The 121896-nt window shown below is 44.5% G+C and overlaps 6 protein-coding genes, 2 long non-coding RNA genes and 9 other non-coding genes across 22 annotated transcripts; 5 read left to right on the plus strand and 12 right to left on the minus strand.

Moving 5' to 3' along the window:
- Positions 1-1580: 1580 nt before the first annotated feature.
- trnaa-ugc (transfer RNA alanine (anticodon UGC)) lies at positions 1581-1652 on the minus strand. The gene has a single exon. It is a non-coding gene; the product is annotated as a tRNA-Ala (tRNA).
- Positions 1653-2080: 428 nt separating this feature from the next.
- Positions 2081-2152, minus strand: trnaa-cgc (transfer RNA alanine (anticodon CGC)). The gene has a single exon. It is a non-coding gene; the product is annotated as a tRNA-Ala (tRNA).
- Positions 2153-2421: 269 nt separating this feature from the next.
- Positions 2422-2493, minus strand: trnaa-ugc (transfer RNA alanine (anticodon UGC)). Its single transcript has one exon. It is a non-coding gene; the product is annotated as a tRNA-Ala (tRNA).
- A 98-nt stretch (positions 2494-2591) lies between these two features.
- trnaa-ugc (transfer RNA alanine (anticodon UGC)) lies at positions 2592-2663 on the minus strand. Its single transcript has one exon. It is a non-coding gene; the product is annotated as a tRNA-Ala (tRNA).
- A 274-nt stretch (positions 2664-2937) lies between these two features.
- Positions 2938-3009, minus strand: trnaa-ugc (transfer RNA alanine (anticodon UGC)). The gene has a single exon. It is a non-coding gene; the product is annotated as a tRNA-Ala (tRNA).
- Positions 3010-3107: 98 nt separating this feature from the next.
- Positions 3108-3179, minus strand: trnaa-ugc (transfer RNA alanine (anticodon UGC)). Its single transcript has one exon. It is a non-coding gene; the product is annotated as a tRNA-Ala (tRNA).
- A 267-nt stretch (positions 3180-3446) lies between these two features.
- trnaa-cgc (transfer RNA alanine (anticodon CGC)) lies at positions 3447-3518 on the minus strand. The gene has a single exon. It is a non-coding gene; the product is annotated as a tRNA-Ala (tRNA).
- A 269-nt stretch (positions 3519-3787) lies between these two features.
- On the minus strand, positions 3788-3859 carry trnaa-ugc (transfer RNA alanine (anticodon UGC)). Its single transcript has one exon. It is a non-coding gene; the product is annotated as a tRNA-Ala (tRNA).
- A 5278-nt stretch (positions 3860-9137) lies between these two features.
- Positions 9138-10612, plus strand: LOC133115204 (uncharacterized). The gene is made up of 3 exons (XR_009705609.1): positions 9138-9496; positions 9903-9954; positions 10515-10612. It is a non-coding gene; the product is annotated as an uncharacterized LOC133115204 (long non-coding RNA).
- An 8589-nt stretch (positions 10613-19201) lies between these two features.
- On the plus strand, positions 19202-19273 carry trnaq-cug (transfer RNA glutamine (anticodon CUG)). Its single transcript has one exon. It is a non-coding gene; the product is annotated as a tRNA-Gln (tRNA).
- Positions 19274-24528: 5255 nt separating this feature from the next.
- LOC133114140 (uncharacterized) lies at positions 24529-29574 on the plus strand. Its single transcript, XM_061223330.1, has 5 exons — positions 24529-24601; positions 24804-25097; positions 25961-26086; positions 29005-29156; positions 29566-29574. The coding sequence occupies exons 1-5, from the start codon at positions 24529-24531 to the stop codon at positions 29572-29574; spliced, it is 654 nt and encodes a 217-aa protein (XP_061079314.1).
- Positions 29575-30825: 1251 nt separating this feature from the next.
- LOC133115236 (uncharacterized) lies at positions 30826-32835 on the plus strand. 2 transcript variants are annotated; one of them, XR_009705614.1, is made up of 6 exons: positions 30826-30905; positions 31014-31082; positions 31164-31347; positions 31487-31525; positions 31643-32499; positions 32628-32835. It is a non-coding gene; the product is annotated as an uncharacterized LOC133115236 (long non-coding RNA). The 2 variants fall into 2 exon arrangements; XR_009705613.1 differs by lacking the exons at positions 30826-30905; positions 31014-31082; positions 31164-31347 and having other exon boundaries at positions 31434-31525.
- A 948-nt stretch (positions 32836-33783) lies between these two features.
- LOC133115353 (ADP-ribosylation factor-like protein 5C) lies at positions 33784-39738 on the minus strand. Its single transcript, XM_061225222.1, has 6 exons — positions 39329-39738; positions 38281-38341; positions 37138-37285; positions 36087-36170; positions 35643-35794; positions 33784-34421 (listed from the first exon to the last, which is right to left on the minus strand). The coding sequence occupies exons 1-6, from the start codon at positions 39372-39374 to the stop codon at positions 34373-34375; spliced, it is 540 nt and encodes a 179-aa protein (XP_061081206.1). The 5' UTR covers positions 39375-39738; the 3' UTR covers positions 33784-34372.
- Positions 39739-46167: 6429 nt separating this feature from the next.
- Positions 46168-46755, minus strand: LOC133114141 (voltage-dependent L-type calcium channel subunit beta-1-like; the record flags this gene model as incomplete). Its single annotated transcript, XM_061223331.1, has 1 exon — positions 46168-46755. A coding segment is annotated over one exon (567 nt), but the record flags the coding sequence as incomplete, so codon positions are not given.
- Positions 46756-48599: 1844 nt separating this feature from the next.
- On the minus strand, positions 48600-107281 carry LOC133115263 (voltage-dependent L-type calcium channel subunit beta-1-like). 5 transcript variants are annotated; one of them, XM_061225082.1, is made up of 13 exons: positions 107073-107281; positions 95857-95943; positions 70777-70896; positions 70198-70320; positions 69009-69145; positions 67808-67878; positions 65398-65426; positions 61826-61906; positions 60981-61039; positions 60402-60511; positions 52821-52972; positions 52167-52262; positions 48600-50265 (listed from the first exon to the last, which is right to left on the minus strand). In XM_061225082.1, exons 1-13 carry the CDS (start codon positions 107157-107159, stop codon positions 49972-49974), a joined length of 1446 nt encoding a protein of 481 aa, XP_061081066.1. In that variant the 5' UTR covers positions 107160-107281; the 3' UTR covers positions 48600-49971. The 5 variants fall into 5 exon arrangements, with proteins under 5 accessions (XP_061081066.1, XP_061081065.1, XP_061081067.1 ...); XM_061225081.1 differs by lacking the exon at positions 65398-65426 and adding an exon at positions 66381-66541 and having other exon boundaries at positions 107073-107275; XM_061225083.1 differs by lacking the exons at positions 65398-65426; positions 95857-95943; positions 107073-107281 and adding exons at positions 66381-66541; positions 90165-90384.
- A 4833-nt stretch (positions 107282-112114) lies between these two features.
- On the minus strand, positions 112115-113796 carry mrpl45 (mitochondrial ribosomal protein L45). Its single transcript, XM_061223824.1, has one exon. It carries the CDS (start codon positions 113757-113759, stop codon positions 112812-112814), a length of 948 nt encoding a protein of 315 aa, XP_061079808.1. The 5' UTR covers positions 113760-113796; the 3' UTR covers positions 112115-112811.
- A 232-nt stretch (positions 113797-114028) lies between these two features.
- LOC133114437 (large ribosomal subunit protein eL19) lies at positions 114029-121307 on the plus strand. Its single transcript, XM_061223825.1, has 6 exons — positions 114029-114079; positions 115103-115209; positions 117757-117879; positions 118533-118653; positions 119953-120063; positions 121147-121307. The coding sequence occupies exons 1-6, from the start codon at positions 114075-114077 to the stop codon at positions 121268-121270; spliced, it is 591 nt and encodes a 196-aa protein (XP_061079809.1). The 5' UTR covers positions 114029-114074; the 3' UTR covers positions 121271-121307.
- Positions 121308-121896: the final 589 nt, after the last annotated feature.

Genomic DNA, 121896 nt, shown 5'->3' on the forward strand with positions numbered 1-121896 from the left:
GAGAGATTCAGTTGTGGTATAACTGTAAACTTGGATAAATCTCCCGCTTACTAGTTCCATGCATTCCTAATGGGAGCAGCTCAATGGCGCATGAAGCCAGAACATGTCGGCTGCCAATTCGACGATGCGGCTTTTTTGGCACCAAAGCATGCGCACTGGGGCATTTTCACACCAGAGAATGCGTTCTGTGTACCTAAGATTGAAGGAATAAAAATTTAAAAAACATAATCTACCATCTTTTGTTTTATCAGACCTCACGTTTAGTGGGCAGAGGGCCCGCAGCCCCGCACAAGTCTTTTTTTGTTGCTCTTTAAATATATTTCCAAAAAGCTGATCTTGCTACTCTAGTTAAACTGGGTGGGAAATTGAGCTTTGTGCACGATACCTCGCCACTAGGTTAGCTCAATTACTCGAAAGCAAATTATTTTTCAAAGTAATTAAGCTACAACAGCCTTCAGAGAAATGTTGTAAGATCGCTAGTGGCTCCCTTACAGTTCTGCTACTGTAGAGATGACATCATAACACTGGTTAATTTGACTCCGAACTCTCAAAGCTATGGACTTTCTGCTACTCCTTTCTCCATTATGCACGCGTGCAATTTATTTTAATGAAGAAAGGACTAGTTACGTACTATGAATTAATTGCAGCCAATACATTCTTCTAATAAGGTTGTTGAAAACAGATGCTCTTCTGTCTAGTTCCCTGAACTTCGTACATGTTGGTTCAAAACCATTTTACTAGATTTTCTACTGTATTTTCCTCAATGATGAGTCAAGTCTTTGTTAAGTGATTTAGAAAAATAGGATGTTTGGTAATTGCTTTCAAAAACGGTATCATACCAAATAGGCTTTGACGTTGACGTCAACTTTACAAATCAATACTTACCTATGGCGCATTGCCTAAGGCTGTACAGCTCCGTGGTAGAGCATTTGGCTGCCGATCAAGAGGTCTCCGGTTCAAATCAGGGTGCCCCCTATCGCGGCGCCAGCCTGCGGGCGGGAGCCGCCTATTGTTTAGCTAAAACTCCCTAAACCGAAACCCATTCATTCTCGATGGTAGTCCTAAACCACTACGGATGTAATATATTTTCCGCCACCGCGTTGAACCCGACGGAGCCCTGGCGCTATTTCCCGTTTTCCGCCGCGGCCAATGAGAAGACGGAATGAGAGAGAGCGAGAGCCGGCCACAGAGAGAGAGAGAGAGAGAGAGAGAGAGAGCGAGAGAGAGCGACGAGTTTGAGTATTGGAAATGCTGGGGATTGAACCCAGGACCTCATACCTGCGCTCTACCACTGAGTTACATCCCCACATCCATGGTATGCCCCCCCACTTAAATTTTTAAGTTTTGAAATCATGACAGATTTCAAACTTACGCATACTTACGCATAACTCCAAAAGTACAGTACTCTTGGATTGGACATACCGGGGATCGAACCTAGGACCTCATGAATGCAAAGCATACAACTACCACTGAGCTACCTCCCCGCACATAGAACTAGCCCCCCACTTAAAAATTTAAGTTTTGAAATCATGATAGATTTCAATCTTAGGCAAAGGCTTAACTCATAAAATAGTTATTGTTGGAGATGCTGGGGATTGAACCAAGGACCTCATACATGCAAAGCATGCACTCTACCACTGAGCTACATCCCCACATAGGGAACTGACCCCCAAATTAAAATTTTTTAGTTTTGAAATCATGATAGATTCCAATACCAGGCAAGGCTTAACTCAAGAACAAGGAAATTATCGGAGATGCTTGGGATTGAACCCATACATGCAAAGCATGCGCTCTACCACTGAGCTACATCCCCACATGCATGGTATGGCCCCCCACTTAAAATTTTAAGTTTTGAAATCCTGACAGATTTCAATCTTAGGCAAAGGTTTAACTCAAAAGAAAGGTTATTATGGAAGATGCTGGGGATTGAACTCAGGACCTCATACATGCAAAGCATGCCCTCTACCACTGAGCTACGTCCCCACACCGAAAATGGGTAACCCACTTAAAATTTTAATATTTGAAATCATGATAGATTTCAATCTTAGGCAAAAGCTTAACTCAAAAACAGCTTTACCATTGGAGATGCTGGGGATTGAACCCAGGACCTCATACATGCGAAGCATGCGCTCTTCCACTGAGCTACATCCCCACACATGGAAATGTCCCCCACTTAATATTTTAAGTTTTGAAATAATGATAGATTTCAACCTGAGGCAAAGGCTTAACTCCAAAAGTACAGTACTACTGGATTGGACATACCGGGGATTGAACCTAGGACAGCATGAACGCAAAGCATACAACTACCACTGAGCTACCTCCCCGCACATAGAACTAGCCCCCCACTTAAAAATTTAAGTTTTGAAATCATGATAGATTTCAATCCCAGGCCAAGGCTTAACTCAAGAACAAGGAAATTATTGGAGATGCTGGGGATTGAACCCGGAACCTCATACATGCAATGCATGCGCTCTACCACTGAGCTACATCCCCACATAGGGAACTGGCCCCCCAATTAAAAATTTTTAGTTTTGAAATCATGATAGATTTCAAGCCCAGGCCAAGGCTTAACTCAAGACCAAGGAATTTATTGGAAATGCTGGGGATTGAACCCAGGACCTCATACCTGCAAAGGATGCGCTCTACCACTGAGCTACATCCCCACATCCATGGTATCCCCCCCCACTTAAATTTTTAAGTTTTGAAATCATGACAGATTTCAAACTTACGCATACTTATGCATAACTCCAAAAGTACAGCACTCTCGGATTGGACATACCGGGGATCGAACCTAGGACCTCATGAATGCAAAGCATACAACTACCACTGAGATACCTCCCCGCACATAGAACTAGCCCCCCACTTAAAAATTTAAGTTTTGAAATCATGATAGATTTCAATCTTAGGCAAAGACTTAACTCATAAAATAGTTATTGTTGGAGATGCTGGGGATTGAACCAAGGACCTCATACATGCAAAGCATGCACTCTACCACTGAGCTACATCCCCACATAGGGAACTGGCCCCCAAATTAAAAAATTTTAGTTTTGAAATCATGATAGATTTCAATCCCAGGCCAAGGCTTAACTCAAGAACAAGGAAATTATTGGAGATGCTGGGGATTGAACCCAGGACCTCATACATGCAAAGCATGCGCTCTACCACTGAGCTACATCCCCACATGCATGGTATGCCCCCCCACTTAAAATTTTAAGTTTTGAAATCATGACAGATTTCAATCTTAGGCAAAGGTTTAACTCAAAAGAAAGGTTATTATGGAAGATGCTGGGGATTGAACTCAGGACCTCATACATGCGAAGCATGCCCTCTACCACTGAGCTACGTCCCCACACCGAAAATGGGTAACCCACTTAAAATTTTAATATTTGAAATCATGATAGATTTCAATCTTAGGCAAAAGCTTAACTCAAAAACAGCTTTACCATTGGAGATGCTGGGGATTGAACCCAGGACCTCATACATGCGAAGCATGCGCTCTTCCACTGAGCTACATCCCCACACATGGAAATGTCCCCCACTTAATATTTTAAGTTTTGAAATAATGATAGATTTCAACCTGAGGCAAAGGCTTAACTCCAAAAGTACAGTACTACTGGATTGGACATACCGGGGATTGAACCTAGGACAGCATGAACGCAAAGCATACAACTACCACTGAGCTACCTCCCCGCACATAGAACTAGCCCCCCACTTAAAAATTTAAGTTTTGAAATCATGATAGATTTCAATCCCAGGCCAAGGCTTAACTCAAGAACAAGGAAATTATTGGAGATGCTGGGGGTTGAACCCAGGACCTCATACATGCAAAGCATGCGCTCTACCACTGAGCTACATCCCCACATCCATGGTATGTCCCCCCACTTAAATTTTTAAGTTTTGAAATCATGACAGATTGCAAACTTACGCATACTTACGCATAACTCCAAAAGTACAGTACTATTGGATTGGACATACCGGGGATTGAACCTAGGACCTCATGAATGCAAAGCATACAACTACCACTGAGCTACCTCCCCGCACATAGAACTAGCCCCCCACTTAAAAATTTAAGTTTTGAAATCATGATAGATTTCAATCTTAGGCAAAGGCTTAACTCATAAAATAGTTATTGTTGGAGATGCTGGGGATTGAACCCAGGACCTCGCCCCCCGCGACTGGCCCGCGGATAGTTAAGCTTAACTTTCCTTAACTTTTCCCATTCATTCTCAACGGAAGTTCTATATATATTCTTGGCCGCACGTTGATATCGCGGCGCTGTTCCGATAAAAACCAATGACGTCCTTACAGCGCGGATTCCTTAACTTTTCCCATTCATTTTCAACGGAAGTTCTTATCCATGGGGTCCTTTTGGTAAGTCTTATTTAGATAATTATTTTGGCATTAACGGGTCCTCGAATGATATTCATGTTGTTGAGGTATTCCCGATGTATTATTGCTATTTTGAATGTTCCAATTGTTCGTTTTTTTATGTGGGAAAATTACAGGTAAACGGGATAATGTCTCTGCATGTCTGCTTCTCAACGTCGTAGCCAGCTACATTAACATGCTATCACATTACGGTTTTAAAATATCACCGTCATTAATAGTATTGACAATTTGTATACACGTTTGATTCGTGAAGGTTTAGACATAAAATGTATTATTGTTGCTCGTATTTCACTGGCAATTGTTTATTGACATTGGCCTAACTTACTGTCATTCAGACATCTTGGTAAATGTTCCTTTATTTTCCATTAATATATTATTATTATTGTTGTTGTTGTTGTTGTTGTTGTTAACTTGCCCATATTATGTAGTTGCCCAGCTAAGTACTTAAATAATAGAGCAGTTTCCACAATTATTATATTATACAATATTTACACCCATGTTACCTTAAATTATATGAATGTACAGTAAATACATATACTTATTGTTCTGTTTTTTCTTTGTTTAGTACAATAATGACTGTAATGCCAGGCATTACAGTATAATTAGGCACACAGTATAATTAGTACAGGTCTCTTGGTTACTTTCATACATTTCATAACTAATGTTACTTTGATATCTCCAGGTGATCAGCATGTGGAGGCATGTATATTTTCTCCCAGGTAGGCTGCAGATATACTTCCGAAGAGGTCTGTGAAGTCCTTGGCAAAATCGGAACAATACCAGTACTTCAGGAGACCCAGCCTTCACCTTCCCTCCTGCCCTGGCTATTCCAACTGCCCCAGTCCCAAGCCCAGTCTCCTTTAATACCTATGCATATCCACCATGCTAATATTGTTACAAACAACAATATAGTTATTCATTGATATTTTTGTTGCTGTTGTTGTGTTTATATGTTCATAAGAATTGTAATATGCAATGCCCTCCGTAATGCTTGGGACAAAAACATTAATTTAGCTCAGTACACCACAATTTTATATTCATAAACAAACGATTCAAAGAGCAAGTTCTCATATTTTATTAAAGGGTATTTTTATGCATTCTGGTTTCACCATGTAGACATGACAGCACTTTTTATACATAATCCCCCATTTCAGGGCACCATAATGTTTGGGACATATTTATGTGATGTAAATTACAGTCATGTTTACTGCATATTTTCTGTATGCATGACTGGTTGAAGTCTGTGACCCACTGAGACATGACTGTGGTCTTCTGTGGACAGTAGTCTCTGACACATCCACACCTGCCTCCCGAAGGGTGTTTCTGATCGGTTGGACACATGTTCGGGGATTTTTCTTCATTATGATGAGAATTCTTCAGCTATCAGCTGTAGAGGTCTTACTTGGCTTGCCATGCCCTATGCCCCATTACATGTTCTCTCTCCTTAATGCTGTTCCAAACAGTTGATTGTGTTACACCTAAGGTTTGGCATAACAAAACAGACGTCTCATAATGGCTTCCTTGACATTCATTGGAACAACTCTGGCCCTCATGTTTAATGACAATAATACAAACCAAAGGCAAGAAAAAGCCTAGAAAAATATTATGTTTATTGTTACTATATATAAAACACACTTTAATTTCAATATGGTGAAACCAAAGTCTGTAAACATGCCCTTCATGCATTTTTTATTACAAATCTAAAATTGTGGAGAACAGAACCAAAAAAAAAAATGTCTCTGTCCTAAACATTACAGATGGCACTGTATATAACATTGTAATCTTTTTTTGTGTATGTAATAAATTGCAATAATTGATCTAATGTCAGTAGTGATGTAATGTCAGTTCTACATCTAAGTAGGTGTACAGGTGTTCCTAATAAAGTTCTCAGTGAGTGGATATTTTGGCAATTGTCTGTATCTGTGTGCATGGATAGTAGACAAGTTGTAAATATTGTTCTCCTTCAGTTGCCATAAAAACTTTTACCCAACATCCAACCAGCTGCCTACCTTTCATTTTATTTCCTGCTTGATATTATTATGTACTTCATTATCGGTCACGACCTGGCTCATTGGCCGTGACAAAGAGGGAGACGCACACTGACGCATTTAAAAAACAAGGTCAAATGTATTTGAAATAACCAGTTAACAAAAATGTGTAGTGTGAAAGTCAGTTGCATCAGTAGTGTGAGTGAGTGGATGTGTGAAAAGTATGCTGAAGCAATGTTGTCTCATGCAAACCCAAAAAGAACCAACAGGTACGTGGGAAGAGAGTTCCCTCCTTCAGGCAAGAGTCAGGTACATTTTAACATCTGGTCACAGGTGCTCCCAATTGCGCAAATGACCTGGTACTCCGCCAACAAGGCACCTGTGAAGTAACGCCAGAATAAGTAGCACAGAGCAGGGGGCCGTAACATATCCCTAATTTTAACAATTTGAAACAATAAAATTAAAAAATGTAAAAAACATTCTCAGAGTTACAATAACAGCCATTAAAAACAATGTACTTTAAACAAATTGCATATCCCATATTGTTCAGAGTGAACAGTGGGGGACAGAGCCAAATACCTTAATTGTATTTGAGATAACTATTAAGTAGAATGATGGCAGAAAGGATTTCCTATCCATAGTGAAATGGAGCTGGAGATCTAATGACACGACAAACATGATTATGGGACAATTCTACAAGGAAATAGTTTCCATTATTTATGTCATGGTTTGGCAAAGAGCGGATTCCAGCCGTGGTGACCATCGTAGGGCTCTACACCTACACACGGCTGGCCTCTGCGCGTGAGCTGTTGATGAAAGCTTTTACGCGTTGGAGAACACCATCTAAAAAAAATCATGCCCCTTACCGCGGGCCGCCTCGGCTCCCGCGCGCCCTAGGTTCGAATCCCCGTCGGCCTTTGCATGTTCTCCCCGTGTCTGCCGTGTCTGCGTGGGTTTCCTCTGGGTACTCCGGTTTCAAAGACATGCAGGTTAGGCTGATTGGAGAGTCCAAATTGCCCGTAGGTGTGAATGGTGTGTGTGCCCTGCGATGCACTGGCGACCTATTCTAATGTCATGCAGGAACAAATACTTTGCGTTGCATTTTAGTTGATGGTTTACTCTTTACGATGTGTGCCTCCATGGGTGCTGCCATTCTTGTGTGACGTCAGACAACTACTTATGTGAAGTCGAGGTAGATGGATTTGAATTTGGACTTTGAGTGATGTTCTATTGCGCTTTTTTTAGTATGAGGTCGGAAAGCCTTCCGAGTTGTCTGGAATGCAGCATTAGCTCTGATATTGTTATCTTGACACCGCGTGATGATCGAAGAAGATGTTTCATTAAACGGAAAAGGTACATTTAAAGTATAAATTGTTACCAAATGAAAGGGGGTGTAAATTTACTCTATAGACCCATATTTTTAACATTTCACAGTATTTTCTGTGAAATCATGTTCCCGTTTTGTTACTGTATTTGCAGCGTGCGGCGGTCATACGTTTCCTAGAATGCAAAGTGTTTCCTTTTTTCCCATTGACAGTTATAATTGGTGTCAGTTGTGGGGGACTAAGTTGATTAACGTCACGTCCCAAAAACACGACGAGGCTAACCTAGGGTATCGTTAGCATTTTACTTAGCTAGCTATGTCATTTGGTGACGCCCCTGCATCCGTGGATTTTATTTTTGTGAATGCGTTTCTTATTTGATGTGTCGGACTAGGTCATTTTATGCATGGCCATGTTTCTCTTTTTATGCCAAACCCACCAGTGGTGAAACTATTTTTGTCTCATCTGACCATAGAATCCTGTTCCAACAAATGCTGCAGAGACGTTGTAACCTTCACGAATTACAGTCTTTATTTGTGTAATGAAAGAGGAATTGGCAGCAAGCACAAGGAAGTTGCGCACCACATTCCTTCAGGCTCGCGCACCCTCGAGAGCGATTGACAATCCGGTTTACTCAGTTTCGTATGTATCCAGGACTGAGGTGGCAACCCTACTCACAGTACATTTGCGATGATTAGATGCTCCAAAATCTACAGTTAGATGCAACCTCCATGCCAAACCCTAACCCCAACCCAAAAAAATGTAATGGTTTCAGGAAAAATTGCTTTTTTTGTGAGCAATCAAGAAATTCAATTGAAACTCAGTTGAACAGCAACGGCTTCAAGCCAAAAGATGCTTTCCAGATTTCTCACACGGATATTTGTTTATTATTTGTTTATTTGTCAGGGACAATACTTATAAACATTGTTATAGTTTAAAAACACGAATTGTACATGGGTTTCTAGATCTAATTTTCAACCCTGGTTAGTCTTTTTAGTTTTAAAATTATTTTGGTAATAAAATGAGATTAATTACAAGCGGATATAGAAAGGTTAAGGAAAGTATAGTAGTTTGAATGAGATTTACAATGTGTCTGCATGTTTCACTCCCCGGTCTGCGTGCTTCACTGTGGTTTCGGAATGACTCCTTCTCAATCTCGCTTTTCTCACTTTCTGCTTTTTCTCCGTTTCATGTTGGAGATAGCACTAATGTACTAATAACTAATAACTAACATAGATGTTGTATTCGAGGCAGGCCTTAATTTCTTATTAGGCTTCTGTTGTAGAATTTTATTCTTAGAAATGAAGTAAAAAGCTACACGTAAAGTGGGCCAACACTGTTCAACACTTCCTGTAACCGTTCAGAAATCAATTCGTGTAGGCTAACCAGGGACACCGTTTGGTAGGTCATAGTGTCAGTCTTAACAGACTTAGTTTATTGCAAATATTCTCAAACACAATAAATCACATGGAAGTCCAGTGCGTGTGAAAACAGGCAAATGCGTGTGTCTAGAGTTGGCAGCTATGTTGTAGCTAGTGACTACGTTGTAGCATATCTAAAGAAAACCTATATAAATGATAGCACTCCCTTCACAGCTTTCAATGTTGATAATTGTTTGAAGATGAATTAATTAAACACAATAAATGATTCAGCAAAAACGAGCAAACGCCTCCTTGAGCCAGTGGAAAAAAAAGGCGAGAAGGAAAACTGAAAGTATTTCAAGCTAATCGTCAATTTGAAGACAGACGAGAACGAAGAGGCTGAAAAAGAAGAAATAAAATTTGAGAAAAGGACAGAGTAAGTAGGCTGTGTGCAGTGGGATGGAGAGAATAGAAGCTTAAAGTTAAGGGGTTTGGGGAGGATTGGGAATTTGCGAGTTGAATCGCATAACACGCTTAATTCAGTAAACCAGAAACGATTTAGGCAAGGTGTATGCTAGGTTGTTTTTTTAAAAGGCCATGTGGATAAAAACAAGACATTTTATTTATATTTTTGATAGTTGGATATATGACTCACGGGTAGGGCTGCCACATTTGATTTGCAAAAAGCTGAGACATTTGGGTGCGTGAAACCATTTCCTACGATCGGGTCGTTGAAGGGAATGCACTGTGTTTTACTCACAGACACACCCTTGAAATTGCACAGCATGATATGTGTTCTATATTTTATATTCATTGTTCAGTCTGTACACTTCTTTTTTCAGGCTACTGGAGAGAATATGACAAGTCTTATATTTCTGCTGCAGCTGTTCAGTAGTAAGTTGTAAATTCTCTTGAAAGTTTTCTGCTTCTTCACTGTCAGAGATCATCAGAACTCACACTCTCTGCCGATGTAATTGTAGTTTTTTTCCTATATCCTTTCAGATAAAAATGGTATGCATGTCTCTGCAAAAGGAGCCCCAACCAATTCTGTGCATAAATGAACATACTTTTCAGAAGGTCGACATTTCGGTATTATATATATATATTTTAATTGGTCTTATGTAATATTCTAATATTTTGAAATACTGGATTTTTTACTTTAATCAGCTGTAAGCCGTAATCATCTTTGCAATGAATCTAGAATATATGAAAGTTTCACTTTTTAAATTAAATAAACTTTTTTTTGTTTAGGGATATTTTTTACAGTCGCCTCAAGCTCATCATAACACTTGTCCTTTATTTCTTGTGAGGAGCTTGTGTAGAAAGCTGGGCAGGGCCTCTGCTGTTCTGACTACAGTGGGTGACCATTCATTCTGCCTTGGCAGTGGGGTGGGCGACAGCAGACAAGACAGGGAGGGAGAGTGGACTGAAATGGCCTGCTTTTTGTCTTCCAGCTATTGCTGCTGCTGAGATCTCCATGCCAGTGGTGGCACCCCCGGGAAGTGACATCACCCTCAGCTGTTTTTGTCCACTCAGTGACACTGGCCAACTCTTCAATCAAATAGTGGTCTGGGAGCATGGTGATGAGGTGGTGCACAGTTACGACAAAGCAACAGGCAATCCGGAGGAGCAGAGTCCGGCATACAGGGGGCGCACTCGGCTGTCCCCAGACCAGCTGGCTGTGGGCGATGCCTCGCTCAGGCTAACGGGGGTGCGAGCGAGCGACCATGGCATGTACACGTGCGATGTGGCCAATGAGCAGGGCTTGAAGTGCAGGAAGCAGATTTTTCTAACAGTAGCAGGTGAGTACTGCAGTCATTTTCCTGAAAACCACCTGTGGCACTGTTACGACCGGCCAGGGGGGTGGTCGTGACAAATTGATGAATAAAGTGTAGAGTAACAATGAATACCAGGGTTGCAGACCCTTGGTCTGGGCTCATGTTCTCCTAGGCCTAATGCCCCTGACTTATTTCTGGGTATTTGTTCTCTGCTCAGCTGCATATGAGGAACCTGAGCTTGCCGTCCAGACCACCTGCGACAGCGTCATCCTCACCTTCCACTCCGCCCTGGGCTTCCCTCAGCCCACTGTGCTGTGGAGAACCGAGACAGGAAGTGACATCACCAACCGGAGCAACACCACTATGGTCCTGAAAGAAGGGGGAACACGTTATGAGGTGGTGAGCGAGATGGTGCTGAAGCGGAGTGAGCCACACACTGTCACATTTGAGATGACGCTGGAGCTCCTCAACCAGAGCTTCTCCCGCTCTGTCAGCCTCCGCCCACACCCAGGTAGGGGGCAGATACTGCACATACTGAGCAAAGGGTTACCCACATAAGGCACAATTTTGCAAACAACAATAAGAAGAAGCATTATAATGGCACTTGAATTTCACGCAACAGTTCTGTAGAATACCTCTGTTTACCAAGCACATGCTAACACTTAAGCTGCTTTCACATGATCAGCGTCAAAATGCTCGACACAAAGCCATTAAATTCCTATGGAGGGTGCATTGAAGCCTGACTTGGCAGCACAGCTCAAAATAAAGGCAATTGAGCGCCGTCAGCGTTAAAATGGCTTGAAGCTGGCTTTCCTAGGGTGTCCAGTCACATCACAGCTTTGTATGAAGCAGGCGTACACTACCTAGGAACACAGAGCCATTTCATGGCTACATGGCTGACTGAGTTAGTTTTGGGATAAACTCAATATTATTGTTTTCACAAAGCGAGTACCTGATGTATATATCATTTTAATGGCCAGACAGGTTTGCCTGAGAAAAACTGTAAGAGCTTTAAAAAGTTACCTATTACCTATTATTATTATTATAAGGGTGGCCTGGCCAAAAAAGTTTTGGAACCACTAATAGATTACTTGTATCTATGTCTGACTGACTTCAGTTACACAATATGGAAATTATTATTATTATTGTCTGACTGACTTCCTGACATACTAAAGCTGCTCTCTTTATCGCATCGTGTTCAGACCTGTAAATTGGTACATTAATAATACATAAATGCTCAATGGATTTGTTCCAGTGAACGCCTTCAAATATGCTTTTTTTCATGTTCAGAATGAAGAACGGAAGAAAGAATAAAGATCACAATGGAACTGGAAACAGGATGATAACAGAGGTGAAGTTTTATCTCACAATGTTCCTTTGTCCTCCGCAGATTGCTGTGGAACGCCAGTGGAACCCAGGGACAGACTGTTTCTGCTTGTATCACTATTAGTGGTACTGGCTTGCTTAGTCATTACTGTCTTCTGGTACAAAAGCAGCCTGTCGCATGGACCTTCAAGTTGACAGTCCATGACTTTAGTGGCCTTAAATATGGTCAAACTATTTTTTTTTCTTCGTCCATAAACATCTAATTGTCTTATGAAACGATATATGATATAATGTATGATATACTATGTAATTCAGATAATCAGTATTATAATATTATAATTGGTGCAATTTTGAGGCTCTTCAGTGCACTGTGTGCTAAACCCGGCAGTGGCATGGAAATTGGAATGCTCTGAGTCTACTGTATGTATATTCCATTTTCCATATGCTTAGACCTTATTCCATGCCACATTTGCTGGTTGGTGCCTTGCATGGCAGCCAATCGCCGTTGGTGTGTGAGTGTTTGTATGAATGGGTGAATAAGAAGCATCAATTGTACAGCACTTTGGATAAAGGTGCTATATAAATTCCAACCATTTACCATTTACATTTTTGCCACACTGCCTGTTTTAACATATAGCACATGAAAGTAAGCGCCTTTTGTGGTAATTTAGAGGAAGATAAAACCCAGGGTTTGCATAATGCATTTTTGTTTGGTGGTTTGCTGAGAGCATTTGTCAGCTGAATAGCATTAACTTTTGTAAGTGAGCTCAGAGAACTGTCTTGATGACATAAAAGTCGATAGGCGATTGTCATCCTGTACATTAACATTATTAATTTATGTTTAATCTTAGTAGGCTAGTAATGCATAGTGTTTTTGTCACGTTTCAGGTCTGTTTGCCATGTTTTATGTTTATTCATTTTGTCTTAGTCTCGTATTGTCTTATCATGTATTATGTTACTCTAGGTTCGTCATGTTGTTTAGTTTGTTTCTTCTTATGATTTATTTTCTTGTCATGTCTAGTTATGTTTAGTTACGATTATTTTTACCTTGTTATGTTGAGTGGTTTTGACTTCCGCATCGCCCTGGACTACAACCCTGCCTGCCGTCCGCCTGTACTTCTGCCCCGCTGACAGCTCTCCTGCTACCGGACCTTCCTGCACGTCTACCGACTACGAGTTTGCCTCTTCCCTCGGCACCGTGCTTTTTGTTTGTTTATTGTTTGTTTGGCTGGATCTTAGTGTATGGACTTTGCTTGTTTTGACTACGCTCCTGGGATTCGTCCCGAATAAAGCCCTGACGGGACTTTATCTAACCATTGTTTCTGAGTCGTGCATTTTGGGTCCAACCCCCACGCACCCGTCTCAGTTTTTTTGTTTTGTTTTTTTTCGCACATGGAACAATAATAAAAATAAAAAAACATAAATAACTGCAAGAAAGGGTTTTGTGTGCGCAAAGCCACAGTCAGTCACCTGTACTTTCCCATTTTCCCTCATTTTTCCTGTTGCGCTGATTGTCCCTGTACATCTGCGCTCTACCTTCCCTTGTTTCCACTCACACTTCCGCTTTTTGTTTTCCCTCATTTATATCTCTGCCCCTCACCTGTTCATTATCTATCTCTGTCCCTCACCTGTTCATTATTTTCTGTTCCCCAGTTCGCACACCTGATTCCCGTTTCCCCTTGTTATCTGTTCTATATATGCTTGTCTGTTTCGTTTGTTTCCCTACCCCGGTTCAAGCCTTATTTTCCGTCCCTGGTTTCCTGTCTGTTTTTCTGGTTCTGATCCCTGCCCTGCCTGGTACTTTCCCTTGCTGGACTGTCTACTGGTTTTGAACTTCTGACAACCGTGTATATTCCTGTCTGCCTGGATTACGACCATTTCCTCTTTTCGGATTGCGTTTTTGGTCTGCCCTCTGTGTTTAATGAAGTCTGCCTTCTTCACATCATCCCTGAGTCTGCATTGGTTCTTCTGTCCCATATCTTGTCCGGATTTAAAAAATGAATCTAGAACTTCCTATGGGTCTTTAGTAGGGCTGGTATTCAAAGCTCAGTCTTCAGAAGCTTTTTTTTTCAACAAAACTATTGGCAAAAGTATCTTAAATTGCAATACATTTTGTCAGCAAATTAGTATATATTTTTTTGTATTATTAGACATAGCAATTATTATTAATACATAGAAAATTTGGGAAATAGAAATTAAAAGCTCTTTTAGGATAGGCCTAATGCATCATTAATTGGTGCCGCGCACCACTTTGCCTCAGAGCTGCTTCAATAGGCTAGCTGAAGATGCCGAAGAAATCAGCAGAGTAAATGGTAGGCATTTATATAGCGTCTTTATCCAAAGCGCTCTACAATTGATGCTTCTCGTTCACCAATTCATACACACACACCAACGGCGATTGGTTGCCATGCAAGGCACCATCCAGCTCATCAGGAGCATTTAGTGGTTGAACAGCTGAACCTCTTGACCACATCTGCATGCTTTTATGCATTTAGTTGCTGCCACATGATTGGCTGATTAAATGTCTGCATTAACAAGCTGGTGTGCAGGTCTACCTAATAAACTGCTCACTGAGTGTATGTCCTGAATCAGGGCTGGGCACCCTTGTTGTTGTTGTTGCTGCCCCTGATTAAGGCTGACCTTCTGCATGCCCTTCACAGTGGACCCCCGTGCTAACCTAGCTCTTTAACCTTTGACCCCCAGCTGAGGTGCAGAGCGAGATCGAGCGTATCTTTGAGCTGGCCCGCACCCTGCAGCTGGTAGCCCTGGATGCCGACACCATCAACCACCCCGCCCAGCTGGCCAAGACTTCCCTGGCCCCCATTATTGTCTACATCAAGATCGCCTCACCCAAGGTACCCATGAGCCACTCCTGCATTCTCTCTGTACAGGTATTTAGATATCAGTTGGTGGCCCAGTGGTGTACTGGTGAGCACCATTGCCTCACAAGGTGCCAGTCCTGGGTTCAATTCCCACCCGGCCACATCCTCTCTATGTGGAGTTTGTATGTTCTCCCTGTGTTTGTGTGGGTTTACTCTGGGTACAGTGGCTGCCCACTGCTCTTAAGTAGCAAGGATGAGTCGAATTTAGAGGACAAATTACCCCTATGGTATATCTATTTACCCCAATAAAGTAAATCTTATCTTATTATATTTGAAAAAGCGTGTTTATTAGGATCCGTTGGACAGTGCATTTGGAACAATTTGATGAATGAACTGAACATTCTAATACTGATGTAAGACTACTGGCAGCTGAAAGCAATTCAGGGAGTTCAACAGCTTTTTGTGCACCTGTTTCATTCTACAGATGTCATAGTACATACTCACCTATTTTATTGGCTGCTATACTATGCTGCTATGTTGCAACCTCTAGGAAATCACCCTTGCTACTGCCTAGTAACAACTTAGCAACCAGCTTCATAGATTTCAAACATATCATACAATTTCAATTCATTATTTAGTGGACTAATTTTTTCTTTTTTTGTACAGATGGGCCAGAAAACACGTCCTTTCTTCCCTGGGAAGATGAAGGTTTGTTTTAGAAGGGGGGCCCTGGGCTTTTTAAGGCAGGATCCTTCTGAAGCAGCAAGAGTAATTAAAAACAACCCCTCCTTGCAAGACAGGTCAGCGCCAATGAAAGAAGAGGTGGTCAGACAGAATGCGCATGCTGTAGTCTTCCAAAGAGGAGTCTACACTGACTGGACAGAGTTACTGGGGGAATACATCCTCCAGTTTGGAAAGTATAAGGGCAAGAGCTTCAAGTGGCTTTTAGAAAATGATGTACATCTGGCACTGGCTGGCACTTTTACAGCAGAGGGGCACAGCAAAATCAGCCTATTGTCTTTCCTGGAATATGCCCACAGCTTCCAGGAAATCCAGGACCTGTTGGAATACGAAGGAACGAAACAGGCTCCACCTGCGACTGTCACCTGTGATGGAGAAAATTCGGTCGGTTTCAGCAGCGGGCCAACAGCACTGAGGGCTGATGGCTATGCTTATTTTATCCTGGCACGGAAATGCGGTCCTGGAACTGAGATGCACAAGCTGCCACAATTTCCGCTGCTGCAACAACAGCAACAGGAAGTAGCTACGGCGACTGTTGTTGCGCCAGCCCCCTCTTGTCTCAAAGTTCACAGCGGAGTTGCTACAACAGCGCCACATTTAGTGTTTTCAGTCAGTAACCCCATACTTTGTGTTTTGTAGCAGTAATACAGCCAGCAACAACTTCTCCCCCTCCGTCTCCATTCCCTCCAAGCTATGACCAGGAGCTCCTTCGCTGGAACTGTTCACACCAGCAGAGGGTGTGGATGAAGATCGAATTGGGGGATTTGGGCCTATGGCCAGGGTCACGACCTGTAAGACATCTCATGAATGTGGTCTCACTATGGCGTCAACCTCCTCAGCCGGAGCTCATTGACCATTTATCAGACCTGCCTTCTCCCAATTATTTCCAGCTCCATCCTTTTTTTATTTGGAAGCCAGAATCGTCCTTAATGGAGAGGGCGAGAAACAATTACATTCTGCCCTGTCTCCACGGCTGCAGTCATCCCCAGATTGCCTCTGCTGGCGTGGGGAGGCCACGTGCAGTTGTAGGAATTAGTGGACAGTACTACGTGTTTGCCTCCAGCCTTTGCTGCAAGGCATGCAGGAAGTATTGGTTCGCAGATAACCCCCAATGGCTGTGCATGCTGCCGTCCAGATTAAAAAACATCCTCCCAGCCACTCTCACTTATAAAAAAGCCATATGCAAATCCATCGCGCATGAGCTGGGACGGAGCGGGAAGTCTCCGGGTGATATGGCCAACCAGGTCATGGAGACGCTCCACTGGCCTACCTGCACAGGTCCTCAGATCGGACCACACCCGGAAGGTCGCCAGGAAGGTGACCTTAACAACAGGCACCATGTCATCATATGCCGTGATGAACGAGAACTGGATGATCCTCTCCTGGGTGATGGTCCAGTCTGAGAGTGAGGCATCACTGGAGCCTTTATATGAAGGACTGGCACAAAGGTACACCACTGTTGGAGTACAAAAAGCCAGCTACCAGTGGATGGACAGGTATGAAATTACATATCTCTCAGGCCCGACATTATATTTCAATACATGAAAAGTGTGTCTGCTCTATAGGGTCACAGTACCTATTTCATATGTTCTAATTTTTCTATATTTCTTTTCCATCAGGGACTGTTGGAAGTGACAAATAGTATCTATCACTCCTCCAAAGGATCAAAAGCCAGTGGCACACAATGCTCCAATTGACCCTGAACTTTCATACCAAGTAATGTATCTGGTGGTTCAATTAATGTTTTTAATCCTTTTATTAAGTTTGAAGACAGTTGCTGTTCATTCTGCTTTTCTAAGTAAAGGCTTGTTATTTCAGTCAACAGTCATTTCATTTCATTTTTAAACGCTGCGTGATCGATCTCCGATGTGTCACATTTCCCTTTGTGTATGTGCAGGGGGCACACTGAGATAGCAGTAGTAGCTATTGCTTCCCTAAAGGCCAGGAGACTATATATGCTATAGCTCAGTGGTAGAGCATTTGACTGCAGATCAAGAGGTCCCAGGTTCAAATCCGGATGCCCCGTTCTTAAGCGTTTGTTGTTACAAAGATTTTCTCGAATAAATTCCCAGCATCATAACAGGAACTGATGTATAAAATCTATCAGACTCTGAATCCAGCGATCAAAATTTGTATCTCGGTGGAACCTCATACTTTTAAGCTTGCAAATGAGCGCAAATTGTTTAAAAGTGGATTTGAAAACCCCAACAAAACTATGTGTTTGGAAACAGACTCAAATCCGGGGGGCCCCTATAGAAACATTTGTTGTTACAAAGCTTTGAAGCATGGGAGAAAACCAGCTACCATTACAACAACACCCCTAGATGCTGCAAATCAACACAAAGAAGCTAGTTCTTCTATCTGCCGTTCCACACCAATTTGTGATTTACCATGTTGAAACAGTACTACTGTCCCTGCTACACCGTGTCAGCAAGGCTCTTAGTGGGGTTCGATGGTGTAATGGTTAGCACTCTGGACTCTGAATCCAGCGATCGGAGTTCAAATCTTGTACCGTGCACATGAGGAAATAAATAGTAGAAAAGTGAATTTGAGACTGTGTGTGGAAACAGACCATCATCAATTCTGCAGTTACATTTGCTGAAAACAGGTGTTCAATATTTTTCCTTAAGATGATTCAAACTTTGCAGGTTTGCAAACTTTTCATAACCATTTGCTTTGGTTTTGAAGTCTTCCTTTGATTTTCACAAATGTTTTCGTTTCAGACAACAATCATTAGGCTGTGGACTATCTGGAGTAAAAATCCATGTCCGTATCCTCCGATTTTATTTATTTATTTATTTGTATTGAGTTGAGTCAATAACCTGTCACATTCTTTTAATGTTCCAATGTTTTAAAAACAATTTCCCATATTTAGGAAGGGCCCACTGTCACAGGTACTGACTAATCCCACAGTTTTCCCTTTCATCTGCATTAAATCAACATCATCTGCCATCAAGAAAAGACTTGACTAATTCTGTACCAGAGAAGATAGTTACCTGCAGGGCTGCACCAGGAGACGTATTTTCAATTTACCATGTTTAGGAAAAGGCAAAGGTCAGGGGGTATAGCTCAGGGGTGGAGCATTTGTCTGCAGATCAAGAGGTCCCCGGTGCCTCCTACAAATGTGCCTCAGAGCAAAGCCTTTACATTTTGGAGAACACCAGCTGCATGCATTTTGTTAATCATGGGACTTACCGAAATAGTGACTACTCGTAAATATCACTTCTCCAAATGATCATAAGGCAGTGGGACACCATGCTCCAATTGACCCAGAACTCTTGCCCAACCTCCTGTGTCTGGTGGTTTTGTTACAGCTAATCAATCCTTCTATTAAGGTGCTGTCAATTCTGTAAGGCTTGTTATTTCAGTCAGCAGTCATGAAGCTGACAGAATTCAGTTTTAAACTATGTATATTTGTATCTTTAAAAAATAATCTTGAGCCTGTGCCACCCTTGTCAGGGGAGCTACATGTAGGGTTCCATGGTGTAATGGTTAGCACTCTGGACTCTGAATCCAGCGATCCGAGTTCAAATCTCGGTGGAACCTGAGATTTTCGAAATGATGTCTAAAAGCATATTTGAAAACCAAAACAAAACTGTGTGTAGAACATCTGTGTTACATTTGTCGAAAACATACGTTCTTCTGTCTTTTTCCTTAATATTATTAAGACTAATGTTGGGTTTATTCCAATCTTTTCAAAACAATCTTCAGGTTTCCCTTCCATCATCTGAAATCAAGAAAAGACTCAACTAATTAAATAGTAAGGGAAGATAATTACCTGCAGGTGGGAGCCAGGATTCTTGATTTTCAATTTCCCATATTTAGGACAGGCTCACAGGGTAGAGCATTTGGTATAGCTATCGGGTATTGCTCAGTGGTAGAGCATTTGACTGCAGGCCAATAGGTCCAAATGTGGGTGCTCCCTGCATCAAGATAAGACATTAGACACTGCCTTTTTAACATTGGATAAAACCAGCTGCAGTTTTGTTGCAATTTCAGTGATGGGACTTACCAAGAAATATTGCTGCCACAACGTATTACTGCTCGACATGAGCCCAGTCAATTATACCAACAGGATTAACATTCACATAAGCTTAACAATAATTGTATTTCCACAAAGTTAATGTTAATGTTCAAAGTTCATATCTGGGATAGACTTCCAATTTAAGTCTGAGGCCATGTCTTAAACAATTTACTAGCCTACTACTGAGTATACAAGTTGCACAATCGTAGGCAAGTAAGTAGTTTCAGACACAGCCTTTGTGCAGTTCTAGGAAAGGCAGGACAGCTCAGTGGTAGAGCATTTGACTGGCTTTGATTGCATTTGAACCGCTTTTTTACAACAGACAATGCTTTTATGCTCAGACTTTTATGCAGTATTTAAGGAGTCAGACACTCCTTAACTTAAATAGCATGAAACACATTCATATTTATCCAGTTCTTTCAAAGTTCATTTCAGGGGAGAAACTATCAAGATGAGTTATCATGAATGTACGTTGTTCAGTTTTAATAACGAATAACTAGCCGAATAACTACCGTTAACTAGCCATACACACACATGCTCGTTCGTGATTTCATGAATCCAAACCCACAAACTCACCAAGCTAAATCAGCCTGCACCGAGAACCACGGTCACCAAACGACAAGATTCGCTTCCAAAAATGCTGATGAAGTTGCCCTGCAAATTTAGCAGCCAAATAATCTCATGGACGCACCGAAAGAATGATGAGAGATTCAGTTGTGGTATAACTGTAAACTTGGATAAATCTCCCGCTTACTAGTTCCATGCATTCCTAATGGGAGCAGCTCAATGGCGCATGAAGCCAGAACATGTCGGCTGCCAATTCGACGATGCGACTTTTTTTGGCACCAAAGCATGCGCACTGGGGCATTTTCACACCAGAGAATGTACCTAAGATTCTGTGTACCTAAGATTGAAGGAATAAAAAAATTTAAAAAAGAGAGAGAAAGAATTACGACGGCGTATTAGGGCCATTGTCGGTAAAAAAAATATATTAAAAAAAAACCAAAACGGAGTGGTGGGAGGGGGGGCTAATATTCCGAGATTATACTCAGAATTCTCTGAGTTTAAAGTCGCTAATTTGCCACTTTATAATTTAGCAAATTTGCGAGCAAAAAAACCCGCTCATCCCTTCACTTTGCAACTTGGATCACACCGAGACGCCACCGCTGGGTCAACAGCTCCAACACGCACACAGCACAACCACAACAGTTTGAACATGGCTGCATCAGGTAAGTTTATCTATAGTGAAATTAATGAAGTTGGTAGGTTATGATTCATTTAATGAGTAAAGATAAACCATCTCGCGGGTCCTACGCTACGCTAGATAACTTTTGTTTGCCTCGTCGCAAAGCACATGAGAAAGGAGTCAAGTAGCTAACGTAACTGTGCGGTCACACCGGAGGCGTCGTGAGCAGCAGAAGCGGCCGGCTGCAATGCATTGTTAGTTGTTGTTGTTCTTTTAGCAAAACTATTTAGGTAACGTTAATATTCCTGTACACTTCTCTCAAGTGAGTGCAAACAGCCGCGTTATCATTATCTCGGGGTTCATTCAGGGTTGCTGGCTCCCGTGCCCGATTGTACGTTATATGCACCGATATGATAGTAGCCCATAATAATGTACCACAGTTTGGCGGTGGAGGGTGGTAGCCTATATGAGCACAGGTGCAGCAGATGTCAATTAGTCTTGGGTGACGGGGAGATTGTACGGTTTTTACCGCTGTAGCTCACTTGCTCTAGCTCAAACCATCATATCGTATTGTTGTAAAACCATGGAAAAGCTTTATTAAATGGGAACCTCACCCAACACTGAAGTCTGCCTGGACATTGCAATCAATATTGAAACGCTGCAGCGCTTTACCTGGGGGGTCAATCTGGTGATCACATCATACATGATATTGTGCAAAGTGGACACAATGCAACTGTTTCAAATGTTGGGTATTCATCACTGTTTTCTTGACAGTACTGTGTAGAGTCATCACAGTCTCTGATTTCCTACGTGAACGCAGAGTCCCTGAAGAAGTGATCAGCCGTCTGGAGGAGGAAGAGGTACGGTACTATGTGAAAGATAAGTGTTTGGTTTAACGGGATGGACTCATCACTATAGGGCATTGGTCAGTATGCAGGACAAGGAATGATTATAGTCCAATGTAGCTCAGAGACCTTTCAAAGGGAGACTAACCAAGTCCTTCTCACTTTCTGTAATGTGTCGTGAGCTACACAAGACGCTGCATTGGTGGGCTTATATTAGCATCAGTGTCTTATCAAGAACTTCCAACAAATGCACAAAAAAGAGACAAAAGATGTATATATGATCAAACACTCAGGTGCAAGATTATACAGATTTGAGATTATTATTAAAAAACAGAAACAACTGCATCCATAGTAACCATATAAGAAAAGGGGGAGAACAGTGCCAAAGAAAATAAACAATTATAAACATTCCCTAACTTAATCTACCAAAATCTAGACCATAGCCGTAATGACCGGCTACTAGCTAAACTAGCCAAAAACTACAGTGATGGCACGTCCCCAATTTACCTAGTGTGTGTTGACAAGGAAAACCCCTACGTGTAAGTATGTACGCCCATGGGCAGCTCTTACCTATACCCCTTTTCTCCTGCTAACTTTACCCATCACAAAAACTATACAAAGAGCAAACAAAAAGCAGGTCTGAAGAGCAAACAATTTCAGCATGCTCTCTTGCAAAAACAGAAAGGTGAAAATAACTGAGGTGTGTTTGAACAGCAGGGCTCTTGAGGATGGTGGAACACCCTCTGATTGGTTGTGGGCTGATTGGCAAGGTCCGACAGCTGGCATGAATCAGGGACCTGGGAGAGTGACAGAGGAGAGGGACAACAGACAAAACAACAGGACACACCCAAACAAACCCTGACCGTAACATCCATCTTTACATATTTTGCAGTATCACTGTTCTAAGTGAGGTGTACAGTTCTGCAGCATCAAATGCATCTGTAGGAGCATCCCATCCATTCTCCTGCATTAGTAGTACACAGAGCTCGAAAACAGTCTCATCACAAGGGAGCTGACTCTTGGGTGTGCACTCGGCCTTGCACACAACCACCTCCTCAAGGTCCACTGTTTTGAGCTTGTCCTCAGCACCGTACACCTGTGGGACTGTGTACATGATGACTGGACGACCTCCATGCACATCTTGACCTGGCCTGGGTCTGATCTTGTGGGTGTTCCATGTTCGCACCACTTCATCCACTTCTTTCTGCAAGAATATACATTACAGGACAATTACACGTGAGGTGGTGTGTAGCCTGGGTATTGCATTATTGTCACTCACTTATAGATCAGGCCATAGGTTACTTTAACATTGCGCTTATATAGGCTAGGACTGGTTAGACTAATGCTAAATATTTTAACTTAACACATTTCATTTTCACTGAATAAAATTAAGTGTTCTGTGTGACATTATCTGATCCTATTATTAATAATAGGTCGTTTGTACAGTTTTCATCTGGATCGTTCTCTGATGCGCTGATGATGTGGAGACTGCATACAGTGTACAGTGTGTGCGCGTGCTGTTTTGAGCTACAGTCTGATTATGCTGTACTTTGTTTTTTGTGTGTACAGCCTGCGCGTGAAATTCACTGACTACCTGCATGGAATTGACTGTGTGCGTAATAGGCAGCTGGAATGCTCCAATCGTTAATTGTATCAGCTACATCAGGCGTGCTGTGTGTCATATTATCAATCATGATGTTCTTTCTCCATAAATGAGCGCGTTCCATAGACTGTAAGTGGTCTGGGAGCATGGTGATGAGGTGGTGCACAGTTACTACAAAGCAACAGACAATCCGGAGGTGCAGAGTCCGGCATACAGGGGGCGCACTCAGCTGTCCCCAGACCAGCTGGCTGTGGGCGATGCCTCGCTCAGGCTAACGGGGGTGCGAGCGAGCGACCATGGCATGTACATTACATTACATTACATTATTGGCATTTGGCAGACGCTCTTATCCAGAGCGACGTACAACAAAGTGCATACCCATAACCAGGGATAAGTTCGCTGAAAGACCCTAGAGGTAAGTACAATTTCAACTGCTACCTGTACAACAAAGATAAGGACAAGGGCCATTTTTTTTTTTTTTTTTTTTTTTTTTTGAACAAACAAACAAACAGAGCAAAAGTCACCAAAGTTAACTATCCAAACACTGCTTACCTAGCCAACTAAAATACTGATACACAAGTCACAGAGACAACAATTAAGGTTCACAGGGAGGTAGGGAGGGATGGGGAGAGGTGCTGTTTGAAGAGGTGTGTCTTCAGCTTGCGCTTGAAGGTGGGGAGGGATTCTATAGTTCTGACCTCAACGGGGAGTTCGTTCCACCACCGTGGAGCCAGAACAGACAGTAGTCGTGAGCGTGAGGTGGAGGTTCTGAGAGGGGGAGGTGCCAAGCGGCCTGTGGAGGCTGAACGAAGAGGTCTGGCAGGGGTGTAGGGTCTGATGATTTTTTGCAGATAAGCTGGGGAAGACCCTTTAACTGCTTGGAAGGCTAGCACCAATGTTTTGAATTTGATGCGAGCCATGACAGGCAGCCAGTGGAGGGAAGTAAGCAGGGGGGTGACGTGTGAGTATTTGGGAAGGTTGAAGACCAGACGAGCTGCTGCATTCTGGATGAGTTGGAGGGGTCTGATGGCAGACGCTGGGAGGCCAGCCAAGAGGGAATTGCAGTAGTCCAGGCGGGACAGAACCATCGCTTGGACCAGGAGCTGGGTCGAGTAGGGGGTGAGAAAGGGGCGAATTCTCCGTATGTTGTACACGTGCGATGTGGCCAATGAGCAGGGCTTGAAGTGCAGGAAGCAGATTTTTCTAACAGTAGCAGGTGAGAACTGCAGTCATTTTCCTGAAAACCACCCGTGGCACTGTTACGACCGGCCAGGGGGGTGGTCGTGACAAATTGATGAATAAAGTGAATAGAGAATAGAGTAACAATGAATACCAGGGTTGCAGACCCTTGGTCTGGGCTCATGTCCTCCTAGGCCTAATGCCCCTGACTTATTTCTGGGTGTTTGTTCTCTGCTCAGCTGCATATGAGGAACCTGAGCTTGCCATCCAGACCACCTGCGACAGCGTCACCCTCACCTTCCACTCCGCCCTGGGCTTCCCTCAGCCCACTGTGCTGTGGAGAACCGAGACAGGAAGTGACATCACCAACCGGAGCAACACCACTATGGTCCTGAAAGAAGGGGGAACACGTTATGAGGTGGTGAGCGAGATGGTGCTGAAGCGGAGTGACCCACACACTGTCACATTTGAGATGAGGCTGGAGCTCCTCAACCAGAGCTTCTCCCGCTCCGTCAGCCTCCGCCCACTCCCAGGTAGGGGGCAGATACTGCACATACTGAGCAAAGGGTTACCCACATGGCAATTTTGCAAACAACAACAAGAAAAAGCATTATAATGGCACTTGAACTTCACGCAGCAGTTCTGTAGAATACCCCTGCTTACGAAGCACATGCTAACACTTTCACAGTCAAAATGCTCGACACGGCGCCAAGCCATTAAATTCCTATGGAGGGTGCATTGAAGCCTGACTTGGCAGCACAGCTCAAAATAAAGGCAATTGAGCGCCATCAGTGTTAAAATGGCTTGAAGCTGGCTTTCCTAGGGTGTCCAGTCACATCACAGCTTTGTATGAAGCAGGCGTACACTACCTAGGAACACAGAGCCATTTCATGGCTACATGGCTGACTTAGTTAGTTTTGGGATAAACTCAATATTATTGTTTTCACAAAGCGAGTACCCGATGTATATATCATTTTAGTGGCCAGACAGGTTTGCCTGAGAAAAACTGTAAGAGCTTTAAAAAGTTACCTATTACCTATTATTATTATTATAAGGGTGGCCTGGCCAAAAAATTTTTGGAACCACTAATATATTACTTGTATCTATGTCTGACTGACTTCAGTTACACAATATGGAAATTATTATTATTATTGTCTGACTGACTTCCTGACATACTAAAGCTGCTCTCTTTATCGCATCGTGTTCAGACCTGTAAATTGGTACATTAATAATACATAAATGCTCAATGGATTTGTTCCAGTGAACGCCTTCAAATATGCTTTTTTTCATGTTCAGAATGAAGAACGGAAGAAAGAATAAAGATCACAATGGAACTGGAAACAGGATGATAACAGAGGTGAAGTTTTATCTCACAATGTTCTTTTGTCCTCCGCAGATGGCTGTGGAACGCCAGTGGAACCCAGGGACAGACTGTTTCTGCTTGTATCACTATTAGTGGTACTGGCTTGCTTAGTCATGACTGTCTTCTGGTACAAAAGCAGCCTGTTGCATGGACCTTCAAGTTGACAGTCCATGACTTTAGTGGCCTTAAATATGGTCAAACTATTTTTTTTTCTTCGTCCATGAACATCTAATTGTCTTATGAAACGATATATGATATAATGTATGATATACTATGTAATTCAGATAATCAGTATTATAATATCATAATTGGTGCAATTTTGAGGCTCTTCAGTGCACTGTGTGCTAAACCCGGCAGTGGCATGGAAATTGGAATGCTCTGAGTCTACTGTATGTATATTCCATTTTCCATATGCTTAGACCTTATTCCATGCCACATTTGCTGGTTGGTGCCTTGCATGGCAGCCAATCGCCGTTGGTGTGTGAGTGTTTGTATGAATGGGTGAATACGAAGCATCAATTGTACAGCACTTTGGATAAAGGTGCTATATAAATGCCAACCATTTACCATTTACCATTTACATTTTTGCCACACTGCCTGTTTTAACATATAGCACATGAAAGTAAGCACCTTTTGTGGTAATTTAGAGGAAGATAAAACCCAGGGTTTGCATAATGCATTTTTGTTTGGTGGTTTGCTGAGAGCATTTGTCTACTGAATAGCCTTAACTTTTGTAAGTGAGCTCAGAGAACTGTCTTGATGACATAAAAGTCGATAGGCGATTGTCATCCTGTACATTAACATTATTAATTTATGTTTAATCTTAGTAGGCTAGTAATGCATAGTGTTTTTGTCACGTTTCAGGTCTGTTTGCCATGTTTTATGTTTATTCATTTTGTCTTAGTCTCGTATTATCTTATCATGTATTATGTTACTCTAGGTTCGTCATGTTGTTTAGTTTGTTTCTTGTTATGATTTATTTTCTTGTCATGTCTAGTTATGTTTAGTTACGATTATTTTTACCTTGTTATGTTGAGTGGTTTTGACTTCCGCATCGCCCTGGACTACGACCCTGCCTGCCGTCCGCCTGTACTTCTGCCCCGCTGACAGCTCTCCTGCTACCGGACCTTCCTGCACGTCTACCGACTACGAGTTTGCCTCTTTCCTCGGCACCGTGCTTTTTGTTTGTTTATTGTTTGTTTGGCTGGATCTTCGTGTATGGACTTTGCTTGTTTTGACTACGCTCCTGGGATTCGTCCCGAATAAAGACCTGACGGGACTTTATCTAACCATTGTTTCTGAGTCGTGCATTTTGGGTCCAACCCCCACGCACCAGTCTCAGTTTTTTTGTTTTGTTTTTTTTCGCACATGGAACAATAATTAAAAAAAAAACATAAATAACTGCAAGAAAGGGTTTTGTGTGCGCAAAGCCACAGTCAGTCACCTGTACTTTCCCATTTTCCCTCATTTTTCCTGTTGCGCTGATTGTCCCTGTACATCTGCGCTCTACCTTCCCTTGTTTCCACTCACACTTCCGCTTTTTGTTTTCCCTCATTTATATCTCTGCCCCTCATCTGTTCATTATTTATCTCTGCCCCTCACCTGTTCATTATTTATCTCTGTCCCTCACCTGTTCATTGTTTATCTCTGCCCCTCACCTGTTCATTATCTATCTCTGCCCCTCACCTGTTCATTATCTATCTCTGTCCCTCACCTGTTCATTATTTATCTCTGCCCCTCACCTGTTCATTATTTATCTCTGCCCCTCATTTGTTCATTATTTATCTCTGCCCCTCACCTGTTCATTATTTATCTCTGTCCCTCACCTGTTCATTATTTATCTCTGCCCCTCATTTGTTCATTATTTATCTCTGCCCCTCACCTGTTCATTATTTATCTCTGTCCCTCACCTGTTCATTGTTTATCTCTGCCCCTCACCTGTTCATTATCTATCTCTGCCCCTAACCTGTTCATTATCTATCTCTGTCCCTCACCTGTTCATTATTTTCTGTTCCCCAGTTCGCACACCTGATTCCCGTTTCCCCTTGTTATCTGTTCTATATATGCTTGTCTGTTTCGTTTGTTTCCCTACCCCGGTTCAAGCCTTATTTTCCGTCCCTGGTTTCCTGTCTGTTTTTCTGGTTCTGATCCCTGCCCTGCCTGGTACTTTCCCTTGCTGGACTGTCTACTGGTTTTGAACTTCTGACAACCGTGTATATTCCTGTCTGCCTGGATTACGACCATTTCCTCTTTTCGGATTGCGTTTTTGGTCTGCCCTCTGTGTTTAATGAAGTCTGCCTTCTTCACATCATCCCTGAGTCTGCATTGGTTCTTCTGTCCCATATCTTGTCAGGATTTAAAAAATGAATCTAGAACTTCCTATGGGTCTTTAGTAGGGCTGGCCCTAGTAATTAAAAAATTCTACTATTCGTTGGTATTCAAAGCTCAGTCTTCAGAAGCTTTTTTTTTCAACAAAACTATTGGCAAAAGTATCTTAAATTGCAATACATTTTGTCAGCAAATTAGTATATATTTTTTTGTATTATTAGATATAGCAATTATTATTAATACATAGAAAATTTGGGAAATAGAAATTAAAAGCTCTTTTAGGATAGGCCTAATGCATCATTAATTGGTGCCGCGCACCACTTTGCCTCAGAGCTGCTTCAATAGGCTAGCTGAAGTTGCCGAAGAAATCAGCAGAGTAAATGGTAGGCATTTATATAGCGTCTTTATCCAAAGCGCTCTACAATTGATGCTTCTCGTTCAACAATTCATACACACACACCAACGGCGATTGGTTGCCATGCAAGGCACCATCCAGCTCATCAGGAGCATTTAGTGGTTGAACAGCTGAACCTCTTGACCACATCTGCATGCTTTTATGCATTTAGTTGCTGCCACATGATTGGCTGATTAAATGTCTGCATTAACAAGCTGCTCACTGAGTGTATGTCCTGAATCAGGGCTGGGCACCCTTGTTGTTGTTGTTGCTGCCCCTGATTAAGGCTGACCTTCTGCATGCCCTTCACAGTGGACCCCCGTGCTAACCTAGCTCTTTAACCTTTGACCCCCAGCTGAGGTGCAGAGCGAGATCGAGCGTATCTTTGAGCTGGCCCGCACCCTGCAGCTGGTAGCCCTGGATGCCGACACCATCAACCACCCCGCCCAGCTGGCCAAGACTTCCCTGGCCCCCATTATTGTCTACATCAAGATCGCCTCACCCAAGGTACCCATGAGCCACTCCTGCATTCTCTCTGTACAGGTATTTAGATATCAGTTGGTGGCCCAGTGGTGTACTGGTGAGCACCATTGCCTCACAAGGTGCCAGTCCTGGGTTCAATTCCCACCCGGCCACATCCTCTCTATGTGGAGTTTGTATGTTCTCCCTGTGTTTGTGTGGGTTTACTCTGATAATTTAGAGGACAAATTACCCCTATGGTATATCTATTTACCCCAATAAAGTAAATCTTATCTTATTATATTTGAAAAAGCGTGTTTATTAGGATCCGTTGGACAGTGCATTTGGAACAATTTGATGAATGAACTGAACATTCTCATACTGATGTAAGACTACTGGCAGCTGAAAGCAATTCAGGGAGTTCAACAGCTTTTTGTGCACCTGTTTCATTCTACAGATGTCATAGTACATACTCACCTATTTTATTGGCTGCTATACTATGCTGCTATGTTGCAACCTCTAGGAAATCACTCTTGCTACTGCCTAATAACAACTTAGCAACCAGCTTCATAGATTTCAAACATATCATACAATTTCAATTCATTATTTAGTGGACTCATTTTTTCTTTTTTTGTACAGATGGGCCAGAAAACACGTCCTTTCTTCCCTGGGAAGATGAAGGTTTGTTTTAGAAGGGGGGCCCTGGGCTTTTTAAGGCAGGATCCTTCTGAAGCAGCAAGAGTAATTAAAAACAACCCCTCCTTGCAAGACAGGTCAGCGCCAATGAAAGAAGAGGTGGTCAGACAGAATGCGCATGCTGTAGTCTTCCAAAGAGGAGTCTACACTGACTGGACAGAGTTACTGGGGGAATACATCCTCCAGTTTGGAAAGTATAAGGGCAAGAGCTTCAAGTGGCTTTTAGCAAATGATGTACATCTGGCACTGGCTGGCACTTTTCCAGCAGAGGGGCACAGCAAAATCAGCCTATTGTCTTTCCTGGAATATGCCCACAGCTTCCAGGAAATCCAGGACCTGTTGGCATACGAAGGAACGAAACAGGGTCCACCTGCGACTGTCACCTGCGATGGAGAAAATTTGGTCGGTTTCAGCAGCGGGCCAACAGCACTGAGGGCTGATGGCTATGCTTATTTTATCCTGGCAAGGAAATGCGGTCCTGGAACTCAGATGCACAAGCTGCCACAATTTCCGCTGCTGCAACAACAGCAACAGGAAGTAGCTACGGTGGCTGTTGTTGCGCCAGCCCCCTCTAGTCAGGGCTCACAACAACTCGGTGAGTTATCGTGTGTGTATATTCACGTTCAACACATGGACACATGGTGCCCCAGATACAAGCGTAATATATTTTTTATTTTGTATCATTATTTTAACAGTTATGGACGACAATGAGGAGTTGGAGGCAGCAATGCTGAACTTGTCGCCCTCCAAACTGGAGACTCAGCCGTGTAAGTAAATTTATGTTTTGTTAAAATTAAGATAATCTTTTTGTGCAAACAATTTTTTACCTGTCAAATATGGTTATTTCTCATGAGCAATTATGGTTTGCATGTCTTCTGAGCTAAGTCTATTTCTTCAGCTTCAACACCTGCTCCAGTCACCAGAGCTCCAATTAAGTCTTCAGGCAGAGGTTCTCCCCCCTTGGTTATTGAGAGGCTATCCTCTCATAACAAATATTTTATTACCTTGGTTTGTTTTTTTGGCCGTGTTCTGGCTGTGTTGTTTACTTTCTCTTGTGTTCTAAAAGTTCTATTGCAGGGTCAAACATCTTTTAATGGATTGGTGAGTTTACAATTTTAATATAGCATTGAAGTATAGCATTTATAAAAAGGGATATAAATGGTATCAGAATGTTAGCTTGACTCTTTCCAATATTACTTTTTCCTTCAGAGCTGAGTGGTCCCACATCAACAGTGTCCAGAGACAGTCCTGTATATGTGCATGCCTCTTCCTTGCGTGGTAAATATATTCTTAATCATTACATAATTTTCATTGTTTATGCTGAAATTAAATCCTAACATAGATTTTTTGCCTGAATAGCTTCTCCTGCACCATGTACAGCCTCCAAAAATCAGCCCGCAGCCACTGTGTCAAGAACAGAGGGTACTGATGTACCTTCAGCGCCAGTGAAGGCCCCCATTCCAGTCCCAGTGGAACTTCTGCGTGTGTTCGTGGAGCCCATTGAAGCAGTAGCGCAAAGTATGGCATTGAACCTTACCCAATGGTAAATACTCCGTGAAGAGCCATCATTCATGTATTTACTTTTTATTTGATAATATACTACAATTGTTGAAATTATACAATTGTTTCACAGCGCCACATGTCTCTGTCTCTGACAATATGTCCTCTTTTACGTCCTCCAGCCCCTGCCACACATGAGCCAGAGACACGCCTGGATGAAGGTGAGCCTAGCTCCGTAAACACCGCTAAAGTGATTACTGTGTGTTATTGTGTCAGCTTTCAGGTACTTCGTTAATTTAGTGTTTTCAGTCAGTAACCCCATACTTTGTGTTTTGTAGCAGTAATGCAGCCAGCAACAACTTCTCCCCCTCCGTCTCCATTCCCTCCAAGCTATGACCAGGAGCTCCTTCACTGGAACTGTTCACAACAGCAGAGGGTGTGGATGAAGACCGAATCGGGGGATTTGGGCCTATGGCCAGGGTCACGACCTGTAAGACATCTCATGAATGTGGTCTCGCTATGGCGTCACCCTCCTCAGCCGGAGCTCATTGACCATTTATCAGACCTGCCTTCTCCCAATTATTTCCAGCTCCATCCTCTTTTTATTTGGAAGCCAGAATCGTCCTTAATGGAGAGGGCGAGAAACAATTACGTTCTGCCCTGTCTCCACGGCTGCAGTCATCCCCAGATTGCCTCTGCTGGTGTGGGGAGGCCACGTGCAGTTGTAGGAAGTAGTGGACAGTACTACGTGTTTGCCTCCAGCCTTTGCTGCAAGGCATGCAGGAAGTATTGGTTCGAAGATAACCCCCAATGGCTGTGCATGCTGCCGTCCAGATTAAAAAACATCCTCCCAGGCACTCTCACTTATAAAAAAGCCATATGCAAATCCATCGTGCATGAGCTGAGACGGACTGGGAAGTCTCCGGGTGATATGGCCAACCAGGTCATGGAGACGCTCCACTGGCCTACCTGCACAGGTCCTCAGATCGGACCACACCCGGAAGGTCGCCAGGAAGGTGACCTTAACAACAGGCACCATGTCATCATATGCCGTGATGAACGAGAACTGGATGATCCTCTCCTGGGTGATGGTCCAGTCTGAGAGTGAGGCATCACTGGAGCCTTTATATGAAGGACTGGCACAAAGGTACACCACTGCTGGAGTACAAAAAGCCAGCTACCAGTGGATGGACAGGTATGAAATTACATACCTTATCTCTCAGGCCCGACATTATATTTCAATACATGAAAAGTGTGTCTGCTCTATAGGGTCACAGTACCTATTTCATATGTTCTAATTTTTCTATATTTCTTTTCCATCAGGGACTGTTGTGATGACGAAATAGTGACAAATAGTATCTATCACTCCTCCAAAGGATCAAAAGCCAGTGGCACACAATGCTCCAATTGACCCTGAACTTTCATACCAAGTAATGTATCTGGTGGTTCAATTAATGTTTTTAATCCTTTTATTAAGTTTGAAGACAGTTGCTGTTCATTCTGCTTTTCTAAGTAAAGGCTTGTTATTTCAGTCAACAGTCATTTCATTTCATTTTTAAACGCTGCGTGATCGATCTCCGATGTGTCACATTTCCCTTTGTGTATGTGCAGGGGGCACACTGAGATAGCAGTAGTAGCTATTGCTTCCCTAAAGGAACACAGACTATATATGCTAATGTTCAGGTGCAACTGATCCAGATCTCTCATAGAAAGCTTGGCTTTGATATTCTGCGATACACTTTACTCTTTTATGTGTGATGGCAATTTCTTTTGGTGATGTAATATTTATTAATCTGAATTAACTGCAGGAACACTTATAATGTTGTTATGCAATCCAGTGGCTTAAGTCTACTGTTCACTTCCTGTACCCTGGATCAATTAGCCGAATATGGTGATAGCAGTTTGCTAGTAGAGTACACATTAATACGTTTTCAGCCATTATTGGAGCCATGAGCTTATCAGTGCACGTAACGTTCTCAGATCATTCAAATGATTTTGCCAATGAAATAATCAAATAATATCATGAGCAAGGGCAGCATGGATGGTGCAGTGGGTAGCACTGCTGCCTCACAGCAAGGAGGTCCTGGGTTCAAATCCCCGTCGGCTGGGGCCTCTCTGTGCAGCGTTTGCATGTTCTCCCTGTGTCTGCGTGGGTTTACTCCCACAGTCCAAAGACATGCAGGTTAGGCTGATTGGAGTCTAAATTGCCCATAGGTATGATGGTGTGAGTGCACCCTGTGATGGACTGGTGACCTGTCCAGGGTGTATTCCTGCCTTTTGCCCAATGTATGCTGGGATAGGCTCCAGCCCCCCTGCGACCCTGTTCAGGATAAGCGGGTGAGGATAATGAATGAATGAATGAATATCATGAGCAGACGTTAACCTGAAACTGAGAAACAGATATGGGCTCCTTGCCCACCCCTATTTTAGACAATGTCATAAGCAAACACTTGGAAGAATGAAATATCCCTCTCCCGAATTCATCAGCAATGACATTTATTTTATACAAAAATACAATACCTGTACATTAGATATTTTACAGCATGCTCACACAATTACAGTACTAAATGGCAGATTTTCCATTTGTTTGTCCTTTGCAATAAATACTCCCAAGGAAACAAGCTCTGAGGAGAAAGCCGCGAGGCACTCATCCGGTCCGGAGATCCATTGACACCTTTCTTGTCGGCATGTCACGTGAGATTTAGTCAATATTCCAAAGAATGGATTGGCAGGAGGAACTGACCAATCCCCAGTGCTGCTGGTTGGCTGGCAGCCAATAGCGGCTCACAATACACTTCTGGCTCATCCATGCCGGGGCAGCCACATGTCTGTCCATATGTGTGCACAGTCTGTCCAGGGCTGCTGCAGGGTTGGTGTGCAGGTGTATGTGCACACACACACACACACACACACACACACGGGCGTGTCCAGCCCAGAGCAGGAGGGGGGGTGGAGTCTCTGCAAGGCGGAAGGACACTGGGGGTGTGGTGTGTCCTGAGGCCGCGCTGCGGAGGTCAGGGAAGGTGCACCGGCCAAGCGCCGTACCAGAGGAGGGGCAGAGCGGGATCCTAGTTGGCCACGACCCGTGACCTCATCCAGTCCAGACTGGCTGGGAGTCTAGAGGAGAGACAGACACACAGGTCAGCTTCAGGGAACCATCTCCACACCATCTACAGTGTTACTCTCTACACCGCACAAAAGTCCGTCGTAACATTGTAATGAGTCTTGCGATCTTATTTCTTTCTCTCAAGCAGAAAATATAAATAGGAGCTTGTTTTAGGATACTGTGTGCTGGACAAATGAACATTTCTTACGCCTTGGCAAATGTTGAAATGAGTCAAACTGTCTCACATAATTGACAATATTTTTCTCTCATTTAGTAGAAATAAGAATGTATGTCTAAATATAAGACTAAACTACTTGTTGAAGTTTTTTTGCAGTGTAAAGCACACTTTAAAGCCAACTTCAGATTAACACTGCGCGCAGACTAGACAAGACTGATAAGTTTTCAAAAAAGTTGAAGAAACACTAAACAGTCAACATCAAAAGCACTGTTCATAAATTAAACGGCTGTTTGAACTGATACAAATTCCTCCTGTAAAAGTCCCACCCCAGACTTGTCGGCTGATGGGTTTTTCATCTGAACAGTTCTCCGGGGAGACAAACTGTGCTGGAACATTCCGTCTGACTGAAACATCGCAGAGCCAGGCACACGCTCAGACTCCCACACGCACCACCACACGCATCACCACACGCATCACCACACGCATCACCACACGCATCACCACACGCATCACCACACGCATCACCACGCATCACCACACGCACCACCACACGCATCGCCACACGCATCGCCACACGCTCAGACTCCCACACGCATCACCACACGCATCACCACGCATCACCACACGCATCGCCACACGCATCGCCACACGCATCGCCACACGCTCAGACTCCCACACGCATCACCACACGCATCACCACGCATCACCACACGCCCACGCTGTCGACGCACACCGACACTCCCAGCGAGCGCATCCACGCTCAATGACATCACACACCCGCGCGTCAGGGACGGAAGAATTACGTGGGATTCCCGCGTCTCAGCGGCCAACAGGCGTAAATATTTACGCGATTATCAACGGGCGCCATCCGCAGTAACACAAAAGCCCGACTGAATCCGCACGGCTGACAATGAGCAGAAATTCCAAAAAGAACATTCCGGCATGGCTCGGCGGGTGCGATTGGGCGCCTGGCCAGCGCTTAAGCACCTCCCCAGACACGGTGTGGCATGGCGCCTCCACCTACGGCACGCGGCGCGCGTGAGAGAGCACTCACCCCTCCCCCGTGAGGGCGCAGCAGGCCTGGACGTGCCAGGAGTGGCCGGTGATGGAGTTGAGCGTCAGGCACTGCGAGATCTCCGCCGCCGTCATGGAGTTCTTCATGTCCTGCTTGTTCGCCAGGACCAGGACCGACGCGTTCTGCAGGTCCTGCGGGGGAGAGGGGCGCAGCGTTTAACGCTGGTGTTCAGCACTATCGACACGTCTCGCATTACTGCTTTCCTATGACCTGTTCCGCAAGGTGACAGCTGACTGCCCTGAGGTAAACCTGTTCAACACACGCCTATGGGTATGTCTCTCTTTTTTTAACAACCACCATTATGAAATGTACCTTTTCTTTTGTCAAGATAAGAGGATAAGTTGTTCACCAATGTGTTTACAATGCCCAAAGAACAGTTATGTAACCAAAGTCCTTTGCCCTACGCTGCCCTCTGGTGGTTACCTCGTGCGCCAGCATGCGATGCAGCTCGTCCTTGGTCAGTGTGAGACGCTCCCGGTCAGTGCTGTCCACGACGAGAATCACAATCTGAGGGCGGGAGACAAACGAGACGTCAGCACTGACACTCCTGACCGCTGACCGCCTTTTCACTGAAGCAGGCCAAGCATATCCACTATGCTGTTCAGCACGGCTTAGTGTTGCACTATCCATCAACAGCTGGCATTGCTATCAGAGGCTAAGTGGGTAAAACAGTGAACAATTAAAAACATACACTACTCATGTTTTGTACTTTGTTTGTATTATTTGTTTGTTTGTATTGTTGTTGAATTTAAGCAGTTTAACTTCAATATATAACCTCAAATGGTAAGAGAGGTAAGTAAATAGTCAGAAGAATCACAGGATAGTGACCTAAATTTCGAATTTTCAATAAAAAAGCTATATTTGGATAAATATTATTAATATATAATAGAAAATTATTTTCTATTCTCCTACAAGAGAAGCTAAAATGAAGCTTGTTTGGGACTTATCAGACAGAAATGTCAAGGAGAAGCAACCCACAAGTGCAGCGCAATTGTGGGAACTTCTACAGTAGTGTTAGGTGTGAACTTTCAACCATACAACTGCCCTTGAAGACAAAATAACTTGAAAATGTGGCAAGTTTGATTAATCTAAGATTTAGCTTTGTAAAACAATAGCCACTGTTTTTTTTCTCCGAATACTTAAAAATTGTGGATGTACTAAAATTTCTGACTGGTAGTGTAAACAAATATTTGCCTGCAAATATTTAATATGCAGAATTGGCTACGTTTCGCGTGCGGCTTCGATTTACCCACCGCTCTTGACAAGCCTAAAACACGGGTCACTCACAGTCTTCCTTCCGGGGAAACCCTAAGGTGTGAAACATTCAACTCTAATCCGTCGAGCTGAACGTCATCGACAGCGCCTGACATTAAATTGCATCGCACGTCATCCTGAACTACAGGATGTCTTTATCGGCCGTTGTCAGATTATGGGAACGTAGTTGCTCCCCGGTGGAGCGGTGGCGGGACCGTACCTCGGTGTTGCCGTAGTACGACATCCACGTGGCCCGCAGGCTCTCCTGGCCTCCGATGTCCCACACCAGGAAGCGGGTCTTGCGCAGGGCGATCTCCTCCACGTTGCTGCCGATGGTGGGGGAGGTGTGCACCGCCTCCTTGGTCAGACTGGGGAGGTGCGGGAGGAGGGCGGGTGAGCCTTGCGACTCTCAGGGAACACACACGCACGCGCACACGTACATATACACACGCATGTACAGACATACGTGCACACACACGTGCAAACATATCCATGCACACACAAACACGCAGAGACATACATGTGCACACACGCACAAACATATACATGCACACACATATATACATACATACATGCACACACACACACACGTACAGACATACATGCACACCCACACACATGTAGAGACATACAAGCGCACACACACAAACATACAAACATATACATGCACACACACACGTAGACATACATGTGCACACACATACAAACATATACATGCTGACACACACACACAGAAAGCCTTGCACAAACATGCCGATATACCCACATAGACACACACACACACACACACACACAAGGCCTGCACGAACATGCCCAAACACCCAAATGTATATACACATGCTCACTCATGCACACACCGACAGGGACAGGGACTCTCCACACAGACCCTTCCCACAGGAACCATATAATCACTGCTTCATTTCTTTCCAGGGGTGCACAATAATATTAGGGCTGTATCAGCGTTGGCCAGTAATAGCTTAAAACTTGGGTACCTGCCTGTGGCTAAGATTGTGATAGATCATACATGCCCCAGAGGGGCAAGGCTTTTGATGTAGCCTAAATTAAATTAAATTATCACTCAAAACGTAGCCTAATCTCAGTCATCTGAACATATTTTAATAAAAGTCAGCATTCAATTTTAATTTAATTTTTTAAATAAATGTTACATTCCTTCATTAATTAATCTCATCTACTTGTTCCATGGATGTGGAAACATGCTTGCAGTTTGCGTCTTGTACTATAATGTAATGCAAGGAGGTCACACATTTGTATCACATTTGTTATCTGAATATTTAAAATATTCTGCTGAGTTATGCTGCTGCCAAATGCATGCGGTTTGTTCACCCTTATTTACATTACTCACAATTGGTAGAGGATTGTGGTCTTCCCTGCATTGTCGAGCCCCACAATAATGACTTTGTGTTCTGTGAAGAGAGATAGAGATAGGACGTGAGAGCTCAAACAGAGACGGTTACGCGAAAGAGACGCACAGATGCTGGACTGCAATATATCTTCGTTTGTAAGGTTCTGGTCGTGCCCTCACCCCTCACATATAAACACGGTGACAAATCCACAATCACCATGGAAACAATCTCCAGAGGCCCCCGACTGAAGATTTGTCCACCTGGTTTTGATGAGGCTAGCAGTTCAGCGATGGTGAACCATGACCCTTGGCACTTGTTGTTACCAGGGCAGGGGATTAGTACAGTGGGCATGAGATAAACGACGTTCCAGGAGCGCAGATATAACTGTAATAGATAGATCGCCGTTGACAAGGGCAATGCCAGATTTGTAGCATGGCTCTGTGCGGGTTTTTGACCGTCTGCCGCAAATTCTCAGAATTTCTGCGCAACAGGTCGAGATGAACACACTATGTAGCTTTCTGACAGAAGTACAGAACATTCTGAGCATCAGCTGTCCAGACGCTCAACTCTCTCAAACAAAATAACTCGCCCTATCCTTACGACGGCTACATACAGGTCACAACATGACTCCAAACTTAAAAGTTATATGAACTTAACGTACCACTGATAATTATTATTAGTTTTATGAAAACAATATAACGTTAATGTGTAATGACTAGGACATCTAAATGTTCAGCTACATAGCAATAAAAATACAAAAGCCACACTATTTAGCCTATTTATTTAGCTAGTTAAACTTAGTATGAGGCCATAACGATATTTTTGTCACGTCGGTGACTAGTAGGCTAAGTTACGACAGCTGGCTAACCATCTCGTTCGGCAAGACGCAGGACCTGCCTATCTTGCTCTTGAAAAAAAAAACAGTCTCGGTTTTAAAAAGACTAGGTAATCTCTGAGACAACGTGAATAAATACAGGATAAATGAACAATTTTAAAAAACGTTAGTTCACTAGAGACAGCTGGGAATTAATGGCACAAATATCTTACCTCTGTCTCCGAAGACAGTCATCAACCTGGCGACGAGATTCCCCATGTCCAGCAAAGATCAACGCGATTGTTGTGTTAAAATCGTTCTCTGGTAACCCAAAAGTGCTATGCTCTTGCTCGCAATGCTCCCGAGAACAGCGGTGGTTGCTAGCTCGAGTGTACACTAACGGTAGTAAGCTATCAACCGGTGAAGCCAATTGCTTTCGCTAATAATGTATATTAAGCGATCCTCATTCCAATAATACACCGAATCTCAGACTGGATATGTGTAACAAGATCTAGCTACAGAGGAAGATATAAACAATAGATCGCTATATCGATACGCTACGCTAATGTAACCAATAATGTAAGTTACTACAAGCTATGGATCTCCCAACGTCATTGAAGAACGTTTACACTGGAATTCCTCTTCTACGTGCACTGGCGTTTTTCTCGTTTCTACACGATGACGTAGAAGTGACGAAAAAAGAAAAGTACACAAAAATATGTGATTGGTCAATCACAGCATAGGCGTATCGTTTTTGTTTAAAGCTTGCAGTATCGAGCCAAATATGGAGAGGTCACGTGACTTACTTAATGTTTTCGTTTCTCTTCCCGCTGGGGATTTTTGTTTTTATGGCCGCAGACACCAGTAGGGGCTTTTAAAAAGTGAGAGAGAACAGAAGGGATTTTCTGGGAGTTCCCAAGGAAGCACTTTTTTAACGACTTGCCGAACACCTGACTTATTTGAAATCTGTCCAACCTCACCTTAATCATACCTTTAAGCCTATAGATAGCTACTGAGATTGTTTCTCAATGTTCTTACATTCTTCATTAATACTAGAGGTCTGTTTGTTACCAAAAGAGAAACCCACGGAAAACAACATTTGTATATGACACACAATACAGAGGCATTCCACCTTTTGCTCTGGGGAAGGTTGAATCATGCAACCTCACACAATGACCACAAGCTGAAGATAACATCTGTTTCCTTTCTTAGAGATCAGAGGAACAGGCAGTCTATTATGGACTAATTTACAGTAATTTACACTTGGGTGCCTGTCTGTTTCTCACCTGACAAATGTTGGGTTTATTAGGGTTTATTAGGTGAAAGGAAGCATCACCTATATGCGTTTCTCAGAGTCAATATGCAGAGAAAGTACACGTCTTTCCCACTGAGTGAAAACATTTTTCCGTTGATATACTGGCAGTCTATGATATGTTTCTATACAATTAAATGTATAGAAACATATAAACTTCATATTGTGTTTTAATTCCATTACTTTATAAGCCAATTTCTATCGAGTGTATGAGGCTGGTTTTCTAAATGGTTGGAGGGTGACCTTTGTCCTCCACATGGCCTTGTCGGTGAGCATTAAAAATATGTGAAAGAATCTGAGGAATTCAGAGACAGGGCAACTTTGGGAGTTCATTTTCAATTTTCATTTGCATACAAATAATTATTACCGAATTTATAAACCTATGTACTAGCTGTACTTGGATGCTAAACTAACAAGTGTAAAAACTGTAAGGAAACTGGTGGAAAATAGGTCCAGTGAAATGGTTTTGAGGTAATGTGAGGTCACTTTCAGGCATCTCATTCTAGTTTGGGCTGAAAAGGCTGGAAAGCGCCTGAGCTGCACTTCCTGTGGATGGTTTTTTGATGTGACGCTTGGAGGATTGACATGACAAAAAGAGAGATTTCAGGTCTGTCACAATTGAAGCAACAGTTACAGAGGCTGTTACAGGAAGAGCAGAACTTGTTTTGGCTTTAAAAAAAAAAAAGCCGAACACCACTGGTTGGGTGGAGCTTTGACGCTTGGGGGATTTTCAGTTATTTTCTGCTACAGTATATCCAAAGGAAAGAGAAACTAAGAAATGAACACCTGTTAGTCATATGACTTATGAGCCAGTAAACTTGCTGATAAATCAGGTTTAGCATGAATTGGGCAATGTGCATAGGCCATAGCTCATGTTTCATTATGCTGTTAATATTGTAACAATGAAACACATACACAAGAGAGAATAATGAAATGTGTTTTAAAGCTTTAAAACATATTTTTTGAAACTAGGAAAGTGAATTAGTCACAGATATTGGACTTGGTAATTGGTAATGGATATTGGTAATTTAAGGAATACATGGTAACTAGAACATATGATCACGTGTTATTTTTCATCTGGAGAAGTCATATAAACAGTGAAGCAGGGCTTTGTGTGTCATCACTTCAACAACATGATTTCCCACATCCACATGCCTGTTTAATTCAGTGCTGCTGTGGTGTTAAAATATTCTTTGAATTAATCTTCAATGGTCAAACAAAACAAATAAAGAAAGGTTTTCAGATGAAATAAAGACAATATATGAAGCCTTTCCTGAACATTTGGGGAGATATAGAGCATGTATTCACACAGTACTGTGTTGTGTGGACAAATTCTACCGCAAGCGTTAAAATACTATACTGTACAGTGTGCTCCTTTTTACTTACTTTACTTACTTACTTTTTCTTGATATGGCTTTTTGAATGCGCTGGTGAGGCCAAAAAAGTCCTGGAGCTAAGACCTAACATGAAGCAGACTTCAGCCATAGCTTGAGTGGCAGTCTTGCAGAGACGTGTTGAACAATTTCTTGTTTTTTGTATAACTGTGACTCATTCTTCAATAAGCCTGGACACCAGTGTGTCATTTTCACAGCCACAACCGAAGGCAAAATGGTAAGAAAAATGCATCCTCTTTTAGTCTGAGTAGGTATGGCGGAACGCCTGAATTAAATACAATAATTACACATTTTTTATCACATTCCAATGTATCCTTTCCATTTCACAAACAGCAGTTTCCTCTGCCCTGCCATCTTTGTCCTACACAATAATGGAAAGTTATTGTGCTGTGGATACTGAAATAATGAGAGCAGTTATTCACTAATCACGCCCAGGGCTATAGGGCAGAAACTAGTCATGGTTTCATTGTTGTTCTGTTTCTGTTCTAGAGATATGCCCGTGTTGCGGTTGTGGAGGGAACACAAAAACATTTCCAAAATAGTACTTACAGAACAGGAAACAAGAAACACCAAAAGACGGTGCCACACAAAGTAGATAATGATTGTATTTAATACTTCCATTACATGTGGCATTGCCCTTTCCAGCCTCAATCCCACAGCTTTATTCAAAATATAAGCTTGTCCATTACAAGGGACATGCTCAGAACAAAATGTCCACCTGTGTGATAGATCAACGAAAGGGCATTTCCATCAGAGCTCACCTGTCTGAATGATAGAGCGAGTAAACATCACAAGCACTTACAGGCACTTATTTAAACTGTGTACAGCAGTAGGCTTAAGAAAAGCAAAGTATCTTTATGCACATATTAGAACAGTAAGACAATATTAACACAAAGGCCCCACTTGGTTAGGGTGTTTGTCAATGCATCCTTTTACCGATTGGGAGTATTTATATGTACAGGAAAAGCAATGAAAATATGACTTCAAGATAACAATGGATTACTTAAATCTGGCTGGGTGGACTGTATATGGCTGACACACAAGTATAAGGGAGGGATTTGGTGTAGTCCTGCCCCACTCCCAGCTACAGGCGGGTCCTTGTTGTGGCTCTCATGAGGAGCATTAGAGAGGTGTAGGTTCATCGCTTGCTGAGCATGACTGTGCGTGCAGGCCGTACTGCAGGTCACACAAACCTGACATTTCCTACAGAACCTGGAGCTGACTCAATGTGGGGAAACGGCTTTGACCTTCAGCCATCAGGAGTGGCCTCCTGAGGCAACCTGGCAACAAAATGGCTGACAATGTTACGCTGTTGGCAGTGCCCACAATTTTCTCTTAAGCAACTGGAACCGAGCAGCAGCAGTAGCCTTCTCCTTATACTGACATTCACTGTTGTTTTGCCTTCATTCACTTGTGAAGAGATTACCTGAGTAAAATGCATTACTGAGTAGAGAACAGCATTCAGACCTGTCAGCCATCAGGAAGTGGAGTACAGAAGCCCACGTTCAGGAGAAAGCCTGGTTGTCAGAGGGCATGTCACAATGCAGACTCCTACACACTCAAACACTCATCTGCAGTTCCTGTCATCAGAGTATAGTAACCCGCCTCCTTGGGTCTTTTTCAATTTGTGAATATACCCTTCGGCCTCTTAGACGGCAGGCTGTGTCCGGATCGTCAGGCAGGACTCTAATCACGCCATAATCAAATCACCATGAAAAAGAGAGCAACTATGATTGAGCTGTCCTCCCCGAAAGATCTTTTTGTGATACATGGGCTGCCCGTTTATAAAAGGACATGTTTTCCAGGTACTGCAGGCAGGGAGGCTACATGACAAAGGAACTTGGGAGAAAGTGAAACATCAGGAAGTTTCTGCAGGTCACACAAAAATGCCCCCCCCCCCCCCAAAGGAAATGAGTATTTTCTCACAACAAATATGACATTTGTAAATGAGGCAAACTGCTTCTAAAAGCTTTTGTAGGTAATTTGTGTAGCTGTATTTCTAGGTGTACTGCAGGGATCAGTGGTTCGATCCCCGGCAAAATAAGATCTGCACAGCCGTTGGGCCCTTGAGCAAGGCCCTTAACCCTGCATTGCTCCATGGGAGGATTGTCTCCTGCTTAGTCTAATCAACTGTATGTCGCTCTGTATAAGAGTGTCTGCCAAATACCATTAGTGTAATGTAATGCCCTATTTGTGGGTATACAGACTGGATGTGTTTGTTCTGGTATGTAAGCAAGCTTTGGCAGCCTCTTACAGCGGGTGAGGCCCTGTTTCCAGTTGCTATTAAGGAACTTCTTTTTTTTTTCTTACCAGGAAATAGTCCCATTGAGATTCACACCTCTTTTACCAGGGATTGATTGATTAACCAGGAAATACTCATTTCAAAGGCAGAGGCATGTCACAAGTACATACCTTTCAAAGCTTCCACTCATTACAGAGCTGATGGTGAGGAGAAGTGAGAAGCTTCAGCAATAAAGCTGCATACTTGTGGAGCCAGAGACAATTAGGGCCTGGAAATCAGTGTCTCCTGAGCAATCAGAAAAGATCACACCCCTCGCCCATGCTCTATTGTGTCCTGTCCTCCACCTGAGGAAGTCTATCTACTATAGTCTATGCCCCTTAAAAGACCCTTTCATTTTTTGTTCAAGCCAAGGGCTACAGCCAGTGCCATTTCTGATTAAATTGTCATTTTTCAGTAAAAAACAAAAATGATTCTGGATGGTCAAGCACAAATTAATATGTTTTTTTCTTCCATTTTACCAATGATGTTGAGAAACCTGTGAGAAATTTCCACCATTGACGTTCATGAATTCCTTTGTGCAAAGCTTACGATTGCATCTCCACTAAAACTCACTCAACGCAAGTGAGCATAAATAAAACTACTGCTGATGATTTGGGTCAGAGCATAAACCTGTGCCATTGGGGGGATGTGAAAAATCCCACATAACTTTTGTATGAGAACTAAAAAAAAGGGAAAATAGAAAAGAGCTTAAAATAAATGTCACAATGGGAGATATTACTCAACCTCGCATTTCAGTAGGTTTGGCGAAACTTAAATTGAGTGTGAATGTAAACATAATAGGCTTTTTGCGACACGTGTTTTGAAGCTATTAGAAGTTACATGCAGTGGTGAGAGAAAGTTTGTGAACCCTTTTGAATTTTCTATATTTCTGTATAAATTTGAGCAAAAATTACTTCTGGTTATAGCACGCAAAAATGTAGCTTTTTTTCATTGTAAGAAAGTATGTAAACATCAATGTTCAGCTCAGTTAAATTCATGGCATGACAAGTTTGTGTGGCCAGTGCAAATGTTGTCACCAAACAGTCAACAAACATTATCAACAAATTCATATAGAAATAAAGAAAATACTAAAGGGTTCACAAACTGTCTCTCATCTCATACAACGTACCGCTATTATGACAAATGTCAAAATGTATTATAACTGCTTTTGGCATGATGGTGCCATCAAGCATTATGAAGTACTTATAACATGGACATGAAGGTGTCAAGATGAGCCTAGCATCAAATAAAGTGTTGCCATCATTTCTGGTCATTTGCGATACATTTGAGTGTTGGCATGACAATAGCAGAACACTTCTTCCATACGGTGATCCATATAGGCAATCAGATTGGATAGTAAGACTCATGTACTGCTGTGACTCTCTAATCGCAGGTATCGCTAGCTTTTACCAGAGCTACTAACAGAACAAATCTACTCTCACCCTCCAACCAACCGTCAGGGAGACCAGCACCAGGTCTACACTATGAAGCATATCAGCAAAATTCTTTGGGGTTTTGAGACTTACAATTTGAGGCAATGATTCAATAAATAAATAAATAAATAAATTAGGTGGAATAAATAACAAAAATATGGCAACATTTATTCCAGAGAGGTTAAGAGTTGAGGTGGAGAGGGGAGCAGAAAGAGAGGGAGGGAAGCCCTCTAGCTGAGCGGACCCTGAAGCTCCACATCGGAGAGTCAACCCTGTTTAAGACCGAAGAAGACGGGCCAAAATGGCGGCTTCCGTCTTCTCCCGTTTAATCCCAGCCACTTCTACACTGAGAGCTTACCAATCATTCTAACTGATTAGTGTAAAAAAATGTAATCCTTTCGTCACTAAGCGGTAAAAAGACTTTACCTTTTTCACACGTACGGTCTGAATCGTCAACGCTAACTTTAGAACCTGGCAGTGTTTGCTGTGTTTTTCAGAATAAAGAGTGCTAGCTAGTGTGAGAGAAGGTCAGTTCTGTTGTTGCAAACTCGTCCAATCGAAAATCGCTGCTTAACTTGTCAATCAATCCGGTTCCCCCTCCCTCTCCTCCCTGGCCCCTCCCCCCCGCCCGCCCCCCCGTGTCTGTCAGTCATCCTCAGGGCGAATGGCTTGTTCAGTGGATAAAGACGCCCCTCCCCCAGTCCTCCTGGCTCTTGTTGTAGTCGGCAGGCTCCTGGCAGTACCGCTCCCTCTGATTGGAGCGGCCGTGCTGCTCCAGGTCCAGGTTCTCCTGGTTGGGCTCGGCGCCCGGGTCTTCCCAGGATGCCGGGCGGCTGTGGAAGCGGCCGTTCCCCCCGCGGTGGAAGGGCTGGGGCTCCTCGTAGGGGTCGGTCTCGGCGTCGACGCAGGAGTCCCCCGCCTCGGTGTAGGCCGAGTCCCGGCTGCCCTGTGTCTCCGAGTCGAAGGTGTCCTGCCGGGAGAGGCTCCGCCCGCCCAGGGGCGTGGCCCGGGAAGAGGGGCGCGTGTAGCCGCGATGCTGCCCTAGCCGCCGCCTCCCCTCGCCACCGCCGCCGCCGTTGCCGTGGAAACCGCCCCGCTCCAGCAGACGCCCGTCCTGCTTCTGTTCTCCGTGAACCAGGTACGCCCCCTGCAGGCCCCCGCCACGCGCCACGCCCCGGTCATGCAAAGACAAGAAAAACCACACAGCGAGGCACACAGGCAGCGGGTTAGTCAGCGTGAGTCAAAAACAGGTTAGGATTTGCACAAACACTCCACACAGTGCCCATTATGTTAGAGCCAGAAGATGGAAGAGCGAGGCTTCACCATGCCCCGTACAATGAGCTGTCAGTCATCGACTTGTTCAAACCGACTGAATAGATTTGCAATCCACAGCTCGGCTCTTGCAGCGAGTGGCTTCAGTGAAACCTCACTCTCTCTTCACTGGGCTCATTCAGTTGCAGTTAAACGGTTAATAATCTCAGTTTGGCTCAAACCGACCCAGGGGGTCCAGTAAAAATGACCCACTAGCTGGACTGCAACAGTGTGAGGTAGAATTGCGCAAACAACACTCAACAAAGTGCTCTTTAGCTTGCATTGTAATAAGCACAAAGAAATGTATTTTATAACCTGACTGTATTACAATAACAACTATTTCCACTGTCACAGCATTGAACGGGTGTGGCAACCTTTGTATTGCAGTATACAGGCTAATACTAGTCTGGAGGGGGAACCAATTCAGAGACACAATATACAACCAGGCTACATTCAGGATGACGAAACTACTAACCATCTATTTAGTGAAATGGTGCTCTACCCTGCTGTAAAATCCAGCTATGCCAGCTTGACCAGTTCACAAATTGAGCCTGGTCATAAACTGGTCTCGCTGGGTATGAGCTGGTCAACCAGCTATTGCTGGTAGCTTGTTACCCGCTGTTTCAAAACATAGCATGAGCTGTTCAAAACATATCAAGCTGGGAGCTGGTCTGAACCGGTCAACCAGCTAAACCACATCAAACTGTTACCTGGTCTGAACTGGTCAACCAGCTGTTTCAAAACTTAGAAGCTCTGAGCTTTCAGCAGGGTATACAGAATATCCAGCTGCAGAGAGCTGGTACCATCACTGCCCATTGGGAGATTGATTGTGCTCTCACAGTAATACTTATTTGCTGCTAACTTCAGCACAGACACCAAGTGGGAGCAACCCTATGGCATATGAATTATTCCATAGGTTCAGCAACTAACAGAAGCTGTGCAGATTACATTTTTAAATACAATCCATTTACAGCTGGATAAAATACTGAAGTGATAAGTACCTTGCTCAAGGGTAGAAAAGCAGTGACCTCGCTTGGCGAGGAACCCAAAGCAGTAAAGGTAACCCTGCTGAAAAAAAAACTGCTCAAGCTATGTTTTGAAACAGCTGGCAGCAGGCTGACCAGTTCAGACTGGCAACCAGCTCAGAATAGCTACCAACACTAGCTGGTTGAGCAGCTCATACCCAGCTAGACCAGCTTATGACCAGCTTGACCAGCTCAATTTCCAAGCTGGTATAGCTGGATTTTACAGCAGGGTAAGTATAGGATCTTAAATGTAGCCAGGATCTGTACAGCACAGCTCTGAGATACCTATAGCAGATGCGTCCAATGGAGAGTGAGTCCCTCACTCTGACAAAATGACCCCTATCTCAGGGCAAAGCAGGTGTATCTTTCCCTAACAGCACTTTGTCTAAAAAAAGCTTATCACGGTAGCTGGGCATGGTGACGACAAAGCTACCTTAATCAAAATTCTCATGTACCAAAAGACCAAAACCTACAGATTAGGCTAATGCTCCTAATGTCACGCACATGCCTCTATATTAAATATAATTCCAACATGTAAGGCAAAATGTTTCAAACAGCAAGCAATGCAAGAGGCAAAGCAAGCAATGTCTTGAGTACTCATCAGCTATACTCATACTATACTATACTATACTGTGTGATATAAACACAACTAACTATGGAACAAAGAAAAACAACTACTCAGTAAATGTATGTATATTCTCAAAAGCAAAGATATTTGTGTGAAGAAGACAGTAATTAAACCAACAAACAAGGACACAGGTGTATTTGTAAACAAATAATTGCTCATCACGATACAATGATGTTTTTATACAGTATTTGTTCAAGTCTACAGTGTTTTTAAGTCTCTTTTTTTGAGTATTCACAATCGAAAGCTAGAAGAGAACAAAAAAGTATTCACAAATCAAAACCTAGAAATGAGAAATTCAGTCCCAGAAAACTAACCAACATCACATTTCCCGAGGTGCCATTTAAAAAAAAAAAATCAGGCTCAACAAAAATACATTTTTACCAGACACTCGACAGTCATGTTCTTCAATGTTCCACTTTCATATACAGGCACTGAGGAGACTGATAATTGAGGGACTTATTGAGGGACTATTTAGTTACAAGAAGTAACTGTTGGTTAAAGAGTCCTTACACCAATGTATTATGGAACGTACAAGGACGATAATAACCAATATTCATGCTCTCAGTTTCCCGGCTGAAAGAAACTGATTCGCCTTTGGACTGCTGGCCAAAAGCCCAAGCCACCTGGCCTTCCTGTTTAGCTGTATGAAGCTAATGTGTTAAACAGGAAACAGTGGTGTTTGAGTGGTGAGTGAGCCCCTCCCGGGCCGGCACCTCAGAGCTGGCCTGAGAAAGCAGCGGTGGGCGGGGCTGACTGACAGGACAGCGTCATGGTTACGGGAAGGAGGGAGGCAGCCGGGGTCTCCCGGTTGGACGTGTGGGAAACGACGCACGTCTGGCTGAAATCGGCTACGCGTTCCCCGCGCAGGAAACGACGGTCCCAACCGAACGGTGAGTGAACCGGTTACAAGCTGTACTGAGCGTGTTCTTAAAAGCCAGGTGCGTTTGTCATTTTATTTGTGGCTCTGAGTTAAAGCTTGTAATCGTGTCTCAGGTAGTGTTGACCTATACAGGATCCAGTGCATCGCTGGTCTGTTCTCTGTGTTTCCCTAAGGAACAGTTATCTTTCAGTGTTTTGGCAGAAAATAATATATATGTTATTTGTTTGTTTGTGTGTGTGTTGGGGGGGGAGGGGTATTGGGATGATATAATCGTACAGGGCTGCGCCGTGTTTGTTAGAAGATGCAGGTGTCATAGGTAGTTTACGTAAGGGTGTGTAAGTGTGAGCGTTTGAGCTTTGCAGTACAGTCTCTACTCCCCCTGCTGCGAGTGTGTATACAGTATGTGAGAGCGTGTTTCGACTAGACAGAGTGTGTTTGTAAGCGTGTGGGAGTTGTGTGTGTGTGTGTGTGTGTGTACGGCTGAGCTGGGATTAACCCTCCCCAGGGGCGTACAGCGCTTTGGGGGTACAGCGCGTTATGAGACGGGGGGCGGTGGTGGCGTAGAGACTCTCTGCGGCCGGGGTTTTGCGTGACCCTCGCCCCTCCGGGCCTCTAGAGGGCGTGCTCCTCCACCTCCTTCTTCTTCTTCTGCGGGGCGGCGGGCGCCTCCAGCCCGGGCCACAGGTCCAGGTTGCGGCGCAGGGAGGTGAGCACCTGTACCTGCAGGTTGGAGACGGGCTCGGGGGAGGCGGCCAGCGCGGCCGTGGCCATGGTGCGGTTGAGCAGCGGGTTGGGAGGGTTGCAGCTGGGCGGGTGGGTGGCCTTCCAGTAGGCCTCCAGGTAGTCCGCCAGGTGCTCGCAGGCGTCCTCCAACTGGTTCTCGTCCAGGATGATGTCGAACAGCTCCTGCAACGCAATGCGTGTCAATGCGACGCTCCCTCTACGCCTATACAGGGCGGCCTGTAGCATAGTGGTTAAGGTAAATGACTGGGACACGCAAGGTCAGTGGTTTTAATCCCGGTGTAGCCATGATAAGATCCGCACAGCCGTTGGGCCCTTGAGCAAGGCCCTTAACCCTGCATTGCTCCAGGGGAGGATTGTCTCCTGCTTAGTCTAATCAACTGTATGTTGCTGTGGATAAGAGCGTCTGCCAAATGCCAATAATGTTATGTAATGCATACAGTCCTCACTCCTGTAGGGCGGCCTGTAGCATAGTGGTTAAGGTAAATGACTAGGGCATGCAAGGTCGGTGGTTCTAATCCCGGTGTAGCCACAATATGATTTGTACAGCTGTTGAGCAAGGCCCTTAACCCTGCATTGCTCCTGCTTAGTCTAATCAACTGTATATTGCTCTGGATAAGGGTGTCTGCCAAATGCCTGTAATGTAATGTCCTGGAGGATGGGTTGGTTTTTGTTTTTGCCTTAATGGCAGCAACCACTTCAGGCCCAAGCAACCAGGTGAGGTGAGTTAGCTGTGTAGTTAACTGCTTTAATCGATCAATCAAGTGCTGAGTAACAACAAAAGCCAGCACCCCCTGCAGCTCTCCAGGACCAGGAGTGAGGACCACTGCCCAACACAGACCTGGGTCAAATAAGTAATTGTTTTAGATTCAAATACTTTTCTCTGCTTTACTGAGCCTGTCTGGTGTCTTGGAATCGATGAAATACTCTCAAAAAGTGCAAACCCCGCCTTCTGGTCCTCTTGGCTCAAACTAGGCAAGATCAATCAAGCGCAGAAAACTGAATCCAAAACAATGACATATTTGACCCAGGTCTGCCTGTACAACACTGTATTTGAAGCATACCATAACTTATATACCATATATGCATGCTATAACCTCTGATAATGTATGTGTATGGGTATGTATGTGTAAAGATGTATCTTTTCTTTTTCTTTTGTATTTTCAGTATGATTAAATGTTCTCAAATTTCTTCTCCAGTTTTCTTTTTTTGATTGTTTTCCTACACCAGTGATTTGGATTCCTGGTCCTGGAGAGCCACAGGTTCTATTCAGGTTTTTGTTTTCAACTTAATATCAGCAACCAATTCAGACCCAAGAAACCAGGTGAGGTGAGAAAACTAATAACCTGCTTTCATGAATCAATTAAGAGCAGAGTAACAACAAAAGCCAGCACATCCTACGGCTCTCCAGGACCAGGAGTGAAGATCACTGCTCTATGCTAAAAACGAAGAAAAGCCCACACAAGGAATTATAATAATTAAGAAGATGTAAACACCCTCTAATTTAAAACTGTATTTTGGGCACATGGGGACAGAGACAGTGGATAATTATCAATGTCTGAGTCGAGAGCAGGAAGACATTTATGTCAAAACAATTTAGTCATGTTTATTATCACTCCAGCTGAGTCATTTTTGACTCCCACAATTCAACTCTAGCTGTTTCATGTTTAGTGATGTTAAAACAGCTACAATATATTTTTGTTAATGGTTGACCCAATGAAACTATGAATGTCGCTATTAATTTCCCATTGACCCAAACTCGGCTGAACGTTCAGTAATCTGGCGATATCCTGGAAATTCAACACCTAGAAATGGACATAATTTTCATGCTTTATTTGCAGCTTTTACAGGAATAAAGCACAGCCCACCACCCGCGTGTCGTGAGCACTGTGTGTTTCTTCAGTGTGAGTGATTCACTTGTCAGGCTGGTTTTACCGTACACCATGTACAGAACTCATTGGCCAAGGGGTCTCTGGCTTCAGCAGCCACTGTGTGTGGAGGCGCGGTCTCCAGGGGGGTTGCTATGCAAGTGATGTAATAATAGAGGGGGGGGGGGGGGCACTCACTGGGGGGCACTGGGCCAGCTTGTCTGCTGCCACCATCTGCACATTGAGGTGTTTGGCCTGGGACTTTCCCCGGGACTTTATCAGCCTCTGTAGCACCTGAGAACAGAGGAGCAAGGGTTATTTATCACACACACACACACACACACACACACACACACTCATGCACACACACACAAACACAAACTAAGACACTCACCAACATGAAACTAACACTAAAGAGTTTGAGAGTGCACTCCCTGTTGAACTCCCTGAATTGCTTTTAGCTGCCAGTAGTGATTCTTACATTAGAATGTTCAGTTCATTCATCAAATTGTTCCAAATGCACTGTCCAACGGATCCTAATAAACACGCTTTTTCAAATATAATAAGATAAGACATACTTTATTGGGGTAAATAGATATACCATAGGGGTAATTTGTCCTCATTTGAACCATCCTTGTTACTTAGGAGCAGTGGGCAGCCACTGTACCCAGAGTAAACCCACACAAACACAGGGAGAACATACAAACTCCACATAGAGAGGATGTGGCCGGGTGGGAATTGAACCCAGGACCGGCACCTTGTGAGGCAATGGTGCTCACCAGTACACCAATGGGCCACCAACTGATATCTAAATACCTGTACAGAGAGAATGCAGGAGTGGCTCATGGGTACCTTGGGTGAGGCGATCTTGATGTAGACAATAATGGGGGCCAGGGAAGTCTTGGCCAACTGGGCGGGGTGGTTGATGGTGTCGGCATCCAGGGCTACCAGCTGCAGGGTGCGGGCCAGCTCAAAGATACGCTCGATCTCGCTCTGCACCTCAGCTGGGGGTCAAAGGTTAAAGAGCTAGGTTAGCACGGGGGTCCACTGTGAAGGGCGTGCAGAAGGTCAGCCTTAATCAGGGGCAGCAACAACAACAACAAGGGTGCCCAGCCCTGGTTCAGGACATACACTCAGTGAGCAGTTTATTAGGAAGACCTGCACACCAGCTTGTTAAAGCAGACATTTAATCAGCCAATCATGTGGCAGCAACTAAATGCATAAAAGCATGCAGATGTGGTCAGGAGGTTCAGCTGTTTTTCAGACCAAATGTCAGAATGGGGAAGAAATGTGACCTAAATGACTTGTTGGTGCCAGGCAGTCTCTACAGTTTGAAGAGAATGGTGCAAAAAAAACAAAAAACATCCAGTGAGCAGCAGTGCTTCAGGGAAAAACACCTCACTTGACCCTGGATCTCCACAGCCAGGAATAGGGACCGCAGCAAACTCTGCCCCAGCAAGCAAGCACATATTGGACCTATTGGTGCACTGGTGGTGGGACCATTCAGCAGCCATTTTGGCCCTTCTTGGCTGATCCTCATCTCGACTGCCGAACAGCTGTGCTGTTAGCAAGCTGCTAGCAGGCCACCGTATGCTTGTCAGCTGGGGCTACTCTCTGCGACCAGGGTTGGGAACCCCTGGCCTCCCCTATGGAGTTCATCTTAGGGCCATACACTTCAGAGGTAGCATGAAGGCTAGTGTACAATGGACGTGAAGCAAAATACAACATATAAAAATACAAATAAATTACAGATTTAAAAAAAAGACTAAACGAAAAGCAATCTCTAATACTGTAGCCTCTTTTGGTCTTTAGCTTGTTTGATATATGCTTTCCTTCAGAGTATGTTTCCTCTGGGTACTAGCTCTCCATTTCAACAGTCATTTACAATGAAGGTGGACAAAGGGTAGGTTTATGCAGTGGCAACACACACTGTATTAAATACAAGCAGTGTGAGTTTCCTGATACACAGAAATCATGCAAACCGGAAAGAATTGTTAGTGCCATGCAATTGTGACGAGTACTAGCTTTCAGTACATAATGGATTCACTATATACCGTATGAGAAAAACAATGAAATTTTCGGAACATTATCATACGCCTTGTCATCACCCCACAGCTCATTGTGCGCGTTTCACTGGCTTTGAAAAGTGACCGCAGGCATGCGTACAACCAACAAACAGACACCATGGCGCACACACACACACTCGCGTACACACACAAGACGCTCAAACTGCAAACTTGTGTGCAGAAACGGGATGACAACAATCGAAAAAGCTGCGCCCACTTCCTGTTATAATAGCGATAACAATATAATAACAGCAGAAGTGTGGCGTGCTGACATCCGTCGTCATCGCTGCTCAGAAAAACCGTTCCATTACGCGTGAGCTGTGATTTCCGGAAAGCAGAACTGTAGATAATGAGCAGACAAATTACCATTCGGGCGCCCGAAGCTAAATTATTTTGGGGCTCGAAACCAGCGACTCTACAGTTGCCGGTCAAACAACCTACAGCTAGATTACCCTGCCAACCAGGGACAAGGAAGCCAGTCAAACAGAAATATGTGAGAGAGTAAGTGTCTGTTTTCACACTGCCTCAGTTACATTAAGCGAGAAGAACCACATACTCAACACTAAAACACTGTACCCAGTCCACATTACTCCGCACGCTGGCATTCCTTACATTCTGAACATTTTCACAATTTTTTACTGAAAATATATGCAGATATTTTGAGTATGTGGTTCACCTACTGTGGCTGCTAAAAGTCTGTCTGCCTGTGACACCACAGATGAGCACTGTCCTGGTTAGTGCACAGGTGCAAGTTCACAGAGTACACATGTGATTCCGGATCGTGAAAACGCTGAGATTTCTGTACCTGTGTGGGCTAGGCTCATGTATTCTGGGAAAACGAATCCAAAACAATGACATATTTGAGTCCCACACATAGCTCAGCGGAGCATGGAAAACTTGGGCCGGGCGGGGGAGGGCGGGGGGCGTTAATTATGTGGGCGGCGACTGCAAGCACAGACGGAGGAGCCATTTTGGTTTGCGCAGAAAGGCGCGGACTGGATGGACCCACCGCACAAAGCATTCTGTGTGTGAGCTACAGCGGGGGTGTGTCTGAAAACACACAAACACACACATTTCCTTCCTCGCAGCCTGGAGGTTTCTGACACACTGCCATGATACAGGGTGTGGAATTCTTCAAGCGGCGCACAAGGAAGTACGTGAGGAGTGCGACCTGATTCATATCAGCCGAATCCCCGCCCGTTTCCACGTTACTCTGTGACGCGTGATTGGAATTCTTCAAGCGGTGGCTAAGGAAGCATCACAGGATGTCCCGATGACAGATGGTCATATTCTCACACTCACACTCACACTCTCACACTCTCACACTCTCACACTCTCACACTCTCACACTCTCACACTCTCACACTCTCACACTCACACACTCACACACTCACACTCTCACACACTCACACTCACACTCTCACACACTCACACTCACACTCACACACTCACACTCACACACTCACACACTCTCACACACTCACACACTCACACTCTCACACACTCTCACACACTCACACTCTCACACACTCACACACTCACACACTCTCACACTCACACTCTCACACTCTCACACTCACACACTCTCACACTCTCACACTCACACACACTCACACTCACACACACTCACACTCACACACTCACACACACTCACACTCACACACTCACACACACTCACACTCACACACTCACACTCACACTCACACACTCACACTCACACTCACACACTCACACTCACACTCACACACTCACACTCACACTCACACTCACACACTCACACTCACACACTCACACTCACACTCACACTCACACACTCACACTCACACACTCACACTCACACACACTCACACACTCTCACACTCTCACACTCTCACACTCTCACACTCTCACACTCACACACTCTCACACTCACACACTCACACACTCTCACACTCACACTCACACTCACACTCCAACAGTGATTGGCTGCCATGCAAGGCGCCGACCAGCTCATTAGGAGCATTTGGGGGTTAGGTGTCTTGCTCAAGGACACTTCGACACAGCCCGGGCGGGGGATCGAACCGGCAACCCTCCGACTGCCAGACGACTGCTCTAACTGCCTGAGCCAATGAGACGACTGCTCTAACTGCCTGAGCCATGTCGCCCCCTGAATGCACATCTGAATCACCGCAGGCTTCCTGTGTCCTCACTAACCTCACTGACCCAGAACTACTTCGGAGACGGTGACAGAAAAATCGTTTGTCTGGCTGAAATTTGAAATTCGGACGCATTTGTTGTCGCGTCGTGACATAGTTGGTTCGTTTGGAGTGCGTCCCGATTCCTATGAACCGTATCGCCTGCTCACACTCATCTTTGTAGGCTTGTCCCCGCCCGTTTTCACGTTACTCTCTGATGAAAGGAACGAAGAAAGGGGCCTCGGTAGTCAAACCGTGGAAGCGGACAAAAGCCTTCCGGTTCTTTCTGTGACGGCCGCTTCCTTCCCTTCCAGATGAGTTTCCGCGCGCGGCTCATTGTTTTCCGAACGCGGTATCAGATGCAGACAGAGCCGCCGGGAGCGGTATTATTTTTCATTTCGTTCTGCGAGCCACAGGCGTACTAGAACCGGCACACCCGTGGGTAGATAGAGAGATGGCACAGGCAGGCAGGCGGACAGACAGACTGACTGACGGGCTGGATGCACGGACAGACGGGCGGCAGGGGGGTGGGGGGGGGGGTGTGTGGGGGGGACACAGCGAGAGCGTGGATACGTACCCAGCACGTCTGAGTCAAGAGTGTGTGGGAGAGTGTGGGTGAAAGACAGGGGAGAAGGGAGGGAGGACAGGATGAAAAAGAGAGAGAAGAGGCGAGATATCAGACTCAGATAGTCAGACAGAGCGCAACCCAACTCCAGGGCAGAGGTCTGTCAACCCCCCCCCCCTTCAGGACACAGGCCTAAATATATCTGTAGAACCCACACAGATGCACATTGAAATACCGGTAACACTTCATATGAACTACTGCAAGGTACATAAGTATTTGGACAGGGACACAATTTTAAATGCTGTAATTCCTACTGGAAGGTTGATGCAAGTACCCACAAATTAAACAACTAACAGTCTGCGCTTTAATTTGAGGCTATATGACATACGTCCATATCAAGGAGTTACAGCCCTTTAAAATTGACACTGTCCAAATACTTACGGACCTCACTGTGTATACCATTAAGCCTACATTACCCCTTTCATAATCAGCTGTGGCTGTGCATAGCAGCTTTTGACTAATGTCACAGCACTCTCCTAATGTACTGTATGCAGCAATGATTTTAAAACAGTTTTTAAATAATCTTTTTTTGTGAAACTCAGTGTGACATTATTATGTTGTAAGTTGTAATATACCATTGTGACTGGTTATAACGAGAGTTATGTCAGGTTTATGGTATGTAGGGCGTATTGCATGTAGTTAAAGCATTACCTTGATACTGTAACTGTTGATGAGCAATATGTGATATCTTAACATGAGACTAATCAAAACTCAGTATATATATAAAACGTAAACTCATAAAATCATATGGAATAACGTTCTCTGAAAATGGGTTTAATTATTTAAAAACTATCAGTAGTAATCAATAGCAACTGTGTGTTACAAGGTTTGGAGAACACCAAATCATTATCTGACCCAAATCTGGTGTTTTGTCCACTCTAAATTGGGAAACAATAACATTTCACAAACTTGGAACTAAACAAAATGTTCTCGTTTACTTGCCACAACTTGTTTTTGATTAATGTGATTTTGGAAAGTCTACACTGTTGACATGAATAATACTTCATACAGATAGCTAGACATACTGTAGATCGATTAACTCGGTAAAGTATAAAATTATAACCTGATGACATCATAGATTATTTTAAGTACTGTACTGTATGTGAAAACATGCACTTCAGGAGGAAGGGCATGCAGTATTTTTTTTAAACAGGGTAGCCGCAAAAAAGATGAGAGCCATTACAGAAGTGAACAGACACAGTAACTGCATTTAACTTTACAGGCTCTGTTTCTCAGCGCAATCTCAGAGCAATGGCCATTAAAGGTTAGCTATTAAGGCCAGTTTACCGTTAGGCCATGTGAGATCGGCCAGCGGACATTGCTACATTGTCCCCAACGATGACAATGTAGCTTGACTTTTATTTTTTTATTTTGGAACACTCATAAAACATATGAACACATGAATGATAACTCATCGCCTGAGTGGAGTCATTTGCAAGCTTGTTGATGTTACTCCGCAAAAAGGTCATTACAGATGAGAATGTTCTATAACAGTGTTGCCATGAATACTGAGCCAAAGATGGGGTCAAAGTTCAATACAATTTCAGTTTCAGCGATGGGCACAAGAATGATAGCAATGACAAAGAATCCTCTGACGCTCTAGTATAAATGCATCAACTAACTATAAACTGGCCTTCAGTCCCCAATTGTTATTCTTTGAGCGACAGAAACTCCATACTCAGGTAGCCATGGGCGAACAAAGACTCCCTGCTTTTTTTTGTGGAGCCAGACCTTCAGACAAGCTTGTGCTTGGTGTCCCTCCACACCCTGTCTCTGTGCCGGGAGAAACTGCACAGTCACTGAAAGGGAGTCTATTCTAGATCATTCCTGAACATCACATGTCACACAGTCACCTTCTTTCACTTCACTTTTGGCGTGAACATTTCCTGTTTACATTAGAGGAGTTTCAGTCTGTCTCCCTGCTGGGATGTGCGCTTAAAGAGAATTTATGCCATATGACAATTTAGCAACATTTAAATTTTTTTAATGTGCGTGTGTGTGTGTGTGTGTGTGTGTGTGTGGCCGTGTGCATGTGCACCCATATGTGTATCTGTATGCATGTGTGTGCATGTGTGTGTGTGTCTGTGTGTGAGCATGCACGTCTATGCGCACACATGTGTGTATGTGTGTGTCTGTCTGAGTGTGTGTGTATTTTTGCGTGCGCATACGTGTGCATGTCTGTGTGTGTGTCTCTCTGCATATGTGTGCGAGTGTGTGTGTGTGCGTGTCTGTCTGAGAGTGTGTGTGTGTGTCTGTCTGTGTGCATGTATGTGTGTCAGTGTATATGTGTGTGTGTCAGTGTGAGAGTGTATGTGTGTATGTTTATGTATGTGTGTGCGCATGTGTATGTGTGAGAGTGTATGTGTATGTGTATGTGTATGTGTATGTGAGTGTATACGTGTGTGTGTCTGTGTGAGAGTGTATGTGTGTGCATGTGAGTGTATATGTCTGTGTGTCTGTGTGAGAGTTTATGTGTATGTGAGTGTATATATGTGTGTGTCTGTGTGAGAGTATATGTGTGTGTGTGTGTGTGCGTGTGAGTGTATGTGTGTGTGTGTGTGTGTGTGTGTGTGTGAGAGTGTATATGTGTGTGTGTCTGTGTGAGAGTGTATGTGTGTATGTGTGAGTGTATGTGTGTGTGTGTGTGTGTGTGTGTGTGTGTCTGTGTGAGTGTGTATGTGTGTGTGTGTGTGTGAGTGTATATGTGTGTGTCTGTGTGAGAGTGTATGTGTGTGTGTGTGTGAGTGTATGTGTGTGTGTGTGTGTGTGTGTGAGAGTGTATATGTGTGTGTGTCTGTGTGAGAGTGTATGTGTGTCTGTGTGAGTGTGTATGTGTGTGTGTGTGTGTGAGTGTATATGTGTGTGTCTGTGTGAGAGTGTATGTGTGTGTGTGTGTGAGTGTATGTGTGTGTGTGTGTGTGTGTCTGTGTGAGTGTGTGTGTGTGTGAGTGTATATGTGTGTGTCTGTGTGAGAGTGTATGTGTGTGTGTGTGTGTGTCTGTGTGAGAGTGTATGTGTGTGTGTGTGTGAGTGTATATGTGTGTGTGAGTGTGTATGTGTGTGTGTGTGTGAGTGTATATGTGTGTGTCTGTGTGAGAGTGTATGTGTGTGTGTGTGTGTGTGTGTGAGTGTATATGTGTGTGTGTGTGTGTGTGTGTGTGTGAGTGTATATGTGTGTGTGTCTGTGTGAGAGTGTGTGTGTGTGTGTGCGTGTGTGTGAGTGTATATGTGTGTGTCTGTGTGAGAGTGTATGTGTGAGTGTATATATGTGTGTGTGTCTGTGTGAGAGTGTATGTGTGTGTGCGTGTGTATGTGTATGTGTGTGAGTGTATATGTGTGTGTGTCTGTGTGTGTGTCTGTGTGAGAGTGTATGTGTGTGTGTATGTGTGTGTGTGTGAGAGAGTGTATGTGTGTGTGTGTGTGTGTGTGTGTGTCTGTGTGAGAGTGTATGTGTGTGTGTGTGTGTGTCTGTGTGAGAGTGTATGTGTATGTGTGTGTGTGTGTGTCTGTGTGAGAGTGTATGTGTGTGTGTGTGTGTGTGTGTGTGTATGTGTGTGTACACTCTTACCCAGGCTGGAGCGGGTGCTGGAGCGCTCTACGATGGTGTGTTTGCTGGGGTTGTTGAGGACGGAGCGCTTGGCCAGGGAGATGTCTGCTGTTACCCGGGTGATAGATATCCTGACAAATTCAGAATGTAGCATTACCAAGACTGCATCAATACCACGTAAACAACACTGAAGCTAAAGCATTAGCAGTGCCGATTTGAGCAGCTTGTTTTGGTAAATAAAGTGTCACCATGCAGGGTTGCTAGCAGTCAACATACGCAAGGTCTGTATTCCACTCATACCCATACACTTTGAACAAAGGCCTCATATAGGTGTGCCTCTCATGACACAAGAGCCACAATCTTATAATAAACCAATGCCCTTATTAACCATCGCCATCTTGATTCCGCCATTTATGTATTTGGTACATTAATAGAAAGCTTGCGTCATCAAAGTTCCGTGACAAATAAAGTGTATTCAAAAGAATGACGACAAGCTTCTCAATCAAACCCGTTACAACAATGCGGTAATAGATTATTCCGCATATAAATTCAATGTGACCTATTTATTCTCCCATGACTCTGGCATTTGAGCAGACTCACCTGCCCTCAAACTTGTGTTTGAGAAAGTCAAAGAGAGCCTTCTGCATCATGTCAGTCACCTGTTGGGCAGAGAAACAAGGAAACAATTAGCTTTGTCACAACAGTCAAGTGGCTAAAAACACCAAGTTGTTCAGTGAGTTCTGATGGTGGAAATTAATTTAGCAATACCCTCCGATACGTAGTGGGCAAAATGAGATGGTCATATGAACCACTGGCATTATGTACACGATACTGTATTGTTATAAATCCCTCTAGCTGCTGCAAAACATAGAATTAAGCCTATTGTGTGCTGGCTGAACTGTAATTATTGAGATTCCTAACCTTAGGTGTGTGCTGTTGGCCTAATGTAAAAAAATAATAAACAAAAGGGCAAGGGACACATCCACTATTCGTCCGTCAATTAAGAGGCCAACCTAAATCCCCTGTGGAACAGAGGTGTGTCCCCGCTACCTGACGTCACAGCAGCGAGTGCCAAAACAAAACCAAGAAAAGGAGAAGACCCCGAAGGAAACAAGGAATGCCAGTGCGCGTGAATCCTAGTCGTAACAGTATCAACGTCATGTTTCAACACAGCGAGCGCTTGGGTTTCTTTAAAACCCCAACAGACTGTCGTGATAACTGACGGCCACTTCCTGTCTTCCGTGGTAAACACAAAACCAGTAAACATGAAAATTTACATCATGAATGTTTAGTATGTGGGTGTGTGGACAATGACCTATTTTTATGACTAATGAGGAACAGAAGTCTGGAAGAAAACCAAGTGACATTACAGAACATAAAGAGAAATGTTAAAACATTTACGATTTGATCACTCCGGGTTAGAAAGAACACAAATGAAAGCTCACCTCATAGCCTTTGAGGGAGGGCCCCACGAGGATTATGGGTCTCATGGAAGGTACCACGTCATAGGGGGGGACATGTTCCATCTGGACCACGGGACAGACCAAAGGAAAGGGGTCAGATACAAAACTTACACACAAAACATACAATCGATTTACACACAAAATATACGATATATTTAACAAGATGTGAAATCCGCTACAAATTTCATGACAAATACAAATGCATTTACTGAAATATTTAATACGTTCAGTAAACTGGGTGAGATGGGGAGCTGGGAAAAACTGTTAGGCCTAAACTAAAGCAAGGGTTTAGAGTTTGTATGATAGTCTTCATGAAATGATTTTCTTTGTGTGTTTAAAAGTGTAAAGGTCTATATTTGTGATGAATGCAGATTTAGAACAACCCCAAGGGTCCTGTCTCATAGGACCAGAAAGTACCGGATCATGCTCGAAAAACCTACCAATTTGTCTGAATTAAATCAGTCCTGCGGAGAAGAGTGGGCTAAAATTCCAGCACAGTGATGTGAACGACTGAGGTGAAATTAGGGGAAGCCTTTGGGTGATGTTATTGGTGGGGGCAATTGCTTCTTTACATGGGTGTTATGGGTGTTCAACTTATCATTATATATTGATTCATTGAAATATTAATTTGTTTACATGGGTTTCCCTTTGGCAAAGACTACATTTTCTCTAAAACTGAAACCATTCTGTGAAACAAATATGTAATAACAGAGGAAATCAGGAAGGGGGCAAATACTTTTTTATACAGCACAGTAGGATTTTTTTGGGGTGGTGGGGCCCAGTGTGAGATCTTTTCAAGGGGCCCAAAATCCCTGGGGCCACTCCAGATTACTGTACGCAACCCTCAAAACAGCAGAAACCGCCACAATTAAGTAAGGTTTGCCTGTGGTGCCCCCACATTAGTGGATGCAATGTTTCCAGATGCGTGCGTATCGCTTGAAATCCAATTATAGTATGCAAATTAGGCTATAGGAGAAGTTCAAGAGAAGTGGTTTAGCAGGATTATATATAAAATCATACAGGTCGGTGGTGGAACAGTGATCTGCCCCATGGTGGAGCTAAATCCTGATGGTTAGTGTTGACTGTCACAGCAAAGATACAACTGGTGCTCCCTGTAATACTGAATGTGACTGACAGCATATGACTGGCATTCCCTGTAATACTGAATGTGACTGACAGCATATGACTGGCATTCCCTGGAATACTGAATGTGACTGACAGCATATGACTGGCATTCCCTGGAATACTGAATGTGACTGACAGCATATGACTGGCATTCCCTGGAATACTGAATGTGACTGACAGCATATGACTGGCATTCCCTGGAATACTGAATGTGACTGACAGCATATGACTGCCGTTCCCTGGAATACTGCTGCTCCATGGCTCAGTGTGCACTAGCAATTCCTCCGGCCAAGCACACACCTGCAGTCTGTACCAGCTGCAGCAGAGGTGCAGCAGCCTAGCGCAATACAGAGATCATACTCCAGCCCTGGAGGTCCACAGGGCCTGCAGTTTTCCAGTACATTCCAACTCTTAAGCACTTCATTTAAAGACAGACTATTCTGCTTTCGCTTTCAAACCACGGCGTGGGCGTAGAGTCGCCTATTCAATGTCAGTCTCTCGCATAAATATTCATGTGACATGTCTGCACGCGCATCTCAAGCGGCATTGAGAACAGATAGGCAGCCCACGTGGGCTGTTACTTGTATGTAAATTAAGGCTCCTCTCGCCTTGAGGGGGATCGCCCAGCCAACTCAGAGAGGAGCTGCCACGCAGATGGACACAGTCAAGTCATCTCATGGCACTCTTTCAAGTCATGCACTGTATGTTTGTGTTCCGTGGTTTTCATGCCGCTGCCCACATAGCATTTCGTAGCGTTTCAGCCAAAAATAAACCCACAACATCTTTGACGTTATAACAACGTCGGGCTCAAAATTGCAGTCGGCCGTTCCAAATTCGTTAAAAGACTAAAAGGAATTGGAATGATTTTTTTTTTTTTTAAAGCTGCACGAACACGCTCGAATTCTCCGCGCCGCGCGGGCGGTGCGTTGCGGCCGCGCGGCGTTTAAGCCGGCTCGCTCGGGATGACATCGAGGATTAAAACTAGGCCCATAATTCCTGTGGCATTTTGCGAGATTGTTTTTTCCCGCGCGCGATTGTACCCCTGCCAAGCCTCGGCTCACGGGCTGCGCGTCAGACAGATGCTGCTGATCAAAAACCGTTATTTGGCTTTCATCTGCCTGTCTTTCAGCCTCGCTTTCGTGAAGCTGCCATCTGAATTTTACATTTACAGCTGGAAGGAAAAGTTTGATAATTAAAATTCATGTGATGTTTTCGTTAAAAACTTAATTGAGCAAACCAACAGAAAATTGTTAAATTTAAGGATGTTCAATCAGTCTTACAATGCAAAAACTGAAATCTACTTAGAACAAGTATTTGAGTCTTATATTTAGACTTAAATCTCATTTATATTACCAATGAGGTGAAAACATTTGACTTATTTCAAGATTTGCCAATAGGGTAAGTATTTCACCTAACAAGCAAAGTAACATAAAACAATCTAATATGTTCTACTTGAGAGAGAAACATTACAAGACCAAACACTTGATAAGACAAACCACTCTGTTTAATTGGGTCTAATCTGATTCCCTCCTGTGTTCCAGTGCATCAGCGCATTCTCAGAGTGAGCGTGTCATGGTCACGTTGAGCAGTAGCCCTGGCGGCTGAAAGTGAGTACTCAAACGGAAAGGAAAACACGCGGAGGTGCGTTAGCGCCCGACGCTCCTTCCCCTGGCGCGTCCCGTACGCTGGCGTTCCCAGCCCGCTGGCGATGAGCTCACAGCGGATAACACGCTCAGCCGCCCGCCCCTCCAGAGGCCAGCGCACTTCCTGGATCTCCATTTATCATTTCACAAAAAAGATCCAGAGAGATATCGGAAGCGTCCCAATACTCAAAAAATGTATCCCCCTTTCATCAATTTGTTTCGTTCCAGTTGTCACTAGAGGGCCACTCTAAAATGGGCTAAACACCTCGGGCATAGGAATCCTATTGGCCGTAATCTTCCCTTGAGTGGTTGACGTGGATTAATACCACACGTCAGATTTCTTCCCATTTTTCTCCCAATTTGGTGGCCGATTGTACCCTGTTTATTTCAATCTCCCGTGTATATTGAGGAAACACTGCTACAACCCTGCCCCCGGTGGCCGGAAGGAGATTGACAAGCCTTCTTCAAGCCGCACCATCTCGAGCCCCGGACCGTGATTCTGGGACGATCAGGGGCGCTCCTACGCGGCAAACTTCCCCGCCGAGCCCCTCCCCCTACCCTTGCACTGGCGGCCCAACTATGCCGCTCCCTAATGCCCCGGCTGAACTCGGATTTACCGAACGGGGTGCGAACTTGTTGTCGTTAACAAGCCGGAACTTCCGTCCTTTCAAGGGCGACCATCAAGTGAAATCCCCCCTTCTGGATAGTAGATGAGGTGGAAAGAAGGACACATTTTTTGGAGGTATTTCGGGACGCATTCAGAGAATACAAATGGCAGACACTCACCGACTTCTGTTTCTGTTTAGCCGGACCGCCTATCATGGACACACACACGCCAGCGAGAGGGATAAAAAACAGACGACAAAGAACAAGAACACAGAGCACGTGTGTTATTGACAGGTTAGGAGGGGGGAGGGGGGCAGGAGGGGGCAGCAGGCAGGTGCTCACAGGAAGCTGAGGCAGGAAGGGTCTGGAGGCTGTGCAGACAGGTGAGTGTACATGACCAGTTTAAGTCAGATTTATGAGATAAAACAGGCCTTTGTGCAACAAAAATATATCATAAACCGTGAAAAAATACTGTGCTACATAAAAAACACATTTGAAGGTGGATACACACACAAATGCATTTCAATACATGCCATTATATTTCATATATATTTTTGCTTAATAATACATTCTGCAGCTTATAATGTCATTAATATTATTAAGATGAATCACAATGGAAGTGGCATGAATTGCTATATATTTCTATATATTATTCCATGTCTCTGACAACTGACAATATGTTGTGTATTTCAAGTAAATATTTCACAAATATGTCAGTGTTAGTTTGGAAATCACCGACATGTGCAGTTGTATGCTAAAACTCTCAGACTAACCTTCCATTTTCACGAAACAGCCGATATATAAAATATATATTTTGTTGCATAAGGGTGTGTAGTTGTCTTTTGGCAGGATATTTTTTCCTTCCTGGATTACGCAACGCTTTCCCTTCCGTGGGCTTTTTTCTCACCGCGCACACGTGTACAACCTGCGTGGCCCGTGTGACTGCCAGCCAGCTCACCCTTCCCCAGACACACATACACACACACACACACGCACACATACAGAGCTCACCCTTACCATGGTGACCAGAGACAGGGGTGGGGGGGTTCAGAGCGGGGAGGAGGGGGGGGGGCTGTGGTTAGTGTGACGGTGCTGGAGGGAGACAGGGGACCGCAGCAGAGGGTCTCCAGCGGGGGCCTGGAGGTTCCTCCCCGTGGCGTTACCTTCTTAAAGAAGGGCAGGCGGTGGGCGTTAGCCTGCGGGGAGGTGACGCTGCCCGCGCTGGCCCGGGGGGAACGCGTGTCTGTCGGGGGCTCAGAGGGCTCCTCCGAGTCCAGGTCCAGGGGGTCAACGTCAAAGCCCACCGTGGACATTTCCACATGAGCTGGGGGGGGAGGGGGGCCGGGGCAAGGCGGGGGCGTGGGGCGGGAGGGCGTCACGGGAACCGGGTCAATAAAGGAGGGGGGAGAGAGAGGAAGAGGTGGAAGGAGAGCAGGGGAGTGGGGGGGAGAGGGAGAGACGGAGAGAGAGGATGTGGACACGGAGAGTAAACGTGGGATGACAGAGAGAGAGAGAGAAAGGGAGAGGGGAACAGAGAGAGAGGGAGAGAGAGAAAGGGAGAGGGGAACAGAGAGAGAGGGAGGGCAGGAAGAGGAGAGGAAAGGCGTGGATCAGGTTTGGTGAAATACAGGTACATACCAAGGTATTGAAAACAGATGCAGAGAAAACACCCAGAGTGGAGAAACAGGAAGTGAAAGGGCTAGGATTTGAACCAATGGGAAGCAGATAAGATGAGAGAACAATAATAATAATAATAATAGATAACAGTATCTGAGGGTGATATAGTGATAGAGAGAGACTGTATAAAAAAGAGAGATAGGAAAGACATGGAGAGAGAGAGAGAGAGAGAGAGAGAGAGAGAGAGAGCAATGCGGAACTGGTGGGGGTGGGGTACTCAGATAGTTGTGGGGGTTTGTGTGAGGTGCTGAGGGTGGGGTGGGGATGAACAGCAAGGATTTGGGGGTTTTCAAAGGGTCTGCCAGGACAAGGGGCTGGGATTTTGGGGGTGTATAAAGATCACTCATTTTCACGCACCCAATGGCACAATCCAACAGCACTTCAACAGGGTGGAGGTGACTCAGGCAGGTGTCTTTCACACCAAATACAGGCCAACGACTTACACGCTGTTGGCTGAATTAGAGCACCATCTTGGATAGCTCAGGGCAAATTCTACTGAGTTTTCTACTGATACCAGTCCACATTTTCCCCAGCATGTTAACAGTCCAGTCTCCACTCTATTTGCAGTGCTGAAAGAATCAGCCCTTTACAAATCATTGAGCTTACTTCAAGAAAGAATACACATTTTGGGATTCATTAACAGTGTTTAGTGCATTAACATTTCTTGTACGATGTCACTTCCTGTGCTTCATACCAATTATAGGAAGTGAGAATTCTCGCTCTTCAAACCACACTGACAGTAATGGTATGCCACATCATAAGCACATTAACATAACAATATAGGTCAGGCAAGGTACTGGAGGTGATACACCGCTGTCATGACAACCGCAGTGCAAGAGAAACCACTCAGCACCCTTATTTGGTAGGAATGAGCGTGGCCAACCCCGTTTCCTGCCGGTGATGTCATCCTTACCTGTGCCGGGGGGGGTGGGTCTGCGTGTTCCCGTGGCGACGTCGCCCAGGCTGGAGCTTCCCCCAGACTTACTGTGATGGAAACAGCAAAGCTCACTCATACGCAACCAGCACACGGCCCATCTGAATGGGAAGTGTGGTGCTCGGGGTACACCAGGGGTCAGTTTTAGGGTGATGGGGAGATTTAGCATTTAGCACTCATATGGGGGTGAGATGTTGATATAAGGCAGTTGTCCCCATCCCTGGACCTGGTGAGATGCAGGGTCTCTAATGGGTTTTGTTGTAACTCAGCTGGTTTCTAGGTTGCAGGTTGCAAGGTAAAAACCAAATATAGCAGACCCTGCAGTGTTCCAAGGTCACGATTAAAGACCCCAGATAAAGACTGTTGGGCTCTAGCGAATGGCGTTTAGTTATGAGGCTGTAAAGCATGATTTTGTATGGGCCATGAGTAGGGTCATGTGACATGCTGGTGTAATAGTCCCCGTCTGACAGTGCTGGTGTGATAGTTCAGGATGACAGTGCTGGTGTAATAGTCCCCATATGACAGTGCTGGTGTGATAGTCCCCATATGACAGCCCTGGTGTGATAGTCCCTGTATGACAGTGCTGGTGTGATAGTGCAGTATGACAGTGCTGCTGTGATAGTCCCCGTATGACAGCGCTGGTGTAATAGTCCCTGTATGACAGTGCTGGTGTGATAGTGCAGTATGACAGTGCTGCTGTGATAGTCCCCGTATGACAGTGCTGGTGTGATAGTCCCCGTATGACAGTGCTGCTGTGATAGTCCCCGTATGACAGTGCTGGTGTGATAGTCCCCGTATGACAGCGCTGGTGTGATAGTCCCCGTATGACAGTGCTGGTGTGATAGTGCAGTATGACAGTGCTGGTGTGATAGTGCAGTATGACAGTGCTGGTGTAATAGTGCAGTATGACAGTGCTGGTGTGATAGAGTCTGTATGAAGGTGCTGGTGTGATAGAGTCCGTATGACAGCCCTGGTGTAATAGAGTCCGTATGACAGCCCTGGTGTGATAGAGTCCGTATGACAGCCCTGGTGTGATAGAGCCCATATGACAGCGCTGGTGTGATAGAGTCCGTATGACAGCCCTGGTGTGATAGTCCCTGTATGACAGTGCTGGTGTGATAGTCCCTGTATGACAGTGCTGGTGTGATAGAGCCCGTATGACAGCGCTGGTGTGAGGCACCTGGAGCTGAGGCGGTTCTGTCTCATTCTCTGCTCCTGCAGCAGCCGGGTGTTCTCCAGCTTCACCGGGCTGGGGATGAAGCCCACCTCACAGCCCTCCTTCACCAGACGCCCGATCCACCAGTCATTATTGTACTTCTGCAGACAGACAGAACGGGAGCGGCTCTGTTAGCATCGCAGGCTAAAGGCCGGCAACACTCTCTGCATTATCAGTATTACAGGTCAGGCCTGGGTCAGATACGTAGCTGTATTGGATTCAAATAGTTGAAGTTGTATGCTTTACCGAGCTGGTGTATTGGAACCAATTAAATACTCTTAAAAAGTGTAAACCCCCCCTTCTGGTATTGTTGGCTGGCTGAATTGCACCAAACAAGATCAATGGAGCAAGAATGTGAATCCAAAACAGTGATGTATTTGACCCAGGTCCATTACAGGTATGGGTTCTGCTGATGTATACAGAACTGGTCTCAGAACCCAGGCAAGCAGATCTTGTAGAGACCTCAATATGCTCTCGTCTTACAGTCTGGGAATAAGACATGTTACATCACGCCAGTGATGTGCCAGTGTGGACACTGGTCAGATGCTCAGTGGGCGGCTTGAGGAAGAGAGGCGTGATTGACACACACCTCCTCTCACTATTCAACCACAACCCCACGTCTTAAAGTTTCTTTTTTCTACCCTGGATAGGTCCCAAACCTCCTCCAGTTTCGAGTTTTCAGTGGACAAGTGGAGGTAAGGAGGATGCATTTTCCGAATACTGGCCCCCACACCCCCCCAATGTCTTGATGTTTGCCCAGGTGTAAAATCCGGATATGACCAGCTTGAAACACCAGCTCCCAGCCGTTTCAAAACATAGCTTGAGCTGGTCAAACCACATTGAGTGTAGACCTGGTCTAACTGGTCAACCAGCTCCCAGATGTTTCCAAACCGAGCTCGAGCTGTTTTTCTCATCAGGGTGTTCATCAGTTTAAATCTCCACCTGAACCTGAGAGCCTCCTTCAGTGAGCGGTGATTCATTATAATATTTAGTTACATCCTGGAAAGTGGGCAGCTCTACAGCTCCGAGCTACATTATTTCCATCCGGCTGAAAGCAGAGACCAATAAGCCTGACACATGAGAAGTTAATCTGCGAACCGAGGAGTGGCCCTGTTTGACTGACAGCTGTTTGCCTCTCCCCCCTCCCCCCGACCTCTTTGATGTGCAGGAAGTCTTTGGCCTCGAAGGAGATGGCCATGCCCGTGACTGGGACGTCATCGTTCGGACCCGAGTTGTAGCCGACGTTAGTCCTGACCGCGAAAGCAACAGGTTTGGTCTGTGGTTGATAGAAAGAGAGGGGGAGAGGGAGAGAGGGAGGTAGGGGACAGAGAGAGTGAGAGAGAGAAAAAAAGAAGGAGAGGGAGGGAAGGGAAGAGGTTAATAAATGAGGAGGGGTTGAAGATCTTCCCCTCGAACTAGCAGGTGGCTGTTGGAAGACGGTAGAAGGTTGGAGCAGCTTACATTGAGTGTGAATGTCAAACATGTCATAGTAGGGTTTTTATAAATATCCCAGTTTCGCAAAACAATGTATCTATGTATCATGTTTTGTACGAAGTGAATAGAGACAGTGACTCAGACAGAAAAAAAAATAACAGGAACACAAAGGTGTGGAAGAATGACTTCTTTCAAGCTCATAGGCTGCTAAATATATTTCCATTTCTGCTGGAGGCCGGTTAAGGGCAGTGGGAGGAAGCAGATGACTACAGGTGTGTGGCAGGCCACACCCTCTCACCTTGGCCTTCTCGAGCGTGGCGAGGGCTTGTCTGTCAGCCTCCTTCCTCAAGGCCTCAGGGTCCTCCTCCAGGGACACGTCCGAGTCGGAGGGGCGGCTGGTGTAGGAGTCTGCAGAGCCCTGGGGCACGGAGAGGGAACGGAAAACAGATTAGTGTACACTATCCCAAGGAGCAAGAGAGAGAGAGGGAGAGAGAACGGATTAGTGTACACACTCTCTCAACGAGTGAGAGGGAACAGCATAGTGTACACTCTCCCAGACAGAGAGGGGGAAAAGATTAGTGAACACTCTTCCGGGGGGGGGAGAGAGAGAGAGAGAGAGAGAGAGAGAGAGAGAGAGAGAGAGAGAGCGAGAGAGAGCGAGAGAGAGCGAGAAGTAACAGCTTAGAGTACACTCTGCAAGAAGAGAGGGAACTGCTTAGTGTACACTCCCCCAGAGCCCCGAGACAGGGAGTGAGTGAACATATAAATATATGTGAATGTGATTGCATATGCATGTGCAGGAGCATGTGTTTTTGCCTGGGTCTGCATGCATACGCGGGGGTGTACAGGAAGCGCATGATCAGCTGTTGAAGTGGCCCTCCAGGCTGACAGACGGAAGCGGACAGCAGGAGACTCTGTGAGCATCACTGTGCTAGGGGCCAGAGGAGGAAGTACACACTGTGTGTCTCTCTGTTTCCCCCACACACACACACACACTCACACTCACACACACTCACACTCACACACACACGCTCACACAAACACACACACACACACTCACACACACACTCACACACTCACACAAACACACACACACACTCACACACACACACACTCACACTCACACACACACTCTCACACAAACACACACTCACACACACACTCACACACACACACACACTCACTCACACACACACACTCACACACACACTCACACACACACTCACACGCACGCACGCACACACACACAGACACACACACACACTCACACACACTCTCTCTCACATACACACACACACACACACACTCACACACACACACACACACATATACAACCCACACACACAACACACACACACAATCATACACAGACACACATACGCACACTGGGTTTAGGGGCTGGTATGGACTGATCCAGCTACTCAGTGTTCTATCGTGGGTGTGATCGCACCTCCGAAAAAAGAGCGCTTGGTTGCACTATGCAATAAAAAAAAGCAGATATCCGCCATTTCCTGCAGCAGGTACAGTGAGAGCAGTGACTGGCAGTAGGGAGAGCAGTGACTGGCTGTAGGGAGAGCAGTGGCTGGCAGTAGGGAGAGCAGTGACTGGCTGTAGGGAGAGCAGTGACTGGCTGTAGGGACAGGGAGAGCAGTGACTGGCTGTAGGGAGAGCAGTGACTGGCTGTAGGGACAGGGAGAGCAGTGACTGGCAGCAGCAATGGAGGGGAGAGAGAGGAGGGGAGTGGGGGGGGCTCTGTATTGGAAATTCGCAGGGGAGGAAATACATTTTCATTTACATTTTAGTCATTTGGCAGACGCTTTTAATCCAAAGCGACTTACAAGTGGGGGGGTTTAGACAAGGATAGGGATATCAGAAAGGAGGGGCAGTGGAAATCAGGAGGGAGGACTAAGGTAGAGTTTGAAAAGGTGGGTTTTGAGTCTGCGTCGAAATAGGGGGAGGGATTCTGCTGTTCTGACAGTGGTAGGCAAGTCATTCCACCACTGAGGAACCAGAACGGAAAACAGGTGTGAACGTGCAGCTCGACCGCCAGGTGCACGTAGAGAGGGAACCGTAAGGCAACCAGAGCTGGCAGACCGGAGTGGTCTAGCTGGGGAGTAGGGAGTGATCAGGGATTGTATGTAAGGTGGGGCAGTCCCCTTAGCAGCCTGAAATGCCAACACTAGGGCCTTGAAACGGATGCGTGCGGCAATAGGAAGCCAGTGGAGGCCAATGAGAAGCGGGGTGACATGAGCCGACCTGGGCTGACTGGAAATAGAGGGATTATCACACTTGGGACCAGAGCTGTGAGCACATTATTCCTCTCTGCTTTCTCTTTCATTCCCTCTCTCTCCACCCCTCCCCCTCTCTCTTCACAGCCCTGGGCCAGTAGGAACCACAGGCATGTAAAAAACATGTTTTCTGGCAGGTACTAAGTGCTCCACATAATGAGCACAAGACAAACAAGGAAAAAGTCTATGTTTATTTGCACAGAGTGGTGTGGCTAGCCACCGTTGGGGAGACTGAGATATGGGTATGTACTATTGCCGCAAGCATTCATTTCAAGGCCGTAGTGTTGGCATTTCAGGCTGCTAAGGGGACTACCCCACCTTACATACAATCCTTGATCACTCCCTACTCCCCAGCTAGACCACTCCGGTCTGCCAGCTCTGGTCGCCTTATGGTTCCCTCTCTATGTGCACCTGGCGGTCGAGCTGCACGTTCACGCCTGTTTTCCGTTCTGGTTCCTCAGTGGTAGAATGACTTGCCTACCACTGTCAGGACAGCAGAATCCCTCCCCCTATTTCGATGCAGACTCAAAACCCACCTTTTCAAACTCTACCTTAGTCCTCCCTCCTGATTTCCCCCACCCCTCCTTTCTGATATCCCTATCCTTGTCTAACCCCCCCCCCAAAAAAAATATAATAATAATAATAATAATTTGCACTGATGAATACTATGTTTAGAACAGCATTCCTAGTGTGTTTTCCTAGTTCTGGATGTGATGCTTTGACTTATGGTAGAACCTATGCACTTGTAAATCGCTTTGGATTAAAAGCGTCTGCCAAATGACAAAAATGTAAATGTAAATGTAAATGTAAATGTGAATGTAAAAGTGAATGTAAATGTACTTGACTCTTTACTTAAGGGCCCATTGAAAGGCAGATTCCCCCTGCCAAGCCGGTATCTGGCATACCTGCAACCTCAATCTATACGGCATTAGCCAACATATCCCATAGTGTTAATAATCTAACTATACTTTCCCTCAGGAATTGTCTTCAAATATCTGATCTTCCTGGAAAGACATAAAAAGTAATCTTAAGTTTAGATGTAACCCATTGCAACAGCAATTTAAGTTAATGATCCCTCAATAGCACGCTGGCTCTGCGAATGAGCATTTAACAAACGATTAAATGACCTACATTCCATGCAAGCTTTGAACTTGTGACCCAATAAAACGGCAAACTGAAACTCCTGTCCTGGCACGCCATTATATCCACAGGTTTAGCCGTTTCATTTTAATGCGGGCCAGTTTAAGGCCACTTTAAGCCTCCTGGATTTGGGCTGGAGATTCTTGAGCGGGAAGAACCAGAGACCTGCTCGTCGCCCAATATGTTTAGGCAGCTGTTCCCATGTCAGCCCGTCTTTAGCCCCCGTACTGCACAGTCTCTGCTCTCAGCTGAGCCCTGTGAATGAAAGAGTAACTCAAGCTAGGTTTTTAAACAGCCGGTTGATCAGTTCAGACCAGCTCCCGGTTTGACATGGTTTAGCTGGTTGATCAGTTCAGACCAGCTCCCAGCTTGACATGGTTCAGCCGGTTGATCAGTTCAGACCAGCTCCCAGCTTGACATAGTTTAGCTGGTTGTCCTGTTCAGACCAACTCCCAGCTTTAGATGCTTTGACCAGCTCAAGCTATGTTGTGGAACCAGCACTAGCTGGTTGACCAGCCCATACCCAGCTAGACCAGCTTATGAACAGCTTGACCAGCTCTCTTTCCAAGCTGGTCAAGCTGGGTTTTACAGCGGTATATGTCTTCCATAAGGAGTCTCTAGACAGGTTAATGTTCCCACCTCCAAAAGTGTTTGCTTGCACCAAGGCCTGCACCATAGTCCAACAGAAAAAAAAAACAAAAAAAAAAACAGTCCTATCCAACAAGGTTCTCATTCATACAATATTACGTGGTTTTGGCTCACCCTAATGCTGAACTCTGAGCATTTTTGCATAGGATTGCTAACCCCACCGACAGTATGTTAAATCTATCACTATATCCCCTCATGCGTTTGCTTCTGAGTAATAGGGCAGTACATTCTCTATCTTACTTACTATGTTATCTAGCTTTATGTTGAAAATAATTATTGTGTGACCTCTGTCTTACGCCTACATTATTTACTTGGATGTGCGTGTATTTTCTCTTTCTTTATGATCTCGCTTCATATTGTAACATTAAGTCGTCTCTGGAGAGGGCTAGCATATGTGGAGACTACTACTATTAGTTCTATGCTATGACATTAGCAGCCGCACTGTTTGTTGTCTGAAATACTTTTCAGTACTACATCGGGGCGGCATTGGCTCAGGCGGTAAGAGCAGTCATCTGGCAGTCGGAAAGTCGCAGGTTCGATCCCGCCCTGGGTGTGTTGAAGCGTCCCTGTGCAAGACACCCAACCCCCAACTGCTAATGATGTGCTGGTTGGTGCCTTGCACGGCAGCCAATCATCGTGAGTGTGTGTCTGAATGGGTGAAAGAGAAGCATCAATTGTACTGCGCTTTGGATAAGGGCGCTATATAAATCTACATAATTAAGTATCCAAATTTTAATCAGCAGTCCCTTCCAGGCCTCTATTACGGATATGGAATAACAGCACTTTGATATCAGCAGCAGTTTGGCAAATATGGGTCAGAGGTTTTGGACTGCGCTCTGTGGTGTCTAATGTGAACAAACATTACAGCTAACCCGGCACGCTGTTTAAAACTGCATGTGCTTGACTCCTCTCCTATGGAGCAGCTGTCCTCTCATTATGCCACTCGATACGTTCTTCTTCTCTCCCTTTGTGTTGCGGCCTCGGGAGAGGGAGCAGGAGGAGCGCGGGAGGATCGTCTCCGCTGAAGCGTGCCGCTAGCTGTCGCTCCTTTCCACTCGGCTGCTCTCCAGCCCAGCACGGTTTGAGGAGCCGGCATCAAGCGCACCTTGCGCACGCTAGGCCACAGGTAGACCACACGCAGACTGCACACAGACTGTAGCCAGACCCAGACTACAACCAGACCACAGTCAGGCTGCCAGTAGACCACAGGCAGACCGCTAGTAGATTGCAACAAAACCACTAGTAGACCACAGGTAGACTAATATTAGACTGCAGGCAGACTGCTAGGAGACCACTGCCAGACTGCGGGCAGACCAAAGCTAACCAATCGACCAGAGGGCCATCCTCTAACGTGACTTAGACAACGACAACCCTGCTGAGCCTGCTGACCCCATCACTGTGGTCTGGCCTGCTTCAGTTCATCAGAACCACAGTCACACTCTCACACGTTAGCTAACGTTAGCTACCATCACTGCGGTCTGGCCTGCTTCACTCCACCGGAACCACAGTCACACTCTCACACGTTAGCTAACGTTAGCTACCATCACTGTGGTCTGGCCTGCTTCAGTTCATCAGAACCACAGTCACACTCTCACACGTTAGCTAACGTTAGCTACCATCACTGCGGTCTGGCCTGCTTCACTCCACCGGAACCACAGTCACACTCTCACACGTTAGCTAACGTTAGCTACCATCACTGCGGTCTGGCCTGCTTCACTCCACCGGAACCACAGTCACACTCTCACACGTTAGCTAACGTTAGCTACCATCACTGCGGTCTGGCCTGCTTCAGTTCAGCAGAACCACAGTCACACTCTCACACGTTAGCTAACGTTAGCTACCATCACTGCGGTCTGGCCTGCTTCACTCCACCGGAACCACAGTCACACTCTCACACGTTAGCTAACGTTAGCTACCATCACTGTGGTCTGGCCTGCTTCACTCCACCGGAACCACAGTCACACTCTCACACGTTAGCTAACGTTAGCTACCATCACTGCGGTCTGGCCTGCTTCAGTTCAGCAGAACCACAGTCACACTCTCACACGTTAGCTAACGTTAGCTGCCGTTCTTGGCAAATAGAATATGTTCGCGAACATTAGCTAATGTTTGCCATCTTGAACGCACATCTGGTGTCCCTAAATGGTTTCAACAACATGATAAACTGCTACTTGAGGATGAATCCAAACAGCTGGCATCCATGCAAGAATTAACACGACAGTCACCTTTCCAATATTCCTCGCAGGTTTTTAATGATTGTTCACTGCCACGTCTTTCTTCTAAGATATTTTAATCTCACTGAGACTCACCTGTTTAGATAAAGGTTAATGAATACAATCAACTTTCACCTTCATACTGTTAACAAGAAAAAACATTGTATTCAATGTTAAGTGAACCCTGCATTACATCCATACCTTCATCCTGTATGGAACTGAAGTCATTAACACAGTTCACCTGTGTTGATCTCGCTTTGAAATCCTCCCTGATCCCTGATATGTGGGCTGTACACAGTAAAATGTTCAGTGTCAAATCAACACTTACAGTGTTTACATGAATCCACTATGGCCAGAGCGGACTCGTATCCGACCTGGCTCAAATACGTCATTGTTTTGCCTGACGCAGCTGAGCCAACCAAGAGGATCAGGGGTTTGCACTTTTTGAGGGTATCTCATAAATTCCAATAAACCAGACAAGCTGAATAAAGTATAGAAAAGTATTTGAACCCAAAACAATTTCGTATTTGACCCAGGTCTGACTCTGATAAACTCCTGTTCGAGTTGAATTAACACTGGAGATTTTACGGTCTATAACTGACTGAACACACTCAATTACTAATGCAGAGGAAGGGGGATTTTAGCAGAGACAAGGTCCTTGTATCTCACGGTAACCCCTGATGCAGATGACAGGCTCACTTTTTTCTGGGAGTTGCTTCCTTTACGTAACCCGCCTTATTTCTCGCGCGTCGTTCGCGCTCTGGAATGCCGGCAGCTGACTGGGAGCAGCTGAACGGGTGAGTCATTAGGTGCGTTTGGTTTTAAAATAGAGGCAAGGGCGATAAACACGCGTGCCATGTGTCAGGAAGTCGGATTATTCATCACGCACTGACTCTCACAGACACCCAGCACTCAATCCATCAATGCAGGGTGGATATCTGAATCGTCCGCTGTGATAGCAGTTTCTTTTTTTGTAAAAATTGCTCAAATACATTTTAAAAAGTGGTCATAACTCACATATTGTCATAACTCGAGTTTCGCTTTCAAAGACGCTGCAAGACATTTGTAACTGTAAAGTGGTAATGGCTACATTCCCATAGCAACATTAGCTCAGGAGGTAACATTAGTCGTCTGGCAGTCGGAGGGTTGCCGGTTCGATCCCCCGCCCGGTGGAAGTGCCCCTGAGCAAGACACCAAACCCCCAATTGCTCCTGACCAGCTGATTGGTGCCTTGCAGCCAATTGCTGTTTGCCTGTGAGTGTGTGAATGGGTGAATGAGAAGCATCAATTGTACAGTGCTTTGGGTAAAGGCGCGATATAAATGCCAAACGTTTACCAGAGCAGTATTGCAAGCATGCACATATAAAGTTTTGCACACACACACACACACACACACACACACACACACACACACACACACACACACAGCTCTGCTGGGTGTAGAGCCTGGTACGCACTGATCCTCAGTGATACTCAGTGTTCTCTCACAAGCTGTCTCACACACACACAAACACACACACAAACACACATGCACACACCACACACACAAACACACACACAGCTCTGCTCTGCTGGGTGTGGAGCCTGGTACATACTGATCCTCAGTGATACTCAGTGTTCTCTCATGAGTTCTCTCTCTCATACACACACACACACACACACACACACCAGCGAACACCTCAGCTCTCACACACTGTGTGCGAGGCTTCACATTTGGACCCTGACTCACGCTCTCCTGCCCAGACCTGATTATCTCACACACTGGAACGAGGATCAGTTTTGCCTCATAAAATAACGCACGGTAGCAAGCAATTAAAATGATATGTGCCAGTGTCCGTCAGTGCCATCCATCATTCGGTGGAACAGCACCCCACTGGATGAAGAACGCTCCTCCCACCCTAAACAAAACCCATAGCCACTCCTCCTCAAGAAAAAATTTGTACGCATTCCAACCTTGGGATCTGTGCACAGGTCCCCATCAATGCCCCCTCCGTTGAGAAAAAAATAAAACATCTAGCAGGGGGTCGGAGGTCAGAGGTCGTGGCTGAGTCTTCATTGCCAAAGAGAACAGAGGCAGGCCTGGGCACGAAGGACGGCCTAAAAATATAACAGGGCTGCCTGCCACCACCGGCCTAAAATATAATGGGTGTTAAATGCTGGGGTAGCTCTGGCTGGTAATGGTGTGTGTGGGGAGGGGGGGGGGCAAGCAATGTAATGTAATTGGGTAGATTTACAACTCAATGTATTTGAACAAATATTAATATCGCACTAAGTACACCAAGCAATGAAAACTGATTTTCCAACCTCACACATTGGACAGAGCCTAATGGTAGGTAGCCCCTACTGATACACTGATACTTTCCCCCATTAAAGAGCGTGAACTCAAACAAGATCAAACTGCGTTTGCTACTCTCCTTCAATCAAAAGCAGCAATGAATTCACTGAAAAAATGTCAGCGCTTGAATCTTCCATAGTGGGTTATTTGCTTTCATTTCCATGCTGTGTCTATGTCAGGCAGCAGGAGGGCAGGCGAATGCACACAAGAGGCTCTCGGTGGGACGTCAGAGTAACAGAATACAAGGGCGCGGTGCTCGTGTGCCCTCCGAGGGGGGCGGAGGTATGTCCGAGGGCCGTTTCAAGCGGACGTTCTGAGGACGAACCAGCAAAAGCGCCAAGGGGGACTCAGCCGTAGTCCCGTGCATCATTAAACGCACGCTCTTACTCTCAATGAGTTTCCTCTCTTCGACCTTTAGCCTTTCCCATGAGGCTCTGCACTTGCATTACATTACATTAGGTTAACAGACGCTCTTATCCAGAGCAGAGCGCCTTACTTAAAGTTAATGCGCTTGATTTATAGGAATTAAATGCATCCGTCTGATTTATATTTAGCAATACTGCCAGACCTGTCGAAGGACATTCCCAGGCTGAGTACATGTGAAACATCACTAAAACATGAATGCAAATGAACTAAGCTAATTGTTATGCTGTATGCTAAATGGAGTGTTCGTGGGTGGGGCTGGGAAACAGGTGCAGACTGAAGACACAGGTGGAGTGTGGGTCAGGGTGTACGTGGCTCCACACAATCCAGAGGCATCAAACTCCAGTCCAGTCTCTGTGGTTTCCTTTCAATCAGCAGTCAGTTAAGGCCTTGAGAGCAAGGTGTGTGTAGCCTTTAGCCAGTAAATTCAATTGGTGACTTGTGCTGAATCACAATTAAATGGCAGCCTGTAGCATAGTTGTTAAGGTAAACGACTGGGACACACAAGGTCGGTGGTTCTAATCCCGGTGTAGCCACAATAAGAGCCACACAGCCGTTGGGCCCTTGATCAAGGCCCCTTAACCCTGCATTGCTCCAGGGGAGGATTGTCTCTTGCTTAGTCTAATCAACTGTACGTCGCTCTGGATAAGAGTGTCTGCCAAATGGCAATAATGAAATGTAATGTAAAAAACAACAACAACCAAAACTAGCAGGCACTGCAGCCCTCCAGGATTGATGTAATCTAACCAGTCCAGATTGAGGTGAGTAGATTATTTCATCAGGTGTTCTGACCTGTCTAGGTCAGACCATGATTGGGAAAATGAATGGGAAATGGGGAGTGGAAATGAAAGCTGCAGGCTGATGCAAAACTCCGGTCCCTATCTGCCAAACGAAAACTAAATCAACCTGGCTAATCTTCAAAGGTTTACCGAACATGGTAGCAGCTTTGAAAGCTGAGGTTCGAAACACTCAATCTGCAGGCTGCGACCAAGAATCCGAATAGAGTACTCCCAACGGAGATTACATTTCCACCCAGAGTAACCTTCAAACTTAAACTTGAAAACACTCTAACCGGAGTTGAGCTGAGCAGGGGGGGGCAAAACAAAATTTGACGTTGAGGCCAATCAGACCCAAGGGCTAAGGCACGGATCAGAGTCGAATAGAATGAGGTCAAACACAAAGTTCATTCAGCAAACAAATCCAAATGGGCTAGACGAGAATCGAAAGTCAATCAAAATGAGGTCAAACACGCAAAGTCAACAGAATAATCTCCGACCGCAGATCCGCAAGCAACGTTCGAGGAGCTCGTCTCTACTGATGAATGCCAAAAGGAGTCCTTTTCAAACAAGGAGCCAGGGATCGAAATGGCCAATATAGGGCAAACTGGAAGGAAATCAAAGATAATCGTGCGTGATGCGAAGATCGCAAATGTAATGCAAAACTTACGACGAAGGTCTTGATGTATTCAAGATATAACCCCGACAAGACAAGCTGTTGCAAAATCATCAGGCAGCAGCACTGAAGGAGAGTATGAAGCAACTGGATGATACGTATTGTGCCATTTTAAACAATTTTGCCACTAACTAAAGGATTAGAAACCGATAGAAACAGATGCACATTAATTAATCAAAATCTATTAAAATTCTATTCGCAAATGTGGGCGCCACGCTCCTCTTTACATAATGTTTATTTTCGTGTTCCTGGTCGAGAAGCAGCAGATAATCTCTGGTAAACAGTATAAATACAAATAATGATGTCCATTACACTCCTGCGAATGAACCGTGTACACAGTCTATAAGGTAAAGATGTCTTTTGAGAGTACTGGTGGATTTTCCAATAGTACAAGATAGAACACGAGCTTAAACTTTGTTTCAGACTTTGTGAAAACCTTGCAAATGTGAAAACTGCAACATTCAGCCAAATGTTAGTTGTTGACTAACTGAGCTACTTCTGAACTACCTGTTCAAAGCAGCAGTACTTCTGAGGACCGGTCCAGTGCCTCTGGAATGTTCTAGGGTGATAGTGTGGGTGCTAGTCTTCGGGTCGGCTAAGGTTACCCATCTCACAAAGGAACAGGGCCTCGTAATCCGGGTTGAGAGAAGCCCAGTGCCCAAACAAAGTCAGATACACCATGGCCTGCAGTGGACCATGTCACACTCCCGTCCTCCATTTCACCACGACGCTTCCGCACAAGCCTTCATACTGCCCAACCAGAGAGCGAGATGTAGAAGGAAAAGCGAATGTCTAGTGCGAAACTCTCTCAGGCTACCAACCGCTGTGGTCAAGACCAATCTCGAACAAGCAGCGAGCGTCAAACGCAAAACTCTCACTCTACCAACCGTTACGGTGAAGGCCAACCTCAAATAAGCGGCTCACGTCAAACGCTAAGCTCTCACGCCGACAGCCGCTGGTGGCGGAGGCCAACTTACCGGCTCCGAGTCGTCTAGCCCGTACAGGTACATCGCGGCGCGGCCGGCGGGAACGCCGACGGCATGCACGGAAAGCTCCGGAACCGCCTCCGCTGCCTCTCAGAGCCTCTGCAACAGGTCCGCACGGCGCAGGGGGAGCGCTCCGGCGTGACTCACGCGGCCGCGCGACAAACCGGAGCAAACAAACGGACCCTTTATGAAAGATAGAATAAACAGAGCCGCGCAGGAGGGAGGGGTGGAGCGCTCGAGCGGCCGTGTGGATGCTCCGCTGGGAGCTCGCTGACTAACCCAGGATGGCAGACTCACAGAACTCTCCAATCTCTCTCTCTCTCTCTCGCTTACACTCCCTCACTCTCTCTCTTTCTGCCTTTCTTTCTTTTTTCCTTCCCCCCTCTTTCTTACTTTCTTCATTTCTTTACGTCGGGGGGGGATCTGCCTCTAATTTAGCTCCTTGCTTCACTTCACAGCTCCCGTTCAAAATAGCTCTCCCCCAGCTGACGCCGTTCTGGGTCCTCCATTGGCTGAGCCAGGATGGTCTCCCAGGCACTGTCATAGTAACCAGACCAGCTGCTTAGTACAGTGAGAATGAAAGAGGGAGGGAGGGAAGGGGAGAGGGAGAGGGAGAGAGAGAGAGTGTGTGTGCATGAGAGAGAGAGAGAGAGAGAGAGAGAGAGAGAACAAAACGGGGAAACGAGGAAGGAGTGTCTCAGATAGAAATATTTCGTGAAAGATGATACTACAATAACAATTGAACAGAGTATGACTGGATTTGGATTTTGGCATAAATGTATAACCTGCAATACCGTTATATTAGCAGTTATATTAAGCTCACTTACAAAAACTTGTTCTTTACAAAAAGAAGCCAGAGACAACTATCAGTTGCACTTTGACCATCTCACTCATTGGCCCACACCATGCAGTACCAGAGTCTGTGTCAGGTATTAGTCTCCATAACCTGTTCTTCTCATCAGACCACTCTGGCACAGTTACATCCAACGCATTCAGCCCTGATGTGTACAGTTACCTCCACCCACATCCCCTCATCCAGCAGGTAAGGACCGACATCCAGCAGGGATGTGATGCAAGCAATAAGCAGAAGATAACCGAAACCAAAACTGCAGTGTACTGCGCTTTTAAGAAAGCTGTGAAGTATGTGGTGGAAGTAAAATTGGCTGGAATGCCTTTTGCAAAATGTCATGCCTGGAGAGAAAAAACTATCTTTACTTTTTTTGAAAAAAAATAGGACAAACTTTGTAAGATGGAGCTAACATGCCCATATGGCATGAGCCAGAGCTATGCTGAGTCACACTGAAAATAAGCACCTACAAGAATGAGAACAATGGTGGTAGCACTGCCAAAATCTGCTCAACACATGCTATTGTGTTATCCAAAATGGCATACATCAACCAAATTCAATGACTAAATGTTTTCATTTGAAAAGTTAAACAATAGCAACTGGCCTCACTAACCAATAAACTAATTTGAGTCAATAACATGTCCCCTGAGTTGAGTAGCTCATGGCAAAAAGAAACGTAATTCCATTTTCATTACATTACGCGTCACAAGATACTGAATGTGTAAAAGCACGTACTTCAACAAATTCTAATGATTTATTGATGCCCGGCAAGATTTTGTCTGAACAACTTTGTCATGTTCGTACAACCAAAAGACAAGTTATTATTAAATAGATTTGTGCAACTCAGTTTTATCCAGCTATAAGCTACTGGGAACGTGAAGGTTTTGCTCAACCCTCAGACACCACAATGCACTAACTCAGTAAATCTCAGTTGCTTAACCACTAAATCACACTTGTTGTAACATCACAAAAAACACTGTGCCATTACCACAGATACCAGTATGCACTAGTGCAGTAAAGATTGCCCTGAGATAGTTTATGTTCACACTGTTGTCACATTTGCATTTGCTAACTGTTCCTTAAAAGATAAAGTGACATCATGCGAGATCCAGTTCAACACAATAAGCAGCCTGTATGCTAGTGGTTAAGGTACATGACTGGGACCTGGAAGGTTGGTGGTTCAAGCCCCGGTGTAGCCACGATAAGATCTGTACAGCTGTTGGGCTCATGAGCAGCAGCTCATTAGCTAAGACCATACTGCCAGTGCTTAGCATATGCATTCTAATCACCCCATCCCCCAGTGCAGGATGGCCCTGCCATTGTATTGTAGCATTGTGGCATGGCAGGGGCATTGTGTGGGCCAAAGGGTAAGACACTAAATCCACAGAACCCATTGTTAAACTGAGGGCAGAGTGCAGGTAGGAGTTTTGCTTCTGGAATTCATTCAGAGGGTAGCATTAGGTGTGATTGGTTCTGTCATGTACCCAATCAAGAAAAGGAGGGGTAATTTCCATTGGGGGTTTGAGCCTGACCTCCTATGAAGAGCTGTATTATGTTTGTGCAAAGACCCTTTTTTACTGTTTGTTAGAGAATAATCAACAGCAATGCACAAAAATGACAAAACAAGTTAAATTAAGATGGCTTTTTCCCAAACCCGGGGCTGAGTTGAAAAATATCTTGCGTTATTGTATTCTTTAAGCGAGCAAAATAAAGAGAAAAGGAACTGGTAGGCCTCTAACAGAGCTTCGGAATTCCTCTGCAGAGATGGGAGAACTTGCTGGAAGGACGACCGTCACAGAACCACTTCATCAATCAGGCCTTTATCGAGTGGCTAGATGGAAGCCATTCTTGGAGCCCACTTGGAGTTTGCCAAACGGCATTTAAAGGACTCTGAGAGAATGAGGAAAAAGATTCTCTGGTCTGATGAGACAAAAATGAAACTCTTTGGGTAGAATCTCTGTCAATCACCATGCACTGCTCATCACCTGGTTAATACCATCCCTACAGTGAAGTATGGTGGTGGCAGCATCATGCTATGGGGGTGCTTCTCAGCGAAGACCGGTCAGAATCAAGGGAAGGATGAATGCAGCCAAATACAGAGAGGTCCTTGAAGAAAAACTGCTCCAGAGTGCACACAACCTCGACAATGACAACGCTGGAGTGGCTTCGGGGTAAGTCTCTGTCCTCGAGTGGCCCAGCCAAAGCCCGGACTTGAACCCTATAGAACATCTGTGCAGAGACCTGAAGATGGCAGTTCACAGACGCTTTCCATCCAATCTGATGGAGCTTGAGAGGATCTGCCAGGAAGAACGGGATAAACTGTGTGCAAAGCTTGGAAAGACATACCAAATCAGATTCAAAGCAGTAATTTCTGCCAAAGGGGCTTCTACAAAGTACTGAATTTGAATACTTACACCAATGAGAGATTTCAGTTTCTCAAAAACATTTCTAAAAACATGTTTTCACTTTGGGTTATTGATGGGCAAAAATGGCTATTTTATCCATTTAAGATGAAATCTACAACACAATGAAGGTTGCACAAAGTGAAGGGGTCTGAATACTTTGTGAAGCCACTGTAAATAAAAAGAACCAAGCAACCAAGCATCACAGGTGGAATATGTCAAAGCTCAGTGTGAACGTCAACAACACGATAAGCAGACAGGAAGACAGGAAGAAGCAGAGCGCTTCTTCTACAAGCTAGAGCATACACTTCCTGTTTAAGAGGATGCTGTATATACACACACACACACACACACAGATGCTGCAGATATACTAGACAGGATGTTGAGGATATTTCACTGCTTAATTTCCTCCAGATAATAGATAACTGCATTGCGCATTTAACATGTAAACATTTCTAAATAAAAACACCAATCAATTTTTGTTTAAAATGAATACATGATCAGAGCATTACAGTAGTTTCATTAGCATGTTAGCTGCTACAGCCCTATTGTACATGCGGTCGGTACATACATACATTTTACACAGAATTAACAAATAAAACATTCCAAGAAGACATTTCTAGTAGCCTAAGGTAGACTGTCACGGTAAATCCGCTTTAGAACTCTGATGCTGAGCTGTCCCAACACTCCTTTCAGTGCTGCTCCAGTAGCTCTACTGTGTGGATACATTTTCACTGCCCTGTACTGTATGCCTGCCCTGAGCTCCCCCAGTGGGATCGGCAGCCTATCTCTAATCTGACAATCAGAGTGATTGCTTCTCTTCCAATCGTCCTCAGACTGTTTAGCCTGCTGTGGCCAGAGAGCTACACAGGATCGCTCACACAGACAGATGGACATCCAATTCGCTCACTCACTAAGACAGACAGACAGACAGCCAGAGGAGGCAATGATGAGCACAGTGGGATGGCAAATCGCAACTGCCTCTGAAATGCAAGCTAAAAACGCTTTAGTTGTAGACAAATACGGAACTGGAGCTGTTGTGAAATGTCCCAGGATGTACCCAAAGGCTCTAAAGAATATCAGTGATTAGATATCCTGCCGTTGCTAACTGATAAACTCGACATGTTTGTCAAGTTTAGTCTACGGGATAATCAAACAGCAGCCTCTGCTGGTACTGCTACTGCTATATCTGACAATCATGTTCCGACATTACGGTGGGATTTCATGGTTGGTGCGCGGTAGTTTAAAGGCTAAATCAAAGCACTGGTCTTGTGGTGGTGTGATAGATAACCAGCAGCTTTGTTCAGTACTCACCACAGTCTCACCAATGAGCACATCCTTGTGGGCTGACAGACAACATGCATGTGTCAGAAAGAACAGCTCTCTGCTGTAAAATCCAGCTATGCCAGCTGGACAATCTTAAAAACTGAGCTGGTCATGAGCTGGTCTAGCTGGGTATAAGCTGGTCAACCAGCATGGCCAAACTGGTCATAAAGCTAGTCAAGCTAGCTGGGTATGAGCTGGTCAACCAGCTAGTGCTCGTAGCTGGTCTGTTACCAGCTGTTTCAAAACATCGCTTGAGCTGGTCAAACCATGTCAAGCTGGGAGCTGGTCTGAACTGGTCAACCAGCTAGGCCATGTCAGGCTGGGAGCTGGTCTGAACTGGTCAACCAGCTACGCCATGTCAGGCTGGGAGCTGGTCTGAACTGGTCAACCAGCTAGGCCATGTCAAGCTGGGAGCTGGTCTGAACTGGTCAACCAGCTAGGCCATGTCAAGCTGGGAGCTGGTCTGAACTGGTCAACCAGCTAGGCCATGTCAGGCTGGGAGCTGGTCTGAACTGGTCAACCTAGGTTGAGCTTTTGTTTTTCAGCAGGGCTATGTGCAATCTCTGGGGATGTGACTGTTCCTGAGTTTTCATGATTAATCTGAAAATACAGATCCACAGGCCATAGAAATGTCAGTCAGACGCAGAGGACTATATCGTAAGCACACACACCTCAATAGATTTCTCACTCTTTACAGGTGATAACAGGAGAGAATGTTCAGCCAAAGGCCCCCAGACATGGACAGGGCCTGAACATCAATATTTCCTGAAGAATTATGACAAGGCTGAAGAAAGTACATCCCTGAAACTCATCCACATCCCCCATGTGGGTCAGACCTCTATCTGTTTCTTACTTTATTAAAAATGCTTACGAAAATAAAGTAAACATTTCCTTGCTTTTTTTTTTTTAAACATATGGCTTTCTATACGAGTACAATTGTGAGTACAATTACTGTAGATTACTATCAATAGAAAACAAATTTATTTTAAACAAAATGAGCAGCGAAACAAACTTTCAGTGTGATTTCTGTGAGTAGCAGACATTTAACAGGATGTAATGAATCAATTCAAATACACATTCGACCCTGGTTTAGAATCGGCACACAGGATGACTAAATAGCTTTATAGTGTGTGTATGTGAGCATGATTGTGTGTGTGTGTGTGTTTGTGTGTGTTTGAGACAGTACTTGTTTATTAATGAAGAGGAATCCGGTAAAAATACTGAAAGTGATATTCGTGTATCCAGGCATCCCCACCTCTCCTGAAAGATCTGGGAGTCTCAAGGAATTTGTCACCTGCTCTCTGATACCTGAGAGTGGTCAAAAATCTCCCGCAAATCAGCAATCTGCACTACAGGCAGAAACGATGTCTGGAAAAATCGCATTACCCCATCGCAAAGTTGACAAGCAGTCTCAAATTAAGGAACCAAAAAATGCAGGGTGAACCCCCCACGCCCTTCATGTATACGTGCAGGGGAAACCCCCCCCCCCCCCCCCCCCCCCCGTCAGTCTCCCGGAAATAATTTTGCAAGCGTGGGATGTTTGTCTATCCCAGTTTATCTGTGGTTAGTGATGACACATAAAACACCCATTGGAGACCGCACTGCCTGACTACAGATGAGACAATATATAATTAAACCAATAACTGCGGCTCCTCATCTTCTACTTCTCCCCTTCTCTTTCCCTCTCACACAACCACACCATTAATGCCTCCTCTGTTTCACAGTGTCCCACTGACAGAACCAAGAGCTCAATGAACGTTTATATTCATATCAATACGTCTTCGAGAGAAACATCCAACAATTACACGGTTTATCACCAGACCACTGCCAATACTTTGGTTTATGTCAAATTGACCTGTTTTAAACGTTTTGTAAATGTTGACGCTTTTGAAAGAAGTATTTCATAAGCAGTGACTGAACCAGTCATAGGATCTCTGCCTTTCTCTTGCTTCTCTATTTACTCCTTTCTCCCCAAACCCTTTCTTTCTCTCCCTCTCTCAGTTCAAGTCAAATACGCTTATGGGCATGGCCACGCATAAATATAGCATGGCAAAAGCAAAATTGATGATTCTGATTTCAAAAAGAATATATACACTGAGTGAGCAATTTGTTAGGGCGACCTGTACACCAGCTTGTTAATTCAAATATTTCATCAGCCAATCATGTAGCAGCAACTAAATGCATAAAAACATGCAGACGTGGTCAAGAGGTTCAGCTGTTTTTCAGACCAAATGTCAGAATAGGGAAGAAATATGATCTAAGTGACTTTGACTGTGCAATGATTGTTGGTGCCAGACAGGGTGGTTTGAGTATCTCAGAAACTTCTGATCTCCTGGATTTTTCATGCACAACAGTCTCTAGAGTTTGCAGTAACGCCTGAGAGATGTCAGAGGAGAATGGCAAGACTGGTCAAAGCTGACAGGAAGGTGACAGTAACCGAAACCACACATTACAACAGTGGTATGCAGAAGAGCATCTCTGAACACACAACAGCAGCGGAAGACCAATAAGTCTAATAAATACCTATTAAATTGCTACGTGTATATTAGTATTACATCATTATATATGAATATCTCATGAATAATCATCACTTCATCTCCCTGCCACTCATCCTCTGCCTTACTTTCTATCCTTTCTCTCTCTCTCATCCTTTTGTTGTTCACTGTTGACGCTGGTGTACACACAGCCGTACGATTCTATAACTTATGCATAAGACACTGACACCTCAAAAACAGGAAGGACGATTATTAATAATCAATCGCGCTGTAAACAATCCGCGACCCCGCCAATAACCGCCGTCTGCACGGTGGTCACAGAACCGGCTGTGGAAAATGTCCCGAGGATGAGTAACAGCACGCACGGATGTTGTGACAGGCTGTACACAACACGGTTCAAGGAGGGAAAGATTACTAAAAATCCAAGCAAGCCTGGCAACAAAACAAAAACATCGATGAAATGAAACTCGACTTTAGCTCATTTCGAAAAACAATTTCATTTTCAAGAGCCTGGTTCATGAGCAGGCAACAGGTTTGCTAACGCTGGGTGATGCTACCGTAGCAGCATGTACGCGTCTGAGAGGCACATGCAGTAGAGGCAGACGCAGGGTTTGGGACGCAGGGCGAAAGCCGCGTCTGTAAAGTTGGGACCATGGGCCCCCGCGATACAGAGTGGGCAGGGTGGCAGGGCTGGGAGAGGTCTAATTAAAAACCGCCCCACGTCTCTGTGGCTCGGCCCAAAATGGAACAGGCAGGATAGGCAGACGGACAGACGGACACAGAACAGGAAATGAACTAACCAGCAAAAAAAAAAGAAAAGAGAAAGAAATAAGTTCTGTCAAAGCTCAGGGGCCACACACGCCCCCCAACACGCAGACACACACACATACACACAAATACCACCCCCCCAACACATACACACAAACACCCCTTTCCACACGCACACCCACAAACACACACACACACGCAAACCCCCCCCCCCCCCCAACACATACACCACACACACACAAACACCCCTTTCCACACGCACACCCACAAACCCACAAACACACACACAAACACACACACACTGCCTGTTCGTACAGCAGGGAGCCCGTTCTAAGCGGCTGAGACTCAAGCCGCCCTTCTTACCACCATCGGCCTGGGGGTTCTCTCAGTTGTCTCCATTCCTCCTCCGTTTCCTCGATCTGCCACGTTCTCCGCACGACGGCGATCCGGGGGGTGGGGGTGGGGGGGCAGAACAGGTCCGGCGAAGGACGCGCGCGCTCGCGTCTGTGTGTGTGTGTGTGTGTGCGTAAAAGGCAGCAAGCGGAGCCGTGCGAGCGTACAAGCCAAAGCCCCGTACTGTATGTCCCTGTGTGTGTGTGTGTGTGTGTGTGTGGCTCTAAACACACGCTCTACTCCCACACCCCCACCCCCCCCCCCCCACCCCCAAGAACCTGAGCCCTGTGTGGAGGAGGAATGGCCGGGCGAGCGGGCGGGCGAGGGGGAGAGAGAGAGAGGGGAGAGAGAGAGAGAGAGAGAGGGGAGAGAGGGGAGAGGAGGCTCGGGTTGCAGGACTTTGTGCTGCCTTTGCAAAGTGCCGTAGTATATTTAGCGTTGGCAGGACGGGGGGACCGAGGGGCCTGAACAAAATCGGCCCCACAAGGAGGGCCCGGTATGCTGCCGTCAGCCTTTCACCCCCCCACCCACCCACCCACCTCTCTCTCTCACCCCCCGCACGGGCCGAGCCGGGGAAAACCCCTCCCCCCCACCCTTACAGACCCCCCGCGGGGACAGGGGGAGGGTCCCTGGAGGAGACGCAGGGACGCAGAGATGTCCAGCGCAGTGACAGCTCCGAGGCCCTGTCCTGACAGCAGTCGTCTTCTTCTGCTTCGTTTTCTACAGCTGGGCCACTCAACTGTTGGCCTGGGGGGGGTTTGGCTGGCGGCAGGTGTGGTCTTGGCCCTTTGACCGGTGTCGGAAACCGCGCAGTGCCAGCAGAATCCCCATTGGTAATGATACTGGCTGGAAGAAGGTATCTGCTTTGTTTACAATAGATTTTATTCGAATACGCAATAGATTGTACAATAGATTTTATTCGAATAAAGTCAAAAGCAAATGCCCTTTCGCAACAATACAAATATATTCTGGCTTCTTGGAAAAAGTAAAAACACAGCTTTGCTCTACACATCAGCTAATGTTAAGCTCAGAGCTGGGAAAACAGGATAGCAATGAATGCTATTGTGTTTAACCTGTTGAGTGTTGTCTCTGTCTGATGTAATGTTATATTAAAATTTTTTTTGCCATACTGTATATTTTCGAATGGCTAACTGGCGCACTTTTAACAATCTAAGACAGCAAGTGACATTTTGAACAATGTTCGTAAATGGAAGAACTAAACCCTATTTCGGGTTTTACTGAAATATCAGCCCATCACATTCCATTAATGGCATTTGGCAGACCCTCTTATCCAGAGTGACGTACAGTTGATTAGACTAAGCAGGAAACAATCCTCCCCTGGAGCAATGCAGGGTTAAGGGCCTTTGCTCAAGGGCCCAACGGCTGTGCCGATCTTATTGTGGCCACACCGGGGATCGAACCACCGACCTTGCGTGTCCCAGTCATTTACCTTAACCACTACGCTACAGGCCAGGAAGAATAAGAAAGAATGGATAGAGGGAGTATGAATGTGACTGGGCATCACATTGATAGGTAGGAGGGGCGACATGAATCAGGCAGTAAGAGCAGTCGTCTGGCTGGGCTGTGTCGAAGTGTCCCTGAGCAAGACACCTAACCCCCAAATGCTCCTGACGAGCTGGTCGGCACCTTGAATGGCAGCCAATTGCCGTCAGTGTATCGGTGTATCGGTGTGCCGGTGTGTGAGTGTGTGTATGAATGGGTGAATGAGAAGCATCAATTGTACAGCGCTTTGGATAAAGGCGCTATATAAATGCCAACCATTTTCCCATTTTACCATAACATGAGGCAGGAGAAGGACAGCTAAAGACCCAGGCTGACAGGTTATTCAGCACAGTTCATTAAGCACATTAAAAACCATTAAAATTATAATAATCACATAATTATTTCATTACAAAGAACAAGGAATGTCTTCACATTTCATTTTCCCACATCGCCATATGGAATTAAAAAAAGACGCCTCTGTAACTATGACCGTTGTAACTACATTTTTAATTGGAATTTAAATGGATTTAAAATGGCTGCAATTTATCCTGCAGGTGGGTGCGACCCATTGGTGATGATTGAGGTGATTTCTCACTGTGGAGAAGTTATATCAATCCAATTCATACTTATCCTGTACTATAATTATTCATTATTAGATAAAATGTATAATACTGCAGGTCAAAATGACACTTGTCCGCTGGAAGGGTGTCAGTACTGACTTTTGCCACTAGAGGGCAACAGCTGCTGTAACAGCAAGGGGCCACATCATTCCATCTATTCAGTTTTAATGGGTCCTACTGTGTGACAGACTACTCCTGACAAGCAGCAGAGTGCAAAATGCCTGTCATCAGGGAGACCACATTAATCCATTACACACAGAACACTCCGAGTTAGAGTCAATGCCTCTCCGTTCACCAGGAACGAAATGCCAACGATCGTGCATTTCATTACGTAATAACTGAGAATAAGGACTTACTAAGGGTAGTGTGCAAATATATACTGTTCTGATCAAATACATCGTCCTGTTCTTCAAGCAGGGGGAAATTCATTAGGATGCCAGGTGATTTGGATGTAAGAAAAGTTTACCTTTGAAAATAGATATTTTATCTACTCTTAAATGTAGCAGGTGCCGCTATTTGACAAAAAGAGCGGTAGACTGCATGGAACTTTCCTGGCAAATACCGGTGTGATTAGTGGCGCAGTTTCCTTTAACGTAATGGGGAAAAAGGAATGTGGAACCTGACTGAGCCGTGCGGAGGCTGCGGGGGCTTGTCTGCTAGCCGCACGGCGCTAACGGCTGAGCGCTAACGGCTCTGCGCAGGCAGCCCTGTGGCTCCCACTGGGTAATGCCTGTTATTTTCACTGATACCCGCGGCTCTGTGGATACACTACAGCAGGACTTATTTCTGTTATCAGGCTGTGGACGCGCACACGCACGCACGGATACACACACACACATCGTCATTCACACACATACGTGCATGCACACGCGCGCATGTACACGCGCACAAACTTAGACACACGCACACATACAAGCACACACGCATAAACACACGCACATATATACACAAACATAGTCGTACACACACGCACAGACATACAAGCACACATGCATATACACACACACACGTAGACACACACACACACACACACACTCATACACACACTGGCTGTAATGACAGTATCCCGTAATGCACCTCTGTGCAAGGCGTTTCCCCTGGTCTCTAAGGTGTGTGTTAAGAAGCCCTCCCCCTGGGAACACACACACCCATTTACAGCAACCCCCCCCCCCCCTAGGGATGCACACGGCCAATTACATGCCCTCCCCGCCTGGGAAACACACCCTTTACACATCCCCCCTCCCTCTCAGGGAAACATGCGAGGCACTGTCTCCATGGAAACCAGACAGACCAATGTAAACCACTCCACTGCTGACTGAAGATGGTGCATGCGTGGGTGTGTGTGTATGTGCGTGTATGTGTGTGTGTGCGTGTGTGTGTGTGCGTGCGTGCGTGCGTGTGTGTTTACGTGTGGGAGTTCACCAGAGAGAGGCATATGATTGTTGTGTGTACTTAATTAAGAAATACAACAGTTTCATCCAGCAGCCACTGAGCTGGGATCAGCCCAGCCACTGAAGCTCAAATTCAGCCACTGAACTGAGATCAGCCCAACCACTGAAGCACTAATTCAACAACTGAGGCACATATCGAGCCACTGAACTGGGATCAGCTATTAAGCCGTTGAGAGAGACAAAAGTGCAGGTCCGCCTGCCCCCCTGGGAAAGGCAATCACCAGCGTGATCAAACACGGCTGTGTGACGCTGAAATGGGCCCCCCGCACTGATCAGAGGAGGGAGTTAATGAGAGAATGGGTCCGGGGCAGGGGAGGGGGAGCTGACCTTTCCAATCGGCGGGTGGGCTAAACTCCCCGCATCCTTGGGATCCGGAGGAAGACATTTGAGTGCGACACACATGCCGAGCACGTAAATGTCAACCAGGCAGAAGTAGCTTCCCTCCCTCCCCATACAGGTACTGAAAAACACCGGCCTAGAAAACAACCAAAGGCGGGGGAGTGTTTTCAACAAAACACAGACGCTCCCTTTCAAAACATTTGAGGAAGGGTACCAAGTCAAAACATCCTAGCGGGTTTTTGTGCATGAACTAATGATGCAAAGACACACAGCTGGCCAAGAAACGGCCGAGCAGCCAATTGCCCGATTCCTTAACAGGGGAATAAGTATGAAAAGGGCAGTGTCTTCTCCGTGTATCTCATGATACGGCTGCAAATACAGAGTAAAGATGGCGGCCCGCACTCGTGTTCTCTGCTCCATTTCAATTCCAGCGTGCCGGAGTACAGAGCCAACACAACACAAATTGTGTCCCTGTCCAAATACTTTTGCACTTTACAGTATCTTTCATTTGTGACAGGTAGAGAAATGGCATCCCGGAACCCCCCCCACTCATTCACCGGTTTCCTCTTTTTTGGCCTCAAGTCGGAATGGCTAATCGTACTCTTCATCCGTAAAGTACTCTCCCGAAGGGTCCCATTAGTGTCCCATTAGTTCAACTTCACCCAGTGCCTTATGATTAAAGGCCCCGGGGAACACTGATCAATAACCGGCAATGGGCAGTACTTCATAGTCAGGAATTTGCAATAAGGATTGGCATGTAGGTATTTTACAAGTGACGGAGGTGGCACACCTCCTTTTTGGGTGATTTACTCCCCTGTGCGACCTGCTCAGCCTACATTTGTTGGAGGAAGGGGGTATTTTGTATTTTGTAACAGATATATTTTTGTGTATGTTCACCCATCCATGCCAACACCCCTATGAAGAGTGACATGCTAGTTAGGCCCCAGAGCCTGTGACTGGACAATGGGAAGTTGACAAGGTTAACTAGTCAGACCAACCGGGAAACGGTTGAAAAGTGTTTTTCAGAGCTGGCCATGAGATTTGTTTTCAATGTTTGAGCCCAACACCTGGTACCTGAGACTAGGTTTGGCAGCAAAATTGAAAAAATTCAAGTTGAAATAAGGTTACTGTAACAAATCACATGATTGCAATCAATAAAGCAGTCAAAATGAATGAAATACAGTCACTGAGCACTATTAGGAACACCTGAACACCTACTTATTCATGTGTCTCTACAGTTTGCAGAGAATGGTGTGAAACCCAAAAAACATCCAGTGAGTAGCAGTTCTGAGGGCAGAAACGCCTTGTTAATGAGTGGTCCGAGAAGAATGGCCAGACTGGTCAAAGCTGATAGGAAGGTGACAGTAACGCAAATAACCACACATTATAAGAGTGGTATGCAGAAGAGCATCTCTGAACACACAATTCACCAGGTTTGGATAGGCTACAGCAGCAGAAGACTTCATTACACTCATAAATACCTAAATAAAGTGCTCACTTTGTGCTCACTATGTGTATATATATTACGAACAATGTGTATCAGGACTGTATCAGGGCTGTGAGGACTGTATCAGGGCTGTGAGGACTGTATCAGGGCTGTGGGGAGTGTATCAGAGCTGTGGGGAGTGTATCAGGGCTGTGGGGAGTGTATCAGAGCTGTGGGGAGTGTATCAGGGCTGTGGGGAGTATATCAGGGCTGTGAGGGAGCTGGCTAATGGGACTCAATGGAGAGAGGGCAAAGGCTCTTACCTGTCGGACGAAGCTGTTGGATGTCGTGTCGGAGGATGTACTGCCATCGGACCGCTTGAAACGGCCCTTCTGTTTGACATATTTCCCCTGAGAGAGAGAGACAGAGAGAGAGAGAGTGAGGGGGGAGAGGTAGAGGCAGAGAGCAATCAGACCCAAGGAAAGAAGTCAATTAGTCAACTAAGTAAACATCTTTTTTATTATATTCATCTTTTATTTTTGTTCATTTGACAACATGCGCCTTGAAAATAATTAAACAAAACAATCAATTAAACCTTAATCACCCAGCAGAAGAACCTTTGCAGCAACACTGGTCAATTCATCACCGATTTCCCTTCACACAGAGAACAATCTAGAACAGTCCACTTAGCTCAAAAATCACACAAACCATTTATCAGCACATAACACACAGATTCTAATTTAATCCCGGCGTAAGGAAGCAGGAAATGCTGCTACATTACTGCCACTGTTGGACCCGCCCTGTCAGTCAGCTACTTTCCTGTTATCCGTATGGCCACAATTTCACCCCTTCTTTGACAAAAATAATCACTAGTTACGCTTTGAGATGTGATGCTAGCCTGTATAACAGGTACCGGTATATATGCGGCAGTTACATGTTTAGCGGTCAAGCATAACAGCCAGAAACTGAAAGTCGTGAGTCTGGAGCAGACTTCTCCCTTCCACAGAACACAACATGGAGAGAGTATGATAGCGAGAAGTGAGAGAGTTAGCAACACCAGCTCTCTTCCCTGCTGAACATTCCATCCTAAACCAGCCAAAACTGGTTCAAGCTGGTTTAAGCAGACACTTTTAGCTGGTTCACAAAGCTAGTCCACCATTTTGACCACCAGCTTACCCGACCAGCTTAACCAGCTTTGACAAGCTTTGTCCAGCTAGAGACTAGCTTTAACCAGCCACAAGCCAGCTATTATAAGTTTTTAAAAACAAACCATCTTAAACCAGCTTAGATTCACAGCAGGTCTTAGCTGGGATTTTCAGCATGGTTGATGTGCAAATAAAGCATATATGACTTTGAATCTGAATCTGAATTTGAGAACGAGGGCAGCAGAAGTACTCTGCTAAGGAGGCACTCAGCAGAGAGGCACACAATTATGACCTCACAGGCTTTCATCCATCACAGAACAGTGGCCACTCTTGACCTGCCACTGGAGGTCCACTGTAGTGTTGATTCGCGAAACAATGGCAGCCCAACTGGTAGAGAAAGGGGGACCAATAGGTGCGTGCTGGGGGGGGGGGGGGGGGCTACACTAGAAGGAACAGGGGTCCGTTAACCGCATACAAAAAAAGGTAACATTTACAAACAAGGGTGAACGTGTCTTGTATAATACAGGGTGTCTGCTGAGCAGTTGCTTGCTATAGAGGCTATGAGCTCATTTTGATGCAGATGCTACTGCTAACTAGAAGGAACAGGGGTCCGTTAACCGCATACAAAAAAAGGTAACATTTACAAACAAGGGTGAACGTGTCTTGTATAATACAGGGTGTCTGCTGAGCAGTTGCTTGCTATAGAGGCTATGAGCTCATTTTGATGCAGATGCTACTGCTAACAGTGGTATGTCAACAACACTCACCCACAGTGGTGAGAATGACAGGTTAGCAAGAGAAAAATAAGTTTGATGAGAAGCCATTTTAGGCCTGATTGCCCTCATCTGTCTGCGAGCAGCGATGGGCGAGGGCCTTGTAATCTGCCAGACACAGGCTAATTGCCTCAGCCTGGCCTCCGCATTGGCCTTCATTAAATTTAACCTGCTGTGGTGACGTTGCCATGGAGACGCAATGGTCGCTAATTGCATTTGTTGGCAATCAGTACTGATGTACAAGACTATCTGCCCTTCTGCGATCATGCACCTGTGGCCCTTAGAGATAATCTAGTTGCATCCCACACACACACACACGCACAGACACGCATGGACGCACACAAAATGGTTCTTGTGAAGTCCATGAAAGGCTCAACGTGTCCTGAATTTACCTTTTAATCTTACTCATATCCCTGGAACATCAGCTTGCTGGACAAAAATATCCGAAATGGAACTGTCCATATTGAGGGAGGGAAATTGCTGAGACAAGAAATAGCTGACATTCGGATTTACCGATCGCAGAGGGGTGGACAAACCGACACCACAGTCAGAAAATGGTCTTTTCGAACACATTTGCTGAATGGCCTTCCTGAGAGACGAAAAAACAGAAAATACCTACTGGTTCAAGGGTTCCAATTGTATCTGTATTACTGTACTGTCTGTACTGTCCTCTAGGGTCCTCTTCACACTTGTCCCTGTGTTCGATCTGCACTTCGTTGTACGTCGTTCTGGATAAGAGTGTCTGCTAAATGCTTTGTAATGTAATGTAATGTAATGTAATCCTCGCTCCTGGCTCTTTCAAGGAACATTTAATGGATTTAAATGTCCTTGAGGATGGCGATCCTAGACCGATTTCAGGGTCAGACAAGGAACGAAGAGACAAGGAAGGCTAAAACAGGCAATTGGAAAGAGCCCTAAGTCACGATGGGCCCCAGACGCTGCACCATCACGGAGTTTGTTGGGAACAGCCAACAGAACACTGCTAATGGTGATTGGCAGATATTTTTTGACTATACGTCCATCCACAGAACTGTATACAGTCCCCTCCACAAGTATTGGAACAGCAGGGCCAATTCCTTTGTTTTTGCAATACACTGAATACATTTGGGGTAGAGGTAAAAAGATGAACACGAGACACGAGTTCAGAATGTTAGCTTTTATTTCCTGGTATTTACACCTAGACGTGCTAAACTACTTACAACACAGCACCTTTGGTATCACACCACCCAATTTTTAGGCAATTGGAACAGAGAGTATTTAAGTAAATGACACTTAATATTTGGGAGCATATCCTTTGCTTACAATAACCGCATCAAGCCTGCAATCCATTGACATCACCAAACTGCTGCATTCTTCTTTTGTGTTTCTTCTTTCATATTTCCTTCAGGATTTTTGCACAAAACATCAAACATCTATTTCTTAGATTAGAGAAAATACTAAGCCATTTGCCACATTTGCGATCTGAATATGTCACAGTTGCCATGGTGATTATAAGCAGCCTGCCTCTTTATTGCCCTGAGTCTTACAGTTGGCTAGCTAGGAAACTATAAATAAATAAAAAATCTAATACATTTAAAATACACAATGGCCGGTAAAGAATACAGAAAACAAAGACTCAGTTGGACGGAGGAGGAGAAGCTTTTGAAACGCGGTGAACCACCCGGCTTGAGGACTCGAAACACATCTCTAAATACAGACTGAGATGATCCAGTGGCAGAAAACCTCAAAGCAATCATCACTGCTGGAAGAGCGAAACTCTGGTTTGGTTTGGTGGTCCAGTGCTAGCCGATCAAGTAAATTATAAATCGACTGTCTTTACGATCACGATAATCCATGATTAATTGTTCATCGGTTAGTGTCCAAAGCATTTTATCTGTTGTGGGACACTTTTTTCGGGACGCATTCACCAATGCCAATTAATATAAATTCAGCGATTTTCTAAATGTGGCTTAGGTCGATTTGGAGGTATTATACGTTTTTATCCTTATTTTGGTTGCTGCTGATCTTTGTGCTACCCCTTAGGAATTCCTTAAGCCCTAAATCAGTGGTGCCCAATCATGTGCTATGGAGGGCCAAGAGTACGTGGGTTTTCATTCCAACCAATCACTACCCCAGCTGACTTCACTAGTTAACACACCTTCAACCAGAGAGAAGGGAAACTAATTAGTGAAATAAGCAGGTGTAGTGATCTGCTGGAATGAAAACCTGGCACACGATTTATTTAAGTGAACCGCCTTAGGGCAGGAACTTGGAATGTTTTGTGCCACTCATTTTATCTTAAGGAAATCTTAAGCTAACTTTTAAGGAAAATCTCAACTTAAAATGCTCTGTGCGACCGGCCACTGCGGTTGGCCCCAGGATACAGCGGACGCTTCAGCCAACCCAAGTCAATGGTGATATTGACGTCTGCATCTTGGACGCCAGAAGTACATTCCTATTCAGGACTGCAGGTCACATGAAATGTAACTTTAGCGAAACTTTGTATGAGGATGTGTGTAAAAAATGTAGAACTTCCAAATAGAACAGAAGGGGGAGCAATGCTTCATGTGATGGGAGACTTAGCATTTCTGTCATTTTTTAAATGTACAAATTAAGTAATTAGTCCTTCAAGATAAACACAAACAAAATATTTGTTTCTGTTTTGCATGCTGTAATGTTCCCAGAATTGATCATTAATAATAATTGATAATTTTGTGTCCTCTTATTCTGACATTTTTTTTTAGGTTAAGCCTGTAGCGTAGTGGTTAAGGTAAATGACTGGGACACACAAGGTCGGTGGTTCTAATCCCGGTGTAGCCACAATAAGATCCGCACAGCCGTTGGGCCCTTGAGCAAGGCCCTTAACCCTGCATTGCTCCAGGGGAGGATTGTCTCCTGCTTAGTTTAATCAACTGTATATCGCTCTGGATAAGAGCGTCTGCCAAATGCCAATAATGTGATGTGATGGTCTGTTTGAGCACCTGGCCGGAGAGATTCAGCAGTTCATCGGTGGTGTTGCTTTCAGCCATTTCAAGCACGGCAACAGCCATCCGCTTACACCACCACCACAGGACACGTGAACTTTATATATAATTGATCGCCCGGCACACAGAGTCTGCCGGTAGTTAGTCTGTGCAGGGCGTGCTGGGCCCATCTGGCCCACTGTACTGTATGTGTGCAGGGATGAGGTGGATTAGCAAAGCTAATAAATTAGCATATCTCCCAGGTGGTCCTGGGATGCTTTACAGTAGGTGCTGAGGCACACCCTCCCTTTGATGTTTTGTTTCAATGAGGCAAACTAACCTTTGCTTTTAAGTGGTGGGTTTTAAGAAGAGAGATAATAACATTTCGAACATTTCGAACATTTTCCTGTCAAGTTTTCCATATCCAAAATACAAAACCATGCAAACCAGACCAGGTATAAAGGATAGGGAAGGTTGGCTGTGCCCAGAAAGAATAGAAAGTGCTAGAATAGTACAGCATAATAAGGAGAGTATGTTCATACCATGATTCTCTACGAGATATTACAAAGGTCTGTTTTATTATGATAGCGGTTGATTACAGTGATAATTATCACCAAGTCAAAAGGCAACATTTCTGTGGCCAGCGTATCTTTTGTGATGGGCATACGCATGGACACACGCATTCTTAGGCTTGCTTTTAATTAATAAGCAGCTCCTATGTTTCTGTTCTCATTTCTTCTTTTACTTTTTTTAATTTGTTTATTACAAATCTTTATTAAGAAATTGGGTATTCCTATTGTGTGTTTTAAGTGTTTTCTTAATGGTTCACTTCATGGTGCTAGAAAAATGAAGTGATTGTTATTATTATTATTATTATTATTATTATTATTATTATTATTATGTATTAATACATGCAGGCATTGGTATGCACATACAAAATGTGCATTACCAATTCTGCAAAACTGAATGTGAAATCTTGCTGTGAGCTCAGCCAGAAAGTGTTGAAAGCTTGCATGCACTCCTACTTTTGTTCTCAATGATTTAATTATCCCAATCATTTATGCCAGGGGTGTCAAAATCTAGGCAGATATTTGTAGTTTCCTTTCAATCACCAGTCAATTAAGGCCTTGGGTTAGGACTTAACAGATCAAACATTTAAATGTAAATCAGCATGCAGTATAGCCCTCCAGGACTGGATTCTTACAGCTGCAATTTACACGATGTTGTCAGTTACGTAGTTTTAAAACAAGAACAATTATGTAGTTTTAAAACAATCATCTCTTCTAAAGGAATTGTAGTGACACTTTACAATAAGGTTACATGAATTGGCATTAACTAATGTAGTTGTTAACTAACAAACAACTGAGAAGTTAATCTGTACAGCTGTTTACATGCATTTAATGTTAACATGCATTAACTGCATTAGTTAATGCTAATTCATACTGGAATAAAAAAAAGTTCATGTATTTATTAATGGTTGACAAATTATAAGTTCACCCTATGGTTCGCTAATGCATAAATATTAATTCATGAAACTAATACACTAGTTAGTACTTAACAAATATTAATGAATATGATGAAAAGTTAATTTCATGCTTAATTAATGTCTTTTGTACATCAATTCATTCATGTTATAATATCTGTTGCGAATAACATTTCAGGTGTGTTTTAACAGAATGCAAAGGTATAGGGTACTGCATTGTATATTATTGTACCTTTATACCGTTATTTTCTCATTTATAGCAATGAGTGGTCTGAAGAAGAAGGAGTAGGCCAGCTAATTTTCCAAAATATTTTGAAAGAAAACATAAACTCAGGATACGGTCCGTTTTGTCTAACTTTCGAGTTAACTCCATCAAACCCAAAGCCTCAGATTTGCTAACTCTTCTAAAATGTCTCAAAACTGACAGTCACTATACAAATAATCTGTCAACACTTTCCTCAACACATTTCAGCAATTATGCCCAACACCACTTGCTCATTGGTACACGGTTATCCTTGACACCAGTCTATTGGCTGCTCTTTGACAGATTTCTGAATTAATCACTGCCTAGGCAGGTGATGCTTGAGCAACACCCTGACCTGAGCATAAAGCGGCACGTCAGTACAGTAGTGTAAGATCAGTGCTGCTCTATCTAACCATCCTAACACATGTCCTCAAAGAATGCCAAATACCAGCGGTACAACACACTCAACAAGTGGGCAACCTCAATTTGACTTACCGCTATCTATTGTTTTTAGAAATTCTACTACACAAATATTAAAACCAACAGAAACAATACTTACTGAAAAAACTGCCAAACAACAAATGAACAATTTATAATAATTACATCATGCATAATTAAACAATAAAGTCACATGAATTGCATTTAGATATTACATTACGATTATGACAAATTAGAAAGTTGGACTGCTATTAAGGAAATGCTAGTAACAACGTCAATGCATTAATTAAATACAGCAGTACTTGTGTAAATTACTTTTAATCAGGAAGAAACTAAAATACACAAAATCTGAAAATTTATTTAAACATAAAAATGAAGATGTGCCGTGACGTTGTTGAGGTGTTGGCACGAAGCTACTGAGTGCTCTCCTTCTTTTAAAGGATAGGGACCTCCAAAATTATAATAATTGGAAAACTCCTTTGTCATCCACTCTACTCTACTCAACTGATACAGTAGGATATTCACCACTGTTAAATTCTCATCATAGCCACAGCAGAATTGGTTTCACCTAGGGTCGGCACTTCCAATAACCCCAAAGAGGAGGATACTTTACAGGATTCAGCAGAGCCAAAATAAAAGCGGAAAATTACCCCCAAAACCTATGACACACAATAAGGCTGTAGTCAACTCACCACATAGATGAATGTCTATATCGAATACATTTGCCCTTACCTTGCCACATTCAAGAGTTTTTTTGTTTGCAAGGAATTTCAGTCTGCGCGTGCATTATCGTGAAGAAGTTGCATGAACGTTCACATTTATTTAACCAATGAAATACCATATTTGTATTTCAGCCAATCATTTCTAAGACCACAAGTGATAAGGGAATGTATGGATGATCCAAAAAGGAGGACAGTTGTGCTTCCGGCCAGTGGACAGACCGGGTGTTTAAAATCCGGGCTGTCTGGCCTAAAATTGAACGGATGGCCACACTAGTTATACCATGTTTCTCTACTTTACTGATGTTAATGTAGCATCATTCCTCTGAAATTGTCCCAAATCATTTGGAAAAGTAAATGCATTTTCAGCTAAAATTGGTGGCTCTTGGTCTGATGCTTAGTGATTTCACTGTCATCATCCCCTTTCAATATGTGTCCACTATTTCTGTTCTGTAGCTATTTCACCCCCACCTCTTTACTGTTACAATTCATGCATAATGCATATTCTAATGAAAATAATAAACAGTACATGCGCTCTATAATATTGGGAGCACTGAAATGCCAGTACCTAACAGCATAAGAAACTGAAGTGATGCGGTTAAACTTAATCGTCCATATACTGTGCAGTCTATTAGAGAGTGTCTATAGGCTTCAGAAATGGAAGACATTGAGGATTATTAAAACACATTAAACAAATTGTTCCAGTTTAAATTCCACTGTAGAGTGTGTAAAATGTGCATGAGCAGAGTTTGAGGATGCACATTTCTGTGTAAAGTAGCCTATGTCTCTGCTTTTGGCAATAGGCTTTAAACACAAAGACACTCCATTACATTACATTACATTACAGGCATTTGGCAGACGCTCTTATCCAGAGCGACGTACAGTTGATTAGACTAAGCAGGAGACAATCCTCCCCTGGAGCAATGCAGGGTTAAGGGCCTTGCTCAAGGGCCCAACGGCTGTGGGGATCTTATTGTGGCTACACCGGGATTAGAACCACCAACCTTGCGTGTCCCAGTCATTTACCTTAACCACTACTCTACAGGGCACCCCATTACAGTATACATGCTCGATGGCTCACCCAGCCGAACACTGATCAAATTCAGACTGCACCAAAGCATGAAAGCACCCTGCGCTGTACCAACAAAAGCTCTTTCCATTAAATTACATTCATTTAACAAATGCTCTTATCCAGAATTACTTAATATATTAGAGAGTGCATCAACCTGATTTATAGGAGCTCTTATCAGGTCTCTTTAATCAGGAACCTAATACTGGCTTCTACCTTTTCCCACCCATTTCAGACATAACACTAAGAACTGTATTTGCTTTCTTTGAAGGCCACTAACCAATTTGTCCTTGTTAGCAAGTTGTGTTAGCAGCTTCATCAGTACTGCTGGAGCATCATTACACTAAGCTAAGCAGTAATGGACCACCACTGCACCCAGAACCAGCAGGCTGTTCCCGAGGAACATTTTCGTGGTGTGTGTCTAGGCGTTCAGTTGAAACCCCGGCTACATTTGGTTGGAAAATGACAGTTTTCTAGTCGACTAGGACGTAGCCAGGCTATATCTTGGTAAAACCTGAGATGTATAGGGGTTACCCGAGTACGTTTGTTTCAATACATCTCTCAAACTATATGTCCACCCATCTAAATGTCCAGATTGCAGCTTTTGCTAACTGGGTAACCGACCGTCTGTCACAACACTGAATACACACAGCGGGAGGTTCCTGGTTGATGTAGAGCAGCAGTATAAATCAGATCAGCAGGAGAAGGGACCAGCAGCAGTGACGGCAGCGGTTGAAAGGCAGTCCCTCGGCCAGATGTTCACCTCAGGGTAAAATGGCGGTAGGTGGAACTCCAGAACTTCGTCGAGACGTCCTGTGACTTATCGGGGTGTCCCGTGATTTATCGGCTGTGTTGTAAAAATATGCACGCTTATGTCTCAGAGGTGCCATACTTGTCGTGTTGGGTGTTTCCCGAAAGTGAGGTTTCGGCATTCAGTCAAGGCAGCTTGGTGGCTCATTTTGATAAGGTGCTGTTCTAGTGCGTGGACGGGCCCGACGGACGGGTCCGGTTTTGAATCTGGACCGTGCCAGTACCAAATATGGCTGCCAGCTCTGAACGACGACATAGGCTAGTGCTGAAGCAGGGAAGGGATTTTCATCTGGCTGAGACGAAAGTGGGATGATTCAAATGGCTTTTGTTTCACCTCCTTCTTCCTTTCCTTGTCTCCTTTCCTTGCTCCTAGCTCCACCCATCGGCGGAGGCAAGGAAAGGAAGCCAGAAAAAGAAGGCAGGGTAACGTGAATTAGGCAAATGGAATGGCCTTGCTCCTTCATAGTTCAAAGCAACGTCGGTTACTTATGTGGCAGATGCGTGGCAGATGGGGAGAGGTGGATCGTTTATACATCACGCATTCCAAACAAAAATACTTCCGCAAAGGATGTGCTCGTGTTTTCTTGCTCAAGAAGTCTTTCGGAGCCTCCTTGCTCCTTGAAGGAACATTTAACGGATAGGAATTTCCTTAAAGATGGCGGACCTCAATCGATTTCCAGGTCAGGCAAGGAATAAGGTAAGCCCTGGGTCTCCCACCTGCCGTCCAAACCCCCAGTCCCTCCCCGTCGACAGCCCCACCCCTTTCTCCAGCAGCCCCACCCTCACCCACATTACCAGCCCAAAAACCCACACTTCTACCCACAGCCCCACCCTGGCCCATCAACAAAGAGACCGGAGTGATATTACAGTTTTACAATCTACAAAAACAGTCTGCATGTAGGCTATTACTGAATGCACTGATAACTGCCTACGTTGCCAGTCAGAAAACCCAAGTTGTAGATGTATAAGAACAACAATCTTCATTAATATGAATTCGTCTTGTGAGTGGTGTTGGCTATCATCCAGTAAAAGTAGGCTTAATGATTGGTTGATGTAAAGGTGGATGGATAATATTCAGCATGCAGAACTGAGTTTGAACCCAATACTGATGTGTTCTCAAAACAGTAGTACTGTTTTACAAAAATTGCAAATCCATTATCCCGTGGTCTTAGTCACATACAAGTAAGAACTCAAGATCTGCCCCTCAAACCAGATCCACTTTCAACATTATCACATCTGCTGCGGAAATTACAAAAACGCCATTGCACACCTGCGCAATTTTACCAGAATACCATTATACATTAAGAGGCAACAATGTATATGCTACCACACAAACATATTTAACATTGTATTACAACTGTATTTTATTTATAGCTATTTGTATTTTTGAAATACAAAATAATATTTACCCACCCTAAAAGTGCCTTATAAACTGGGTTTGTAAAACAGTAACCTATGAAGATTGTGTAATAAAACTAAACGTATAGTCTCCTCAAATTTGTTCAAAATGAACGACACATTGTTGCTGCTGTGAGCATACACAGTGCCGTCACCCGGTTATAAAAAATATATAGTAACCTATACAACGGTTATATTAAACATCTATATTTGTTCCTATAAATATCTCAATACTCAGCACCTGCACTTTCATTTCTATAAGCCGCACAACTATGTTTTTTACAAGTCACATATTGTCCGCGGAAGAAAACACTCACATGGTAAGCCTACATTTATTAAAAATATCTACAATGCAATCGCTGTCTATTTTAACGGGCTATCATTCTTATTTTTTTATTGTTTTCTTTTAATCTATAACAGAGTATTAAAACAAAAGTAGCCTACCGACGTTATAATTGCGTGCTACAATTTCGTTACGAGATTTTATGTAGCTTAAAACTCAGAGTGCGTTTCTTTACCTGTGAACTAAGATGATCAAACATGTCCATTTGGATCTCCTGGGTAGAAGTCGAAGGCGTCCTGGACACAGTAGTTTTCTGGACCATTGATTTATTTGTATGTTCTAATTCTTCTTTATGTTTAATTATAACATGTTATTGTTTAAACCTAGTCATTGTCACCGAAGAGTAGACGTCCTTTTACCGATAGGGATGCTGTGGTGCTGTTGGTGTCACCGCACATCTGTGCCTTCGCCTTGCACAGCTTTCCCCTTTTCTTCCAACGCTGACAAGACGCTACACTGGTGACTCCAGCTGCAAACGGATTAGACCACGCCCCACTGACCAAGCCCCACACATCAATCTATCAACGTGCATCACGGAGGGTCTTCACGTTTTCCCGTGATGTAACTGGGGGGAAAGCATCAGACAAGTCTTTTTTAACGGGGCGTACAATGTTCTCGACCACTCCTGACGTAAACGCGTGAGGCTCAGGTACCTGTTGCCATTTTGCACTTGTTTTCCAAAAAATACTATTTTTAACAGACCATCGATTATTACACAAATAGGGAATATTTTTGTGAGGGGAGGAGTCATTTTGTATACCATTTTGACACAGTTACATTGATGTAGATGAGCACTTTCTGAACGATAGACTAGTCGTGCAGAAACCATGATGCTCGAGGCGATCCAACTTGCGAGATCAAAGCACTACGAAGGACAATCCCAACCTGTTGCCGCTCCTTAGTGGGGAGGTGGTTTGGAGCGCTTCGCTGCATTTTTCTGGTTCGCGTTTGACGACGATATTATTACAAAAAAAACATTTTGCTATTATTTGGTGTCGGGATGCATAATTAAAACACATATTTAGCTATTGGTGCGATGGCGTAAACCCTGGACACTATTCATAGAATGTCCAACGGGCTCCAGAATTATTGGCACCCTTGATAAAAAAATCATAAAAAAGGCTGTATTTAGTGTACAATCATCTATATGTTATGTTCAAACCTATTTTATTGAGTAATCAAATTATTTTCTGAAAACCATAGGTGTCAAAATGATTGGATTGGTGTTATAAATGTGGGGCTTGCCAACCTATGCCTATGGAAATCGAATGTCTTTGCTACACAGAGTGGGATTTGGTGCTGTTGTTGTTCTCTTCCTGTCTCTGCTAGGAAGCTGAGTCTAGGTCATAGGTAGGACTCCAAACATACATCAAAATCAAAACACATGGTTAAGTGAACGTAATATTTGTTCTGCAATGGCCATTCTCAGTCTCCAGACGTAAAACCCAGACCATAAATGTGTGGTCTAAACTGGAGAGGAGGGTCTATAAGTGCAAACCCAAGGATATCAGTGATTCTGAATGGTTCTGAGAGGAGGAATGGTCAAAAATCTTTCCAAATGTGTTCTCTAACTTTATCACAAATTATCGGAAAATGCTCATGTCCTTCATTTTTGCCAGAAGTGTTTTCACAAAGTATAAAACCAGGAGTGGCAATAATTGTGAAACCTGTGTTTTGGGGAAAATCTTTTTTTGGAGTAATGTAAGACTATTGTTGATTTTATTGAATCAATAATAAAGCACACTACTTCACATATGTTAGAAAATAAAGCTTATATCAATAACTGTATTATTTTTTAGTTTACAGTTTATTTTTGTATACCTATTTACCAGGGGTGCCAATAATTCTGGAGCCCACTTTAATGATTGACAGGTGTCACCATTGAAAATCTGAAAGTGACATGCTTTTTATTGAATACAAGCAAATCACAAAACTGTCAATATAATTGAAATGACCAGCTAGCAACTGGTTGTTTTATCTGCTGCTGGCAGTCATCATGATAAAGGTAAACCATGTTATCTACACTGTAAAAAAAGAAAAACTGTAAAATTAGAGTAAAATACTGGCAGCTAAATTCGCCAGTATTCTTCTGTTTTTTTACAGTGCGTCTACCGTAATTTATTTCAACAGTTAATTACTGTAAAATGTATTACAGTACTCTACAGTTGTTCTAGTGTACTTACTGTAATTTAACAATTTAGTACTGTAAAAATATACAGTAATGTTCTGTATATAAGCTTTGCAATACAGTGTACTGTGTGCTGTAAATATACAGTAATGCGCTGTATATACAATTTGCATCACAGTGTACCGACTGTAAACTAACAGTAATATTGTTTAAGCTTGACAGTAGGATACGGTCAGCTGTTTGGTTTCCATTATACTGTGTATTACTGTAAAATTACAGTACAGCAGGTTAATATGATTTTCTTCAACAAGTCAATGATTTTAAAAAGTTACATTTCAAATTAAAAACTCCTGAAAATTGCTAGCATAGAAATGGATCAGACAAGAGATGGCCTTGCAACATTTATTAAAGCCAATGTCATATTACTCACCTTATTTTGTTTTTTACAATCGTTTTCACACTTGTCTCAATACCATGTCCACTTAACACATTCACCATATCATTAGACTATGTGAACTAAACTGTGGATATTTTTGCATTGCTTTCATACTAAAGGCATTCAATCACCACTTCTTCCAAAATTCATGAATACCTCTCTCAGTCAGTGTTCACTACCAGCAAAAGTTTGTACAAATACAGCAAATTTTGCTGACATTTATATACTCTGTTCAAAGCAATATTTGTGATGTACTCTCACAGGATAATAACATGAAACAGAGGGAACAGATTACCAGTCAAATATTTTGATTTTGCTCTATTATGCTAGCTAACAATAGCACTGTGCTTCAACAAATGACCGAAAAAGCAACGCTGGTAAACCAGAATGGAAGTCAGAAATTGCGGGTAACGTTATTTAGCTGAAGTAACGGTACTTGGCTATCCGGCTGTTTTATTGTAGCCTAGATCTGCAATATACAATATTCGCCAAACATTCTAACTGAACCTGAATTGTATTCCAAAGCTAAAAGCAAGCAGCATATGCATGTGATTTTCCTCCAGAAGATGAACGGAAATACACAGTTAACGTTACTGCTTACTGCGTACAATAAACAGTGTGAGCTAGCCAGCTGCGTTATCTGTTGGGTTTTTCGTTCGGTCTAACGTTACTCAGTGAAGTGCAGTCTCCAGAAATAATATTTTAGTTACCCACCGAACTAAAGAGGGGTTTCCAACGATGAAAGCCTTTTGTCCGTCGTGGCTGCAGTTTCTACTCCTCACATTTTGTAATAGCAAAACAAATCACTTAACTTCACCAAAGTTGGTGAAAAGAACTATGGGAAAAATACAGGTGTGAGTCCACAGTTATGGGCGCATTTGGGTGGGCTCAAAATCAACCGTCTTCTTGTAAAAAAATAAAAAATAAATAAAAACTGTATTGTACTGTATAGTTGTAAAATTTCACAGTAGCATGCTGTGTACGGCAAGTCATGCTTTTGGCACCAAAAAAGCGCTGCATTTTACAGTATTGTACTGTACTTAAGAAAAACTACATTACTGTTAGAATTTGGCCGTATTTTACAGTAATTTTTTACAGTGTAACCCATGGCACATACAGTGACCTCCAAATTATTCATACCCCCATATTCCTCTAAGCTACAAACTTTGATCAGGTGCAAGTCTGGAGACAGAGATGGCCATTGTAAAACAGTCATTTTGTGCCCAGTTAGTGGTTTTGAGGTGGCCTTGGCATCATTGTATTGACTAAAGTTCTGTTTGCTGCCAAGATTGAGCTTCCTGACCCTGGCTTTCAGCCAGAATGTCTTGGTACGTTTGGTACTTGCTGCTGTTCAGGATTCAGTTGACATAACTGCAAAGTTTGATCTGCATATTTCACATAGGAATTACTTTTTTTCAAGCACCCTTTTTATGAACTCAAACTGGCCGCTGGTATGTGCGTGGCCAAAAACCTCAATCTTGGTCTCATCTGACCTCAACACACAATCCAAAAAGAAGTTCCCATGAAGTTTAGGAAACAAACTCCAGACATTTTTAATGGATGCTTTTCCTGGCAACCCTTGCAAAAAGCCTATTGACATGGAGGTGGCTTCTGATGGTAGATTTAGAGACATGTCTAAAAATGTGGTCCTTAAAATTTGCCTCCCATAAAATCAAAGACTTTAATCTTCTGAGAAGTGTTTTCCTTTCCCCATGTCGATTGATATATGGATCTAACAAGTGCCTTACCTCATTTTCAGACCCAAGGGAAACCGGACGCCATACGAGACCGCAATACAGTTAGTTCTCTACCCAGGAGATCCAAATGGACATGTTTAATCATTTTAGTTCACAGGTAAAGAAACATACTTGAGTTGTAAGCTACATAAAATCTCGTAACAAAATTGTAGCACGTAATTGTAACGTCGGTAGGCTACTTTTGTTTTAATAGTCTGTTAGAGATGAAAAGAAAACAATGACAAATAACAATGACTGCACATTAAAATAGACAGCGATAGCATTGTAGATATTTTTAAATAAATGTAGGCTTACCATGCGAGTGTTTTCTTCCGCGAATTATATGTGACTCCGGTTGAGATCAACTTTAGAAAGTCACAAACTAAAGCGGATTTATTTTTGTTGGATTTAATTGAAAGTAATTACTACGGACGTGAAAAGTGTGCTACATAAACATCACTATTTTGCTTAAACACAGTGTTACACAGACTTCTTGGCTTATCTTTTTAAAGTGTGTGAATATCGGAGAGGATAGTGACTTGCAGATAGGAGGTACTGTCACTTTCTTCGGTCAGCTAACCTTCACTTCACCCCCAATTAGTGCTGCAGCCTACGTAGCAGGAGGATCCCAATGCTCTAAACTGCAAAGTCCTTCCCTTCACTTGTTCTAGCACTCCACATTTTCAAATAGTAGGAGTATTGGGACGCCACCTAGCGTCTTTCCTGCCCCCGTGCTGACATCCTGTGGAAGACGGTGGAACAACAGACACACTCGTTCCTACACAGAAGAGTCACTTCTTGTGTACTTAAGACAAAAACAAGCCTGCAAAAACTAGCTTTTTTGCAGCCGACAGTATATCGCTGCTCATACACTGTCAATGACCATGGGGACCAAATAATGTAAATACACAACTCTCTTAAGGTCGCAACAATGACATTTTCGGATTTATTGAAATGTTTTGCAGAAGATTAGATTTTTCCCTTGAACGCAAATGAGATGAAACAATGAACTATTGCATTGCATTTTTGTTGTTTTACATGGCATTATGTTACAGGCATTTGACAGACACTCTTATCAAGAGCAACATACAGCAAAGTGCATCACCATAACCAGGATGTACAGTTCCAAGTGCTAGAAGTGACCACATAGATAAACTGAACCCTGTTGGTAAATCAGATGAGTACAAACCCACCAAGAACAAGTAATTTCAATTGAAATATTTTCAATGTTTCATATGAATATTTTCAAATTTTGAGAACTGACCCAACACGTCATCTTGGCATTACAAAGCAAGAGACATTATGATTACATATTCTGTACTCTAATCTATTTGTTGAATTGAATTAAAGGTTTTGAATAAGTAGTAGATTCCATTACAATGTAACTAGAAATAATATTCAGTCTCTTCTGATGACGAGTTTGGGCTTGAAATAATCCATTATAAAAATTAAAACAATTTCAAATGATCACACAAAAGACCAAACTCTTCTGATGTACTCTTCCCACTACTTTTATTGAGTGAGCCTACAATAATAACTTTTTTCCTGTGATAAAATAACATTTATTTACTGCCAGAAATACAGAAGTGTGTAGATTTCGAAGCCAGAAAGGGACTACTTGTGCCACTGAACAGCTTTGGGTTTCTCCACCTCGTAGTTAAGATCTTCAAATTCCTCCCAGGGCTTCAGCTGAGGACCAGGGATCATAACGGTCTTAATGACGGGATCCTTGGCTGGGGCCCAGGAGGGAACAATCTTGCCATGGAGTCTCCAGCGACCGTAGGGGTTCACCACGTGTCTTTCCATGACAAGGTACTCCAGAACATCCCGCGGCACGTCTTCATCCCCCAGCATTAACCTCCCAAAACGGTCATAGATTGCCAGGGTCTGTCTAGAATGCATGCGCACTGTAACCTGTCCATAGAGGTTGCCTTTGCTGACCATGTCAGGGCAGCGGGCGTGTACCACGCGAGGAGGTTCGAGGGACTCCACGAACGCCCAACGCAGCGTCTTGTAGCGATTTCCTCTGACCATCTCGGGATAGCAGCGTTCGCTCACCAGATTGTGCAATTCCACCTTATTGAACTCTGTAAGAGCAGCATGTGCCCGGATGAAGATATCCTGCGCTCGAGTAGGAAAGTCCTTTGTTTTGAACTCAGGGTCATACTCCCTGATTTTGCGTATTGCCAACTGAGAGGCAGCACTCTGTCTCAACTGCTCAGTACGCTGCTTCAATCCTTCTTTGGACAGGCCCGACAGTCGAGCATCACCCTCTGGGGGGATGTATGGGTCAAAGATTCCCGCAGTGCAAGCAATGTTCACAGGCCTTTCAAGGTATTCCTGCCGCATAACAAAACCAGCTCGCCTTGCTGTTGCTTCCGGATTGCCCAAGCCTTTCACACCAACTGAGGGTGGGACGAAGAAGCGCTTCTTAGTCCGGAAAGGGATTACAGATGGAAGGTGGCACTGCACAGCTGGATCTAACAAAGTTCCTTCATGCTTTATTTTGCAAAATATGAGCCGTTGACCACGCAACATTGCCCAACCTGCGGACGCGGCCATTTTGACTGCTTGAAGTTCCCACAATGCTTTGTGATAGATGCTTTCCGGTACATACCATATACATAACTATAGAGAGGGGCTATTTATATTCAATCGTTTTTCTCCTCGATTTTAGAATAGTTGTATTAATCGTTGAATTAAAAAGTCCATTGTATTTATTTAAAATATTAATATGACAAAAGTATTATTTTGTTTATAGTCTTGGTGCCGCAGGAGCGCGAGAGTATCATGGTAGACGATGGCTTGCTCTCTCTGTGAGAATGGTAGTGCCCTACCAGCCTGTGTAGCCTTCCTTTCTCTGAAATAGCAGCAGCCATGAGGTAAGAAGCCCGCGGTTGCTCCCTGTGATTGAATAAAAATTCCCTTAAATATATTTTATATTCAGCCTCGATTATCATGTAGCGGGTTATTAAGGAAAATGGCTTTGCGATGGAGTACCCTGTCGACACATTAGGAGTAACAAAAGCACGATTATTTTTTAGAAACGTGCCCTAGCACGTAGCTGGTTAGCTAGCGATATAAGTCCAACACGGGAGCCATGTTGTCAAATTAAGCCAGAATCTCTGGCTCGGCACTTTGTAGCTATATTGTTCCGACCCTTAATTAACAACTTGAAGAACACGCACCAAATAGTTTAACACGACACAAGATTAAAGTTCCTATTTGGGTTGGTTGCCGATTTCATATACAAGCAATCGGGCAACAAAACATGTAGTCAATTTCTCATGTAGGCCGTGACCAAGTGGGCTGTTTTATTAAGTTTTATTAATTTACTGGTTAGCTAGCCGGATCAGCAAAAATGACACATTTGGCTATAACGACAGCTTGCCAGCAGATCCAGCATATGACATATTGCTAGCTAATAGTTCGAAAGCGAATTAGCTTGCTTCCTAAGTTAGCCGTTAACCAGAGTTGACATGTCGTTTTTCTGGAAGCGTGTTTCCTGTTCCCCTGCCAGCTAACTTTTTCTTGACAATCGCAATTCACTGGTTTATGTTAATTTAACATTGTTTGGCGGATCCAGTTGCCATCCTTGAATATTGGGTGGATATTCTGCATTTATGAATGTCATTTAGTAATCTATTAATCTGGTCATATTTTTGTATGTGAAGTATCCTGTATAGCAAGATGTCGTTACAATCCCTGGATGTAGGCCGTTCTTCAAATCATTTGTGTCAAATGCAAAGTGCTTGCACTTGAATGGGTTCTCTTAAGTGGCTTCTGCAGGAAGAGTGATGTCACAACTGTGGTTCTCATCTCTTTGTGTCTGACATTGGACTGCAGTAGTGAATTGATACTGGTGGGTGTTTGAGTGATCGTATTTTAGAACCAATCTTTCTCAGCATGCTCAGGCTTCAGAAGCGGCTGGCGTCCAGCGTCTTGCGCTGTGGCAAGAAGAAGGTGTGGCTGGACCCCAACGAGACCAATGAGATCGCCAACGCCAACTCCCGTGAGTGTTTTCCGTTGCTCTGATTCGTCCACAGTGGAGGAAGCGGAAATTTCACCCGTATCTGACAACTCTTTGTATTTTCACACCATCGGATCACCCCAAAACCATCGCTATCCTGCCATTGTGTTTCACATTATGAATGGGCCCTGAAGATGTGGAGCTAAGCTAAGTCCAGGCTAATTCCCACATTGGGTTCAACAGCAAAATTAGCACAGATGAACCCCACTGTTTGATTCCCTTTTATCAGTATGAAACCTGGTGGTGAGTTAGTGATGGCTTTGAATGCTCAGAGCCTGGATGTCAGATACGTACTTGGTTTGGATTCAAATACTTCTGTGCTTGATGGATCTTGCCTGGTGCCATCTTGCCAAGGTGGACCAGAAGGCGGGGTTTGCACTTTTTGAGAGTCTTTCATTGGTTCCAATATATCAGTTAAACTCAGTAAAGTGTAGAAAAGCATTTGAATCCAAAACCATGACACATTTGACCCTGGTCTGCTAGATATTGCATCAGTCAGTGGGTCCTCCATGTATTCCAGAATGCATTGCTCTGCTGGAAGTCGATGCTCTGACAGGGCTTGATATTGGCTCTATGTTTTAGACATTAAAACACGTCTGAGAGGCTGCTGGGCACGAGCGCACCACGGTCTCGGATTGAACCTGAGATGCAGCAGTGCTAACTGGCCGGCAGCCCCACAGGAGAAGTACATAATTGGCTTCGCACTGTTCAGAGATATGGGAGGATGCTGTCGGTAGGGATAACACTATCCTAGTTGTGCCATGCAGAGGGCACTATGTGGCACTTATGTGCATGATTTTAACCTTTATTGGAGCCATTTATTTTTGGGGGAGTTTGAAAACCTGTGCGTGCTTGTTTTGTAAAGAGTAAAGCTTCACTGTAGTAGGAGTTTACTCTGGGAGTAACTGATTTGAAACAGTCTCCATATCTCACTTATGATCAAAGCCTTATATGTGCTGTATGTAGACTGGCTCTCCGACCTCCACTGAGGGGTGTTTATTTTGCCAGATGTTATTCTTGTTGAAAATTCTCCCTCGGTTAACGGTGCCCCCTAACGGTGCTTTCCTGTGTGTACTGTGTATGAGAGGCTTGTGTGTTATTGTATGTTATGTTAGGGTTGTTTGTTAATGCCCCTTCTCTCTGTCTACATGGTCTGTGATGGCTGTGTTTGTGGTATTTGTGTTTACATGTTAACAGTGTTTATGGTGTAGGTGGTATATGTGTTGCCATGTAAACCATGTTTAAGGTGTAAATTGTATGTGTTAACATGCTGTGTTGACGATGTAAGTGTCTTAGCATGTTAAATGTGTTAGCATGTGGTGATGTAAGTGGTATGTATGTTAACTATATTTACTGTGTTCGTGTGTGAGCATGTTAACTGTGTTCATGGTGTAAAGCCTGATTTATACTACGCTCAGCTGCGTTCCATACAATGTAGCCTGACGCGCTCCCCCCCAGAAGTGTAACTACGCGCCGTAGCCTCTGCGTAGCATACGGCGTAGGGAACGCGGCTATGTGTAGGCTACGCCGTGGCCTCTGTGTAGATTCGATGCAGATGTATAAATCAGGCTTTAGTGCTGTGAGTGTTAGCATGTTAACTTTGTTCACGGTGTGTGTGTTATGTGTGTTAGCATGTTGACTGTGTTCAAGTTGTAAGAGCCGTGTGTTGGTATGTTAACTGTGTTCACGGTGTGAGTGCTGTGTGTTAGCATGTTAACTGTTCACGGTGTGAGTGCTGTGTGTTAGCATGTTAACTGTGTTCACGGTGCGAATGCCGTGTGTTAGCATGTTAACTGTGTTCACGGTGTGAGTGCCGTGTGTTAGCATGGTAACTGTGTTCTCGGTGTGAGTACCGTGTGTTAGCATGGTAACTGTGTTCACGGTGTAAGTGCTGTGTGTTAGCATGTTAACTGTGTTCACGGTGTGTGTGGTATGTGTGTTAGCATGTTGACTGTGTTCACGGTGTGAGTGCTGTGTGTTAGCATGTTAACTGTTCACCGTGTGAGTGCTGTGTGTTAGCATGTTAACTGTGTTCACGGTGCGAATGCCGTGTTAGCATGTTAACTGTGTTCACGGTGTGAGTGCCGTGTGTTAGCATGGTAACTGTGTTCTCGGTGTGAGTGCCGTGTGTTAGCATGGTAACTGTGTTCACGGTGTAAGTGCTGTGTGTTAGCATGTTAACTGTGTTCACGGTGTGAGTGCTGTGTGTTAGCATGTTAACTGTTCACGGTGTGAGTGCCGTGTGTTAGCATGTTAACTGTGTTCTCGGTGTGAGTGCCGTGTGTTAGCATGGTAACTGTGTTCACGGTGTAAGTGCTGTGTGTTAGCATGTTAACTGTGTTCACGGTGTGTGTGGTATGTGTGTTAGTATGTTGACTGTGTTCAAGTTGTAAGAGCCGTGTGTTGGTATGTTAACTGTGTTCACGGTGTGAGTGCCGTGTGTTAGCATGTTAACTGTGTTCACGGTGCAAGTGCCGTGTGTTAGCATGTTAACTGTGCTGTGTGGGTTAATGTGTTTCCCTCTTGCAGGCCAGCAGGTCCGTAAGCTGGTGAAGGACGGGCTGATCATCAGGAAGCCCGTGACGGTGCACTCCCGCGCCCGCTGCCGCAAGAACACGCTGGCGCGCCGCAAGGGCCGTCACATGGGCACCGGTCAGTTTCAGACCCCAGCGCTGCATCCCAGCTTTGTTTTACACATAGCAGGACACATATATCATATCGATAGCTGGAAGGGTGGTGTCTGTCCGGGTTTTTATTCTAACCAATTATTCTACCTTGAGTTTCAAATCAGCTTATCAAACCAGTGCTGGGGCCTGTTCCACAAAGCAGGATTACTGACTTAGCTGGATACAGAGTAAAACCTGGAACAGCTCTTTTTAATCCAGTCCACGTTCCAGATTTGGAGGTTCTCGGGTATTACTCGGGGCATCCGACTATCACTCCTGCCCCTGGACTACTCCAAGAGGACCCTACTTCCTCTAAGGGCTCACATGCTGTCTGCAGCTCACAATATCGAATAAACGATTGGGCTAAAGAAACAGAAGGCAGAGTCTGACACAGAATCCCATAATAGGTGGGATGTCACGTTAAATGGTTGGAATTTATATATCGCCTTTATCCAAAGGGCTGTACGATTGATGCTTCTCATGCACACATATACACACTCACACACCAACGGCCTTTGGCTGCCGTGCAAGACACCAACCAGCTCGTCAGGAGCTTTTCAGGGTCAGGGACACTTCGACACACCCAGGGCGGAATCAAATCGGAATGTTAACCTCCGTCTCCCCCTCCGTCTCCCCCAGGGAAGAGGAAGGGTACGGCGAACGCCCGCATGCCGGAGAAGCTGTCCTGGATGAGGAGGATGAGGATCCTTCGCCGTCTGCTCCGCCGCTACAGGGAGTCCAAGAAGATCGACAGGCACATGTGAGTCTCTCTCTCAGGCAGGGGGGAACGGTCGACAGGCACATGTGAGTCTCTCGCTCGGACGGGGGGTAAAACGGTCGACGGCACACGTGACCACACCGCGCCAAGCTCCTCATAGCCGACGGAGAAAGGCTGGTGTTAAACAGAAAACAGGCTCGGGTTCTGCCGATTTAAAAACCGGACGTGCTGGGATAGTGAGAAAAGGGCCACACCTTAGCACCGATGCTAATGCACAATTAGTGTTGCATTGGTAGCGGTGCCTAGCTATTCTTTGTGAATTGTAGCTAATGCGACGTGTTCTGTAGTTTGTTCTAATGAGCTTGATGTTCGCTTTTTTTTAACGTTGCTTTGGACAAAAGCATCTATGACTAAATAAAATGTGATGTAACAAAATAAGGGAGAGTCGGGTTGGCGGGATTATAATGAAGCCAGTTGCGAGGGGCTTGTCATTCGGAAAACCTCCGCTAACACTTTGTGTACAGGATCGAAGAACATTGTCTGTGTTTTGAATTCCTGATTTAAACTTGTTGGGCATTATGAGTTACCTGCGTGCTGTACTCTCTTCCAGAAAAGATTGTGAATACTTAAACGGTGGCTTTTTAAAATAATAAAAAATAAATGACTGTACTGTCAAGATAAATAGGGCTGTCAACTTAAAAAATTTTTTTTTTTTAAATTTTATTCAAATGTTGCATTCTACAGATTTTTTTATTTGAATAGTTTTTGGGTTGACATATAATGTTAAGTTGCTCTTGTCATGCATGTTCTGTCCATAAGGGGGCGCAAGAAGGGTGCAAATGAGGGTAATGTTGCACTCAAGATTTCACACAAGTCAGTGTGGATGGACAGAGCTAGTTATCCCAAGTTATTCACTGACAATATTAATCAGGATCTAGAGTACAAAGCCGGACTGATGCGTCATCACTGCTTTTATACGGACCACAGTGTTCTCATAAGAACAAGATAGGCAACATTGTAATGAAACAGTTACGTTAAATAATGTTCTGTTCCCGCTTGTCAGCCTGGACTGGCATATTCCTTATTGAGATTATTTGGCAATAAATCACTGGATGCTATTGCCAATGTTTCCTGCTGAACACAAGGGCTCATGCTCAGGGTTCATATTCACAAAGCATTTTGGAGTAGGATGGCTGGTCTGGGATCAGTTGTGCCTTTTAGCTCATAATGGATAAGGTTAGGCTATGGGCCTGGGAAACTGATCCTAGATCAGCGTTCCTACGCTGGGCACGAGGAGACTGGACTGTACACCTGATGGTGTGTGTGTTTTGGGGCCCCCAGGTACCACAGCCTCTATCTGAAGGTGAAGGGAAACGTGTTCAAGAACAAGAGGATCCTGATGGAGCACATCCACAAGCTGAAGGCGGACAAGGCCCGCAAGAAGCTTCTGGCGTAAGTACCGCGGGAGCCAAAATGGCCCCCAGACCAATGAGTTTCTGAGCTACAAACACAGTGTGGAGGCGTGTAAGACATGTAGCCTTGCTGGTGTCAGAGAGCTATCGCACCTGAGTTGCAAATATGCAAATGCATCTATCGCGTACATGTGTTTGACTTACTGCCTCTCTAATTGTGGCCACATCACTATACTATTGTAGTCTCTGCACAAGACTCTCTCGCACTGGCACCGACCTCAGTCTCCAGTCCTGGAGGGCTTAATTGTGCAGATTTAACTCCAGTCCTGAGTCCTGAAGGGCTGCAGTGTCTGCAGGTTTAACTCCAGTCCTGGAGGGCCGCAGTGTGCTGGTTTAACTCCAGTCCTGGAGGGCCGCAGTGTGCTGGTTTAACTCCAGTCCTGGAGGGCCGCAGTGTGCTGGTTTAACTCCAGTCCTGGAGGGCCGCAGTGTCTGCAGGTTTAACTCCAGTCCTGGAGGGCCTCAGTGTCTGCAGGTTTAACTCCAGTCCTGGAGGGCAGCAGTTTCTGCAGGTTTAACTCCAGTCCTGGAGGGCAGCAGTGTCTGCAGGTTTAACTCCAGTCCTGGAGGGCAGCAGTTTCTGCAGGTTTAACTCCAGTCCTGGAGGGCCTCAGTGTCTGCAGGTTTAACTCCAGTCCTGGAGGGCAGCAGTGTCTGCAGGTTTAACTCCAGTCCTGGAGGGCAGCAGTGTCTGCAGGTTTAACTCCAGTCCTGGAGGGCAGCAGTGTCTGCAGGTTTAACTCCAGTCCTGGTGGTTTCCTTTAAATCAGCTTCCAGTCTAGGCTCGGTGCGAGCGTGTGGGAAAGTGCAGCGCTGGGAGTGGCGTCAGCGTTTTTCACAGTTTGGTGGTAAATCGATCCTGCGTCCTATCGCGCACCGACAGTAACCCGAGGAAGCGAAAACACAGGCGGTCGGAGGAAAGGAGCTCCACCCCTGGATCTACCCACAGCTTTTCCAGGGGATGACCCGTTTTTCAATCCCACAAACTCCTAAAACACTGGCAGCTTTCTCACCCCTTCACCTTTAACTCCTTCTACCCCTCTCCCTCCCTCCCTCCCTGCAGCGACCAGGCGGAGGCTCGTCGCTCCAAGACGAAGGAGGCCAGAAAGAGGCGTGAGGAGCGTCTCCAGGCCAAGAAAGAGGAGATCATCAAGAGCCTGTCTAAGGAGGAGGAGGCCAAGAAGTGAGCTTCCTCCAGGCGCTAATAAAGTGTACAGAACTCCTGCTCCGTCTCTCCGAGTCTTCATTCCCTCCCCCCCCCCAGGACGTTAGCCAGCGCGCATGAGAAACGCGCCAACACTGCAGAACTGGCAGAACCTCAGGACCGTCCTTCGCTTCAAATTTATGCTACCGTGTAGCTTTCAGACGAGATGTGCTTAAACCTCAGGGCCTCTGTGCTGTATTCAGCATGGATTTTTTCCCCCCCGTCGGTTTGTTTGATTAGCTCTTGCCTTTTTCATCCATCTAGCTTCTGTGCGCTGGACCTATGACGATTGATTTATTTCGTAGTGAACTCACTCCATCGACAGGAAATCACTCAGCGAGCAGAGCAACTGTTTCGAGTTTGATAGCATTGCCCAAAGCTGGGATATGGTACAGTGCTTACAGACACCCAGTATAGACAACAATGTGGTATTTGTGGCTTGTTGGCTAGCTGGGTGATTGGATTTGGCTAGTGCGGCTAGGTGGCTCATGGCAAACTCGCACACCTATGAGAGTGAGAACTTTGCTCAGATGTTTTTCCATCTTTACATCAACATCATAATGTGGAGTCACATTCCACTTGATTTACTTCGCACACAAAGTGGAAGGC

This window comes from Conger conger, chromosome 16, assembly GCF_963514075.1.
Source record: "Conger conger chromosome 16, fConCon1.1, whole genome shotgun sequence".
Lineage (NCBI taxonomy): Eukaryota > Metazoa > Chordata > Actinopteri > Anguilliformes > Congridae > Conger > Conger conger.

Bases quoted from the DNA above. Each gene is read 5' to 3' on its own strand.
- LOC133114140 (XM_061223330.1), top strand. From the start codon at position 24,529: ATGTTGTACACGTGCGATGTGGCCAATGAGCAGGGCTTGAAGTGCAGG. The intron at 24,602-24,803 runs GTGAGAACTGCA...TTCTCTGCTCAG, and splicing joins GATTTTTCTAACAGTAGCAG to CTGCATATGAGGAACCTGAG. The intron at 26,087-29,004 runs GTTGACAGTCCA...TTTGACCCCCAG, and splicing joins CCTGTTGCATGGACCTTCAA to CTGAGGTGCAGAGCGAGATC.
- LOC133115353 (XM_061225222.1), bottom strand. From the start codon at position 39,374: ATGGGGAATCTCGTCGCCAGGTTGATGACTGTCTTCGGAGACAGAG. The intron at 38,342-39,328 runs GTAAGATATTTG...CTCTCTTCACAG, and splicing joins GACTGTCTTCGGAGACAGAG to AACACAAAGTCATTATTGTG. The intron at 35,795-36,086 runs GTAACCACCAGA...TCTCCCCCGCAG, and splicing joins ATCGCATGCTGGCGCACGAG to GACCTGCAGAACGCGTCGGT.
- LOC133114437 (XM_061223825.1), top strand. The intron at 115,210-117,756 runs GTGAGTGTTTTC...TCCCTCTTGCAG, and splicing joins GATCGCCAACGCCAACTCCC to GCCAGCAGGTCCGTAAGCTG. The intron at 118,654-119,952 runs GTGAGTCTCTCT...TGGGGCCCCCAG, and splicing joins AAGAAGATCGACAGGCACAT to GTACCACAGCCTCTATCTGA.
- mrpl45 (XM_061223824.1), bottom strand. From the start codon at position 113,759: ATGGCCGCGTCCGCAGGTTGGGCAATGTTGCGTGGTCAACGGCTCATA.
- LOC133115263 (XM_061225081.1), bottom strand. From the start codon at position 107,159: ATGGTCCAGAAAACTACTGTGTCCAGGACGCCTTCGACTTCTACCCAG. The intron at 66,542-67,807 runs GTAAGGATGACA...CTCCCCCCCCAG, and splicing joins ACCCACCCCCCCCGGCACAG to CTCATGTGGAAATGTCCACG. The intron at 52,973-60,401 runs GTAAGAGTGTAC...TTTGACCCCCAG, and splicing joins CAGCACCCGCTCCAGCCTGG to CTGAGGTGCAGAGCGAGATC.